Below are 129,609 nucleotides of genomic sequence, written 5' to 3'. Positions count from 1 at the left end.
TTGATCTGCAGCAGAGATTCTCTCAGACATCCTCGTGATTCTAACACATGCTTAAGTTGGAGAACATTCTCGTCTGATGCTGTCTCATCCATTCCAGTGGTCTCACTGAACCCCTCCGTCAGACTCTCCAATCAACATATCTACCTTCCGGGGCCAGTCCGGTGGCTCAGGCAGTTGGAGCTCCATGCTCCTAACTCTGAAGGCTGCCGGTTCGATTCCCATATGGGCCAGTGGGATCTCAACCACAGGGTTGCCGGCTCAACTCCTCGAGTCCCTCAAGGTATGGTGCGTTCCGCCCCCTGCAACTAAGATTGAACACGGCACCTTGAGCTCAGCTGCCGCTGAGCTCCGGGATGGCTCAGTTGGTTGGAGCACATCCTCTCAACCACAAGGTTGCTGGTTCGACTCCCATAAGGGATGGTGGGCTGTGCCCCCTGCAACTAGCAACGGCAACTGGACCTGGAGCTGAGCTGCGCCCTCCACAACTAAGATTGAAAGGACAACAACTTGACTTGGAAAAAAGTCCTGGAAGTACACACTGTTCCCCAATAAAGTCCTGTTCCCCTTCCCCAGTAAAGTCTTTAAAAAAAAAAAAAACAAAGAAAAAAGAAAAACGTATCTACCTCCCAACTCTCTCTCGGACCTCGACCTGGAGATCTTCTCACGACCGTTCCTGAAGCTCCTCCAACTGCCAAGCCCCAGAGCACACTTCTCATTCCCCTCCCACCTGGCTTCTCCCAGGTGTCCTGACTCAGTTCATGGTGTCCTCATCCCCATGTTTACCAACTCTAGGCACCCTGGACTCATTTCTGGCTCTTTGTCCTCCCCCTCCAATGGGTCAAGCATCTTGTCAATTCTACTTTTATGTAATACTCTCAAATTTTTCTTTCTTTGGTCAATTCTCATAGTCACTCTTGTGATTTGGAATTTTATTAGCAGACCTCCTCTTTCTAGCTCATTCCACATACACATGCAGGGGAAATCTTTTTCTAAACCTCACCCTGAACAAGTCACTCCTTTGGTCAGGGACTATTGTCATCTTCAGGGTAAAGTTCAAGGCCCTCCATGAGCCACTTCCTGTGCTTGCCTCTGTAACTTTATCACTCCCAACTCCCATGACATTCTGTGCTCCAGCCCCAGTGGACAGATCTAGCTCTGAGCTTCTCTTTCTGTTTTTTTTCCTAAGTGATTGCTCTGGCTATAAAAATCTTTTCATTTCCTAAGATCTAGTTCCAGCATCACCTCCTCTGTAAAGCCTTCCCTGGTCTGTCTAGTCACAGCTAGTCACACCCATTCTCTGGGATTGTTCTGGTGAATTGCAAATCCCACTGGGGCTGGGGGAATGCCCTGCTCATCTTTGTATTCCCCCACGCTTGGTACCCAGAGTAGACACTTTGTAAAGGTTGGTTGAATTGTTGCTGAGTGAGACAACACTATAAAAATATGTATTTCCACAGGCATTTCTTTGTTGCCTCTTTGCTACACAAATCAAAGCTCAACTCTTGGTAATTCTTTGACAAGCAAGTGGGATATAACAATACTTATTAAAATTGGTCTGCTTTTGACAAACTTTATTCCTTTGTCCTTGAAGTGAGTTATCCAATAAATTACAGTAGCAAAAGAAAATATTCTCGGCCAAATGAAGAACTGAGAAGAGACCTTCATTGGAGAATTTTCTGCGAATGATCCTAAAATAGATTTGTGGGAAAAGCAGTGTTGACACAAATTTCCAGGGAAGATCAAAAGCTTGAAAGTGATGGTTTTTGAGAAGCCATTCTATCCTGGAGGCTGTCTATGCTGACCAAATGATTCATGGGGTTTTTGAGAGGAGAGAAGTAGATAACAGATGCAGAAGTGCTTGGAAAAGTCAAACACGCTATTCTAGTCAACTTCATATCCGATGAGTGGTTTGTAGAGTGCTTCTCCTGGGACCTGGTGTCATTCCCAGCTGCTTGATGGCCTTTAATTGGCAGAGAGAGAAAGTAGAGAAGTGTCTTTGAAATAGACGCTTCTGGTTTGGAGGTCTACTTTTAGCATCTTTCTTGTCTGGTCAACCTTCTTGGGGGCTCTGTGGGGACCAGTGGGTAAAATTGGATGTGCCTGAGGGATGGGCACTGAGGAAGGAAAGAGGAGCAAAAGAGCCACTCAGCACCTGTCCCGTGTTCCTCCCAAAGGTCTCTGCTCATCAGTCTCCCCTCTCTGCTCCTCTGAAGGTGTCCCTGATCCTGGGCCTGCTCTGTTTTGTGATCTGGGTGAACTGGCCCCAGGAAGGCGGCTGAGGGGAAATGGGGAAGACCTCCATTTCCTGTCTACAGCAGTTTCTCATGCCAGGTTTTGGAGGAGCCAGATTTTTGACCGTCAGCATTGAGCCCTTCTCAAGGATAATCAGAAGTGATGACTCGTTTATACCCGTGACCTGCGATGAGTGCCCAGGACTAAACCCCCGCTGGATTGAGGCACTGGGACCAGGGACACTCATCAAATGGCCAGTGATGTGGGAGGACCCTGGTGTGAGACTCTAGGACGCTGCTTGACCAAACCAACGTGGACCCCAAACTAGAGATTTCCACTTATCTTCCCATGGCTCAAGAGCTGAGACAGTTTCCTCATCCAGGAGGCTGTCTGGAGCAGTGGTCCTGCTTATCCCATCCCATATTGGTTGTGTATGTATCCATCGATCTCCTTTTTCTTTTTGTATCTGCCCCCACTTCTGGGTCTTGCACAATGGGTGTTTATAAATGTTTGTGGAATAAACTGACAAGAGATGTCAGCAGGGTTGGTTCTTTCTGAGGGCATCTGGTGGCAATTTTGGCATTCCCAACTTCTGCCTTCATCTTCACACAGCGTTATCCCTGTGTGCAGCTCTGACTCTCAATTTCCTGGGAACTCTGTCTTTTCCCCAACACTTGCTCCTCCATCTGTGTCTTGGGCTTAATGAACTGTACAAGTCTCAGCCCAAGATGGAAGAATGTGATCAATTGTGTTCAAAAGATGCCCAGTGACCTGCTTATTCTCTCACATCCTCCCAACGGTCCCCTCCGTACTGTACCAGGGACAGTCATCAACTGCTTAGAAAATTGCAGTGCAGTCCCAACAGTCTTCCTGCTTCCATTCTAAACGCCTTTTAATCCATGCTCTCATCATATGTTCTTTCCAAGGCGCAGCTCTTTTTCTAATGTACAGTTCTTTTTCGTGTGTGGTAAAATATACCATCTTGACCATTTTTAAGTGCACAGTTCAGTGGTTTTAAGTACATTTACATTGTTGTGCTACCGTCACCGCCATCCATCTTCATAATGCTTTTCATATTGGAAAACTGACACTCTGTCCTAATTAAACAACACCTCTTCATCCTCCTCTCCCCCAGCCCCTGGCAACCGCCATTCTGCTTTCTGTCTCTATGATCTGGACGACTCTAAGTACCTCAAATAAGTGGAATCTTACAGTGTTTTTCTTCCTGTGATTGGCTGAGTTCACGTAGCATAGTGTCCTCAGGTCCATCCATGTTGTAGCATGTGGCAGGATTTCCTTTCTTTTTAAGGCTGAATAATATTCCATCACACGTATATACCACATTTTGCTTATCTAGTCATTCATCAATGGATACTAGGCCTGCTTCTACATTTTAGCTATCGTCAGTAACGTTACTATGAACATGGGTGTGCGAATATCTCTTCGAGACTCTGCTTTCAATACTTTTGGGGTCTACCAGAAGTGGAATTGCTGGACCATGTGGTAATTCTATTTTGAAGTTTTTGAGGTACTGCCATACTGTTTTCCACAGCCACTGCATCATTTTATATTTCCATCAACAGGGCACAAGGGTTCCAATTTCTCCATATCCTCACCAAATTTGTTGTTTTCTGTGTTTTTTTTTTTGTTTTTTTTTTTTGATAGTAGCCGTCCTCATGGGTATGAAGTGCTGTCTCACTGCTGTTTTGACTGGCATTTCCCTAAGGATTAGTGATGTTGAGCATCTTTTCACAGGCTTATTGGCCATTTGAATATCTTTGGAGAAATGTTTATTCAAGTCCTCTGCCCATTTTTGAATCAGGTTGTTTGATTTTGTTGTTGAATTTTAGGAATTCTCTATGTATTCTGCTTATTAATCCTTTATGGGATATATGATTGGCAAATATTTTTCCTTATGTCTCTTGATGCTCCAGCTTTTCTGGAGCGTTTTGCACTGGCCGAGTCTGCCTGTTGGGTAATCTGAGCTGAGCGTGGGTGTGGGCTTGGGGATTTTATGGGCCGCAGCTGGGACTGTGCTAGAAACACCTCTGCCGGCAGCACCCCACTCTCCTCTACTTCCTGAGAGGAGAGTGGGCAGAGCTGACAGTATAAGTTGGTGACTCCTGGATGGAATATGACGTTGGGACCAGTGGCCATGGGTCCTGTGCTCTGTGATACATGAAAGGCCTGTATTTGGGAAAGACGAAGACAGAACTACCTGCTCAAGCCTGAGAGAGAAGAAGAGGGAAGTGGTGAGAAGAGAGGAGAGAGTGAGAAGGAAAGACTAAGTTAAGGCCGCCACCACTGGTTCATCGGGCTTTGTGAGTACAACGATAATTTTGCTTTCAAAAGGGAAGGTTGCCTCTTCACTCTCACTTGGTATCCCACTGACCTGAGAATTTTCCTGAGCCCCAGGAAGTGGGTGAAGTAGCAGCAATTACTTTGGACTTTTACCAATTACAGCTCTAAGATTTACTTTAGATTGATTAGCTGGGGATCTTGTAGGAATGAGAGATTTGATTCAGCCAAAGGTGAGGGGTGACCTCAGAGAGGAGAGAGAGGCTGATTGGGTGAGTTGGTCATTTCTTCAACAAACTAGACATGTGTTTTGCATCACCGGGGTAACCCAAGGTGAAAGAGGATTGAGTCAGAGTCGTGGGATTCTGGGTTCTAATCTGGCCTCGAGTCTTATCAATCAGCCTGGCCTTGTTCGAGTCACTTACCTCGGGCTTTAGTTTCTTCAACTCTAACTTGGGATTGGACTCAGCAGGCTGTGATGAATTACTATTCCTAAGTTATACGATCAACCTGGGGGTTGCAACCAGCATTAAAAAAAATGAAATAGGATAAAAAACATCCCAGTGAATAGTATGTAGTAAAAGTTAAGTACGATTTTATGAAACTTTTGTTTCAGACGTAAATATGGGTGGTAATTCTGGGCTGACATGTAAAATGTGTTTCTTACTATGGGTTTCAGTCAAAACACTTTTTAAAACACTGAAGTAGACGAAGCTCCTTTCCAGCAACCGTATTTACTGTTTCTAGGTTAGTTATCAAATACCTCCAGTCCATACATTTTTTTTTACCCCTTTTCCCTCCTCACCTGCAGATACATACGTACTTTAAAAAGTGTTCTAGGGATTTTTCTTTCTTTATTTGTTTCGAGAATTATTGTTTTAGAAAAATCAAGAAGTGATATGATAGCAAAAATGGGAATGGAAGGAGGAACAGAAAGACAGAAGCAAGTACTTGGCTTTGTCTTTCTAGAGAACCAAGAGGGCCGAGTGTGTTTTTGTTTATGCAGATGTGGTTGAGGAATGATCCATCAAGGCCAGAAGATATGTCTATCCAGGGCCTTCCTGCTCCTCTGCCTCCCAGGTAAGTGGGACTTTGAACTTGGGCCATGTTGATTCTGTCAAACTGGTGGGGAGGAGAATTGACAGAGAGAGATTCAGACAAAAGGTATGGAAGGCTGGGGAGATCCTCCTGGAAGATTCCAAGTATTGTTCTACCTACTTTGTTTTCCCCACATATCCTCCCTTGTGAACAGAGAAGGGAAAGAATTATCCTTGGGCTAATCGCCCACCAAATTTACCTTTTCCTGACTCGAGGCATAAAACACTATTGCAAAAGGGGCTTCTACAGGTACAATGGTGTGTGATCCTTGTCAGGCTGAGAAAGGGGTTGGTTTAAGACTGGTGGACAGCCTCTGCCCAGCTGTCTCTGGTTTGCCTACCACCTCACTCCCCTGGCTGGACACGAAGCATCCCCCATCCCCCCATGACCAGGCGAAGGCCAGATTATCCATCATTGGGTCCTTTCTCAGAAACAAGGTATTCCAGCTTTAGTCCTGTAACTTGAGAAAAATTCTCTCCTTCTCTCCTTTCCTCCCTCTGTATTCCAATTCCAAATCCCACCCACCCTAATGCTGTGTTGCCTTGGGGATAATGAAGCCTGGTCAGGGTGGGGATAGTCACAGGTGAATCCATCAAAGGGCTGCTTTGACAACCAGACCCATTAGCACGTGTAAGGAGCACAGAAACCCTGCCGGTTCTTCCTAAGCCCTCAATCAGGATCTGGATCCTTGCTCAATTTTCTCTCTTCCCCCCACTTAATGGAGGAGGGTCGAGTGGGGTTCACAAAAGAGTGAAAATCACCCTAGAGGGAGGTGATTCACCCCATCACCACAGATCCAGGAAGGTCAAATGGTTTGGGGGGAGAGGTGAGTGTGGAGAAATGGTTTGAGAGAAGATGAACATGTGTGTATGTGGTATAGAGGGGCGAGCATGTGAGGACGTGGGGGAGACACTCAAGGATGGAAGCAGGGCGTATCTGTTCATTCCAGGTCACTGCGAGGAGCGGAGACGGGGCGGGGGGTCTGGAGCCCCAGGACGCACTGGCTAAGGGTGGGTGGCCTTGTATTTTTCAGGCTATCTTACTCTGAGTATTCCCAGGGTCATCAAAGGCACAGTGGGAGGGACGCTGGTGATGAAGTGCCAGTACGGCGTGGGCGAGGAGGGCTACAGGAAGTTCTGGTGCCGCGGGTCCGACTGGAAAGACTGTGCCCGAGTCATTGAAACGGGACAGGAGGTGGGGCAGGAGGTGAGGCATGGCCGAGTGACCCTCCGAGACAACCCCATGGAGCATCACTTCCTTGTGATCACAGAGGATCTGAAGGAGGAAGACGTAGATGTCTACTGGTGTGGGGTGGACGGGGCCCGAAGCGTCCCGCAGGCCCCAGCGGCGGGGGCTGTTTCTCCAGGTAATGCTACCTCACTCCCTTGGCTTGGCGTGGGCTGGGGTTGGGTCCCTCCTGCTGAGGGGTGGATGGAGGAGGGTCCAGCGCTGACCCAAGGACTGGCTGTCTAGGGGGATAAGGGATGAGGAGAGAAAGGGACAGAGAGCAGAAGTGCTTGGGAATGCTGGTGGGGCTGAGAGAGCCGCCAATTAAAGCCTGAGGCCACTCACGTCTGTGTGGCTGGTGACAGGTGCCATGCAAGAGTAACGGGGGGGGGGGGGGGGACAAGGTAGGGGTTAAGCGGTGTTTGAGGGGGAGGGGACGACTCTAGGTGCAGGGCACACGGGAGGGCTCTCTGAGGAAGTGGCTTTTAAGGTGTGTCACCTCGCCTCCCTCCTGATTCCCTCAGGTCCCCCAGTCCTGCCCCCCTGCTCTTTCACGACCCAACATAAAACATCTGAATATAACTAGGGGTCCTCACTTGGGCCCCCCCTCAACATGTGCCAATCCACAGGAGCATTTTCCTGTGTTATTATTTTGTGCCACGTGCCTGATCTGTGTGTGGCTTGAGGAAAAGAAGCAAGGTCTGGGTCCTGACCTTTGGGGGGCTTGCTGGGCTTCCAGAGCCCCACCATGGCCTCTTGGGGGGCTTCCTGGAGGGCTGGCCAAGGCCCCTGAGTGTTCCCTCCTCCCAACAGCCCCTTGCTGAGGAGACACCACTCCATGCCCAGCGTGTCCTGGTGCGTCCTAGTGGGGGTCTCCAGGCAGCGGGTAACCTGGGCTTCTCCTGGCTGGCCGTGGCTTCCTCCCAACCCCCCAAGGAACTTTCTCCTCTCTCTGCACTGTCCCTCCCTTCCCAGGGCCCCTTGACAACTGCAGACTCTGAGCCATTTGGAGGTTGGGGCAGAGAGTGACTTGTGACCTGATCTGTAGGCTCAGTGACAGTAGCAGTGAGGATCACTGAGATGTCAACCAGCCTGGGAGCCCTGGCTCTGACCAGCCACACGCCCAGCCCTGCTCTTCCTGACTGGTAAGAGAAACTGAGCCCCCGCCCCCCGGGGGTTCCCACTGTCCTGATGGGGATGCTGAGGCTGGGGTACTCTTGGCTCTGGCGTGGCACCTTAGTACCTACTGCAGGTCCCAACTAGAGCCCTTGGTCCCCTGTACCCGGCCGCTGCCTCAGTTCTCTGCTTTGTCTCCTTCCCCATCTCTAAGTGTGAGGGTGTTAACGTCCAATGCTTGGGTTCCCATCACAACTTCACTTTTTACTAGCAGGGTGATGACACTGGGCTAGTTATTTAACTTCTCTGTGCCTCAGTTTCCTCATCTGTAAATGAGGATGATTCTAGTTACTATGGCTGTTTTGTGCCAAAATTTTAGTGACATAATGGAATCATTTGTGACGTTCATGGATTCTGTGGGTCAGGAATTTGAACAGGGTACAGTAGGAAAATTTGTCTCAGCTCCAGGAACCTCAGCTGGAAGACTCAAATGCTGGAGGCTGGAATCACCTAAAAGCTCCTTCCCTGTTCAGTCACCTGGCGTTAGCTGAGGCTATTGGCTGGAATTCCACCTGAGGCAGCAAGTGGTAGAGAGAGAGAGAGAGAGAGAGAGAGAGAGAGAGAGAGAGAGAGAGAGCGCCAGGTAGGCGCTTGTGTCCTTATGACCTGTCCTCAGAAGTCACACAGCATCAGTTCCACCATATTCTCTAGTCAAAGCAGCCACAAGTCCGCCCAGGTTCAAGGGGATGGGAAAGAGCCTGCACCTCTTGATAGGGGAGTGGCCTGCTTCCAGAAGAGCACATGGCACCAGAAATATTGCTGTGACCATTTCTGGAAAATAAAATGTGCCACAAGCATAAAGACAGCACTGTGTACCAGGGTCATTGTAAGGAATACGTGAGACAAACTGGCGAGAGTGCAAAGCCCAGTGCTCCCCACAGAGCAAGCGCCCAGCCTCGTCAGCTACTAGCCATTCTCTTTCCTGCTCTCCCTTCTGTTTCTCTGTCCCTCTCAGGCCTGCCTCTGGGGAGCAACTTATCAGAACCAGTGTGGGGGGCTCTTGATGGCCTGTGACTCGTGTCCTGAGTTTTGGGCCCAGAGGTAGGGTATGGAGGAGCTTCCGTACAACCGTGCTGAAGCTCTTTCTCCCTAATGCTATTTCCTCAACCAGGTCCTTCCTGCTCTTTGCCAGCTTCCTGTTCCTGGTCCTGCTGAAGGTCGTTCTCTTCCTGAGCTTCAGCTCTGCAGCGATTTGTTTGGCCAGCCCTCAGCGTTGCCTCTGAGGGCCGTGGTCGGCCCGGACCAGACTGCAGCTCTCATCCCAGTGGTTCCCTGTTGGTGACACAACTCCTGGCCTCTGCTCCGAACTCAGCACTGATCCTCCCTGGGGTGTGAAATTGGAAATGAGTCAGCCCTGCCAGAGACTTTTGTGCCTGGGAACTGAGTCATCTTTTTCGGATCCTGTTCTGGGATGGCCTGGCAGAGCGGGCACGGTACAAGGATGCGGGCTCTGGACTCGGATGGATGTGTATTCAAACCCCGGGGATGCTACTTCCTTACCATGTGACCCAGGAGAGGTTATTTGATGGCTGTCATCATCTGTTTCTTGGATTTGTATATAATTGGGCTAGTGCCCTGGGCACGTAGGAGGGGCTCCCACGCGGAGCTGCCATTACAATTGCTGGTTTGGGCCTAGCACAGCAGAGAGGAGGGTGAAGAGGTGAGGGACCTGGAAGGAGTGAGCCAGGCCTCCTGTGACTCCTGCTTGATTCCAGCACAAGGGGGGAAGGGAAGGTGGTGTTAACGCCAGACGGCCACGCTCATATCTGTTTGGACATGCAGTCAGTAATGAGCAAACGGGATGAAGAATGGAGGCTTTGCTTCAAAGGACAGCTGAGAGGTCCCCCCTGTATGCAGTAGGTGCTGGGAAGAGGGCTTCCTGTGACAAGTTACAAACAGCGGGGCTTAGCTCCTTGCTTGAGGAGCAGTGACCAGGCATGAAGGAGGCCTGACCCAGCTCCAGACCGAACCCATCCCCTCTCCCTCTCTCTCTTTGTCCCTCTCTGTTTTCCATACTCGGTGGCCTCTGACCCTGGGGAAGAGTTCCTTTTCCTTCTTGATTCATCCCTTGTGTCCTGGGTCCAGAAGTCCCATCTCATCTACTCTTCTTGACCCCTCCATTCCCTGGATTTGTGCGCTTCCCAGAAGAATCACACATGCCTTCTGTATCTTTATCCAAGTTGGTGGTAAAAGTATTGAATAGGTGAAACTCAAGGTGGAGTCTTTGGGCATCCGATGGCAGGCCACCTATTAGGTGACATGCCCTCTTCCTCCAGGACAAGGACAGTGGCAGGCACCCCTGACACGCCCCTCTAGACAGGTGTGACAACAGGCTGTTAGCTGGTTAGTGGTCACTTCTATTTGAGGGCTGATGTCCTCAGACCTTCCGATGAATTGCTTAGCGAGACAGCAGGTCTCTCAACTCCTAGCACCTGAAGTGAGTGGCTTCCTTTTCTATGGTCTACGAGGGGCCTTCAAAGGGAGCCCAGGCAGAGTTGAGGTGAAAGAGGTGTGGGCTGGACCTAGTGATCCACTTCTAATGAATGTGGCAAAGTAACAGGATGCCACTTCTGCCATTAGGTTACCAAAAGCCCCTGGCTTTCATTTGTTTGCTGTGATGGAAGCCACACGCCATGTTGTGAGCTACCCTAGGGCGAGGCCTGAGGGACGCTTCTGAGCAACAGCCTGAACCACCCTGAGCGTAGCAGCGGGCCCACCCTCGCCGAGCCCTGAGCTGACTGCCGTCCCAGCCAACACTGCTGCAGCCTCGCGAGGAAGCTTTAGGCTGAGGCATCGCACGGTGCTGAGTGCTGTGAGATAACGCACATGCATTGTTTTAAGCTGAGGTTGGGGCTCATTTGTTATGGAGCAGTAGATAATGACGATGATGTCACGAGCTGCCCGAGAGTAGGACCAAGAATGGGGTTTTGCCTCCTGAGGACCTAGCACGGTGATGACACACAGAAGTGGTGACACACAGAAGGTGCACAGAAATGTTGGTCGCAGGGAAGCGAGTGAAAGTCACTGGTGGATGCAGGATTGTCCCATGAGGTGGACATGGGTAGGGGTTGGTCCCATCCCCGCATTTCAGGGGTGTGAGAAGAAAGCGTTAGCATAGTAGGTCTGTTTCACTCAGTTCTCGCGCATCTTGGAATGCCTGGAGCCATGGCAATGACTCATGCCCACAGTCTGAGAACGAAACTCCTGGCTAGTTCAGAGTCACTGACTGGTGCTGCTGCTCTGTACCCGACCTGAGGCAGTGGGTCAGACCCTGATTTCTGAGGGACCTGATGGAATGGTACCACCTTGTCATGGTGTCAGGTCCAGTGTCTGGGCGCAGCAATGAGGTGGGTGGCTGAGAGAATGAGCCATTGCAGGCAGAATGGGATGTGGAGCTGGGAGTCCTCAGGGCCCCTCCCCTCCACGTGCAGCCATAATGCATCCAGAATCAACCGCAGGTGTTTCCAGGCAGGAAGTGATTGCGGACAGCAGAAGGCCCGGGAAGCGGGCAGCCCGGGTTGTTGCCGCTGAGAAGTCGAACAGGATCCTTATTTGGTTATAAGCAACACTTGAGGGTCTAGATTGAGGGATTTCAGTAAGAGTCGAGGAATCACTGCTTTTTTTTTTTTCCCACCAGATTGAGCAAATCCATACCAAACTGCTGGCTGGAATCAAAGGGGGAAGTCGCGTCGCGAACAGTTTGTGAAAACTCTGCTCCTCTTGAATGAAACAGGGTCTGGTTATAGACGCAATAGCCAAGTGCAGCCAGCCATTCAGGAGAGCGATCTGTCAGGTGAAGTGTGTGTTTACCCTGTGACCCGGCGATCCTGCTTTGGGGAGTATATCCCAGGAATATTCTCATGCAGGTCCATAGGAGGCACGCTAAAGGAAGTGCATCATGACATACACTGTGCACGGTGGCAGGAAGTGGGAGCAACCTAGGTGTCCAACGTGGAGGGACTGACGAGTGAATTCCAGCATCTGTTATGGAATACCAGCGGAAGCTGGAAAGAACAAGCTCTGTAAACACACAGCACCACGGATGGGGCTTAAGAACCGGGTGCTGAGTTAAAAAAATAAAACCAGAATGAGATCGATGGCACAAAACCATTCATGTAAACTGAAACATGTCCACAAAGCGAGCATACGTATCTTATGATCACACAAATGCAAGGATATACATTACAGACCTTACAATGGCTGTCTGTGGGGACAAAGTAGTGAAAATAGGGAATGAAATTGACTAAATAAAGAAAAGACAAGTGGTGGGGGCTTTCCCAGACCAATTAACTCCACCCACAGGACCTGAGGTAACCTCCAAAGACAAAATAAAATAAAGCAAAACTAAAAATGGAAAACCCAGAAAAGCATGTTGGGGCAGGTTTATGATGGGTCAACTCTGCCAAGCCGGGTCGGCAGGGAAAGCTTTATCTGCATCTTGAAGGAGGCCGGGAGGAAGGTGGGTGGGAGGCTGGAAGGGCATTCAGAAAACACCATGTGTGTAGGCTTGCTGATTTGAGGGAGCGTCTGCTATTTGGGACTTAGATATCGTTTGGGATCTTGGCGCACAGAGTGTGAGCTATGGGGGACCAGGAGAGGATGGAAGCCAGGCAGGAGCCGGGTCCTAGAGGGCCTTGTGTATCATGCTACAGCCTGCCCTTGACCGTAGGTAGCTAAGAGGAGACAGTGCAAGTTTGAGATCAGGGAAGACACCGAATCAGAATTCAAAGCATCCTCAAAGCATCCTCATTTTCTTTGAAAAGCCACCAGCAACTTTAATCTTTACGCACTAGTGTCTGGATTTGAGACACTTGTGAGGACATCACCTTTTAACTCCGGGGCTCTATTTCTATGGAAATTGCTTATTAGAACTCGCTTTGGGTCCTTTCAAGAGTTAGACTGGCCCCAGAAAAATTCTCTCTTCCATCATTACCTTCTTAAAGTTTTGACGCACATTATTCTTTATCTCCAGTGTTGTTTTTCAGTTTCCACCTATTTTTCTCATTTCTCAAAATGCATTTTTCATCTAGTAATTTTATTTAATTGAACTTTATCTTGAGTGCATCTCAAGAGGTATTTTTTTTTAAAAAAGGAAATGTTAATAAAAGCAGTGATGGGAGATCTCACTCATGCTTGTTATTGCTTCATTCTTCCTTTGCTCAGGACTGCCCATATCGGCAGGTATCTAATTTTTTTTTTCTTCTAGTTTTGGAGCTGAGCTGTCTGAGTTTTCTCCTACGTTTGGGTCACCCACTGCTGAGCAAGAGGAGAGTGGGGGAGAGGTCCAGGTACTTCTCCTTGAGAGGCAGCTCACCCGTGTCACTCCATCTCCTCTTCCCGATTCCCTTCACTTCCTGAAAATTCTGGTCTTCCTGAGCCTGTGTGCTGCGCTCTGGATGAAGGCATGGAACGGGAGGTGGGAGAATGCACCATCCCTTCCTGCTCACCAGCCGGCCTCTTGCCTCTCTGTGCTCATCTGTTTTATTTTTTTTTTAATAGCTTCAGAAAGAACAATAAAGTCAAGAGAAACTAATTTAAAAAATAGCTCCATTGAGATATTCATGTACCATGCAATTCACTCATCTAATGTGTATAATTCAATGGTTTTTAGCATATGCACAGATATGAGTGACTGTCACCGCAATCTTAGAGCATTTTCATCACCTTAGAAAGAAACTCCATGCTTTTTAGCGATCATCCATCTCCGTATTCTCCAGCCCCAAGCAACCACTAATCTACTTCTGCAGCTGTAGATTTCTGGATTCTGGACTTTTCATGTGAATGGAATCACATGATATGTTGTCTTTCGTGACGGGCATCCTTCACTTAGGATGTTTTCAAGTTCACCCATGTAGATATGTCAGTGCTTCGTTCCTTTCTATGGCTGAATAATATTTCATTGTGTGGATGCACCACGCTTTGTTTATTCATTTGTCTGTTGATGGGCATTTGGGTTGTTTCTACCTTTTGGCTATTACGAATAATGTTACCATAAACATTTATGTTCTGGTTTTTGCATGGACATATGTTTTCATTTCTCTTGGGTATATACCTAGGAATGGAATTGCTAGGTCCCATGGTAACTCCACGCTGAATCATTTGAAGAACTACCTGACTGTTTTCCAAAGTGGTTGTACCATTTGACATTTCTGCCCATATCGGCAGGTGTCTACGTGTGTTCTGATTTCTCCACATTGTCAAGACTTTCATCTGACTTTTTGATTCTAGCCATCCCAGTGGGTGTGCAGGGGTATCTCCCATGGTTTAGATTCGCATTTCCCTGATGACTAATGATGTTATTTGTATTTCCCTGATCACTAATGATGTTGTCTGTGTTTCTACTTCCTCCCTGGTGTGACGAGGCAGACAATGATCGGAATAGCCTTCTCTTCCTGGTGCTAAGCCTCTTCCCTCTGGCAACTTCCCCCAAACATACATGTTCCAGGCACTGCTGGCAGTTACTGTTGGGGCTGGGCATTCCAGAGCCACACTGGCCTCACGGTGCCCCCAGGCAGAATTGGTCTGGGCAGTGGGTAGACGCCTGGACGGTGGTTTCCATGTCATCTCAGCTGTGCTGAGGACTGTGTAGCCTGTGCTTCCTTTGGGAAAGTGATCTTCCTACTTCCTAGCCACTGAGCTCCTGGTCTCCGTTAGAAGCAGGTTTCTTGCTTCTTCCACTGCTTCCCCCCCAAACTCAAAGGACAACTAACTAAACTGGGATTTGCGAGCCCACGGGATGATGTCTGGGGTCAGGACATCTCTGAGCCTCCATTTTCTTATCTGTAAAGGGACAGTGGCACTCACCTAACAGCTTTGTTGTGAACTTAAGAAATAATTTGGCTAAAGCTCTTAGCACTGTGGTCAAGAATAGCAGCATCGTTACCAGGATCCTGTCTAGCCTTTTCCCGCTGCTGCAGCTCTACCATTTCCTGTTTCCCTGGGATGCTCTAGACCAGGGGTGTCCAAACTTTTTTCAACGTTTTTCACCACGGGCCGTATGCGGTAAAATACACAAACAGCCGGGCCACTCACTCGAGGTGAAGTACGTATTGCCTCACCTGGTTTATTTAAGTAAACTAAATATATTTTTGGAATTTTCTACGGGCCAATTAACAATGGATCGTGGGCCGCAGTTGGCCCGCGGGCCGCAGTTTTGACACCCCTGCTCTAGGTCTTTCCCGGAAGCTTCAGATCACATCCCTACATGGCCTGCTTCCCACTCCGCTGCCAACGGGAATATCTGATTTCCCACCTACAGGAAGAAAGGCCCACACCCTCCGTGGCTGAGCAGAACATACTGACCCAGCCCCCATCCCCTTCCCTAGAATCTTTATAAGAAGTGAGAAATATCTGTGATGACCTGGGCTTTGAGACCCAGAAGCTTACTTTTATGAATCAAAGAAAAATTATGTGTCTTCTTCCAATAATTAACTTTAGCATTTTCAATAAATATAATACCCATGTTAATAATGAGGTAGACATACATTTAAAAGTTTAACTGGTTTTGTTTCCCTCTGTTATTCCCTTTACACCGCATCTTCCTCAAATATAAATTCTCTGTTGGGTGGAGTACAGTGAGTCATTTTTCTTTTTTTTCCCCCCTTTTCTTCCGCCTCCGCCCACCACTCTGGTTCCAGCCGTTGTTTCTCAGTCTAGTTGTGTAGGACACAGCTCCCTGGCCCGTGCTGGTGTTAGGAGCCTTGTGCTCCTTCCTCCCAGCTGTTGGGCATTGATTTTTTTCTCTCAAAATCCCACAGACATTGCTCCATTGCATACATATGAGTATGTACATTTAATTGCATGTAGTATGTATGTGTAATATACATGCATACATACGCATGTAATTGTAAAACATATCACACATAGAGAAGACTGCGTATAACATGTATAGTTTGCAGAATAATTTTAAAGCGATGTTTATATAACTACCAATGAGGCCGAGAATTGCAATGTTGCTAGTACCCCAAAACCCCACTTCCTGTTCATGCTCTCTCCCCCACTAGAGATAGCCATTATGCTGATATTTGTGATACTCATCCCCTTGATTTAAAAAATCAACTTTATGGCAGTACACTTTACATAAAATGTACCCACTTTATATGTACAGTATATAGCTCATGGGGTTTTGATGGACATACACAGCCCTGTGACCGACACCACAATCAAGACATAGGACATTTCCAATCACCCCAGAAAGTTCCTCTGTGCCCCTTTATGGACCGCCCCCACCCCACCCAGGCAACCATCGATCTGATTTCTCTCGTCTTCGGCTCTGACACCTCTATGGAGTGCAACTTACATGCTGATTCTTATGGGAGACTCTACGCCCTCCTGGCTTTAGGGGCCCAAGATTCCCTGATGTTCTCCTAAGCCCATCCCTGAGGTTTCCTCCCTTCACTCCATTCTGAGGGTGTGGTGACCCTTCACGGATCCCAGCTCCCTGCCTGGTACGAACCTGAGGCATCAGCTCCTGCCCCCCAGTGGCTGTTTAAATGCCATCCTCTCTCCTCCTGAAGCCCATATCGATTTCTAATAGTCCCCAATAGCCGCTGGGTATCAGATCCTGCTCATGGTCTTGGCTTTGAGATCGCTATACATTTCTGGCACCTGGGGATTTCCTTTGCTTGATTTTGGCTTCCGTTACATATTAAAACTTTTGGGGTTGCATTTTATGCAGAATTTCTATGTTTGGAGCGAGAAAGAAGCCTCTGTATCGACTTGGTCTACTATATTGCCCGGAATTTGTACACTCTCATTGGATTATAATGAAATGTGACCACTTTAGACACATTTTATATTTTTTTCAACCATCAGCACTTGCCTTTGCTCACTCCCATTTCCTTGATTTTATAAAAAACAAAACAAAACAAACGGAACCACCCCCCGCCGCCCCCAGACTGGGAATGAAAGGAAGCAGAAGAAAACAATAGAAGAACAGAACTGAGGGGACTGGAGATTTCTTTGAATCTCTTGGTGGCAGAACCGAACCCCCCAGCTCTTGTCTGTGCTGCAGAAATGTGACAGGGATGCACAGCCTCGCACCTACTGTCAGCTCTGCTCCTTCTGGGTCTCCCAGGTGAGTGACTAGGAACATGCAAGGGGGCAGGACCCATGTGCTTTGCTGTTTGGTCTAGGGCTCCACCTACGGTATGTGCCATATTTCTTTCGATATGGTAAAAGAGGGAAGATAAGAAGTTGTGCTCGTACAGCAAAAGTTGGAAATGGCAGGTGATTTGGCAGAGAGTTCTAAAAGACAGTGAAGTTTAGAGGCCATGGATATGGACCCCTGGGGAAAGAGAAGAAAAAGTAGAAGCCAATGACAGGGATTGTCACTGGATGATCTTTTCAGTTACCTGTGTCTTAGAGAAGAATATGCTTCTGATGTGTACGTTGGACTGGAGGGAGTGTATCACTGCCTGAGAGACCAGATGAGAAGCTATATCAATGCCCAGGACTATTCAAAAGATATTTAACATTTACTGAGCAGTTACTATGTTCCAGGTACTGTGCCAAGCACTTTACTTGTGTTCACTCATTTATTCGTATGAGATAAGGATGGTTACTATTATCCCATTTTATAGATGAGGAAACTGAGGATGAGCATGATTTAGCAACATGCCCAAAGGTATTTGGTTAGTAAATGATAGAGAGGGGAGTTGAGTTTGGGGTCAAATCTGTGCTATTAACCAACACTCTCATCCTGAATTAGGTTAATAGTGTACAACCAGGAGGAGAATCCTCACAGGAAGTCAGAAAGTTGGGGCAGGAGCCCAGTGGGCTTATTAGGTGAGAGAAGGTAAATGAGGTCATCCACATGGAGGTAACAGTTGAGAGAGATATGGGGGGGTCCTCACTCCACATCTTTAATTGAAGGTATCTTATGATCCAAAAGGGTACCCAGAGAAAAAGGGCAACTGATTGGATGAAGGAAGCAGTCCCAGACAGGAAGAAGAGTGAGAGAGGGTCTCACGCAGGGTCTCCTCTATGGGAAGTTTCATACATTGGGACTGACTTTCGCAAAGGCTCAGGGTGACCCGAACATTGTACTATCACTAAATGGGGGGAAAATCAGCAGATTTCTTGTGTTGCTTTTAATCCATTCTCTGAAATATCTCTTGCCACTCTTCCCTTTTTTCAAAGTAAGGCTTCAAATTAGGAAGTAACTAAGAGATTGACAAGGAACTATATGAGAGAGAAACACACAGGAAACTTGAAGAAGTAGAGGGTGGATGACCCAGGCTCTGTTGCAAACATCTGGAATCCAGCTGGGACCTGGATTTGCTGGGGACACCGGCCAGAGAGATAGGACCATGGGGCTGCCACCAGCTCTGCTCCTTCTCTGCCTCCCAGGTGAGCGGGGCGGGGGCTTGGGGAGCGGTATTATAGGGGGCAGGACGGTAGGTAGAAGGTCTGTCCTGGGTTCAAGTAAGAGGCAAAGTGTCAGAAATGGGAAGGACACACCCATCCATCCATCCATCCGTATATTCTTCTATACATTTAAACATTCATCCACAGATCTTACATACACTTATTGAATACCAACTCTATGCCAGGACTGTTCTAGGTGCTGTAATTAAGAGCAACTCTGCACTCAGGGAATCATGTTTCTATGACCTTCCAGCAACCAGCAAGCACTGTTATAAAAAAGATGCACACGCACATGCATATAACCTCCCACGTCATTTCCAGGGATACGCCAGATTTCATTAAGACCTACTGACCTTGCCTCCAGGCACTATTCTAGCAAGACAGAGGAGAGGATTCTTTTGAAAGTAGTAGAAACTTCTTTTTTCTTCACTTCAGGTGCCCAAGATTGAATTGCTCACGGCTCATGACACCTGTTCATCACGCAAGGGCTCTTTTAATTATATGTAATTTAACAAACATCTGTGAACTTACTGGCCAACCCAAGAACTAGAATGCCACGAATAATTTCGCTCTATTTGCTCCTTTCCAATCCAATCTTGCTTCCTCTTTCTAACACTAGTAACTTGGTGTCGTTTGTCAACACTTTGCAGGAATGTTTGCTTTTGTCATGTTTGTGCGTCAGGATAGAAAATTGGGTTAAGGAACTGCAAGCCATGCTCTAAATCCAAGAGCCTCTGATCTAACGGGCCACATCCTCCCACCCGACCCTCTTCTTTAGGTTTCACTATCCAGATACTCAATATGCAAATTGCCTTAATTTATCTGTTCTGGAGGTGGCTTTGTTCGCTAGGCTGTACCTCCATGCACTTATGCACACTCCCTGCGCTTCCCCTGAAATGTAAGTCATGATCTCATGCAATCAATACCCAGCTCTGGGCGGGCAGGCAAGTCAGGCTTTGAGCCTCATTTCCCAGACACTGATGCACAAAGTAACGACTAGCAAATGGTAGAGCCATGCCTAGAACCAAGGTCTTCTGACTCCTAGCCAGGGCTCCCTACCCCAGGAAGTGCCTCCCCCTCCCCACCCACGTCCTCGATGCTCGGCCACAACGTTTCATGCTATGCACTTTGCAAAACAGAGCTGGAATGTGTCCACTCAGCCTACAAGGGCACCCAAACCCAGGAGCAGCAGGGATGTAGGCAGGGGAGTCCTGAGTGGGAGAAGGAGCAGGAAAGAGGCAAGAGGGAGCAAGGGAGTCTTTCTGGGACGTAGGATTTCGTGGTAGGGAACTGCTGCCAGGAGAGTGACAGCGAGAGAGAGAATATGCACTCCCTGCTTCCTAGGAGTTTGTAGGAGCCCAGTTTGTAAGCAGGGGAGTGGTGGGTGGATTCCAGCAGCCAGGGGCAGACAGCTAGACCAGCTCTTACGGATATTGACTTATTTTATGGAATTATAGACTCCCCGGGCTGGAAGGAGCCTGGAAGTTTCTCTTTAGTCTGAATGCTCATCTGCTGTTAGAATCTCCTTGATTGGAGAGGCAGTAATTCTAGGGCACACTCAGCTCTGAAGGGGCTGTCCCCAAGCCCAGATGGATGGAAGGACTCAAAGTTCTCCAAGGATCCCTTCCTGAGCCTGCCCCGAGCTCTACTTTCCAGGCTCCTGGCTGTGACACGTGCTCTGCATCCTGATAAATTCCCACTGTGGGAAAGTGAACTTCTGAGCTCTGTCCAGGACCAGGGGGAGGCACTGCTGAGAACACACCACCTCTAGGAGGAGGCGGGGGCAGGTGGAAGGGAGAAGGTGAACCCAGCTCTCTAACCATGGGTGGGGACAGTGGAAACATAGGTGGGGAAAACATAGGTGTGGGGCAGGGATAGGAAAAGGGGAGGTTCTCCAGGGTGACGTGTTCAGGCTGGGAAAGATTGTCACATGAATTAGGACAGCAGGAGAAATGGGGAGAGCTCAGAGGCTGCAGGGTTGGGAGTCACTTTCTTACGGGCAAAAGAGAACAGAGGCAGGGATTGAGGTGGGGCTGACAGGTGTTGGTGAGTTTGGAGGGGCCAGGGGCAGTGACAGTAAGATTTTCTGGGACCAAACCTGGTTGGTGGGTGAGGAAGCAGTGCGTGGTCACCAGCTAGGAGCATGACAGAGTGAGCAGGGGACAGTGTGGGGATAAAGGGCAGGTGGTGGGAGGAAAGCAGGACACGAGTGAAAGCTAGGAGTCAGGGGCGCCCCCACCCCTGCACTCGCCTTGCGTCTAGATGTGATTAGCTCAGGTCCCAGCCAGGGCTCTGCCACCATTTCTGTGAATCCCCAGGGCTATGTTTCCCTGGCCACAGCAAGCTCAGCCCTTTCACTGTTTTCACACGCACACATGCACACTCTCTCAAGCTCAAAACAGTGTAAGTTTTGGAACATTCGCTCCAGATTGGGGGGGGGGGTGCTCTGCTGAGAGTAACATCACACAGTGCAGGACTTCCGCCCACCTGCAGCTTTTCCCTCTTTTTCTCTCCTTCCACATCAGCTTCTCACACTTTACTTCCCAGATTCTAACCCCCACTGTTCCCCAGCTCCAAAATCATCCTACTCTGTGACATAAAGCACAATCTCATGTAACCCCTTTTTCCTCTGAACACAGGGAGTCAGCAGGCCATGGGGACTATGATTGCGGGTGCTCAGCTCGTGCCCCAACCCCACCAGGAAGCTGAATAGGGTCTCCTTTGGGACCCAGTCCTCTTCCCAGCAGCCAGGTGCATGACAGCGAGTGTGCTGGTCCTCCCTGGGGAGCGGGTGAGAGCCAGAGATTCATTTTTCCTCCCTGGAGGACACATGGAGAGCTTAGTAAACAAGACATGTCCTCTTAAAGAACAAGTGTGAGTTGCAGAAAGCCCAGCGTACAGAGGTCTGACTCCAAAGGCAAGTGTTCTGGTACATGACGGAACCTCAGGCCTGGCAGAGGCTGCAGGCTAAGGAGAGGGCGGGACAGCCAGCTGTCCCTGCTCCCACCCTCCCGATCCGCACGGGTGGGGGTCCCCATGCAAAAACTCACTGTTTCTGGGCTCACAGGGCACAGGTCTCTACTCATCCTGCCGACCATGGTCTCCAGATCATCCGGCGCAGGTGCTAAGCTCAGGTGTCCCTCAAGGTCCCCATCCCCGAGCCCAGAACCGTCCGCTCCTCCCTGGCAACTTTCCCTTTGGGCTTCCGGCAGTGGCTGCTGCTGGGCCCATCGGGATAGAGTCCTGGGACGTGGCTTGTGTTTTCCAGGCTGTCTGTCCCTGACGGGCCCCCGCTTTGTGACGGGCACCACGGGGAGCTCTCTGAGTGTGCAGTGTGGGTACGAGGAGGCGTACAAGGAGCATAAGAAGTACTGGTGCCGAGGACAGCATGACACAGACTGCAACATGATTGTGGAGACCCAGGGAAAAGAGACAGAAGAAAGGAGCGGCCGCATATCCATCAGAGACCACCCTTACGACCTTGCCTTCACAGTGACCATAAGGAACCTCAACGCAGAGGATGCCGGATCCTACTGGTGCAAAATTCAGACAGTGTGGATCCTGGACGCATGGTCACGTGATCCCTCCTTCCAGGTTCAGGTGTCTGTTAACCCAGGTAAGAGCTCCCCTCACTAGCAGCAGGCCGTGTGAGACAAGACTGGCCCTGGGGACAAGGAGGGGTGCCACACTGAAGAGTGTCTCTGGGCCTTGTCTTGTCCTCAGTCACAGTGGTGTTGGAAGAGCCTATGATGTAGGCAGAGAGAGAGGTGGCTGATCCTTCAGCCTTGGCATGAGCGGGGGCTGAGCTCAGAAAGCCCTGACTCTCAGTGGGCTGGAGCCTTACTCCATTGCTTGGGAAGCCCCTCCGTGCTGAGCTAAGGTGACTTCCGCCAAGCCCTTCAGACACCTGTACCAAAGGAAATAAACTCATCATACATATGAGGGGTGATCAAAACATACAGTGAATGTTTAAATAAAAAAGTATCACAGTAAAAGACACAATGCCATTAATCCCCCTCAAAATCCTCCCCCTCACTTCAAACACACTTATCCCATCGTTCTTGCCACTTTCTGAAGCAGTCCTGGAAGTCCTCTTTCGTGAGTGTCTTTAGTTGCCCCGTTGTGGCTGCCTCAATGTCCTGAATCATTTTGACTTTGGGGAAGAGCCAGAAGTCACACAGTGCAAGGTCCGGTGAATAAGGTGGGTGAGGATACACCATAATGGTTTTATTTGACAGAAGTTGCCGTACCAGAAGCGATGTGTGACATGGAGAATTGTTATGATGGAGGATGAATTATGGCACACTTTAAAACACACCTTCTCTCAACAGTGACTCACATATGACTGACTGCACCGAACAAGTTGAAACTTGTCACTCACTGTTACTAAGGTTCCACGTGCTGCTTCCCATATCAGAGATCCCTGCCTTTCCCTTGGATGGCACTCGGCAGCAGCATTCACCGTATTTTGTGATCACAACAGAAAGGCTCCGTGTCACACATCCCTTCTGGTACGGCAATTTCTGTCAAATAAAAACATTACAGTGTGTCTTCATCCACCTTATTCACCGGATCTGGCACGGTGAGACTTCTGACTCTTCCCCAAAGTCAAAATGACCATGAAAAGTAAATGTTTGAATCGATTCAGGACACGGAGGCAGCCACAACAGCGCAATTAAAGACGCTCATGAAAGAAGACTTCCAGAACTGCTTCAGAAAGTGGCAAGAACTTTCTTGGGATAAGTGTGTTTGAAGCGAGAGGGAGTATTTTGAGGGGGATTAAGGGCAATGTGTCTGTTACTGTAATAAATTTTTTAAAAAATGTAACCGTCCACCGTCTTTTGCTCACACCTCGTACATCTTCAGCTTGATCACGGAACATTCTTTCTACCACATTGTCCTGAAATTGGCCTCACTCCTCTTGTTTCAAGAGGTAGGTTTCCTGAGTAGAAGCTACTCTTAGTCGAGGCTGCTCTTTCTCCTGCTCCCCATATGTCACAGGGCCACGAAGCCACGTCCACATTCTTCCAGCTCCCCGTCACAACTTCCAACCTATTACTTTCCTACCTGCTTCCTGTAAAATTTGTGTCACCCACCCCCTACGTCTCCTTGACATGGCCATCCATTGGCTTCCGGGTCACTCCAGGCTCAGTGGGGACCTGGCAGCTTCTCCACTCCCACCCCCGTCGTTGTCTTGAGAGGTTTCAATGAATAACTTGTGAAGCATTTTTGTCTCAGGTTCTGTGGTCTTCTCAACTTTAGTGGCCTGCATTTCCACTCTCTTTCAGAATCCCACTCCACGGCAACATGGCAAATCTTACTGTCACCCCAAACTAGCCCATGTCTAGACTCTATACTCCTCAAACATTCTACTTCCAACAACGTCCCATGCCTCAGCCTTCACGTACTCTCATCCCCATTTTCCCCTTTCTTAACCTCACATACACCTCCAGGCTTTCGGTCCTTCTCTCCTTGCCTGACCTCCCTTCCTTCCTAAGCCAGTTCCAACCCTCATAGTAAACTATGTTTTCTTCTCTTACCAGTTCTCAACTCCCGTGCACCATTTTCCTATCTAACTTTTGAAACCTTTATCCCTGAATCCATCCTAAAAGTAGGGTGACCAACCATCAAGGTTTGCCCAGGACTGAGAGGTTTCTTGGGGTGTGGGGCTTTCAAGCTAAAAGTGGAAAAGTCTCAGGCAAACTTGGGCAAGTTGGTCATCCTACCTAAAATCTGTCTGCTCCAGTACTGCTGGAAAAAAGTCACAAATGGTGCCTCTGGCTATCAGTAGAAGTTCACGGTTTCTAATGTTACCCTACCATTCTTCTACCTTACCAAGAGAACACAGGATATCAGACCGAACCCAGTTTCTTTCCTTCTCTTACCAAGAGAATACAGGATATCAGACCGAACCCACTTTCTTTCCTTCTCTGCTTACAGATTTCCATGCAACCTAACTCACTCTTCCCTCTTTCCGTTTTAGGTTGAGAGTCAAGTTTTCTCCTGAAGTTCAAGAGCAATCCTGGAGCTGGCTTCTCACCCCATGGCTCCTTGCTTCCCCATCTCCTTGAGCCAAATTTCCTCACCCATATCCTTCCTCCATCTATTATCCACACTCTCTCCTGTGCTTAGCCTCTTCCTGGTCACTGCTCTTCACCTCCACCTATAAACATGCTCATGTAGCTCGTATCCTAAAATCATCTTGTAATCCTGCAGCCTCCTATGCACGCCACCATGTCTCTTCTCTCCTTTCTGCTGCCCGGAAGGTGGATGAGGTATGCTTGTGCTGCTGCTGTACCTGGTGGAGTTCCACCCCCGTGCCCACCACTTTCTACTGGAGTGAGCTGATTGGTTTATGTTTCTCTGCCTCTGTCATGGCAGGCATAGTGCCACATGCATCAATGAATCCCCAATAGCAAGGACGTCAAAGGCTGTTGTTGGGTGAAACCGAGCCTGTGTTGGGTGCTCAGTGAAGGGCTGAGCCTCTGGGAGACTGCTTTTTTTGGGGACATCAGGAGGCTGGGGCAGAGTGGGGGTGGGAGCAGAGGTTACACCAGTAGTTTGGACACCTGAGGTCCTTGGGAGGAGCTGAGTGACAACTTATCCACACCCCAGCTGTGGGTTAAAGTGGCCTTGGTTTCCATATGAAGGGTGCTCTGAGCCCCTCCCAAAGTCTCTGTGCCCTTCTGATTCTCACATGGCCGTCTTCATCCAGACTCCTCCCTGCCCCCCCTCCCCTTGGGGCCCCTCATCAGGCTGGGGAACCCCTGAGAGATCCCTGCCCTCACCCCAGGCAGAATCAAATTTGGGATGGAAAGAACAAGCTGGCACTTATTAGAAGTGACTCCTGGCCACTTGTGGAAAAGCCTCATTGGTTCCTGAGGGGCTCACCCAGGAGGTGGTCTGGGTCTGGCTTCAGGCTATCTCTGAGTCCCTTGTGAGTGGATGATTATGTGTGACAGCAGATTCAGACAGGTGCTTTGTGCGTATCTGGGGAGAGAGCAGTGCCTGATGTGTGATCTTATCTCCAGCACCACCTACAACCACAAGAAGAACCACACATCCGGCCACATCTACCACTTTCCCGGCGGTGATCCCCGGGCAGAACTTCAGCACCAACCAAGTACTGAACCGCTGCCCAGGGTAAGGGCCCGAGGCCTGGAGGCCGTGGAGGAGGGTCAGCAGCCTAATGCGACCCTGGGGAGGGGGCTGAGGACACACCACATCCTTTGTACCTCACTGTCTTTCTCCAATTCTGGTCCTGATTCTTACATGGGAATTTTGTCCTGTGACTACTCTCCCCTGTGGGAAGCTACAGAGGCCCAGGCGGAGGCTGGTTTCAGGGATGTGCAGTCCCTCCTCCCACCACCCCCTCCCCTCCCCATTCTGGACTCAAAGTCCTGGTTCTGTGGTCCCTAACCCAGGCTCGCTTTCCAAGAAAGAGCTTTGTTCTACCAGAGATCCTGCTCCCATGAGCTGCTTGTGGGTCTGTGGGGAGGTGGACAGGCTCCAGGATGGAGTTTGAATTCATTCTTTTCCTCTCAAAGATATTCGAAGGGCTGTGGTGTTGCTGCTAGACCCTGAAAGGAAGGGGGCAAGGGACAAGGGCTTTAAGGTGTGGGTGAGGACTGGTTTCAAGATGTCATTTTAATAAAGGGGAAACTGAGGGAGAAATGGACAGAGAGGGTGAGCTCAGAGCATGGTTCTGGAAAGCAGGCACTGCCTGGGTCCCTCTTCTCTCTTTGCTCCATCACCTCTCAACGACAGTCCCAAAGGAGTTCTTGACTAAGGGAGGAGAGGTGACAGGGTCCCCAGAGACAGGCCCTGGCATAGGTCCTTCTAAATTTGATCCTGAGTTATTGTGGCTCTAGAGTCAGGGCCCAGGTAGAGGTGGGGAAAGAAGTGTCCTGGGGCCTCCCCCTGAGGAGGCAGCTCATTTCCCATCACTGTGTCCCCCACAGGATTCCGCTCAGTACTTTCCACTTCCTGTTCCTGATCTTCTTGAAACTGCCCTTGTTCCTGAGCACGCTCGGTGCTGTCCTCTGTATGAGCAGACGTCAGAAGGAGCCTGAAGGGACGCAGAGTCAGCCTGACCAGGGGAATCCACCATGGAGTGCACAGTCTACAGGAATGCCCTGTCCAGGACTACAGCCCTTCAAGCTAGACAAGAGAGACCTTCAGATTCTGCAGCATAGGGCAGGGAAGCCGTAGTGCCTGGATTCTGGAGGGACTCAAGCCTTCTGGGAGTATTGTTCCTGTGCCCCAAGGGAAGGTCCTGGATCCTAGAGAACACACAGTCTGAGTCCTCAGGGGGAGGAAAGATGAGTCTCTGGGCCCCTGCATGGGGTCCTCCTTTCTCTTCCCCAGATCCTCTGGTTCCTTACCCTTATGCCCACATCCGAAGGAAAAGAAGTCTCTGGAAGTTGCATGCTCAGAAGCCTGGCTCTGTACTCTTCTCCTTGGCAAAAAGCTTCTCAACTCAGTGTCCCCCAGGGCAACAACTGCCTTCTTCCGGCAGACAGGGCGCTCCCTGAGGACCTGCCCCCACCGCTCCGTCCTTGAGCTCCCAGGGCTCTGCCTCCTCCTCTGGGACAATCCCAGGGGAGTTTGTTCCTGCCAGCATGCTCATAAAGCCGCCCACTGTCCTGCATGCTTGGGATTCCTTTCCCTCTTATGACGCCTCTGTGTGTCACTAAGCTTCAACCCTCTCGTGTTCTTGTGACCAGGGAGTGTGTGGTTGGGCTCAGTGCATCGTTGCCTGGGGTGGCCATGGCTGAAGTTAAAGTTCTGATGTCAGTTATCACAGCAGTGGGAGAAAGAGGCAGTGGGTGCCCTTAATATCTCCTGAAATTCCCCAACCTGGAAGGTCTCCTGTGTGCAGAGTCAATGGAGAGTCTAGCTTTATCTACTTTAGGGGAAGCCTGGCTTGGGCCACCTGTTGATCCTAAACCCTTTCCATGGGAGAGGCAGACATGGTTTTCTAAAGACAGGGTGTAGGACACCAGAGCGAGAATATACTTTATCATTTTGGGGTGACATGATGCCACAGCCACCATTGGGCTTCCCCCAGCCCAGGAAAGGGTTTATGCTTGGTGCCCCCTCCCTGAAGTTTGTAGGGAGGATTGCACAGTCTGTCGCAAACAAGCATCGACATCTCCACTCACTCCCTGCATCTAGCCCAGCCCCCCTCTGAGAGCTCCCCTGAGTGCTCAGAGATCGGGCAGGGCTGCCCTGTTCAAAACCTGAGCCCTGGTATGCATCGCACAAAGGCAAATCATCCGTGGCATCTCCAGGAGAGCTGGGGCTGGCCCCAGACTCATGCTGAAGGAGAAATTCAATCTGACGAAGCACATATTAATCATATTAATAAGACACACAGGCGGATATAGAAACACAATGCTGCCAATAGAGGAGCTAATGTTGCACTTTATTAAAAAAGATAAACTCCCAAGTTAGCACCATACAGGCAGGACAGGTATGTGCCGTAGGAGAGCCATAGGCAAGATGCTTCATGATGGAAAGCATTATGTCAGATTGGCTGGACTAGGAAAAGGTAATATTGGAGAATGATGAGGAGGGAAGGTAGGATTTCAGTGGCGTGGGGGGGGTGAGAGTAGCAGGGAGAGAGGACAGATTAAGAGCGATGCAGAAGTGAAAGCAGAGAGGCAGGAAACAGTCATCGTAATGGTCACTTGTAGAGGACCTATCAGCAAATGGAGTGTTTCTCATGGAATGGGTGTGTCTGAGATTTCAGTGGAGTGAAATTTTCTTTGTGGTTGTGCAATGGAGCTACCTAGAGTAGCTAAGGTTGGGGCATGTGGTAGAGGCTTAAGACCCTACTCTTAAACTTAGATTGGAGACACTTGGATGGATTTGAGAAGGTCAAAATGGGATCATGGATATGTTTTCGGAAGGCTTATCTAGTAGATATGTAGGGTAGTCTGAAAGGAAGAGTCTGGGTGTCTAAGGTCTCAAGTCTGGAAAACCAAAAGAATTGAGCATCATTTACAGAAATAGGAAAGGCAGGAGTGGCCTAGGGTGACACAGAGCTTAGTTTTCTCTGTGTGACTGGGATTACCAAGCAGAGAGTTCTAGCAAGAAGCTCGAGATGTGCGTTAGTAGAGTATTGACTCTGGAGAGAAGAGAGATGGAGGTGAAATGGAGCCCAAGGAAAGGCAACCTCTTCAAGGGGAGAGTTCAGGACCAAGGACAGAGTGTGGCGACCTTACAGTTAAGAACCAGGAGTTTGGTGTTCTATATTTTCTTCCATTGATCTATGCGCCTTTCCCTGCACTAATTATGAATGACACTGTCTTGATTGCTATATCTAAATATGTGAGTCTTAACATCCGGGTAAGTGATTAAGTGATTCCTTAGGAAGAGTACAGGTAGAGTAATTCCTCCCTCTATTCTTTTTCAAAATTGTTTTAGGTATCCAAGTTCCTTTGCTTTTCCATATAAATTGTAGAGTGACCTTGCCATATATATGACACTATATAGATATAGATATAGATATATATGTCTTGCTGGGATTTTGGTGCTAATTGTGTTAAAGTTATAGATCAATGTTGTGAAAATAGATAATCTTTACTATGTTGAGTCTTCCAATTCACAAACATGGTACATCTCTGTTTATTTAAATATTCTTTGACTTCTGTCATCAACATTTTGTACTTTTTAGCATATAAATGCTGCACAGTTTCTGTTAGATTTATACCCAGGTATTTCTTTTTTTGGGGAGCAACTGTAAATAGTATTGTTTATCAATATGGTTTCCGCATGCTTGTTGGTAGTATACAGGAATACGACGTGTGTGTGTGTGTGTGTGGATCTTGTAGCCTGTGACCTTATTAAACTCATTTATTTGTTCTAGCAGTTTTTTGGTAGATTCCTTGAGATTTTCTACACAGATAACGATGTCATCTGCCAAAGAAGATAGTTTGATTTCTTCTTTTCTACTGTGTTTCCTTCACTGATGTCCTGGAGGCCCTAGGGAGCCCCTGGAAGATTTAAACACGCTGAAGGATGTGTGGCGCATGAGGCATTGTGTTTTCAGGCATTTCTACTTTTAAAAGAGAAACCAAAAGGGAAATTCCTCGTTTACGTATAGGCAACAAACTTCATTACAAACATATTGTCATCAAAGCAAAATATGTTTGTAAGTCCATGCAAGTCATGGATACAGTCTGTGAGCTCTGAGGAAAGTAGAGAAAATGCAGTGTGTTGTGTCTGCCCAGTATCTAGGCCTGTTTGCAAAGGTACTCAGATGTACCCAGGGTTTGTTTTAAAAGGGTAGGTAAGTCACGCAGACATGGAAATGACTGTCATGAATGAAGTTTGTACTCAGATCCCACCACACAGGACAACAGGAGGAAGGCCCTGGGTGCAGCAGGAGGCGGAGACAGGGCGGAGACAGAGGAGCTGTGGGCGCGGCCATTATGTGGTGTTTGCTGGAAGGAAAGGGTGAAGCAAGGTAAACAAACGGAACAGGTTTAGGATGGGATAGTCTGAATAATTTCAGGAGGCTCTAGGCTACTGGGCTGGTTCCTAGTTGTTCAGTACCTGGCTCTGGGGTGATTTAGGGCCAAGGGATAAAGTCCCAAACTGCAGGAGCCTGATGAAAGAGACACGTGGGAGTAGTATTTAGGATTGGTTCGGTTGCATATCAAACACATGCTTGCAGACAAGTCCTTTACTATCCAGAGGAATTAGCTAACCCAAGAGGGGCAGTCCTTCCCTGGGTTCCACAAGGCCCTAAGACGTTAAAGCATCATAAAACATGGAATTATTTTTTAAAACCACATGATTAATAGTAGAGTATTAATTGATAGTAATAATAATTAATAGAGGTTCGTTAGTAGAGCTACGATGGGAGCTGACCACTCCTGCACCCTTAGATGTTGGATTGGGGGCACTGCACTCAGAATAAGGTTTTGCTCGTAACTCCCCATCTTGATGGGAGGAGCACAGTGTCAGGACTCTTTTTTTACCATTATAGCTTTTATTCCATAGGTTATTGGGCCAATGGGAGGGTTCTGTCTGCTCTTAAGACTATGTGTCCTGGTGATACACTCACGGATCTGGGATGTGGCCACAGGGTGAGTCCACAGAGATGGAAGCTTGGGTAGAGATGCAATTTTCCTTGCTGAGACCCTTCTCTCATGTCCATGCCACATGTCAGTCAGAAAGCTTTGGGATTGTTTGGGGTAACTGGAGAACAGGAGCAGGAGGACGGGCAGAAGGGGAGGGGAGCCCACTGTCCCATCTGTGCCTTCTCAATTCTGTACCCAGGTCCTCTAAAATCACCTGCAGGCTCAGTATTGCCCCAGCTCCAGAATCAGCCTTAGACAGGACGCAAACCAACAGCCCGAGAGGTCCTAGCTGGACTGTTAACACCCAAAGCTATTCACTCAGCCAAGCCAGCTGGGCAAGTGTGGGTCCCCAGAGTCTCCCCTCCTGCATGCCTCAGTGCCCCCAAAACTCTGCATCCAGCATTCTTAGGCCTCCTCCTTGGATGATACAGTCTTTGAGGATCTGCCCTATTTCTCTTTCTGTGATTTTTCATGTTGAAAACACCCTAGAAACCCAGACCTGAGCACAAGTCTATCTCACTCAAGACCAAAGATCTTTTTTTCAAGGGGCTGGAGCTTTTTCTCCAGGTCCAGCCCCTGTCTGGAGGGAGCTGGAGGAGTGCAATGTCAAAGCCGGATACTCAAGCACATGGGGATGAGGGAGGTGAGGGGATTAAAAAGCACAACAAAGCCACGGGGATATGAAAGACAGTATGGGGAATACAATCAGTAATGTTGTCAAGATTTTGGAGGGTGTCAGGTGGGCACTTGTCTTATTAGGGGGACCACTTCATGGACGGCGTAGATGCCTGACCACTGCGCAGTCCACAGAAGCATTTCTATTTCATGGGTAAGAAGGAAGGTAACAGCCAGAGGACGCTTATGGCAGTTCTGCAAGCCACCAATAGATGGCACTAGTGACCATTTGCAAAGCTTTACTACTGACCCCTTGAAGGACTTGGAAATAATCCTTCTCTAGCAGGATTGCTTCTCAGCTGCTGGGTCCCTCCCGCCTCCTTCCAATATCCTGACTCTGACCAAGCATTGGAGCCAAACCCATCGTACCCTGCTGGCCTGTCCTCCAGGCTGAGTCCCATAGCCTGGCCTAGTCCCTCAGCCCCCGTCCTGCTCTCAGCCTGGGCTATCTGTCTCACTAGGGATTACCTTGCCTGCCTTGGGGCCGACCCAATGTGGGCTCAGATCTTCAGGGGACCAGGGTCCAGAGCGCAGGGCACACGCAGGGCTCTGGAGCCCAGTGGGCAGTTCAGACTGGAGTAGACTGAGGCCCTAAAGTCTGGGCCCAGGGGAGGGACTAGAGACAGGCAGGGAGGACTAAGACACATCTGGTCCCAGTCCAAGCCCTCCGCTGTGTGGAGAAGCAGCGCTCACTCGGGTCCTTTGGATTCCTTACGCCCCGGGAGAGGTAGAGAGACCCAGCGTTCTCAGGGAACATGGTCAGAGGCTTGGACCCTCGTGTGGCGACAGCGATCGATGCTTCTTGTTACTCATGAAAAAGGGAGCAGTTTTTGAAGGACTGAGTAGAATCAGTGGCGGGAAAGGTTGAGGACGGGCAGCTGTGGGGATGGAAAACACTGAGACGGAGGGGCAGGGGCTGAGAGAGCGGGGAAGGAAGTGGGGAGGGCTGGGGGGGTCCGTGTGGCAGTGTCCTGGGAGAGTCTGCACTTGGGCCCTGGCCTAGCATCCCATGAACGGCCTCAAAATCAGTCTTTAAAATTATCTCTAAATTGAATAATCTATATGATAAGGTCCACGGGGCTGCGTTAACAGAAATGTTTATGCTACGTATTTATCTACGTGTTTTATTCCCACCAACCACCAGGAAGTGAAATTTTCAATGCAATAATCATCCTATTTTTATAGCCCAATTAATTCTACTTTATGACCGTTTGTATCAAATAGCTTATTTGTGAACTTGACACATTTAAAATATACCACAATTTTTTAACCCAATTTTGACATCTCTCTTTTTTCAAGATGCTGAGAGCTTAAAAAAATAAAAGTGGCCCTGGCCTCTCTGTAACTCAGGAGACCCTGAAAGCCAGAGAAGAACAAAGCAGATACTTCTGATTCCAGCCCAAGGAGAGACAATAACACTTGGCTTTCACTTTTTCTTTGCTTAATCATCTTGTGTCTTGCCAAAGAGAGACCCGATTCACTCTGTGGATGGTTCCCATGCTATTTAATGCTCAGCTTGTTGATTTCTTAGGCTTTTCTACTCTGTTTCTCTATAGCAGCCCCTTGAAGCACAAATATTTTATCAAGTCTGGGAAACGGTGGTGGGAAGGTCACTGTGCGGGTGAGAGGAGGGCCGAGCTGGTGAGGTTTTGGGTCTCACTGTGTTGAGTCGTCACCTCAACATCCTGAGTGAGGCTTGAGAGTGGAAGCCGTCAATTCCCACGGGGTCAAGTGCACACGCCTGTCTGTCAGGTTCTCTAGAAAAACAGAACCAATATACGCACACACGCATATTGCATGAGCCAGTTCCTTACAATTTATATCTAGAACTTATAGAGGGATCATATCTAATTTATATATGCTGCATATATAAATTATAAGGAATTGGCTCACGCGGTTATGGAGGCTGAGCAGTACCACCCTCTACTGTCTGCAAACCGGAAACCCCAGAAAGCTGGTTGTGTAATTCAGTCCAGCTTTGAAGGTCTGAGAACCAGGAGTGCCAAGAGCAGGAAAAGATTGATGTCTTAGCTGAAGCAATCAGGCAGGAAGGGGTGAATTCCTCCTTCTCTGCCTGTCATTCTATTCAGGCCTTTAATGAATTGGAGGACACCAACCCACACCGTGGGGAGGGCAACCTACTCTACTGAGCCCACTGATTCAAAGGCGAATCTCATCCAGAGACATCCTCACAGACACACCCCCAAACAACGGTTCATCAGGGCCCCACTGCCAATCAAGCTGACTGACACATACAGTTGATCGGTACAGCACGTACTCAAATCTAAAACCAACGGCATATTCCCAAATGCTGTTGCATTTGCTCTGTCCAGCTGTTAGATCTTCCAACTAATTAGCCCAGCCAGGAGCTGGCAGAAACTGTGTTTAGTTCAAGAAGTGTTTTCTGAAAACAAAGATGCAGTGGGGATGTAGAGAGTAGGGAGAGAAAGTGGTGAGTGAAGAGGACTTAGGAAACACTGACTTCCTGTCAAGTTTCTCAGTCTGGGTTACCATGTCACCAGCTGCCTAACATACCCTGTCATTCTGTTTCCTGGGTCTGAAGATTGCGTTTCGCCATTTTCCTGGCCATGGGCCACTCTCTGCCCTTCAGAGTCATGGTATGGCGGGAAGACACTTGGGTGTCATGCCAGAGAACTGTGGGTTCAGATCCCGCCACCATCACTTATAACAGGGGTGTCCAAACTGTTTTCAACGGTTTTCACCACGGGCCATATGCGGTAAAATACACACACAGCCGGGCCACTCACTCGAGGTGAAGTACGTATTGCCTCACCTGGTTTATTTAAGTAAACTAAATATATTTTTGGAATTTGCTGCGGGCCAATTAAAAATGGATTGAGTGCCACAGTTGGCCCGTGGGCTGCAGTTTGGACACCCCTGACTTGTAATATCCTTATGGTCAGGTTGTTTACTCTCTGACCTGTGGGCGAGGTCGTTGGGAGGAGGAGAGATTAATATATATAAGCTTTTTGCTACTTGAAAACAGACCATAAATAATAATCCCCCCCCCCCCCGCAAATCAAGCAAACTTTCAGAGGTGTAATTTCATGTTTTGGTTTTTAAATTCTTCTATTGAAATATAAGATACAAACAGAGAGGTATACATATCATAAATATACAGCTCAGGGAAATTTTAGGAAGTGAATATTTTGCTGTCACCTCCAGACCAGATATTCAAGCTTTTTTGTGAGCCCTGCACACATTATATCAGAGTAGGTCTGTGTAATCCATAGATATGGTAGAAGCAATGGTATATGACTTCTCGGGATAGGTCATAAAATATATTAGGATCACTCACTCCAGGAGAGACTGCCCTCTTGTCACACAGCCCGGCTCTGTGCCATTGGATGGAGAGGAAAGTCTCAGTCTCAGCTGTACAGGCTCCCCAACTTCCCATACAGCGTCTTCACACCTCCGAACTGTCCTCTGTCCTGATCTCACAGTGGACTTGACTTTGAAGAAGAAAGAGTAAGAAGTGAAGTACTCAGAGGGTTGGTGACAGCGGCTCCACCTCTGTCTGGGGAACAGGAAGATACAGAAGGAAGGAAGATGCAGCCTGAGGAGTTTGTCCCCTGGATGGGACCTAGAACCAAGATGGGACCATTGAAGGCATCTGAGGTCACAGTGCCAACCTGTGTGGGAAGAAGAGTTGGGGTCGCACAGGGGCAGAGCTCTCCATGGATACCTAGGGATGAAGGTTGGGGGGTCATGACATCTCTGTGGTCACGACCAAGGCCAGAGAGGATGAAAAGGTCTGGCCTTCATCCCCAGGACCATACTGACCACAGGAAGTGACATGACACAGAGGAGGGAACGCCCCACTGAGGAGGAAATGTCCCAGCGTGGCTCTCGTGTGTGACGCAGTGAGAAGAGCAGCTGCGGGCCATCAGGAAGGACCTTGGTCTTGTCCAGTCATTGGGACTCAGAGAAGCCCAGGGCACCGAGAGCTAGGGGTCTGCACAAGCCCGTACAGCTTCTCTCCCTAGGCTTCCTGCACCCTGACCAGCTCCAGCATCGGACTCAAAACCATGCTAGACTAGGAAGCAGAGGGGCCCAGAAAAGCAGAAGTAGGGACACGACATCAGGCCCTCTGTGAGGAGGCTCGGTCTTATCCACCTCCTGGGCCTGGTGCTGCTGCAGGTGACATCTGTGCTGGGGAAATGACCCTGAGGGTTGGGGCAGAATGGCTGCCTTCAGCCCTGCTCCTTCTCCAGGTCCAAGGTGAGCGAGCAGGCAAGGGTGGGGATCTCTGGGCGTGGGAGAGAGGAAGGGCCTGGGGTGGAGGTGGGATGAGGAGCTAGGATTGTCCAGAGGAACGAGGGAGGGAGGACTTGGGAAGGGGGAGGGGAGGCAGGGAAGCTTCCAGGGGCGGTCAGAACCTGCCTCAGCAGCGTCCAGGTGGATTCGGTGCATAACGAAGGTATCGTCCACTGCACCGGACAGAGTAGGGTTGTGGGGGAGGGAAGCTGTGATTGTCACCTAATTGTCACAGTCAGAGATGAGGTCTTGGTGCATCATATACACACACACACACACACACTTGCACATAGTTTTTTCCCATCAGGCCCCCTCTTGTCTTCATGAACACCCTCTCCCTGTGCCTTGTGAAGAGGAAGCTACTCCCCCTCATCCCGTTGCCTGGTCTGAGGGAAGACCTATCCCTGACATGGCCTCTAGTCCCTGAGGGCCCTTGAGGGACCCGCACCCCAGAGCACCCCGACCCTGGCCCATCTGGTGAGGAGCCGGGACGTGGCTGTGTCTTCCAGGCTCTTTGTCTCTGAGTGGCCCCCACACCGTGACGGGCACTGTGGGGGTTCCCTGAGCGTGCAGTGTCGGTACGAGGAGGAATACAGAAACTATATCAAATTTTGGTGCGAATACCCGTGCTCGCCACTGAGGAAGAAGATTGTGCAGACGACATTTTCAGAGAGAGAAGTGAGGAGCGGTCGTGTGTCCATCAGGGACTATCCAGCAAACCTCACCTTCACGGTGACCTTGGACAGCCTCACAGAGGAAGATGAAGGCACGTACAAGTGTGGGATCCTTTCGCCATTCGGTCACGACCCCATGTTCCAGGTTACGGTGTCTGTGTTCCCAGGTGAGCCGCACACCCTCCCCTTGTACCAGCTCCGGGGCACCTGAAGGGTCTCATGTCAGAGTAGCTGAGGCAGGAATCAGATCAGAGACTCGGAGCAAACTATGAGTGTGTGTGTGTGTGTGTGTTGGTGTGTGTGAGTGTGTTGTTCTGTGCACACACACAGTCACATGCAAACCTTGGGCTGTTTTAGACACACTATGGGTCACACCCTGGAACTTTCTGTGGGTCTCAGCCTGGAACTTTCCTGGTTGGAGAAGGGTGGGAACAGACCTGACTCTGGGGACATGCTGCCTTCCTGTCCTCACAAGAGCCATGTGACTCTAAAGGGGACCCTCTTTTCCTTCTGTCACCTCTCTTGGTCGTCCCTTGGGAATGTCGCTGCTGGAACATTTTCTCCCGGCTGCCCTTGACCTGGTCCATGAGAGGACATCATTGTCATGGACGGTTGATGAGGTACCAACCTCACAGCTGTGGGCCTGGGGGTCTGCTGCAGCCAGAGGTGGGCACAGAAGGTCCCTTGTGGGGCTCCTGTGATGCTCTGGGGACCCCCCTACCCCTTCAGGCAGACACTATCACTCCCCTTTTTTCTGTGACACCTTGTACGAGGTCTGACAATTAAGTGTGCGAACTCATCCTTGAAAATGTGCTACAAACCTCATTGATGAATATTACTACAGTCACCTTCAAAGTTATCCCCTTGGGAAGCTATGCATCGATGCCAGTACCTAGTCCACCCTTCAAAGCAATTTTGGAACTCTTTTTCTGGAATGGCCCTCACAGATGTCGGAGTACACTTGATGTCCTGACTGTCATCAAAATGTCTTCCTTTCAATATTTCCTTTATCTTCAGGTAAAGAAAAGTCATTGGGGGCCAGATCAGATGAGTAGGGAGGGTGTTCCAATACAGTTATTTGTTTACTGGCTAAAATCTCCCTCACAGACAGTGCCGTGTGAGCTGGTGCATTGTCGTGATGCAAAAGCCATGAATTGTCGGCAAAAAGTTCAGGTCGTCTAATTTTTGTCGCAGTCTTTTCAGCACTTCCAAATAGTAAACTTGGTTAACTGTTTGTCCTGTTAGTACAAATTCATAGTGAATAATCCATCTGATATAAAAAAAAAAGGTTAGCAGCATTGTGACAACAAGTTCGCAAACTTAACTGTTAGACCTCGCATCTGCAGGAGGGAACCCAGAGAAACCCCTGAAAGTGCCTCCCTCAGATGAAGGAGAAGAAGACGATCAAATGGGCTGTTAGGTGCTATGCCCCCCGAGTCCTAACGTGTCCTCCAAACAATTCTTCAACAGATCGTTGCTTTTTCTCCCAAGAACCGATCAAGACCATGTGTCTGTGCCCATTTTCCCTTGCGTCTGATTCTGCGGTTGTCTCCAACTTCCTTCTTGTGAGTCTTAGTTTCTCGTTCTCACAGGGAGGTGTCCTCACATGCCCTCTGTGCGTTCCTGTTTAAGACTCAGAAACTGCAAATCCACTGATACGGCTGGGTGTGTGGGAGGGGTCTGTCCAGTTAACTCATGTTCTGTGGGGTCCCCCTGGAGTGTGCCTCTCTAGATCTTTCTCTCCGCTCATTCCCTCCCCCAGAGAGCCATGTAGTGGCCGCCCGAGGCCATAGGCCTGGCTGACAGTTTTGGGGGACAGAGTGTACCTTCTCGTCCATTCGGGCTGCTGTAACAAAATCCCCCAGATTGATAGCTTATAACCAACAGAATGTACTGCTCACAGTGCCTGAGGCTGGAAGCCCCGTCAGGAGGTCAGCATGGTGGCTGAGGGCCTTCCTCTGGGTTGCAGACTTTTGCTGTATCCTCACGGGGCGGAGGGGCCCTTTATAAGGACACCCAGCCCATGGATGAGGTCTCCACCCTCGTGAGCTAATCACCACCAAATGCGTTACTTCCTTCCCCATCCCTCAGTAGATTTTCAACAGGAGGATTTGGGGGGACAGAAACACTCAGCCATAGCATGGACTAAGGGATTGCGGGGTGCTGTCAGTGCACACGCTGCTGGAAGCCCTGTCTCACCAGAGCGTCACGCCAGCCGTCAGACGAGTCCGAGGGCCCTACCTCCCCACCACTCTAGTCAGTCACTACAGAGTGAAGGTCAGCCCATCCCCTGCAGGGTGGACGAGGAGGGGGAAGGTGTGACTGTGGCTGGGCTGTGACCTGGAACCCAGTGCTCTTTCCAGACCCTCAAAGCCCCTGGTGAGCAGAGCACCTGGAGAGGGGCCCGGGTGTTGGTCAGGCCTGGCTGTGGCTATTCGAGATGTGGGACACAGCACATCTGTCCAATAGCCTGAGTGACCTTGACTGCTTGAGTCAGAGCCACCCAGCTGACAGAGAGGGGGGCTCAGGGGGAGGACACGGGGCCTGACGTGTGCTTCTCCCTTAGCCCCACAGAAACCCCCAGCCCAAAGGTCTTCACAAGCAACCTGGGCCCTCCGTCCTCGCTGCCAGTGACCACCTGGCCCAGCATGACCAGGCAGGAGACCCCGGATCCCAGCCAACACCCTCGGTAAGGGGTCTGCATCTGGAGACTTTGACACCTGGGTGATTTCTCTTCTAGGCGAGATTGGGCCTGTGGGATGTGGGTGTCGCCCCCTCATCCAAGTCCCTCATTTATCTACCTGTCCCACACCTAACTGTGACCCTCCGACCAGCTGTTCTCAGCTTTGGGACACGGCATGAACCACCCAGACACCATCCCGCTCTCACAGAAGTTATGATCTAAGGGGAATTCACACAGTGAACAGATCACACTCATGTTAATATATGAATATGCCAGTCGTGATAAGTACCATGGAGAAAAGACATCACTGGGGAGAGCTTTGTGGAGGGAGGTGGGGTTTGCTATTCTCACAATGATCAGGGAGCCCTCACCCATTAGAGGACGCCTGAGTGGAGACCTGCAGGATTGGGGGAGCCAGGCACTCAGGTATCTGCAGAAATTGGGGTCCAGGCAGAGGGAAGAACCCATGCAAAGTCCTGCAAAAGGAACCTTCAGCAGAACCAGTTGCCTTGCTGGTTTTCCTTTCTCTCCTAGATGCTAGAATTATATCTTCAGCTATGATGCCCCTGTAGGGGGTTGTTCTATATGCACGTTTGTATTTTTCTTATGTATATTCTATTTTGTCATGTTTTTATTAGTATTTGGCATCTATAGACTTTGAAATAAATTTCTATATATAATCTCAAAAAAAAAAAAAAAAAAAGGAACCTTCAGGACCCCGGCCCAGGCCAGGCAAGAAGCAGAGTGCCCTGGGATTGGTGGCCTTTATGCTCTCTCCCCTGCCTTCCCCAAGCCCTGGGCACAAGTGTCATCCTGAAGAACCCCGGCCTCTGAGGGAGGTGAGAGCTGAGTGGTGTCATTCGTTCACTCATTCATTCCATCAAGTACCACTGAATTATTTTAAGTGCAAACATTTTGGAGACGCTCGCCAGGCACCAATTACTTGCCATAAATAAACCAGCACAGTCTCTCCTCTGCTGGCGTGTGCAGTGTACGGGACAGCAGGTGTCAAACAAACATCCCCTTCATTGATTCCTATACCCCAGGGGGGTAACCTGCCAGTGCGGAGGGCTTAGGAAGAAATGCTTCTCCTGACACAGGACCCACCTGGATCCCTGGGTCTCCGTCACATCATTCAAATGGCAGCGCTTCCCGTGTCCCCAGTCCTAATTCTCAAGGGCACTGGTTAGGCCGAGAGGCAGGGGGTGGTGGTCCTTCCAGTGGGGTCGCCCTGTCCATGGTTGATCTCTATGTGGAGTATTGTGGCCCTGGATCTGGGCTCAGGGACAGGAGGAAAGTGGAGGGCACCAGGGCCTCCCCCGATGACGCGGCTCACTATAGATCACTGTGTCCCCTGCACTGCAGGTCCTTCCTCAGCAACGTCCGCTTCTTGCTCCTGGTCTTCCTGGAGCTGCCCCTGCTCCTGAGCATGGTCAGTGCCGTCCTCTGGGTGAACAGGCCTCAGAAGAGCTCTGGGCGGAGGTGCAACCAGCCTGATTATGAGAAGCAGTAACACTTGTGGCCCATCGATGCCCCGCCTGGGACCCCAGCCCCTCTGGTGGATGGAAATGATCTTCTGACTAGTAAATCCAATGTCATTGTCCATGTTTCTGTCAGAATATTCTGCAGACCTTTTGAAAGCTGTTTCTTGCAATGTATCAGACACGTACAAACACGTGTCTAGTCAGTGCGTTCTCCTTAAGCCAGGAAGAGTCTCCCCCACTGTGCGCCCACCTTGTACCCTAAGTAATAAAGAGCATCAACGCTCCTGTAGCCCTCAGCTCCTCCTCTGAGGGGGCCCACCTGACTTTCATGTCCATCATCTCCTTGTTTACCTCATGGTTTGGCCATACGTATTTATATGCGTTTCCAGGGGGTATCCGTATAGTTTGTAACAGTCCCCAAGGTTACTTTGTTTAATTTTCCAGCGTCATTTAGATATAATTAACATATAGCACTGTATAAGTTTAAAGTGTATAACGTGTTGATTTGATCCACTTAGTTATTTTAAATACAAAGTGATTAACAATATAGGTAGCGAACATCTCGCTCATGGCACATAATTGCCATTTCTTTTTTTGCGGTGAAAACATTTAAGATCTACTCTCTTAGCAACGTTCAGGGATATACCACAGTACTAGTAGCTACAATCACCGGGCTACGTTAGAGCCCCAGAATTTATCTTATAACTGGAAGTTTGTACCCTTTGACCACTATCTCCCCATTTCCTGACACCCTGAGGCCCCAGGAATCACAACTGTCCTCCGTGTCTCTGAGTTAGGCTCCTTTAGAGTCCACCTATAAGTGGCGTCCTGCACTGTTTTCTCTCTCAGTGAGACTCATTTCACTTAGTTAGCATGATGCCCTCAAGGTCCACTCCTGTTGTCGCAAATGGCAGCCTTTCCTTCCTTCTCCATTTCCTTCGTATTCCATTGTGTGTGTATATCACATCGTTATCCATTCATTCATTGGCGGACCCTTAGCTTGTTTCCACATCTTGGCTGTTGTGAATAATGCTGCAGTGAACATGGGGGTGCAGATATCTCTGTACGCTCCTCTTTTCATTCCTTTGGATATGTACCCAGAAGTGCGGTGGCGGGATAGTCCCACTTATTAATTAATTTTTGCTTTTGTTGATTGTGTTTTTGGTGTCATATTCAACGATGGTTGCCAAGATCAGTGTCAAGGAGCATTCTTCTGTGTTTTCTTCTAGCGCTTTCATGGTTTCGGGTCTTATGTTTCAGTCTTATACCCATTAAAGTTCATTGTAGTGAGCTGTGGAAGCTAAGTGTCCAATTTCATTCTTCTGCATTTGGTTATCCAGTTTTCCCAGCACCATTTATTTAAGAGATTATTCTAACTCTATTAAGTATTCTTGGCTTCCTTGTCAAACATTAGATAAACCCCTGACTGTATATGCAGGGGTTTATCTGTCAGCTTTCAATTCTGTTCCACTGGTCTGCGTGTCTTTTTACGCCATACCATACTCTTTGGATTACTAGTATATATTGGTAATATGGTTTTAAATCAGGAAGTATGATGCCTCCAACTTTGTTCTTTCTCAGGATTGACTTGGCTATTTGAAGTCAAATTTTAGGATTGTTTTTCTATTTCTATTAAAAATGTCACTGGAATTTTGATAGGAATTGAACTGGATCATAGATGACTTAGAGCAAAAGCTTTAAACCTTTCACGACTGAGTATGGTATTAGGGGTGAACTTGTCATCTATGGCCTTTATTATGTTGAGGTTTGTTCCTTCTATAGCCAATTTGGTGAGATTTTCGTTTTGTTTTGTTTCTTAATCATGAAAGCTGTTATATTTTGTCAAATGCTTTTTCTGCATCTATTGAGATGATCGTATGATTTTTTTCAGACTATTAATGTGGTATGTCACTTTTATTGATTTGTTTATATTGAAACATCCTTGCATCCCAGGGATAAATCCCACTTGGTCATGGTATTTGATCGTTTGCACGTACTGTTGAATTCAGTTTGCTAATATATTGTTGAAAATTTTTGCATCTCTCTATATGAAGGATATTTGGCTTTGGTATCAAGGTAATGCTGACTTTATAAAATGAGTTTGGGAGTGTTCCTCCCTCTTCAATTATTTGGAAGATTTTGAATTGGCATTAATTCTTCTTAAATGTTGGTAAAATTCACTAGTGAAATTATGTGGTCCTGCGCTTTCTTTTTTTGGGAGGTTTTTGAGTAGTGATTCAATGTCCTTGCTTGCTATTGGTCAGTTCATATTTTCTCTTTCTTCATGATTCATTCTTGGTGGGTTGTATGTTTCTAGGAATTTTTCCATTTCTTCTAGGTTATCCATTTTGTTGGCATATAATTGTTCTTAATAGTCTCTTATGATCCTCTGTATTTCTGTGATATCAGTTGTAATGTCTCCTCTTTCGTTTCTGACTTTATACATTTGACTCTTCTCCTTTTTTCTTAGTTGGTCTAGCTAGAGGTTTGTTGATTTTATCTTTTCAAAAGACCAGTTCTTAGTTTTGTTGATCTTTCCAATTGGTTTTCTGTCCCCTATTTCATTTATTTCTGTACTGATCTTTGTTATTTCCTTCCTTCTGTGAACTTTGGACTTAGTTTGTTTTTCTTTTTCTAGTTACTTGAGGTGTAAAATTAGATTGCTTATTTGATATTATTCTTTTTCTTAACATAGGCGTTTGTCACTATAAACTTCCCTCTTAGAGCTGCTTTGGCTGCACCCCATAAGTTTTGATATATTTCATTTCCATTTTCATTTGCTTTAATATATTTTTTATTTCCCCTTCAGTTTCTTCTTTGACCATTGGTTGTTTAGGAGTGTTAATTTCCACAAAATTTTTAATTTTCCAGCTTGCCTCCTGTTAGTTATTTAGTTTCTTACCATTGTGGTTAGAAAAAAATATTTGGCATGAGTTTAAACTTCTTAAATTTGCTAAGACTTGTTTTGTGACCTAACATATGACCTACACTAGAGAATGTTCTGTGTGCACTTAGGAAGAATTATATTCTTCTGCTGTGGGATGGAATGTTCTGTGTGTGTCTGTTAGGTATATTGGATTTATCATATAGTCTGTCGGACGCCACAGCCTACTCTTTTGCACATGGCTGTCACACTTGAGTAAATGCATCTCGAAGTATGCCAAGCATGTGCACCTGCCACCTGAGTTGGTTGGGGAGGTGGGTATTCCCTGCTTGTGGCACCCATTATTGTAGTGGAGAGCCATTTCTGGAGTCGGTGCACAGACTGTCGTACACCTTGAACCCAAGACCTGATAGGCCAGAAGCCCCTCCTTGACCCTCCACAGAGACATCTCCCACGGCCCCTCCACACCCTACACAACCCCCTTGCTTCCTCTTTCCTACTACCCAATGGGGACTCTGATGCACTCTGCTACAGACTTACTCAGAAATGACAGTCTTCTTGCTCAATAGTTAAAAGGAGGAAATGCTAACTTTATAAAAGGAAGCGAATGAGTAAGTAACACAAAGGCAGTTTGCATAAGCAGAAAGTGCAAGCTTGGGATCAGTAGAGCTTCAAGTGTCCAGCTGGGATACAAGTGTGCTCTCCAGTTGTAGGTTAGGGGGTTTGAAGAGGAAGAGAAGAAGGACCATGTGGCTGCCTCCAGCTCTACTCCTTCTCAGCCTCCCAGGTGAGTGCCGCTGGGGCCTTGGGAACTTGGTACTACAGGTGCAGTGCAGGGGGCAGAGAGCATCCCTCCAAGGTACAAGAAGAGGTGTCACATCTGGGATAACTGAGAGGTGGCTTTGTTAATTCATTCAGCAAAAGCACACTGGATTCCCAGTTTGTGCTAGGTATGCATCAGGCCCTGAGGACATGAAGGAAAAAGAGATATAGGAGGGAAAAGAGAGAAAAATAGGACTGGTTTTTAAAAGGAGAACGCCACACGCTTCAGTGGGTGAGATATACAGATAAACAACAATCAGTGGCACGACACAATGAGGCGCTGATGGTCATGGAATCAGGGATGGTGCATGTCTGACTGGGGGGCTACAGAAAGCTTCAAAGAGGGCTGTTCATTTGATGAGCCTGGAGGAAAGGTAGCAGCCCTTCCAGCAGAGAAGAGAGAAGAGCATTCTGGGAGAGGAGGCTGCTTGACCAAGGTTGGAGGCCTGAGAAGTATGGTGTGTTCACCCAGAAGGGGCTCTCGGTGTGCAGGGTGAGTGCTGGCACATGAGGCTGGCACACGAAAGACAAGAGTAGCAAGGCCACAGACACCATGCTCAGGAACTGAGCCTTACACAGAGAACATTGCTCAGCAGCCCAGGTGGGAGATCGGAGGGACACCAGTAGGTCTTCTCCTTGTGGAAAACCACTGGAGACACGTAAGAGAACATTAGGAGACAGTCTGGCAGTTTGCACAATGTGTGCCGTATGTGTGGGTCACGCAGCCCTCTCTGGGGGTCTGGGCACTACCCATCTGGCACAAACCAATTGGTCCACAGAGGGACCGCAGGAAATGGCATAGTCATGGAGTTGGGAGACCTGAGTTCCAGGGTGTGGTGCATGACACAGGCCAGGTCCCTCACTGTTCAAAGACCTGGCTTCTGAACGGAAAGACCTAGATTCTGAACGGAAAGTTCCTGAAACCTTTTGTAGCTTTACCAATGCAGGACTCTGCTATTTAGGTCGGATATCAACAGATGAGGGCTGTGGGCATTCCCCGAATTATCACTGTCCTTGTTGATTGTACTGATGATGAAGAAGCCCCGTGATGATACCTGTAGACCTGCTCTGAGGGTGGTGGCTTCTCTGGGATGCTCATGTTCTTTAAGCAGGTCACCAAATGGCCCAAAATTCCCGGAGGACAGCAATCCAGAATGTCTGCCCTCTCTCTAGGCTCCATCTTTGCATTTGAGTTCAGAGACCCCATCTGCTCCCACTCTTAATGCCAACGTCCAGCTCCTCTGAAGGCCAAGGAGAAGGCCTTGAGTAAGCCTGGGCTCACACACACTCACACAACACACAGTGGAGTCCAACCCACACACCCACATGCAGCCACCCCTCTGTGCACATCTACATTCTCACACACTCCCACAGTCTCATTCTCATACTCATACACAGGGTCACACTCATATATACACCCAGGCACGTACTCACGCACAGGACACCGAGTGACACATACACTTGCACACACTTGCACTGTCACACACACTCATACACAGTCTCCCTCATAGGCACACTCCCACACAAACACTCTTCCCCCCAGACAAAGATGAAGCCCACCATGGCTGCTGATCTGTGGCTTGGGGAGGGTGGGGTGCTGTAGAGACAACACGGAGGAGTCCCTCCGCCTCCCTCCAACTCTGAGTTAACGGGAAGGGAGTGAACTTAGTCAAGGATGAAAGAAAAGCCAGCCCACCAAGTTTTCACCTACAGACTAACATTAGCTACTGAGGGCTTACTTCTGTGAAATGAAGAAGGAGAGAAAGTGGGTGGGTGATGTCAGGATGACCCGCCCCAGGGTAGGACGTTCTCTTATCTGCGTGGTTCCATGAGCCCACCAACAATCCTGAGAGGAAGGTAGGCCACCATCACAGAGTAGGTGCTGTGTAAATGTTTGCAAGTGGAAGAGCTGACCCTTGTTCTCCTAACAAGGAAAGTGATGCAGGAAAGGCCAGGGACACAGCCCTGCACCCCAGAAATGACCCTTCAGAGCTTGGGCTGGCATGGCTGCATGAGGACGTCAGCAGAGACTCCTTGCCCCATAAGTGCCAAAAAGAGGGACCCCAACCCCATTGCACACCCCACGCCCCACGGACGTCTGTGCTCTAGCTCTCCTGTGGCTGCCTTTGTCCCATTTGTGTGTCATTTGTCACTTGCTGTCAGCCCAGACCCAAAGCTCAACCATTTTCTCAATTTTGAGACAAGAATATTCACACGAGAATTTCACACACATGGCAATTTTTCCTGAAGGGTTGACATCTATGAGGAAGTCTAAATCTCAGATTCACCAAAAGGAAAAATTGAAATTCAAACAGCCTAATGCTTTTAAAACCCGTCAGCCCCTGTTCCCCAGGGTTCTGCTTCCTGCCGACTGCTGTCCTTTCCTTCTTTCCAGCTCTCCCCCTTCCTTCAAACAAACTTGAAAATTCACACGGGCCTAAGTAATAGTTCCATCCATCATAATATGTGTTTATAAAAACCTTCCACATATTTTCAAAAAATGAATCCAATCATGTTATGAGTGATTTCCTGTGAGATTAAATTACCAAAGCTGAGAGGGATGAAGCTTCTATTTCAAAGCAGAAACATCTCTTCTCTGCTCTTTGTGATTCAGCCTCTGTTTTCTACTGTAGCTATTTTATTTATTTTTAAGATAGAAAGTGACCCTATCTGCTGACTCCTGCATTTGTTTTTAATTTACCGGTTTGTCAGTTGCTGTCTCCTAATTGACTCTAATTTTAGTTTAAAAAAATGGTTTTATAGTTTTATCAGTTAATGATATTGTAAACATTTTAATATAATAGAAATGTATAATCTAGACAGTGAAATTTCCCCCAGAAAACCCAGTCTCAGCTCTAACTACTGTTTAAAGTTTAGAAAACATACTTTGAGGTTTTTCCCTGCTCATGAGAAATAAAAACCACAGAAATGGAGTCATATCCACTCTGTTAAGCAATGTTTTTTAACCTAATGATAATATATCTGGGACATTTCCCCATCATTATCTTGCGGTGCCGTTTTCTTTTCAACCGTGTTATGGATGGATCGTAATTTATTAGCCCAACCTCCCATTCACGGCATTTGAGTCTGTTTCCAGCTTTTACTATTACATTAGTACTGAATTAGCATCCGTGTACTCGTCCTGCTATGGAAATCATAGTTCATCCTAGAATCAAAACGATTATGTCCAAGATCATGCTGACCAGCTTTCTTTTCCAAAACAGTCATAAACTTGATTGGTACCTACTAAGTCCAGAGATTGTGCAGGACATGGTGGGGGCAGGGGTGGGAAGAGGGAAGAAAAAGAAACAGGAGGTCGCTGCACTTCAGGACGGCGCAGCCTAGCAGGGGAGACTGAGATAGAGACTGCTAAGGATAACGAAATACCAGGGTGGCAATCCGGTTCCTAAAAAGGGCCTTGGGAGCAACAGAGGAAGCAGCTCTTGTTGGGAAGGGAAATAAGACTTTGCCAAGAAGGCGGAACCTTGAAGGGGACGTCAGGGTGACCAGTAGATGGGAGGGATTAGAGAAGGAGTTTCCAGGGGAGAGAAGGAAATGTGAGCAATGAAGCAACCGCCTGGAAGGACACATCAGAATCAGGGGACGAGAAAAGTGGGGGTGGGTCATAGGGCCGAGTGGGAGGCAGGAAGTGGCTCTGGACTTGGATGTAGATTATAGAAAGATCTGAATGCCAAACGAAATCATTTGACATTGTTCCAAGGCAGTGGGCAGTGGCTGCAGGAGAGGTCCCAAACGATGTTTAAGTGCTCGCAGCAATTGCACATAAGGACGAGGGAGGGACAACTTCAGGGCCAACCTCCAGCAGCCATACGCAGAGGAGAGTGAGGAGGGCTGCAGCAGGAGCTGGGGAGACCTCCCCAGATGCTACTGCCACGATCCAGGCACCAGATGTGCTCCTGAGCTGCTCACAGGCTGTCGCTGATGACATGACCCCATGACTGAGGTTTGACTCGTTTCCCAGTCTAATAACAACCTGTGAGCTGGAAAGCAGTTTCGCCATTTTACACATAAAGAGGTGAGATTCTGAGAGGTTAAGTACACTCTCCAAGGTTTCCCAACCAGTTTGTGGTTAACGTGTCTCTCTGTGTCCAAAACCCATTCTCTTTCTACCATGTCATACGGTCCTTGTGGACTGAGACAGCAGAGAAGGAAGAAAGAAGAAGATCATTTTGAGAGCATTTTTGAGGTAGGGTTGACGACACTGGTTACCAGCGAGTTGTGGAGGGAAGAGGGGACAGGATCGGTGAAGAGGTCAAGCTCTCCAGGGAGGTGTGCTGGTGTAATCGTTGGTGAAAGAGCGCAAAGTCAGTTCTGCTGATGGAATACTACATTACTTGCTGATACAGGTGTATTTTCTCACAATTCTGAAGTTGAGAAGTCCAAATGGTCTCACTCGCTAAAATCAAGTGTAAGAAGGTTGCATTCCTCCCAGAGGCCCTAGGGAAGAATGTCTTCTCCACTTTCCAGCTTCTAGAGGCTGCCCTCGTCCTTGGTTCAAGACCCCTTTCTCCATCTTCAAGTCTCCCTCTGCCTCTGACATTATCTCTCCTTCAACCTATAAGGACCCTTGTGATGGCCCTGGGCCACCTGGGTAACCCAGGATAATGTCCCAGTCTTAAGGTTCTTAATTTAATTCCATCTGCAAAGCCCCTTTTGCCATGTAAAATGACATAGTCACTGTTTTGGGGATTAAGATGTCACCATCTGTGGGGGGGTGGGGCATTAATTCACCACCGCAAACGCAAACCTCCAGGAAACTCAAATAGCTTCAGGTAAAAGGTCTCAGGTGTAAGGAGGCAGCACCTTCCAGGTGCTACAAGGACACATCCCACTGCCCACCCCCCAGCCTGGTCCTGAAGGCTCCGGGACTGTGAGAGGCTCAAGAGGGACTTTGGCTGTGCTTCTCTGCTTCTCTGAGCTGATTCATTTCCGGTGCTCAAGGCAAGTGGTCATCGCCATGGACAGGGAACGTATCTGCACACAGTCCGTTTAACCCGAGTTGGTCCACAGAACAGCCGAATTCCCATGCAACTTAGACGTATCTCTAACCTGTTCCACTTCCGTCAGGCCTTTGCTACTCTGTCCACGTGGACCCCCCACTAGAGGGAGGAAAGACTGAAGAAGAGTAAGGTCAGGGCCGAAGAGGCGGTGCACTGAGTTCTATAACTATTGCATTTGGGGTGGAGAGGTCCACTGTGTACGTACAGATGGTAGGCTGGAGGGAAAGGGGGAATTTGGGCCACAACTATCGGTTTGGAAGCATCAGCATATCGGCAACACCTGAGTCCATGGAACTGGAGGTTCGTTCCATGGGGACAGAATGGAAGGAGACACGATGAAGGCTGGAGAGGGAGCCCAGGTCCCCCCGCGGTGTCTCGGAGCTGCTCACACTGGTTCACAAGAACCGAGGCCAAACCGCCTCACAAACACACAAGTCTGTGTCCTGGGCGTCATACAGATGACCTGAAATCAGCCACTGTGGAAAGTGGAAAATGCTACAAACTGGAGATTCTCCACCTCACCCCGCCCCCGAGCACTGGTTGTTAAATATTTATCTGCAAACCCCTGGTTACACTAAGATTGAAAGAGAGAGGAAAAGGAACCAGTAGGGGCCTCTGGGACAGTGCAGTCAGAGACGGAGGTGATCAGATGAGAACAGCATTGAGGGGACAGTTAGGAAAGTGTCAGAAGCTCAGAGTGTCACATGCTGTGTGTGCGCATGTCTGGGGAGATGGAGACCAAGGACGCCAGATCATTGTTGTTGAGGGAGCGAATGGGGAAGGTGGACAGAGGAGAAGGTGGATGTGAGCTGTCAGCTCAGGGGTGGCCGGGACATCCGTCTGGGTCCTTCTGAGCCCAGGGGGCGCCCAGGTCAGGATTGGCTCAGGGGCGGGGGCAGCATCTATATCTTGGGGCTCTGTTTTCCAGGCTGTTTCTCCATCCGGGGCCCAGCGTCCGTGAGAGGCCGAGAGCAGGGCTCACTGACCGTGCAGTGTCGCTATGACCCCAAATGGAAGAACTACGTGAAGTGGTGGTGTAAAGGAGCTGTTTGGAGTTCCTGCCAGATTCTAGTTAAAACCACTGAATCAGAGTGGGAGAAGGACCGTGTGTCCATCAGGGACAATCAGAGAAGCCACATATTCACCGTGACCATGAAGGAGCTCAGGCGAGATGATGCAGACACTTACTGGTGTGGGATTGAGAGAAGTGGAGTTGACCTTGCGGTCCAAGTTGTAGTGATCATCGATCCAGGTAAGAGGATGTGGACGTGTCTCTTCATGGTCTGCTCTGTCCTAGTCTCTAGGGTCCCTCTGTAGTGATTTAACTTGGCGAGATGACCAAGACATCTACTGGTGTGGGTTTCAAAGGCAAGGAATTGACTTTGGGGCACCAATTAAAGTGAATATTGACCCAGGTAAGAACTTTCTCGTCTATACGATGAGGCCCTGACACTCAGGACTAAAAGAGTGAGGGCTCCTGCAACCGTCCTCCGAGGGCAGAAGGGAGATGAGTGAGTTGCTGAGAATCAGTGTGTGAGAGAACGAGCGAGAGACAGACCGATGGGTGGGGAGAGAAGTGAAAGACACTGAGGCCGAGTAGCAGCCCCGTCCTGTCCCCATCTCAGTGCCCGAGGTCTCCCCGAAGTATCCGGCTGCCATACGGCAAGAATGGCAGGGTGTGGGGTGGGGGTGTGGATGTGGTCACGGCTTCCGTGACCATGGCTCAGCCCAGCTGTCCCAGGACTGGACAGCCCTGGCAGCCCCCCATTCTCTTATAGGAGCCCCAGTGGGCCTTGGACGCCTGCAGAGGGTCCCAGGACATCACTCTAGGAAGTGGTCAGTCTCTGTCAGTCACTCCCTGGTTCTGTCCTTACATGGGGGAGGTGTGACACCTGGAACAGCCCAGAGGGACTCCACACTGAACCCTAGGAACTTGGCCAACCCAGAGTGGCTCTGGGCTTTTACAGTGCTCTCCTCTCTGGGTCCCCAGCTGCCCTCCTCTCCTTTGGCTGCATAAGAATAAGCCAGGAGTGAGAGGGATCCAGGGACGAGCTCAGGCAACAGTGGGCACTTTAAGAGAAAGGAAGGTTTCACCATTATGTCAATATCAGGGACCTCTCTGGCTGCTCTGGAATCTCCTTGGGGTCTGAAGCCATCAAAGGGTTCGGGGCTCTTCCTGGCAGCACAGCCTGCTGCTGAGGCTAGTGACCGAGAAACAGCCCCTCTCTACTGCCCAGCTCGGGTATTTCCTGTCACCCCTCAGCCCAGGGTCCACTCAATAGATGCACAATAGATGGTGACATGCAAATAGAGAACGTTGACCTTAGAACCCTTTATTGTTCAGGGTTGGAAGCAGAGAGACGGGGCTGCCACTGGGTGGAGTGGTGTCCATGGCTGCTCAGTAGCGGAAGCCGAGATCTTCAGGGACAGAAAAGGGATTGATTAAGGCACATGAGCCGGGACCGAGACAGGCTAAAGTGTGCCCTGTGGGGAGCATTATGGAGAAAGGCAAAGTTTAAGGGTCTTGGGCGCTGAGCCCAGGGAGGGGCCGTCTGTGAAGGTGACCAGGGGCCTCCAGAGGAGTTGTTATGACAGCAGTGACCTGGAGCTCAGCTAGGAGCCACCCAGTATGACCAAAGATGGGACCTTGCAGAGCAGAGTTTGCCAGGCCTGGGCCTCAGATACCAGGCAGATCACCGCCACTTGGGGCAAAGTGGGTCTCAGGAATCCGTGACCAAGCTGCTCACCATAAATGGTGTCATAGTTTCTCATACGGATGCTTCATTCCTCAAAGTCACTGTTCACTATTTAACCAGATGGGCCCTCTTCTTCACGAGCCTTCCGGAATCGTCCTCACTCTCACCACCCCAATAACTAGAGGCCCCCTTTCCAGAACCATCTGTCCCTAAGCCATGCTCAGGCCTCGCTTGAGCAAAAGTACTGGGGATTCCCCACTCCCTCCCCTGCCATGACCCAACCAAAAGTCCCGCTTACAGGAAGAAGTGGAGAGAAACTGAAAGTTTGATCTCTGTCCCCAGAATAAACTACAGTGCCTACTCCTATTTAATTTTTATGTCTTCTTGCCACACCTGAAAATGATAGAAACCATGGCTGTGTGCTGTGGTTCAGATGATGCACTAGAAAGGGGAGAAGCCCGAGGGAGTGACCCAAAGAGGCGAAGCCTCCTAATCCAGGGGAGAGGTGGGCGTCTCGTGGTGAGGCCGTGACAGTGTGCGCCAAGCACCAACCCCCCATTTGTGCCATCTTTGCCTGTCTCTAGAGGGAACAGTCGTGACCAGCTCAGAGAACCTGCTGTCTAGGACAATTGCCAACAGCCACGGAGGGTTGTCTTCTGGCTCCAACGTCAGGTGAGTGGCTACGGTCCTTTCTCTTGCCCCTACCTGCGGCCTCTCCCATGAAGCCCTGAGCCTGGGAACCCCTGTGCTGCTGGGAGGTCACCTGATGCCAGAGCCAGTCACAGCCAGAGTCAGGCCCCGAACTCCTCTCGTCTCACTCTGCCTCCCTCACTGCTCAGCCTCACCTCCCAGCACAGCCTTCACCAGAAAACCGCTCTGCAGAGCACTCCTCGCTGAGCAGTATCACCCTGCTCAATTGTCAACAACAAAGCACTGGCGACCTGGTGGGTGCCAAGGGGAGATGAGACACAAATCTCCACAATGCAAAGCGTCAGGTGCCACAGAGCAAGAGGGTGGTTTAGCAACCTGGCGTTGGCATGAGTGGAGCAGGGAGGACACTGAGGCAGCCGACAGCCTGTCCTGGGTGACCTGCAGGCCCGTCTACTGGGCTGAGGTGCACTTCGGGCAAATGGGGGTTCTCAGAGGAAGGTGGGCCCAGTACCAAGCAACACCAAAAGCTGAGGTTACCTCTGAGGAGCCCTCAGGGTTGAACCATTGGGGAGGTTTCTGGGGGTCTTCAGAGTGGGGCTGCCAGCCCCAGGCTTGGCTGGGCTGGCTAATGCCCCACAGTGTCAGGGCACTGGGAGCGACGGTGCCTGGAGGGGCCGAGGGCCCTGACCTCTCTGCCATCTCTCACAGGACCCACTACATCCTTCTGGTATTTGTAAAGGTGCCTGTATTACTCATCTTGGTTGGTGCCATCCTCTGGTTGAAGGGCCTTCGGGGGTCCCCAAGGAGCAATGGGAACAGCCTGTCTAAACACACTTGTCCTCTGACCTGACCTCAGACTCAGTCCCTTAGACAGACGGATGAGAAGTCCCTTCTGAACTTGGACCCCATTTCCAGATTAGACATGTGAAAGAACTGTGAAAGGGACATTTCTGCGGCCTCAGGATACAATGGCTGAGGCTGGGAGCCCCATGCTCTGCACATCTCAGGGACACGGCTCAGGCCCCTCCTGAGGTGTCACCACTGCCTGGAGTGCCAGCACCTTGTTCCCACTCCTTCAAGTAGAAACAGCTACCCCACCCCACTATGGGTCAGGAGCTATTGGGATGGAGCCCAAATTCAGACAGTTGTGTCCCCAGCTCAGAGCTGGGGAGCAAAGCACAGAGAGAAGCAGCAGGAATGTGAGAGAAAGAGACAGATATGGAGCCCTGACGAGCTCCTGGTATCTATCATTCCCGAGACCAGCTCCACACCCTCTGTGCCTGAGCTTCTGATACATGTATAAGTTTTTTTTTTTGTATATAAATGACATTATTTTTTTTAAAATTTATTGGGGTGACAATTGTTAGTAAAATTACATAGATTTCAGGTGTGCAATTCTGTATCACATCATCTATAAATTACATTGTGTGTTCACCACCCTGAGTCAGTTCTCCTTCCATCACCATATATTTGATCCTCCTTACCCTCATCTAGTTTTTTTTTTTTTAATCATTTATTCCTTATCCAGTCAGGTTGGGTTTTGATGGTTCTTGCCCACGAATACCCTGACTGAAGCAAGCATGTGCATATGTGCACACACAGACACACACACACACATACACCGCAAGATGGTGATACTGTGATGAGTTCCTGGTTCTGGGCCCTGAGAAGCTAGATGTCCTCTGTCCAGAGAGGACACTGCTCTGAGTACACTGGGCTGAAGAGGGACATCGAGCCTCTGGCCTTCCTCATTCCTCCTCCTCCTCCTCCCTCTCTCCCTTTTTCACCTCCATTCTTGCTCCCACCTCTCAGGGGCTGGGGTTTCCTGGGTGCCATATTTGGAAGTCTGACTTGAGCTTCTCCTCTCAGCACAACTGCTCAGGTCTCCCATGGGGCTGCTGGGCCTCAGAAAATGCCTCAAGGTCAGTAATGGTGGTCATAAAAACTGAGGAAAAAACATCTTAAGGTGACATCATCAAATGGCAGCGTGAGGGGAACCTCCGTAAATCTCTCCTGGAATTTACAACAAATCGAACAACTATAACTCCACAAAGGACTCCTTGCACAGCAGACAGGCAAGACGAAGAGGCCCACTACTGAATTCATCTAAAGGTGGGCGAATCGCGCGAGTAGAGGAGTTGGGAAGGGAGAAGTGCGGAGATGGAGCCGCGCAAGAGCAGTACGCAGACCTAGCTCAGTGCTCCGAGCTCGCTGTATCCCAGGACTACTGCAGCTGCGGGAGAGGGAAGAACTCGGACTGCTAGGGCTCCGCTTATGGCCCACAGGGCTGAGGGGGCAGCATATAATAGGCTGAACCCAACGCTCACGGCAGACACCTCGGAGCAAAGACTGAGGGAAGAAGGCTGAAAACGGTGGTTTAAGCCCTCACTGCAGAGCAGAGAATGGAGCCTTAGGCACTGAGACTAGCCGCTCCCTCCCTACCCTCCCAGAACTCTCCCTGCCCCCACCTGCCTGGTGCTAGAAGCGGACCAGTAGCAGTGTCAGATCAAAAGAACAGAATATTCGCTGTTCTGAGAACTGTGGACCGCAGACACAGATTCGCACCCCAACTAGTTCCGGCAAAGGGGAGGGGGCTGTGGAAGCAGGACCGGCTGTGGTGGTGGTCTCTGCCATTGCTGAGGGCCACCTCTCCCAACTCACCCGACTCCTGGCCCCACCTATCAGGGCGGATCCCTGCAGGAGTAAACAGAACTGCTGAAACACACGGGCTCTGAATCTGGTGCAGGAAGAGCCTTGGAACTTCAAAAGCTCTCCATATCCCCCCATGGAGCCAGCACCATAAGACCCAGGTGAACTGTTTACAGAGGAGCAGCCTGCCTTCCAGGGATCCCCCGATTGTGTGAGAAGCTGGAATAGTGCAGAGAAAACATAACACTACAGTGTGAGAGAGAATAAAAGGCTGCAGTCAGAGAGAAAATAGAACATTCTACCAACACCTACTGGAAAACAAAAGAAAGACCTATTTCTATCAACCTGTGGCAGTACCCACTCCTGCAGATGTCTAGGAAGAAAAATAATAAATCATTAATTGGCATGAGTAACCAACGTAACAAGACAGCTCAGATAGAAAATGAAAAGTCTCCAGAAAATGAACTTAAAGATATGGAAATATGTGACTTAAATGACAGAGAATTCAAGATTGCAGTTCTGAAAAAAACTCAGTGAGATGCAAGAAAACACAGACAGGCAGTTTAAGGAACTCAGAAACACAATCAAAGAAAAAAATGAACATTTTACCAAAGAGATTGAAATTTTTAAAAAGAACCAAATAGAATTTCTGGAGATTAAGAACTCAATAGAAGAAATGAAGAATGAAACAGCCAGCTTAGGTAGTAGAGTTGACCAGATGGAGGAAAGAATCAGTGACATCGAAGATAGAAACCTGGAAATGACATGGATGGAAGAAGAAAGAGACTTGAGACTTAAAAGAAATGAAAGAACTCTACAAGAACTTTCTGACTCCATCAGAAAGAGCAACATAAGAATAATGGCCATGCCAGAAAGAGAAGAAAGAGAGAAGGGAACAGAGAGTATATTCAAACAAATAGTCGATGAGAACTTCCCAAACTTGTGGAAAGAACTGGATCCTCAAATCCAAGAAGCAAATAGAACACCTAATTACCTCAACCCCAACAGGCCTTCTCCAAGCACATTTTATTGAAGCTGTCAAAAATCAACCACAAAGAAAGAATCCTCAAGGCAGCAAGGGAAAAGAAGACGGTAACCTACAAAGGAAAGCCCATTAGATTATCATCAGATTTTGCAGCAGAAACTCTACAAGCCAGGAGGGAGTGGAACCAAATATTCAAACTATTGAAAGAGAGAAATTATGAGCCAAGAATAATATACCCCACAAAGATATCCTTTAGACATGAAGGAGGAACAAAGACCTGTCCAGACATACAGAAGCTGAGGGAAATTTCTAACACATGACCTGCACTACAAGAAATACTAAAGGAGGCTATTCGATCACCATCAACAGGGACAATTTGTGGTAACCAAAACATCAAAAGGGGGAGAGTAAAGGCCTGAACCAGAATATCGGAATGGAGAAAATAAGCATGCTGAAGAAAATGGAATACTCTAAATATCAAACTTTCTTTTACATGAACTTAATGGTAACCACTCAAAAAAAAAAAAAAATCCAGAACTGAAATATATCCTGTAAAAAGAAGAAGAAACAGAGGGAAAAATCATAGACTACCACCACACAGAAATAATAGACAACAACTAAAAGGCAAAGAAACAATGCAGACACAGTCTTACTACAAAACTAAAGACAGAATGATAGGAAATCCTCACAATTCAATAATTAGCCTAAATGTAAATGGACTGAACTCACCAATAAAAAGGAAGAGAGTAGAAGATTGGTTCAAAAAACTAAACCCAACCATATGCTGTGTCCAAGAGATACATCTCAGCTACAAGGACAAACACAGACTCAAAGTGAAAGGGTAGAAATTGACACTCCAAGCAAATGGTATCCAGAGAAAATCAAGTGTAGCCATACTGATATCAGATGAAACAGATTTCAGGGTAAAAAAGGTAATAATCCCAAATAAATAACCTCATGTTACACCTTAAAGAACTAGGAAAAAAAGAACAAATGAAAACCAAGGTCAGAAGAAAGGAAATAATAAAAATCAGAGCAGAACTAAATGAAATAGAGAACAAAAAGGCAATAGAAAAAATTAATGTGACAAAGAGCTGGTTCTTTGAAAAGATTAACAAAATTGACAAACCCCTGGCTAGACTCACTAAGATAAAAAGAGAAAAGACACTAATAAACAAAATCAGAAATGAAAGAGGGGAAGTTAATCACAGATGCCACAGAAATACAAAGGATCATCCAAGAATACTATGAAGGACTATATGCCACCAAATTCAATAACCTAGAAGAAATGGACAAGTTCTTAGAAACATATAGCCTTCCTAGGCTGAACCATAAAGAATTGGAAAATCTAAACAGACCCATCACCAGTAACGAAATTGAATCAGTCATCCAAAACCTTCCCGAAAGCAAAAGTCCAGGACCAGATGGCTTCAGTAGTGAATTCTACCAAACCTTCAAAGAGAATCTAATACCAATCCTGCTCAAACTCTTCCAAAAAATTGAAGAAGAGACAGTACTTCCTAACTCATTTTATGAGGCCAACATTACCCTGATACCAAAACCTGGTAAGGACAACACAAAACAAGAAAACTACCAACCAATATCTCTGATGAATACAGATGCAAAAATCCTAAACAAAATTCTAGCAAATCGCATGCAACAATGCATAAAAAGATTATTCGTCACAACCAAGTGGGGTTGATCCCAGGGGCACAAGGATGGTTCAGCATACGCAAATCCATCAATGTGATACATCACATAAACAAAATAAAGGACAAAAATCATATGATTATATCAATTGATGCAGAAAAAGCATTTGACAAGATACAACATCCGTTTATGATTGAAACACTTTATAAAATAGGTATAGAAGGAAAACACCTTAACATAATAAAGGCCATATATGACAAGCCCTCAGCTAATTTCATAATAAATGGTGAAAAACTGAAGCCCTTTGCTCTACGTTCAGGAACACGACAGGGCTGTCCCCTATCACCTCTGCTTTTCAACACAGTGTTGGAAGTCCTCAGCAGAGCAATCAGGCAAGAGAAAGAAATAAAAGGCATCCAAGTTGGGAATGAAGAAGTTAAATTGTCACTCTTTGCAGATGACATGATGCTATATATAGAAAACTCAAAAGACTCCACCAAAAAGCTATTAGAAATAATCCACGAATACGGTAAAGTTGCCGGCTACAAAATCAACGTACAAAAGTCCATTGCATTCCTATATACTAACCATGAAATCTCAGAAAAAGAAAAAAATTCCTTTTGCAGTTGCAGCAAAAAGAATAAAATACCTGGTAATAAACTTAATGAAGGATGTGAAAGACCTATATCCTGAAAACTGTAAGACATTTTCAAAAGAAACTGAAGAAGACACAAAGAAATGGAAAGACATTCCGAGCTCATGGAGTGGAAGAATCAACATAGTTAAAATGGCCATATTACCCAAAGCAATATACAAATTTAATGCAATCCCCTCTTAGCAAATTTCAAGTATACACTAATATTATTAAGTATGGTCACCACGATATACGTCAGATCCTCGATGCATTCATCTTCTAACTAAAAGTCTGTACCCTCTGTTCAGCGTCACCCATTTTCCCCATCCCCAAGCCCTTGGTTCTATGTGGAATGTTTCCCTTTGAACACCCGTGAGGGCATGCCCCCCCCCCCCCGCCCTTTGTCCTAATACGTGGGCCCTGGAGCTCCACCTCAAGAGGCCACGGGAAGAAGTTTGTAGGGAGGATTGCACAGTCTGTCGCAAACAAGCATCCCCATCTCCACTCACTCCTTGCATCTAGCCCAGCCCCCCTCTGAGAGCTCCCCTGAGTGCTCAGAGATCGGGCAGGGCTGCCCTGTTCAAAACCTGAGCCCTGGTATGCATCGCACAAAGGCAAATCATCCGTGGCATCTCCAGGAGAGCTGGGGCTGGCCCCAGACTCATGCTGAAGGAGAAATTCAATCTGACGAAGCACATATTAATCATATTAATAAGACAAACCCCGGATATAGAAACACAATGCTGCCAATAGAGGAGCTAATGTTGCACTTTATTAAAAAAGATAAACTCCCAAGTTAGCACCGTACAGGCAGGACAGGTATGTGCCGTAGGAGAGCCATAGGCAAGATGCTTCGTGATGGAAAGCATTATGTCAGATTGGCTGGACTAGGAAAAGGTAATATTGGAGAATGATGAGGAGGGAAGGTAGGATTTCAGTGGCGTGGGGGTGGTGGGAGTAGCATTTAATTAATTTAATTATTTTTAAAAAACACGTGATTAATAGTAGAGTAATAACTGATAGTAACAATAATTAATAGAGGTTCGTTAGTAGAGCTACGATGGGAGCTGACCACTCCTGCACCCTTAGATGTTGGATTGGGGGCACTGCACTCAGAATAAGGTTTTGCTCGTAACTCCCCATCTTGATGAGAGGAGCACAGTGTCAGGACTCTTTTTTTACCATTATAGCTTTTATTCCATAGGTTATTGGGCCAATGGGAGGGTTCTGTCTGCTCTTAAGACTATGTGTCCTGGTGATACACTCACGGATCTGGGATGTGGCCACAGGGTGAGTCCACAGAGATGGAAGCTTGGGTAGAGATGCAATTTCCCTTGCTGAGACCCTTCTCTCATGTCCACGCCACATGTCAGTCAGAAAGCTTTGGGATTGTTTGGGGTAATTGGAGAACAGGAGCAGGAGGACGGGCAGAAGGGGAGGGGAGCCCACTGTCCCATCTGTGCCTTCTCAATTCTGTACCCAGGTCCTCTGAAGTCACCTGCAGGCTCAGCACTGCCCCAGCTCCAGAATCAGCCTTAGACAGGACGCAAACCAACAGCCCGAGAGGTCCTAGCTGGACTGTTAACACCCAAAACTATTCACTCAGCCAAGCCAGCTGGGCATGTGTGGGTCCCCAGAGTCTCCCCTCCTGCATACCTCAGTGCCCCCAAATCTCTGCATCCAGCATTCCTAGGCCTCCTCCTTGGAGGATACAGTCTTTGAGGATCTGCCCTATTTCTCTTTCTGTGATTTTTCATCTTGAAAACATCCTAGAAATCCAGACCTGAGCACAAGTCTATCACACTCAAGACCAAAGATCTTTTTTTCAAGGGGCTGGAGCTTTTCCTCCAGGTCCAGCCCCTGTCTGGAGGGAGCTGGAGGAGTGCAATGTCAAAGCCGGATACTCAAGCACATGGGGATGAGGGAGGTGAGGGGATTAAAAAGCACAACAAAGCCACGGGGATATGAAAGACAGTATGGGGAATACAATCAGTAATGTTGTCAAGATTTTGGAGGGTGTCAGGTGGGCACTTGTCTTATTAGGGGGACCACTTCATGGACGGCGTAGATGCCTGACCACTGCGCAGTCCACAGAAGCATTTCTATTTCATGGGTAAGAAGGAAGGTAACAGCCAGAGGACGCTTATGGCAGTTCTGCAAGCCACCAATAGATGGCACTAGTGACCATTTGCAAAGCTTTACTACTGACCCCTTGAAGGACTTGGAAATAATCCTTGTCTAGCAGGATTGCTTCTCAGCTGCTGGGTCCCTCCCGCCTCCTTCCAATATCCTGACTCTGACCAAGCATTGGAGCCAAACCCATCGTACCCTGCTGGCCTGTCCTCCAGGCTGAGTCCCATAGCCTGGCCCAGTCCCTCAGCCCCCGTCCTGCTCTCAGCCTGGGCTATCTGTCTCAGCAGGGATCACCTTGTCTGCCTTGGGGCCGACCTGATGTGTGCTCAGACCTTCAGGGGACCAGGGTCCAGAGCTCAGGGTACACGCAGGGCTCTGGAGCCCAGTGGGCAGTTCAGACTGGAGTAGACTGAGGCCCTAAAGTCTGGGCCCAGGGGAGGGACTAGAGCCAGGCAGGGAGGATTAAGACACATCTGGCCCCGGTCCAAGCCCTCGGCTTTATGGAGAAGCAGCGCTCACTCGGGTCCTTTGGATTCCTTACGCCCCGGGAGAGGTAGAGAGACCCAGCGTTCGCAGGGAACATGGTCAGAGGCTTGGAACCTCGTGTGGCGACAGCGATTGATGCTTCTTCTTACCCATGAAAAAGGGAGCAGTTTTTGAAGGACTGAGTAGAATCAGTGGCGGGAAAGGTTGAGGAAGGGCAGCTATGGGGATGGAAAACACTGAGACGGAGGGGCAGGGGCTGAGAGAGCGGGGAAGGAAGTGGGGAGGGCTGGGGGGGTCCGTGTGGCAGTGTCCTGGGAGAGTCTGCACTTGGGCCCTGGCCTAGCATCCCATGAACGGCCTCAAAATCAGTCTTTAAAATTATCTCTAAATTGAATTATCTATATGATAAGGTCCACGGGGCTGCGTTAACAGAAATGTTTATGCTACGTATTTATCGACGTGTTTTATTCCCACCAACCACCAGGAAGTGAAATTTTCAATGCAATAATCATAGTTTTTTATAGCCCAATTAATTCTACTTTATGACCGTTTGTATCAAATAGCTTATTTGTGAACTTGACACATTTAAAATATACCACAATTTTTTAACCCAATTTTGACATCTCTCTTTTTTCAAGATGCTGAGATCTTAAAAAAATTAAAGTGGCCCTGGCCTCTCTGTAACTCAGGAGACCCTGAAGGCCAGAGAGGAACAAAGCAGATACTTCTGATTCCAGCCCAAGGAGAGACAATAACACTTGGCTTTCACTTTTTCTTTGCTTAATCATCTTGTATCTTGCCAAAGAGAGACCCGATTCACTCTGTGGATGGTTCCCATGCTATTTAATGCTCAGCTTGTTGATTTCTTAGGCTTTTCTACTCTGTTTCTCTATAGCAGCCCCTTGAAGCACAAATATTTTATCAAGTCTGGGAAACGGTGGTGGGAAGGTCACTGTGCGGGTGAGAGGAGGGCCGAGCTGGTGAGGTTTTGGGTCTCACTGTGTTGAGTCGTCACCTCAACATCCTGAGTGAGGCTTGAGAGTGGAAGCCGTCAATTCCCACGGGGTCAAGTGCATACGCCTGTCTGTCAGGTTCTCTAGAAAAACAGAAGCAATATACGCACACACGCATATTGCATGAGCCAGTTCCTTACAATTTATATATAGAACTTATAGAGGGATCATATCTAATTTATATATGCTGCATATATAAATTATAAGGAATTGGCTCACGCGGTTATGGAGGCTGAGCAGTACCACCCTCTACTGTCTGCAAACCGGAAACCCCAGAAAGCTGGTTGTGTAATTCAGTCCAGCTTTGAAGGTCTGAGAACCAGGAGTGCCAAGAGCAGGAAAAGATTGATGTCTTAGCTGAAGCAATCAGGCAGGAAGGGGTGAATTCCTCCTTCTCTGCCTGTCATTCTATTCAGGCCTTTAATGAATTGGAGGACACCAACCCACACCGTGGGGAGGGCAACCTACTCTACTGAGCCCACTGATTCAAAGGCGAATCTCATCCAGAGACATCCTCATAGACACACCCCCAAACAACGGTTCATCAGGGCCCCACTGCCAATCAAGCTGACTGACACATACAGTTGATCGGCACAGCACGTACTCAAATCTAAAACCAACGGCATATTCCCAAATGCTGTTGCATTTGCTCTGTCCAGCTGTTAGATCTTCCAACTAATTAGCCCAGCCAGGAGCTGGCAGAAACTGTGTTTAGTTCAAGAAGTGTTTTCTGAAAACAAAGATGCAGTGGGGATGTAGAGAGAAGGGAGAGAAAGTGGTGAGTGAAGAGGACTTAGGAAACACTGACTTCCTGTCAAGTTTCTCAGTCTGGGTTACCATGGCACCAGCTGCCTAACATACCCTGTCATTCTGTTTCCTGGGTCTGAAGATTGCGTTTCGCCATTTTCCTGGCCATGGGCCACTCTCTGCCCTTCAGAGTCATGGTATGGCGGGAAGACACTTGGGTGTCATGCCAGAGAACTGTGGGTTCAGATCCCGCCACCATCACTTATAACAGGGGTGTCCAAACTGTTTTCAACGTTTTTCACCACGGGCCATATGCGGTAAAATACACACACAGCCGGGCCACTCACTCGAGATGAAGTACGTATTGCCTCACCTGGTTTATTTAAGTAAACTAAATATATTTTTGGAATTTGCTGCGAGCCAATTAAAAATGGATTGAGTGCCACAGTTGGCCCGTGGGCTGCAGTTTGGACACCCCTGACTTGTAATATCCTTATGGTCAGGTTGTTTACTCTCTGACCTGTGGGCGAGGTCGTTGGGAGGAGGAGAGATTAATATATATAAGCTTTTTGCTACTTGAAAACAGACCATAAATAATAATCCCCCCCCCCCGCAAATCAAGCAAACTTTCAGAGGTGTAATTTCATGTTTTGGTTTTTAAATTCTTCTATTGAAATATAAGATACAAACAGAGAGGTATACATATCATAAATATACAGCTCAGGGAAATTTTAGGAAGTGAATATTTTGCTGTCACCTCCAGACCAGATATTCAAGCTTTTTTGTGAGCCCTGCACACATTATATCAGAGTAGGTCTGTGTAATCCATAGATATGGTAGAAGCAATGGTATATGACTTCTCGGGATAGGTCATAAAATATATTAGGATCACTCACTCCAGGAGAGACTGCCCTCTTGTCACACAGCCCGGCTCTGTGCCATTGGATGGAGAGGAAAGTCTCAGTCTCAGCTGTACAGGCTCCCCAACTTCCCATACAGCGTCTTCACACCTCCGAACTGTCCTCTGTCCTGATCTCACAGTGGACTTGACTTTGAAGAAGAAAGAGTAAGAAGTGAAGTACTCAGAGGGTTGGTGACAGCGGCTCCACCTCTGTCTGGGGAACAGGAAGATACAGAAGGAAGGAAGATGCAGCCTGAGGAGTTTGTCCCCTGGATGGGACCTAGAACCAAGATGGGACCATTGAAGGCATCTGAGGTCACAGTGCCAACCTGTGTGGGAAGAAGAGTTGGGGTCGCACAGGGGCAGAGCTCTCCATGGATACCTAGGGATGAAGGTTGGGGGGTCATGACATCTCTGTGGTCACGACCAAGGCCAGAGAGGATGAAAAGGTCTGGCCTTCATCCCCAGGACCATACTGACCACAGGAAGTGACATGACACAGAGGAGGGAACGCCCCACTGAGGAGGAAATGTCCCAGCGTGGCTCTCGTGTGTGACGCAGTGAGAAGAGCAGCTGCGGGCCATCAGGAAGGACCTTGGTCTTGTCCAGTCATTGGGACTCAGAGAAGCCCAGGGCACCGAGAGCCAGGGGTCTGCACAAGCCCGTACAGCTTCTCTCCCTAGGCTTCCTGCACCCTGACCAGCTCCAGCATCGGACTCAAAACCATGCTAGACTAGGAAGCAGAGGGGCCCAGAAAAGCAGAAGTAGGGACACGACATCAGGCCCTCTGTGAGGAGGCTCGGTCTTATCCACCTCCTGGGCCTGGTGCTGCTGCAGGTGACATCTGTGCTGGGGAAATGACCCTGAGGGTTGGGGCAGAATGGCTGCCTTCAGCCCTGCTCCTTCTCCAGGTCCAAGGTGAGCGAGCAGGCAAGGGTGGGGATCTCTGGGCGTGGGAGAGAGGAAGGGCCTGGGGTGGAGGTGGGATGAGGAGCTAGGATTGTCCAGAGGAACGAGGGAGGGAGGACTTGGGAAGGGGGAGGGGAGGCAGGGAAGCTTCCAGGGGCGGTCAGAACCTGCCTCAGCAGCGTCCAGGTGGATTCGGTGCATAACGAAGGTATCGTCCACTGCACCGGACAGAGTAGGGTTGTGGGGGAGGGAAGCTGTGATTGTCAACTTAATTGTCACAGTCAGAGATGAGGTCTTGGTGCATCATATACACACACACACACACACACTTGCACATAGTTTTTTCCCATCAGGCCCCCTCTTGTCTTCATGAACACCCTCTCCCTGTGCCTTGTGAAGAGGAAGCTACTCCCCCTCATCCCGTTGCCTGGTCTGAGGGAAGACCTATCCCTGACATGGCCTCTAGTCCCTGAGGGCCCTTGAGGGACCCGCACCCCAGAGCACCCCGACCCTGGCCCATCTGGTGAGGAGCCGGGACGTGGCTGTGTCTTCCAGGCTCTTTGTCTCTGAGTGGCCCCCACACCGTGACAGGCACTGTGGGGGTTCCCTGAGCGTGCAGTGTCGGTACGAGGAGGAATACAGAAACTATATCAAATTTTGGTGCGAATACCCGTGCTCGCCACTGAGGAAGAAGATTGTGCAGACGACATTTTCAGAGAGAGAAGTGAGGAGCGGTCGTGTGTCCATCAGGGACTATCCAGCAAACCTCACCTTCACGGTGACCTTGGACAGCCTCACAGAGGAAGATGAAGGCACGTACAAGTGTGGGATCCTTTCGCCATTCGGTCACGACCCCATGTTCCAGGTTACGGTGTCTGTGTTCCCAGGTGAGCCGCACACCCTCCCCTTGTACCAGCTCCGGGGCACCTGAAGGGTCTCATGTCAGAGTAGCTGAGGCAGGAATCAGATCAGAGACTCGGAGCAAACTATGAGTGTGTGTGTGTGTGTGTGTTGGTGTGTGTGAGTGTGTTGTTCTGTGCACACACACAGTCACATGCAAACCTTGGGCTGTTTTAGACACACTATGGGTCACACCCTGGAACTTTCTGTGGGTCTCAGCCTGGAACTTTCCTGGTTGGAGAAGGGTGGGAACAGACCTGACTCTGGGGACATGCTGCCTTCCTGTCCTCACAAGAGCCATGTGACTCTAAAGGGGACCCTCTTTTCCTTCTGTCACCTCTCTTGGTCGTCCCTTGGGAATGTCGCTGCTGGAACATTTTCGCCCGGCTGCCCTTGACCTGGTCCATGAGAGGACATCATTGTCATGGACGGTTGATGAGGTACCAACCTCACAGCTGTGGGCCTGGGGGTCTGCTGCAGCCAGAGGTGGGCACAGAAGGTCCCTTGTGGGGCTCCTGTGATGCTCTGGGGACCCCCCTACCCCTTCAGGCAGACACTATCACTCCCCTTTTTTCTGTGACACCTTGTACGAGGTCTGACAATTAAGTGTGCGAACTCATCCTTGAAAATGTGCTACAAACCTCATTGATGAATATTACTACAGTCACCTTCAAAGTTATCCCCTTGGGAAGCTATGCATCGATGCCAGTACCTAGTCCACCCTTCAAAGCAATTTTGGAACTCTTTTTCTGGAATGGCCCTCACAGATGTCGGAGTACACTTGATGTCCTGACTGTCATCAAAATGTCTTCCTTTCAATATTTCCTTTATCTTCAGGTAAAGAAAAGTCATTGGGGGCCAGATCAGATGAGTAGGGAGGGTGTTCCAATACAGTTATTTGTTTACTGGCTAAAATCTCCCTCACAGACAGTGCCGTGTGAGCTGGTGCATTGTCGTGATGCAAAAGCCATGAATTGTCGGCAAAAAGTTCAGGTCGTCTAATTTTTGTCGCAGTCTTTTCAGCACTTCCAAATAGTAAACTTGGTTAACTGTTTGTCCTGTTAGTACAAATTCATAGTGAATAATCCATCTGATATAAAAAAAAAAGGTTAGCAGCATTGTGACAACAAGTTCGCAAACTTAACTGTTAGACCTCGCATCTGCAGGAGGGAACCCAGAGAAACCCCTGAAAGTGCCTCCCTCAGATGAAGGAGAAGAAGACGATCAAATGGGCTGTTAGGTGCTATGCCCCCCGAGTCCTAACGTGTCCTCCAAACAATTCTTCAACAGATCGTTGCTTTTTCTCCCAAGAACCGATCAAGACCATGTGTCTGTGCCCATTTTCCCTTGCGTCTGATTCTGCGGTTGTCTCCAACTTCCTTCTTGTGAGTCTTAGTTTCTCGTTCTCACAGGGAGGTGTCCTCACATGCCCTCTGTGCGTTCCTGTTTAAGACTCAGAAACTGCAAATCCACTGATACGGCTGGGTGTGTGGGAGGGGTCTGTCCAGTTAACTCATGTTCTGTGGGGTCCCCCTGGAGTGTGCCTCTCTAGATCTTTCTCTCCGCTCATTCCCTCCCCCAGAGAGCCATGTAGTGGCCGCCCGAGGCCATAGGCCTGGCTGACAGTTTTGGGGGACAGAGTGTACCTTCTCGTCCATTCGGGCTGCTGTAACAAAATCCCCCAGATTGATAGCTTATAACCAACAGAATGTACTGCTCACAGTGCCTGAGGCTGGAAGCCCCGTCAGGAGGTCAGCATGGTGGCTGAGGGCCTTCCTCTGGGTTGCAGACTTTTGCTGTATCCTCACGGGGCGGAGGGGCCCTTTATAAGGACACCCAGCCCATGGATGAGGTCTCCACCCTCGTGAGCTAATCACCACCAAATGCGTTACTTCCTTCCCCATCCCTCAGTAGATTTTCAACAGGAGGATTTGGGGGGACAGAAACACTCAGCCATAGCATGGACTAAGGGATTGCGGGGTGCTGTCAGTGCACACGCTGCTGGAAGCCCTGTCTCACCAGAGCGTCACGCCAGCCGTCAGACGAGTCCGAGGGCCCTACCTCCCCACCACTCTAGTCAGTCACTACAGAGTGAAGGTCAGCCCATCCCCTGCAGGGTGGACGAGGAGGGGGAAGGTGTGACTGTGGCTGGGCTGTGACCTGGAACCCAGTGCTCTTTCCAGACCCTCAAAGCCCCTGGTGAGCAGAGCACCTGGAGAGGGGCCCGGGTGTTGGTCAGGCCTGGCTGTGGCTATTCGAGATGTGGGACACAGCACATCTGTCCAATAGCCTGAGTGACCTTGACTGCTTGAGTCAGAGCCACCCAGCTGACAGAGAGGGGGGCTCAGGGGGAGGACACGGGGCCTGACGTGTGCTTCTCCCTTAGCCCCACAGAAACCCCCAGCCCAAAGGTCTTCACAAGCAACCTGGGCCCTCCGTCCTCGCTGCCAGTGACCACCTGGCCCAGCATGACCAGGCAGGAGACCCCGGATCCCAGCCAACACCCTCGGTAAGGGGTCTGCATCTGGAGACTTTGACACCTGGGTGATTTCTCTTCTAGGCGAGATTGGGCCTGTGGGATGTGGGTGTCGCCCCCTCATCCAAGTCCCTCATTTATCTACCTGTCCCACACCTAACTGTGACCCTCCGACCAGCTGTTCTCAGCTTTGGGACACGGCATGAACCACCCAGACACCATCCCGCTCTCACAGAAGTTATGATCTAAGGGGAATTCACACAGTGAACAGATCACACTCATGTTAATATATGAATATGCCAGTCGTGATAAGTACCATGGAGAAAAGACATCACTGGGGAGAGCTTTGTGGAGGGAGGTGGGGTTTGCTATTCTCACAATGATCAGGGAGCCCTCACCCATTAGAGGACGCCTGAGTGGAGACCTGCAGGATTGGGGGAGCCAGGCACTCAGGTATCTGCAGAAATTGGGGTCCAGGCAGAGGGAAGAACCCATGCAAAGTCCTGCAAAAGGAACCTTCAGCAGAACCAGTTGCCTTGCTGGTTTTCCTTTCTCTCCTAGATGCTAGAATTATATCTTCAGCTATGATGCCCCTGTAGGGGGTTGTTCTATATGCACGTTTGTATTTTTCTTATGTATATTCTATTTTGTCATGTTTTTATTAGTATTTGGCATCTATAGACTTTGAAATAAATTTCTATATATAATCTCAAAAAAAAAAAAAAAAAAAAGGAACCTTCAGGACCCCGGCCCAGGCCAGGCAAGAAGCAGAGTGCCCTGGGATTGGTGGCCTTTATGCTCTCTCCCCTGCCTTCCCCAAGCCCTGGGCACAAGTGTCATCCTGAAGAACCCCGGCCTCTGAGGGAGGTGAGAGCTGAGTGGTGTCATTCGTTCACTCATTCATTCCATCAAGTACCACTGAATTATTTTAAGTGCAAACATTTTGGAGACGCTCGCCAGGCACCAATTACTTGCCATAAATAAACCAGCACAGTCTCTCCTCTGCTGGCGTGTGCAGTGTACGGGACAGCAGGTGTCAAACAAACATCCCCTTCATTGATTCCTATACCCCAGGGGGGTAACCTGCCAGTGCGGAGGGCTTAGGAAGAAATGCTTCTCCTGACACAGGACCCACCTGGATCCCTGGGTCTCCGTCACATCATTCAAATGGCAGCGCTTCCCGTGTCCCCAGTCCTAATTCTCAAGGGCACTGGTTAGGCCGAGAGGCAGGGGGTGGTGGTCCTTCCAGTGGGGTCGCCCTGTCCATGGTTGATCTCTATGTGGAGTATTGTGGCCCTGGATCTGGGCTCAGGGACAGGAGGAAAGTGGAGGGCACCAGGGCCTCCCCCGATGACGCGGCTCACTATAGATCACTGTGTCCCCTGCACTGCAGGTCCTTCCTCAGCAACGTCCGCTTCTTGCTCCTGGTCTTCCTGGAGCTGCCCCTGCTCCTGAGCATGGTCAGTGCCGTCCTCTGGGTGAACAGGCCTCAGAAGAGCTCTGGGCGGAGGTGCAACCAGCCTGATTATGAGAAGCAGTAACACTTGTGGCCCATCGATGCCCCGCCTGGGACCCCAGCCCCTCTGGTGGATGGAAATGATCTTCTGACTAGTAAATCCAATGTCATTGTCCATGTTTCTGTCAGAATATTCTGCAGACCTTTTGAAAGCTGTTTCTTGCAATGTATCAGACACGTACAAACACGTGTCTAGTCAGTGCGTTCTCCTTAAGCCAGGAAGAGTCTCCCCCACTGTGCGCCCACCTTGTACCCTAAGTAATAAAGAGCATCAACGCTCCTGTAGCCCTCAGCTCCTCCTCTGAGGGGGCCCACCTGACTTTCATGTCCATCATCTCCTTGTTTACCTCATGGTTTGGCCATACGTATTTATATGCGTTTCCAGGGGGTATCCGTATAGTTTGTAACAGTCCCCAAGGTTACTTTGTTTAATTTTCCAGCGTCATTTAGATATAATTAACATATAGCACTGTATAAGTTTAAAGTGTATAACGTGTTGATTTGATCCACTTAGTTATTTTAAATACAAAGTGATTAACAATATAGGTAGCGAACATCTCGCTCATGGCACATAATTGCCATTTCTTTTTTTGCGGTGAAAACATTTAAGATCTACTCTCTTAGCAACGTTCAGGGATATACCACAGTACTAGTAGCTACAATCACCGGGCTACGTTAGAGCCCCAGAATTTATCTTATAACTGGAAGTTTGTACCCTTTGACCACTATCTCCCCATTTCCTGACACCCTGAGGCCCCAGGAATCACAACTGTCCTCCGTGTCTCTGAGTTAGGCTCCTTTAGAGTCCACCTATAAGTGGCGTCCTGCACTGTTTTCTCTCTCAGTGAGACTCATTTCACTTAGTTAGCATGATGCCCTCAAGGTCCACTCCTGTTGTCGCAAATGGCAGCCTTTCCTTCCTTCTCCATTTCCTTCGTATTCCATTGTGTGTGTATATCACATCGTTATCCATTCATTCATTGGCGGACCCTTAGCTTGTTTCCACATCTTGGCTGTTGTGAATAATGCTGCAGTGAACATGGGGGTGCAGATATCTCTGTACGCTCCTCTTTTCATTCCTTTGGATATGTACCCAGAAGTGCGGTGGCGGGATAGTCCCACTTATTAATTAATTTTTGCTTTTGTTGATTGTGTTTTTGGTGTCATATTCAACGATGGTTGCCAAGATCAGTGTCAAGGAGCATTCTTCTGTGTTTTCTTCTAGCGCTTTCATGGTTTCGGGTCTTATGTTTCAGTCTTATACCCATTAAAGTTCATTGTAGTGAGCTGTGGAAGCTAAGTGTCCAATTTCATTCTTCTGCATTTGGTTATCCAGTTTTCCCAGCACCATTTATTTAAGAGATTATTCTAACTCTATTAAGTATTCTTGGCTTCCTTGTCAAACATTAGATAAACCCCTGACTGTATATGCAGGGGTTTATCTGTCAGCTTTCAATTCTGTTCCACTGGTCTGCGTGTCTTTTTACGCCATACCATACTCTTTGGATTACTAGTATATATTGGTAATATGGTTTTAAATCAGGAAGTATGATGCCTCCAACTTTGTTCTTTCTCAGGATTGACTTGGCTATTTGAAGTCAAATTTTAGGATTGTTTTTCTATTTCTATTAAAAATGTCACTGGAATTTTGATAGGAATTGAACTGGATCATAGATGACTTAGAGCAAAAGCTTTAAACCTTTCACGACTGAGTATGGTATTAGGGGTGAACTTGTCATCTATGGCCTTTATTATGTTGAGGTTTGTTCCTTCTATAGCCAATTTGGTGAGATTTTCGTTTTGTTTTGTTTCTTAATCATGAAAGCTGTTATATTTTGTCAAATGCTTTTTCTGCATCTATTGAGATGATCGTATGATTTTTTTTCAGACTATTAATGTGGTATGTCACTTTTATTGATTTGTTTATATTGAAACATCCTTGCATCCCAGGGATAAATCCCACTTGGTCATGGTATTTGATCGTTTGCACGTACTGTTGAATTCAGTTTGCTAATATATTGTTGAAAATTTTTGCATCTCTCTATATGAAGGATATTTGGCTTTGGTATCAAGGTAATGCTGACTTTATAAAATGAGTTTGGGAGTGTTCCTCCCTCTTCAATTATTTGGAAGATTTTGAATTGGCATTAATTCTTCTTAAATGTTGGTAAAATTCACTAGTGAAATTATGTGGTCCTGCGCTTTCTTTTTTTGGGAGGTTTTTGAGTAGTGATTCAATGTCCTTGCTTGCTATTGGTCAGTTCATATTTTCTCTTTCTTCATGATTCATTCTTGGTGGGTTGTATGTTTCTAGGAATTTTTCCATTTCTTCTAGGTTATCCATTTTGTTGGCATATAATTGTTCTTAATAGTCTCTTATGATCCTCTGTATTTCTGTGATATCAGTTGTAATGTCTCCTCTTTCGTTTCTGACTTTATACATTTGACTCTTCTCCTTTTTTCTTAGTTGGTCTAGCTAGAGGTTTGTTGATTTTATCTTTTCAAAAGACCAGTTCTTAGTTTTGTTGATCTTTCCAATTGGTTTTCTGTCCCCTATTTCATTTATTTCTGTACTGATCTTTGTTATTTCCTTCCTTCTGTGAACTTTGGACTTAGTTTGTTTTTCTTTTTCTAGTTACTTGAGGTGTAAAATTAGATTGCTTATTTGATATTATTCTTTTTCTTAACATAGGCGTTTGTCACTATAAACTTCCCTCTTAGAGCTGCTTTGGCTGCACCCCATAAGTTTTGATATATTTCATTTCCATTTTCATTTGCTTTAATATATTTTTATTTCCCCTTCAGTTTCTTCTTTGACCATTGGTTGTTTAGGAGTGTTAATTTCCACAAAATTTTTAATTTTCCAGCTTGCCTCCTGTTAGTTATTTAGTTTCTTACCATTGTGGTTAGAAAAAAATATTTGGCATGAGTTTAAACTTCTTAAATTTGCTAAGACTTGTTTTGTGACCTAACATATGACCTACACTAGAGAATGTTCTGTGTGCACTTAGGAAGAATTATATTCTTCTGCTGTGGGATGGAATGTTCTGTGTGTGTCTGTTAGGTATATTGGATTTATCATATAGTCTGTCGGACGCCACAGCCTACTCTTTTGCACATGGCTGTCACACTTGAGTAAATGCATCTCGAAGTATGCCAAGCATGTGCACCTGCCACCTGAGTTGGTTGGGGAGGTGGGTATTCCCTGCTTGTGGCACCCATTATTGTAGTGGAGAGCCATTTCTGGAGTCGGTGCACAGACTGTCGTACACCTTGAACCCAAGACCTGATAGGCCAGAAGCCCCTCCTTGACCCTCCACAGAGACATCTCCCACGGCCCCTCCACACCCTACACAACCCCCTTGCTTCCTCTTTCCTACTACCCAATGGGGACTCTGATGCACTCTGCTACAGACTTACTCAGAAATGACAGTCTTCTTGCTCAATAGTTAAAAGGAGGAAATGCTAACTTTATAAAAGGAAGCGAATGAGTAAGTAACACAAAGGCAGTTTGCATAAGCAGAAAGTGCAAGCTTGGGATCAGTAGAGCTTCAAGTGTCCAGCTGGGATACAAGTGTGCTCTCCAGTTGTAGGTTAGGGGGTTTGAAGAGGAAGAGAAGAAGGACCATGTGGCTGCCTCCAGCTCTACTCCTTCTCAGCCTCCCAGGTGAGTGCCGCTGGGGCCTTGGGAACTTGGTACTACAGGTGCAGTGCAGGGGGCAGAGAGCATCCCTCCAAGGTACAAGAAGAGGTGTCACATCTGGGATAACTGAGAGGTGGCTTTGTTAATTCATTCAGCAAAAGCACACTGGATTCCCAGTTTGTGCTAGGTATGCATCAGGCCCTGAGGACATGAAGGAAAAAGAGATATAGGAGGGAAAAGAGAGAAAAATAGGACTGGTTTTTAAAAGGAGAACGCCACACGCTTCAGTGGGTGAGATATACAGATAAACAACAATCAGTGGCATGACACAATGAGGCGCTGATGGTCATGGAATCAGGGATGGAGCATGTCTGACTGGGGGGCTACAGAAAGCTTCAAAGAGGGCTGTTCATTTGATGAGCCTGGAGGAAAGGTAGCAGCCCTTCCAGCAGAGAAGAGAGAAGAGCATTCTGGGAGAGGAGGCTGCTTGACCAAGGTTGGAGGCCTGAGAAGTATGGTGTGTTCACCCAGAAGGGGCTCTCGGTGTGCAGGGTGAGTGCTGGCACATGAGGCTGGCACACGAAAGACAAGAGTAGCAAGGCCACAGACACCATGCTCAGGAACTGAGCCTTACACAGAGAACATTGCTCAGCAGCCCAGGTGGGAGATCGGAGGGACACCAGTAGGTCTTCTCCTTGTGGAAAACCACTGGAGACACGTAAGAGAACATTAGGAGACAGTCTGGCAGTTTGCACAATGTGTGCCGTATGTGTGGGTCACGCAGCCCTCTCTGGGGGTCTGGGCACTACCCATCTGGCACAAACCAATTGGTCCACAGAGGGACCGCAGGAAATGGCATAGTCATGGAGTTGGGAGACCTGAGTTCCAGGGTGTGGTGCATGACACAGGCCAGGTCCCTCACTGTTCAAAGACCTGGCTTCTGAACGGAAAGACCTAGATTCTGAACGGAAAGTTCCTGAAACCTTTTGTAGCTTTACCAATGCAGGACTCTGCTATTTAGGTCGGATATCAACAGATGAGGGCTGTGGGCATTCCCCGAATTATCACTGTCCTTGTTGATTGTACTGATGATGAAGAAGCCCCGTGATGATACCTGTAGACCTGCTCTGAGGGTGGTGGCTTCTCTGGGATGCTCATGTTCTTTAAGCAGGTCACCAAATGGCCCAAAATTCCCGGAGGACAGCAATCCAGAATGTCTGCCCTCTCTCTAGGCTCCATCTTTGCATTTGAGTTCAGAGACCCCATCTGCTCCCACTCTTAATGCCAACGTCCAGCTCCTCTGAAGGCCAAGGAGAAGGCCTTGAGTAAGCCTGGGCTCACACACACTCACACAACACACAGTGGAGTCCAACCCACACACCCACATGCAGCCACCCCTCTGTGCACATCTACATTCTCACACACTCCCACAGTCTCATTCTCATACTCATACACAGGGTCACACTCATATATACACCCAGGCACGTACTCACGCACAGGACACCGAGTGACACATACACTTGCACACACTTGCACTGTCACACACACTCATACACAGTCTCCCTCATAGGCACACTCCCACACAAACACTCTTCCCCCCAGACAAAGATGAAGCCCACCATGGCTGCTGATCTGTGGCTTGGGGAGGGTGGGGTGCTGTAGAGACAACACGGAGGAGTCCCTCCGCCTCCCTCCAACTCTGAGTTAACGGGAAGGGAGTGAACTTAGTCAAGGATGAAAGAAAAGCCAGCCCACCAAGTTTTCACCTACAGACTAACATTAGCTACTGAGGGCTTACTTCTGTGAAATGAAGAAGGAGAGAAAGTGGGTGGGTGATGTCAGGATGACCCGCCCCAGGGTAGGACGTTCTCTTATCTGCGTGGTTCCATGAGCCCACCAACAATCCTGAGAGGAAGGTAGGCCACCATCACAGAGTAGGTGCTGTGTAAATGTTTGCAAGTGGAAGAGCTGACCCTTGTTCTCCTAACAAGGAAAGTGATGCAGGAAAGGCCAGGGACACAGCCCTGCACCCCAGAAATGACCCTTCAGAGCTTGGGCTGGCATGGCTGCATGAGGACGTCAGCAGAGACTCCTTGCCCCATAAGTGCCAAAAAGAGGGACCCCAACCCCATTGCACACCCCACGCCCCACGGACGTCTGTGCTCTAGCTCTCCTGTGGCTGCCTTTGTCCCATTTGTGTGTCATTTGTCACTTGCTGTCAGCCCAGACCCAAAGCTCAACCATTTTCTCAATTTTGAGACAAGAATATTCACACGAGAATTTCACACACATGGCAATTTTTCCTGAAGGGTTGACATCTATGAGGAAGTCTAAATCTCAGATTCACCAAAAGGAAAAATTGAAATTCAAACAGCCTAATGCTTTTAAAACCCGTCAGCCCCTGTTCCCCAGGGTTCTGCTTCCTGCCGACTGCTGTCCTTTCCTTCTTTCCAGCTCTCCCCCTTCCTTCAAACAAACTTGAAAATTCACACGGGCCTAAGTAATAGTTCCATCCATCATAATATGTGTTTATAAAAACCTTCCACATATTTTCAAAAAATGAATCCAATCATGTTATGAGTGATTTCCTGTGAGATTAAATTACCAAAGCTGAGAGGGATGAAGCTTCTATTTCAAAGCAGAAACATCTCTTCTCTGCTCTTTGTGATTCAGCCTCTGTTTTCTACTGTAGCTATTTTATTTATTTTTAAGATAGAAAGTGACCCTATCTGCTGACTCCTGCATTTGTTTTTAATTTACCGGTTCGTCAGTTGCTGTCTCCTAATTGACTCTAATTTTAGTTTAAAAAAATGGTTTTATAGTTTTATCAGTTAATGATATTGTAAACATTTTAATATAATAGAAATGTATAATCTAGACAGTGAAATTTCCCCCAGAAAACCCAGTCTCAGCTCTAACTACTGTTTAAAGTTTAGAAAACATACTTTGAGGTTTTTCCCTGCTCATGAGAAATAAAAACCACAGAAATGGAGTCATATCCACTCTGTTAAGCAATGTTTTTTAACCTAATGATAATATATCTGGGACATTTCCCCATCATTATCTTGCGGTGCCGTTTTCTTTTCAACCGTGTTATGGATGGATCGTAATTTATTAGCCCAACCTCCCATTCACTGCATTTGAGTCTGTTTCCAGCTTTTACTATTACATTAGTACTGAATTAGCATCCGTATACTCGTCCTGCTATGGAAATCATAGTTCATCCTAGAATCAAAACGATTATGTCCAAGATCATGCTGACCAGCTTCCTTTTCCAAAACAGTCATAAACTTGATTGGTACCTACTAAGTCCAGAGATTGTGCAGGACATGATGGGGGCAGGGGTGGGAAGAGGGAAGAAAAAGAAACAGGAGGTTGCTGCACTTCAGGACGGCGCAGCCTAGCAGGGGAGACTGAGGTAGAGACTGCTAAGGATAACGAAATACCAGGGTGGCAATCCGGTTCCTAAAAAGGGCCGTGGGAGCAACAGAGGAAGCAGCTCTTGTTGGGAAGGGAAATAAGACTTTGCAAAGAAGGCAGAACCTTGAATGGGACGTCAGGGTGACCAGTAGATGGGAGGGATTAGAGAAAGAGTTTCCAGGGGAGAGAAGGAAATGTGAGCAATGAAGCAACCGCCTGGAAGGACACATCAGAAGCAGGGGACGAGAAAAGTGGGGGTGGGTCATAGGGCCGAGTGGGAGGCAGGAAGTGGCTCTGGACTTGGATGTAGATTATAGAAAGATCTGAATGCCAAACGAAATCATTTGACATTGTTCCAAGGCAGTGGGCAGTGGCTGCAGGAGAGGTCCCAAACGATGTTTAAGTGCTCACCGCAATTGCACATAAGGACGAGGGAGGGACAACTTCAGGGCCAACCTCCAGCAGCCATACGCAGAGGAGAGTGAGGAGGGCTGCAGCAGGAGCTGGGGAGACCTCCCCAGATGCTACTGCCACGATCCAGGCGCCAGATGTGCTCCTGAGCTGCTCACAGGCTGTCGCTGATGACATGACCCCGTGACTGAGGTTTGACTCGTTTCCCAGTCTAATAACAACCTGTGAGCTGGAAAGCAGTTTCGCCATTTTACACATAAAGAGGTGAGATTCTGAGAGGTTAAGTACACTCTCCAAGGTTTCCCAACCAGTTTGTGGTTAACGTGTCTCTCTGTGTCCAAAACCCATTCTCTTTCTGCCATGTCATACGGTCCTTGTGGACTGAGACAGCAGAGAAGGAAGAAAGAAGAAGATCATTTTGAGAGCATTTTTGAGGTAGGGTTGACGACACTGGTTACCAGCGAGTTGTGGAGGGAAGAGGGGACAGGATCGGTGAAGAGGTCAAGCTCTCCAGGGAGGTGTGCTGGTGTAATCGTTGGTGAAAGAGCGCAAAGTCAGTTCTGCTGATGGAATACTACATTACTTGCTGATACAGGTGTATTTTCTCACAATTCTGAAGTTGAGAAGGCCAAATGGTCTCACTCGCTAAAATCAAGTGTAAGAAGGTTGCATTCCTCCCAGAGGCCCTAGGGAAGAATGTCTTCTCCACTTTCCAGCTTATAGAGGCTGCCCTCGTCCTTGGTTCAAGACCCCTTTCTCCATCTTCAAGTCTCCCTCTGCCTCTGACATTATCTCTCCTTCAACCTATAAGGACCCTTGTGATGGCCCTGGGCCACCTGGGTAACCCAGGATAATGTCCCAGTCTTAAGGTTCTTAATTTAATTCCATCTGCAAAGCCCCTTTTGCCATGTAAAATGACATAGTCACTGTTCTGGGGATTAAGATGTCACCATCTGTGGGGGGGTGGGGCATTAATTCACCACCGCAAACGCAAACCTCCAGGAAACTCAAATAGCTTCAGGTAAAAGGTCTCAGGTGTGAGGAGGCAGCACTACAAGAACACATCCCACTGCCCACCCCCTAGCCTGGTCCTGAAGGCTCAGGGACTGTGAGAGGCTCAAGAGGGGCTTTGGCTGTGCTTCTCTGCTTCTCTGAGCTGATTCATTTCCGGTACTCAAGGCAAGTGGTCATCGCCATGGACAGGGAACGTATCTGCCCACAGTCCGTTTAACCCGAGTTGGTCCACAGAACAGCCGAATTCCCATGCAACTTAGACGTATCTCTAACCTGTTGCACTTCCGTCAGGCCTTTGCTACTCTGTCCACGTGGACCCCCCACTAGAGGGAGGAAAGACTGAAGATGAGTAAGGTCAGGGCCGAAGAGGCGGTGCACTGAGTTCTGTAACTATTGCATTTGGGGCGGAGAGGTCCACTGTGTACGTACAGATGGTAGGCTGGAGGGAAAGGGGGAATTTGGGCCACAACTATGGGTTTGGAAGCATCAGCATATCGGCAACACCTGAGTCCATGGAACTGGAGGTTCGTTCCATGGGGACAGAATGGAACGAGACACGATGAAGGCTGGAGAGGGAGACCAGGACCCCCGCGGTGTCTCGGAGCTGCTCACACTGGTTCACAAGAACCAAGGCCAAACCGCTCTTCCCAAGTCTGTGTCCTGGGCGTCATACTGATGACCTGAAATCAGCCACTGTGGAAATTGGAAAATGCTACAAACTGGAGATTCTCCACCTCACCCCGCCCCCGAGCGCTGGTTGTTAAATATTTATCTACACACCCCTGGTTACACTAAGATTGAAAGAGAGAGGAAAAGGAACCAGTAGGGGCCTCTGGGACAGTGCAGTCAGAGACGGAGGTGATCAGATGAGAACAGCATTGAGGGGACAGTTAGGAAAGTGTCAGAAGCTCAGAGTGTCACATGCTGTGTGTGAGCATGTCTGGGGAGATGGAGACCAAGGACGCCAGAGCATTGTCGCTGAGGGAGCGAATGGGGAAGGTGGACAGAGGAGAAGGTGGATGTGAGCTGTCAGCTCAGGGGTGGCCGGGACATCCGTCTGGGTCCTTCTGAGCCCAGGGGGCTCCCAGGTCAGGATTGGCTCAGGGGCGGGGGCAGCATCTATATCTTGGGGCTCTGTTTTCCAGGCTGTTTCTCCATCCGGGGCCCAGCGTCCGTGAGAGGCCGAGAGCAGGGCTCACTGACCGTGCAGTGTCGCTATGACCCCAAATGGGAGACCTACGTGAAGTGGTGGTGTAAAGCTGCTGTTTGGGGTTCCTGCCAGATTCTAGTTAAAACCACTGAATCAGAGTGGAAGAAGGACCGTGTGTCCATCAGGGACAATCACACAAGCCACATATTCACCGTGACCATGAAGGAGCTCAGGCGAGATGATGCAGACACTTACTGGTGTGGGATTGAGAGAAGTGGAATTGACCTTGCAGTCCAAGTTGTAGTGATCATCGATCCAGGTAAGAGGATGTGGACGTGTCTCTTCATGGTCTGCTCTGTCCTAGTCTCTAGGGTCCCTCTGTAGTGACTTAACTTGGCGAGATGACCAAGACATCTACTGGTGTGGGATTCAAAAGGAAGCAACTGACCTTGGGGTATCAATTAAAGTGAATATTGACCCAGGTAAGAACTTTCTCGTCTATACGATGAGGCCCTGACACTCAGGACTAAAAGAGTGAGGGCTCCTGCAACCGTCCTCCGAGGGCAGAAGGGAGATGAGTGAGTTGCTGAGAATCACTGTGTGAGAGAGCGAGCGAGAGACAGACCGATGGATGGGGAGGGAAGTGAAAGACACTGAGGCCGAGTAGCAGCCCTGTCCTGTCCCCATCTCAGTGCCCGAGGTCTCCCCGAAGTATCCGGCTGCCACATGGCAGGAATGGCAGGATGTGGGGTGGGGGTGTGGCTGTGGTCACGGCTTCCGCGACCATGGCTCAGCCCAGTTGTCCCAGGACTGGACAGCCCTGGCAGCCCCCCATTCTCTTATAGGAGCCCCAGTGGGCCTTGGACGCCTGCAGAGGGTCCCAGGACATCACTCTAAGAAGTGGTCAGTCTCTGTCAGTCACTCCCTGGTTCTGTCCTTACATGGGGGAGGTGTGACACCTGGAACAGCCCAGAGGGACTCCACACTGAACCCTAGGAACTTGGCCAACCCAGAGTGGCTCTGGGCTTTTACAGTGCTCTCCTCTCTGGGTCCCCAGCTGCCCTCCTCTCCTGTGTCTGGCAGCATAAGAATAAGCCAGGAGTGAGAGGGATCCAGGGATGAGCTCAGGCAACAGTGGGCACTTTAAGAGAAAGGAAGGTTTCACCATTATGTCAATATCAGGGACCCTCTGGCTGCTCTGGAATCTCCTCGGGGTCTGAAGCCATCAAAGGGTTCGGGGCTCTTCCTGGCAGCACAGCCTGCTGCTGAGGCTAGTGACCGAGAAACAGCCCCTCTCTACTGCCCAGCTCAGGTAATTCCTGTCACCCCTCAGCCCAAGGTCCACTCAATAGATGCACAATAGATGGTGACATGCAAATAGAGAACGTTGACCTTAGAACCCTGTATTGTCAGGGTTGGAAGCAGAGAGACGGGGCTGCCACTGGGTGGAGTGGTGTCCATGGCTGCTCAGTAGCGGAAGCTGAGATCTTCAGGGACAGAAAAGGGATTGATTAAGGCACGTGAGCCGGGACCAAGACAGGCTAAAGTGTGCCCCGTGGGGAGCATTAGGGAGAAAGGCAAAGTTTAAGGGTCTTGGGCGCTGAGCCCAGGGAGGGGCCGTCTGTGAAGGTGACCAGGGACCTCCAGAGGAGCTGTTATGACAGCAGTGACCTGGAGCTCAGCTAGGAGCCACCCAGCATGACCAAAGATGGGACCTTGCAGAGCAGAGTTTGCCAGGCCTGGGCCTCAGATACCAGGCAGATCACCGCCACTTGGGGCAAAGTGGGTCTCAGGAATCCGTGACCAAGCTGCTCACCATAAATGATGTCATAGTTTTTCATATAGATGCTTCATTCCTCAAAGTCACTGTTCACTATTTAACCAGATGGGCCCTCTTCTTCACAAGCCTTCAGGAATCGTCCTCACTCTCTCCACCCCAGTAACTAGAGGCCCCCTTTCCAGAACCATCTGTCCCTAAGCCATGCTCAGGCCTCGCTTGAGCAAAAGGACCGGGGATTCCCCACTCCCTCCCCTGCCATGACCCAACCAACAGTCCCACTTACAGGAAGAAGTGGAGAGAAACTGAAAGTTTGATCTCTGTCCCCAGAATAAACTACAGTGCCTACTCCTATTTAATTTTTATGTCTTCTTGCCACACCTGAAAATGATAGAAACCATGGCTGTGTGCTGTGGTTCAGATGATGCAATAGAAAGGGGAGAAGCCCGAGGGAGTGACCCAAAGAGGCGAAGCCTCCTAATCCAGGGGAGAGGCGGGCGTCTCGTGGTGAGGCCGTGACAGTGTGCGCCAAGCACCAACCCCCCATTTGTGCCATCTTTGCCTGTCTCTAGAGGGAACAGTCGTGACCAGCTCAGAGAACCTGCTGTCTAGGACAATTGCCAACAGCCACGGAGGGTTTTCTTCTGGCTCCAACGTCAGGTGAGTGGCTACGGTCCTTTCTCCTGCCCCTACCTGCGGCCTCTCCCATGAAGCCCTGAGCCTGGGAACCCCTGTGCTGCTGGGAGGTCACCTGATGCCAGAGCGAGTCACAGCCAGAGTCAGGCCCCGAACTCCTCTCCGTCTCACTCTGCCTCCCTCACTGCTCAGCCTCACCTCCCAGCACAGCCTTCACCAGAAAACCGCTCTGCAGAGCACTCCTCGCTGAGCAGTATCACCCTGCTCAATTGTCAACAACAAAGCACTGGCGACCTGGTGGGTGCCAAGGGGAGATGAGACACAAATCTCCACAATGCAAAGCGTCAGGTGCCACAGAGCAAGAGGGTGGTTTAGCAACCTGGCGTTGGCATGAGTGGAGCAGGGAGGACACTGAGGCAGCCGACAGCCTGTCCTGGGTGACCTGCAGGCCCGTCTACTGGGCTGAGGTGCACTTCGGGCAAATGGGGGTTCTCAGAGGAAGGTGGGCCCAGTACCAAGCAACACCAAAAGCTGAGGTTACCTCTGAGGAGCCCTCAGGGTTGAGCCATTGAGGAGGTTTCTGGGGGTCTTCAGAGTGGGGCTGCCAGCCCCAGGGTCATAGGCTTGGCTGGGCTGGCTAATGACACATAGTGTCAGGGCACTGGGAGCGACGGTGCCTGGAGGGGCCGAGGGCCCTGACCTCTCTGCCATCTCTCACAGGACCCACTACGTCCTTCTGGTATTTGTAAAGGTGCCTGTATTACTCATCTTGGTTGGTGCCATCCTCTGGTTGAAGGGCCTTCGGGGGTCCCCAAGGAGCAATGGGAACAGCCTGTCTAAACACACTTGTCCTCTGACCTGACCTCAGACTCAGTCCCTTAGACAGACGGATGAGAAGTCCCTTCTGAACTTGGACCCCATTTCCAGATTAGACATGTGAAAGAACTGTGAAAGGGACATTTCCGCAGCCTCAGGATGCAATGGCTGAGGCTGGGAGCCCCATGCTTTGCACAGCTCAGGGACACGGCTCAGGCCCCTCCTGAGGTGTCACCACTGCCTGGAGTGCCAGCACCTTGTTCCCACTCCTTCAAGTAGAAACAGCTACCCCACCCCACTATGGGTCAGGAGCTATTGGGATAGAGCCCAAATTCAGACAGTTGTGTCCCCAGCTCAGAGCTGGGGAGCAAAGCACAGAGAGAAGCAGCAGGAATGTGAGAGAAAGAGACAGATATGGAGCCCTGACGAGCTCCTGGTATCTATCATTCCCGAGACCAGCTCCACACCCTCTGTGCCTGAGCTTCTGATACATGTATAAGTTTTTTTTTTTTTGTATATAAATGACATTATTTTTTTAAAAATTTATTGGGGTGACAATTGTTAGTAAAATTACATAGATTTCAGGTGTGCAATTCTGTATGACATCATCTATAAATTACATTGTGTGTTCACCACCCTGAGTCAGTTCTCCTTCCATCACCATATATTTGATCCCCCTTACCCTCATCTAGTTTTTTTTTTTTAATCATTTATTCCTTATCCAGTCAGGTTGGGTTTTGATGGTTCTTGCCCACGAATACCCTGACTGAAGCAAGCATGTGCATATGTGCACACACACACACACACACACACACACACACACACACACACACCGCAAGATGGTGATACTTTGATGAGTTCCTGGTTCTGGGCCCTGAGAAGCTAGATGTCCTCTGTTCAGAGAGGACACTGCTCTGAGTACACTGGGCTGAAGAGGGACATCGAGCCTCCGGCCTTCCTCATTCTTCCTCCTCCTCCTCCCTCTCTCCCTTTTCCACCTCCATTCTTGCTCCCACCTCTCAGGGGCTGGGGCTTCCTGGGTGCCATATTTGGAAGTCTGACTTGAGCTTCTCCTCTCAGCACAACTGCTCAGGTCTCCCATGGGGCTGCTGGGCCTCAGAAAATGCCTCAAGGTCAGTAAGAGTGGTCATAAAAACTGAGGAAAAAAACATCTTAAGGTGACGTCATCAAATGGCGGCGTGAGGGGAACCTCCGTAAATCTCTCCTGGAATTTACAACAAATCGAACAACTATAACTCCACAAAGGACTCCTTGCACAGCAGACAGGCAAGACGAAGAGGCCCACTACTGAATTCATCTAAAGGTGGGCGAATCGCGCGAATAGAGGAGTTGGGAAGGGAGAAGTGCGGAGATGGAGCCGCGCAAGAGCAGTACGCAGACCTAGCTCAGTGCTCCGAGCTCGCTGTATCCCAGGACTACTGCAGCTGCGGGAGAGGGAAGAACTCGGACTGCTAGGGCTCCCCTTATGGCCCACAGGTCTGAGGGGGCAGCATATAATAGGCTGAACCCAACGCTCACGGCAGAGACCTCGGAGCAAAGACTGAGGGAAGAAGGCTGAAAACGGTGGTTTAAGCCCTCACTGCCGAGCAGAGAATGGAGCCTTAGGCACTGAGACTAGCCGCTCCCTCCGTACCCTCCCAGAACTCTCCCTGCCCCCACCTGCCTTGTGCTAGAAGCGGACCAGTAGCAGTGTCAGATCAAAAGAACAGAATATTCGCTGTTCTGAGAACTGTGGACTGCAGACACAGATTCGCACCCCAACTAGTTCCGGCAAAGGGAAGGGGGCTGTGGAAGCAGGACCGGCTGTGGTGGTGGTCTCTGCCATTGCTGAGGGCCACCTCTCCCAACTCACCCGACTCCTGGCCCCACCTATCTGGGCGGATCCCTGCAGGAGTAAACAGAACTGCTGAAACACACGGGCTCTGAATCTGGTGCAGGAAGAGCCTTGGAACTTCAAAAGCTCTCCATATCCCCCCATGGAGCCGGCACCATAAGACCCAGGTGAACTGTTTACAGAGGAGCAGCCTGCCTTCCAGGGATCCCCCGATTGTGTGAGAAGCTGGAATAGTGCAGAGAAAACATAACACTACAGTGTGAGAGAGAATAAAAGGCTGCAGTCAGAGAGAAAATAGAACATTCTACCAACACCTACTGGAAAACAAAAGAAAGACCTATTTCTATCAACCTGTGGCAGGACCAACTCCTGCAGATGTCTAGGAAGAAAAATAATAAATCATTAATTGGCATGAGTAACCAACGTAACAAGACAGCTCAGATAGAAAATGAAAAGTCTCCGGAAAATGAACTTAAAGATATGGAAATATGTGACTTAAATGACAGAGAATTCAAGATTGCAGTTCTGAAAAAAACTCAGTGAGATGCAAGAAAACACAGACAGGCAGTTTAAGGAACTCAGAAACACAATCAAAGAAAAAAATGAACATTTTACCAAAGAGATTGAAATTTTTAAAAAGAACCAAATAGAATTTCTGGAGATTAAGAACTCAATAGAAGAAATGAAGAATGAAACAGCCAGCTTAGGTAGTAGAGTTGACCAGATGGAGGAAAGAATCAGTGACATCGAAGATAGAAACCTGGAAATGACATGGATGGAAGAAGAAAGAGACTTGAGACTTAAAAGAAATGAAAGAACTCTACAAGAACTTTCTGACTCCGTCAGAAAGAGCAATATAAGAATAATGGCCATGCCAGAAAGAGAAGAAAGAGAGAAGGGAACAGAGAGTATATTCAAACAAATAGTCAATGAGAACTTCCCAAACTTGTGGAAAGAACTGGATCCTCAAATCCAAGAAGCAAATAGAACACCTAATTACCTCAACCCCAACAGGCCTTCTCCAAGCACATTGTATTGAAGCTGTCAAAAATCAACCACAAAGAAAGAATCCTCAAGGCAGCCAGGGAAAAGAAGATGGTAACCTACAAAGGAAAGTCCATTAGCATATCATCAGATTTTGCAGCAGAAACTCTACAAGCCAGGAGGGAGTGGAACCAAATATTCAAACTATTGAAAGAGAGAAATTATGAGCCAAGAATAATATACCCCACAAAGATATCCTTTAGACATGAAGGAGGAACAAAGACCTGTCCAGACATACAGAAGCTGAGGGAAATTTCTAACACATGACCTGCCCTACAAGAAATACTAAAGGAGGCTATTCGATCACCATCAACAGGGACAATTTGTGGTAACCAAAACATCAAAAGGGGGAGAGTAAAGGCCTGAACCAGAATATCTGAATGGAGAAAATAAGCATGCTGAAGAAAATGGAATACTCTAAATATCAAACTTTCTTTTACATGAACTTAATGGTAACCACTCAAAAAAAAAAATCCAGAACTGAAATATATCCTGTAAAAAGAAGAAGAAACAGAGGGAAAAATCATAGATTACCACCACACAGAAATAATAGACAACAACTAAAAGGCAAAGAAACAATGCAGACACAGTCTTACTACAAAACTAAAGACAGAATGATAGGAAATCCTCACAATTCAATAATTAGCCTAAATGTAAATGGACTGAACTCACCAATAAAAAGGAAGAGAGTAGAAGATTGGTTCAAAAAACTAAACCCAACCATATGCTGTGTCCAAGAGATACATCTCAGCTACAAGGACAAACACAGACTCAAAGTGAAAGGGTAGAAATTGACACTCCAAACAAATGGTATCCAGAGAAAATCAAGTGTAGCCATACTGATATCAGATGAAACAGATTTCAGGGTAAAAAAGGTAATAAGAGACAAAGATGGACATTTCATAATGGTAAAGGGGACTATACAACAAGAAGACATAACAGTCATCAATATTTATGCCTCCAATTAAGGAGCACTAAAATATACCAAGCAACTACTAGTAGAATTAAAGGGAGAAATTGACCAAAACAGAATTATACTAGAGGACCTAAATGCATCATGGACAGCTATGGATAGATCATCCAAAGAGAAAATAAATTAAAAAAATAGCAGCCCTAAATGACGCATTAGATGAAATGGACATAACTGATATTTATAGAGCACTTCATCCTAAAACATCAAACTATGCATTTTTTTTTTTAGTATACATGGAACATTCTCAAGGATAGACCATATATTGGGACATAAAACTAGCCTCAGCAAATTTAAGAAGATTGAAATCATACCAAACATATTCTCTGATCACAAGGCTTTGAAATTGGATATCAACTGCAAAAAGAAAGCAGGAAAACCACAAATACGTGGAGATTAAACAACATACTTTTAAAGAACGACCAGGTGAAAGAAGAAACAAGAGGAGAGATCAAAAGATACATAGAAACAAATAAGAATGAGAATACATCCTACCAAATTTTTGGGATGCAGCGAAAGCAGTTTTAAGAGGGAAATTTATATCATCACAGGCCTATCTCAAGAAACAAGAAAAATCCCAAATAAATAACCTCATGTTACACATTAAAGAACTAGAAAAAGAAGAACAAATGAAAACCAAGGTCAGAAGAAAGGAAATAATAATAATCAGAGCAGAACTAAATAAAATAGAGAACAAAAAGGCAATAGAAAAAATTAATGTGACAAAGAGCTGGTTCTTTGAAAAGATTAACAAAATTGACAAACCCCTGGCTAGACTCACTAAGATAAAAAGAGAAAAGACACTAATAAACAAAATCAGAAATGAAAGAGGGGAAGTTAATCACAGATGCCACAGAAATACAAAGGATCATCCAAGAACACTATGAAGGACTATATGCCACCAAATTCAATAACCTAGAAGAAATGGACAAGTTCTTAGAAACATATAGCCTTCTTGGGCTGAACCATGAAGAACTGGAAAATCTAAACAGACCCATCACCAGTAACGAAATTGAATCAGTCATCCAAAACCTTCCAGAAAGCAAAAGTCCAGGACCAGATGGCTTCAGTAGTGAATTCTACCAAACCTTCAAAGAGAATCTAATACCAATCCTGCTCAAACTCTTCCAAAAAATTGAAGAAGAGACAGTACTTCCTAACTCATTTTATGAGGCCAACATTACCCTGATACCAAAACCTGGTAAGGACAACACAAAACAAGAAAACTACCAACCAATATCTCTGATGACTACAGATGCAAAAATCCTAAACAAAATTCTAGCAAATCGCATGCAACAATGCATAAAAAGATTATTCGTCACGACCAAGTGGGGTTGATCCCAGGGGCACAAGGATGGTTCAGCATACGCAAATCCATCAATGTGATACATCACATAAACAAAATAAAGGACAAAAATCATATGATTATATCAATTGATACAGAAAAAGCATTTGACAAGATACAACATCCGTTTATGATTGAAACACTTTATAAAATAGGTATAGAAGGAAAACACCTTAACATAATAAAGGCCATATATGACAAACCCTCAGCTAATTTCATAATTAATGGTGAAAAACTGAAGCCCTTTGCTCTACGTTCAGGAACACGACAGGGCTGTCCCCTATCACCTCTGCTTTTCAACACAGTGTTGGAAGTCCTCAGCAGAGCAATCAGGCAAGAGAAAGAAATAAAAGGCATCCAAGTTGGGAATGAAGAAGTTAAATTGTCACTCTTTGCAGATGACATGATGCTATATATAGAAAACTCAAAAGACTCCACCAAAAAGCTATTAGAAATAATCCACGAATACGGTAAAGTTGCCGGCTACAAAATCAACGTACAAAAGTCCATTGCATTCCTATATACTAACCATGAAATCTCAGAAAAAGAAAAAAATTCCTTTTGCAGTTGCAGCAAAAAGAATAAAATACCTGGTAATAAACTTAATGAAGGATGTGAAAGACCTATATCCTGAAAACTGTAAGACATTTTCAAAAGAAACTGAAGAAGACACAAAGAAATGGAAAGACATTCCGAGCTCATGGAGTGGAAGAATCAACATAGTTAAAATGGCCATATTACCCAAAGCAATATACAAATTTAATGCAATCCCCTCTTAGCAAATTTCAAGTATACACTAATATTATTAAGTATGGTCACCACGATATACGTCAGATCCTCGATGCATTCATCTTCTAACTGAAAGTCTGTACCCTCTGTTCAGCGTCACCCATTTTCCCCATCCCCAAGCCCTTGGTTCTATGTGGAATGTTTCCCTTTGAACACCCGTGAGGGCATGCCCCCCCCCCGCCCTTTGTCCTAATACGTGGGCCCTGGTTCTCCACCTCAAGAGGCCACGGGAAGAAGTTTGTAGGGAGGATTGCACAGTCTGTCGCAAACAAGCATCCCCATCTCCACTCACTCCCTGCATCTAGCCCAGCCCCCCTCTGAGAGCTCCCCTGAGTGCTCAGAGATCGGGCAGGGCTGCCCTGTTCAAAACCTGAGCCCTGGTATGCATCGCACAAAGGCAAATCATCCGTGGCATCTCCAGGAGAGCTGGGGCTGGCCCCAGACTCATGCTGAAGGAGAAATTCAATCTGACGAAGCACATATTAATCATATTAATAAGACAAACCCCGGATATAGAAACACAATGCTGCCAATAGAGGAGCTAATGTTGCACTTTATTAAAAAAGATAAACTCCCAAGTTAGCACCGTACAGGCAGGACAGGTATGTGCCGTAGGAGAGCCATAGGCAAGATGCTTCGTGATGGAAAGCATTATGTCAGATTGGCTGGACTAGGAAAAGGTAATATTGGAGAATGATGAGGAGGGAAGGTAGGATTTCAGTGGCGTGGGGGTGGTGGGAGTAGCATTTAATTAATTTAATTATTTTTAAAAACACGTGATTAATAGTAGAGTAATAACTGATAGTAACAATAATTAATAGAGGTTCGTTAGTAGAGCTACGATGGGAGCTGACCACTCCTGCACCCTTAGATGTTGGATTGGGGGCACTGCACTCAGAATAAGGTTTTGCTCGTAACTCCCCATCTTGATGAGAGGAGCACAGTGTCAGGACTCTTTTTTTTACCATTATAGCTTTTATTCCATAGGTTATTGGGCCAATGGGAGGGTTCTGTCTGCTCTTAAGACTATGTGTCCTGGTGATACACTCACGGATCTGGGATGTGGCCACAGGGTGAGTCCACAGAGATGGAAGCTTGGGTAGAGATGCAATTTCCCTTGCTGAGACCCTTCTCTCATGTCCACGCCACATGTCAGTCAGAAAGCTTTGGGATTGTTTGGGGTAATTGGAGAACAGGAGCAGGAGGACGAGCAGAAGGGGAGGGGAGCCCACTGTCCCATCTGTGCCTTCTCAATTCTGTACCCAGGTCCTCTGAAGTCACCTGCAGGCTCAGCACTGCCCCAGCTCCAGAATCAGCCTTAGACAGGACGCAAACCAACAGCCCGAGAGGTCCTAGCTGGACTGTTAACACCCAAAACTATTCACTCAGCCAAGCCAGCTGGGCATGTGTGGGTCCCCAGAGTCTCCCCTCCTGCATACCTCAGTGCCCCCAAATCTCTGCATCCAGCATTCCTATGCCTCCTCCTTGGAGGATACAGTCTTTGAGGATCTGCCCTATTTCTCTTTCTGTGATTTTTCATATTGAAAACATCTTAGAAATCCAGACCTGAGCACAAGTCTATCACACTCAAGACCAAAGATCTTTTTTTCAAGGGGCTGGAGCTTTTCCTCCAGGTCCAGCCCCTGTCTGGAGGGAACTGGAGGAGTGCAATGTCAAAGCCGGATACTCAAGCACATGGGGATGAGGGAGGTGAGGGGATTAAAAAGCACAACAAAGCCACGGGGATATGAAAGACAGTATGGGGAATACAATCAGTAATGTTGTCAAGATTTTGGAGGGTGTCAGGTGGGCACTTGTCTTATTAGGGGGACCACTTCATGGACGGCGTAGATGCCTGACCACTGCGCAGTCCACAGAAGCATTTCTATTTCATGGGTAAGAAGGAAGGTAACAGCCAGAGCACGCTTGTGGCAGTTCTGCAAGCCACCAATAGATGGCACTAGTGACCATTTGCAAAGCTTTACTACTGACCCCTTGAAGGACTTGGAAATAATCCTTGTCTAGCAGGATTGCTTCTCAGCTGCTGGGTCCCTCCCGCCTGCTTCCAATATCCTGACTCTGACCAAGCATTGGAGCCAAACCCATCGTACCCTGCTGGCCTGTCCTCCAGGCTGAGTCCCATAGCCTGGCCCAGTCCCTCAGCCCCCGTCCTGCTCTCAGCCTGGGCTATCTGTCTCAGCAGGGATCACCTTGTCTGCCTTGGGGCCGACCTGATGTGTGCTCAGACCTTCAGGGGACCAGGGTCCAGAGCTCAGGGTACACGCAGGGCTCTGGAGCCCAGTGGGCAGTTCAGACTGGAGTAGACTGAGGCCCTAAAGTCTGGGCCCAGGGAGGGACTAGAGCCAGGCAGGGAGGATTAAGACACATCTGGCCCCGGTCCAAGCCCTCGGCTTTATGGAGAAGCAGCGCTCACTCGGGTCCTTTGGATTCCTTACGCCCCGGGAGAGGTAGAGAGACCCAGCGTTCGCAGGGAACATGGTCAGAGGCTTGGAACCTCGTGTGGCGACAGCGATTGATGCTTCTTCTTACCCATGAAAAAGGGAGCAGTTTTTGAAGGACTGAGTAGAATCAGTGGCGGGAAAGGTTGAGGAAGGGCAGCTGTGGGGATGGAAAACACTGAGACGGAGGGGCAGGGGCTGAGAGAGCGGGGAAGGAAGTGGGGAGGGCTGGGGGGGTCCGTGTGGCAGTGTCCTGGGAGAGTCTGCACTTGGGCCCTGGCCTAGCATCCCATGAACGGCCTCAAAATCAGTCTTTAAAATTATCTCTAAATTGAATTATCTATATGATAAGGTCCACGGGGCTGCGTTAACAGAAATGTTTATGCTACGTATTTATCGACGTGTTTTATTCCCACCAACCACCAGGAAGTGAAATTTTCAATGCAATAATCATAGTTTTTTATAGCCCAATTAATTCTACTTTATGACCGTTTGTATCAAATAGCTTATTTGTGAACTTGACACATTTAAAATATACCACAATTTTTAACCCAATTTTGACATCTCTCTTTTTTCAAGATGCTGAGATCTTAAAAAAATTAAAGTGGCCCTGGCCTCTCTGTAACTCAGGAGACCCTGAAGGCCAGAGAGGAACAAAGCAGATACTTCTGATTCCAGCCCAAGGAGAGACAATAACACTTGGCTTTCACTTTTTCTTTGCTTAATCATCTTGTATCTTGCCAAAGAGAGACCCGATTCACTCTGTGGATGGTTCCCATGCTATTTAATGCTCAGCTTGTTGATTTCTTAGGCTTTTCTACTCTGTTTCTCTATAGCAGCCCCTTGAAGCACAAATATTTTATCAAGTCTGGGAAACGGTGGTGGGAAGGTCACTGTGCGGGTGAGAGGAGGGCCGAGCTGGTGAGGTTTTGGGTCTCACTGTGTTGAGTCGTCACCTCAACATCCTGAGTGAGGCTTGAGAGTGGAAGCCGTCAATTCCCACGGGGTCAAGTGCATACGCCTGTCTGTCAGGTTCTCTAGAAAAACAGAAGCAATATACGCACACACGCATATTGCATGAGCCAGTTCCTTACAATTTATATATAGAACTTATAGAGGGATCATATCTAATTTATATATGCTGTATATATAAATTATAAGGAATTGGCTCACGCGGTTATGGAGGCTGAGCAGCACCACCCTCTACTGTCTGCAAACCGGAAACCCCAGAAAGCTGGTTGTGTAATTCAGTCCAGCTTTGAAGGTCTGAGAACCAGGAGTGCCAAGAGCAGGAAAAGATTGATGTCTTAGCTGAAGCAATCAGGCAGGAAGGGGTGAATTCCTCCTTCTCTGCCTGTCATTCTATTCAGGCCTTTAATGAATTGGAGGACACCAACCCACACCGTGGGGAGGGCAACCTACTCTACTGAGCCCACTGATTCAAAGGCGAATCTCATCCAGAGACATCCTCACAGACACACCCCCAAACAACGGTTCATCAGGGCCCCACTGCCAATCAAGCTGACTGACACATACAGTTGATCGGCACAGCATGTACTCAAATCTAAAGCCAACGGCATATTCCCAAATGCTGTTGCATTTGCTCTGTCCAGCTGTTAGATCTTCCAACTAATTAGCCCAGCCAGGAGCTGGCAGAAACTGTGTTTAGTTCAAGAAGTGTTTTCTGAAAACAAAGATGCAGTGGGGATGTAGAGAGAAGGGAGAGAAAGTGGTGAGTGAAGAGGACTTAGGAAACACTGACTTCCTGTCAAGTTTCTCAGTCTGGGTTACCATGTCACCAGCTGCCTAACATACCCTGTCATTCTGTTTCCTGGGTCTGAAGATTGCGTTTCGCCATTTTCCTGGCCATGGGCCACTCTCTGCCCTTCAGAGTCATGGTATGGCGGGAAGACACTTGGGTGTCATGCCAGAGAACTGTGGGTTCAGATCCCGCCACCATCACTTATAACAGGGGTGTCCAAACTGTTTTCAACGGTTTTCACCACGGGCCATATGCGGTAAAATACACACACAGCCGGGCCACTCACTCGAGGTGAAGTACGTATTGCCTCACCTGGTTTATTTAAGTAAACTAAATATAGTTTTGGAATTTGCTGCGGGCCAATTAAAAATGGATTGAGTGCCACAGTTGGCCCGCGGGCCGCAGTTTGGACACCCCTGACTTGTAATATCCTTATGGTCAGGTTGTTTACTCTCTGACCTGTAGGCGAGGTCGTTGGGAGGAGGAGAGATTAATATATATAAGCTTTTTACTACTTGAAAACAGACCATAAATAATAATCCCTCCCACCCCCCGCAAATCAAGCACACTTTCAGAGGTGTAATTTCATGTTTTGGTTTTTAAATTCTTCTATTGAAATATAAGATACAAACAGAGAGGTATACATATCATAAATATACAGCTCAGGGAAATTTTAGGAAGTGAATATTTTGCTGTCACCTCCAGACCAGATATTCAAGCTTTTTTGTGAGCCCTGCACACATTATATCAGAGTAGGTCTGTGTAATCCATAGATATGGTAGAAGCAATGGTATATGACTTCTCGGGATAGGTCATAAAATGTATTAGGATCACTCACTCCAGGAGAGACTGCCCTCTTGTCACACAGCCCGGCTCTGTGCCATTGGATGGAGAGGAAAGTCTCAGTCTCAGCTGTACAGGCTCCCCAACTTCCCATACAGCGTCTTCACACCTCCGAACTGTCCTCTGTCCTGATCTCACAGTGGACTTGACTTTGAAGAAGAAAGAGTAAGAAGTGAAGTACTCAGAGGGTTGGTGACAGCGGCTCCACCTCTGTCTGGGGAACAGGAAGATACAGAAGGAGGGAAGAGGCAGCCTGAGGAGTTTGTCCCCTGGATGGGACCTAGAACCAAGATGGGACCATTGAAGGCATCTGAGGTCACAGTGCCAACCTGTGTGGGAAGAAGAGTTGGGGTCCCACAGGGGCAGAGCTCTCCATGGATACCTAGGGATGAAGGTTGGGGGGTCATGACATCTCTGTGGTCACGACCAAGGCCAGAGAGGATGAAAAGGTCTGGCCTTCATCCCCAGGACCATACTGACCACAGGAAGTGACATGACACAGAGGAGGGAACGCCCCACTGAGGAGGAAATGTCCCAGCGTGGCTCTCGTGTGTGACGCAGTGAGAAGAGCAGCTGCGGGCCATCAGGAAGGACCTTGGTCTTGTCCAGTCATTGGGACTCAGAGAAGCCCAGGGCACCAAGAGCCAGGGGTCTGCACAAGCCCGTACAGCTTCTCTCCCTAGGCTTCCTGCACCCTGACCAGCTCCAGCATCGGACTCAAAACCATGCTAGACTAGGAAGCAGAGGGGCCCAGAAAAGCAGAAGTAGGGACACGACATCAGGCCCTCTGTGAGGAGGCTCGGTCTTATCCACCTCCTGGGCCTGGTGCTGCTGCAGGTGACATCTGTGCTGGGGAAATGACCCTGAGGTTTGGGGCAGAATGGCTGCCTTCAGCCCTGCTCCTTCTCCAGGTCCAAGGTGAGCGAGCAGGCAAGGGTGGGGATCTCTGGGCGTGGGAGAGAGGAAGGGCCTGGGGTGGAGGTGGGATGAGGAGTTAGGATTGTCCAGAGGAACGAGGGAGGGAGGACTTAGGAAGGGGGAGGGGAGGCAGGGAAGCTTCCAGGGGCGGTCAGAACCTGCCTCAGCAGCGTCCAGGTGGATTCGGTGCATAACGAAGGTATCGTCCACTGCACCGGACAGAGTAGGGTTGTGGGGGAGGGAAGCTGTGATTGTCACCTAATTGTCACAGTCAGAGATGAGGTCTTGGTGCATCATATACACACACACACACACACTTGCACACAGTTTTTTCCCATCAGGCCCCCTCTTGTCTTCATGAACACCCTCTCCCTGTGCCTTGTGAAGAGGAAGCTACTCCCCCTCATCCCGTTGCCTGGTCTGAGGGAAGACCTATCCCTGACATGGCCTCTAGCCCCTGAGGGCCCTTGAGGGACCCGCACCCCAGAGCACCCCGACCCTGGCCCATCTGGTGAGGAGCCGGGACGTGGCTGTGTCTTCCAGGCTCTTTGTCTCTGAGTGGCCCCCACACCGTGACGGGCACTGTGGGGGGATCCCTGAGCGTGCAGTGTCGGTACGAGGAGGAATACAGAAACTATATCAAATTTTGGTGCGACTACCCGTGCTTGCCACTGAGGAAGAAGATTGTGCAGACGACATTTTCAGAGAGAGAAGTGAGGAGCGGTCGTGTGTCCATCAGGGACTATCCAGCAAACCTCACCTTCACGGTGACCTTGGACAGCCTCACAGAGGAAGATGAAGGCACGTACAAGTGTGGGATCCTTTCGCCATTCAGTCACGACCCCATGTTCCAGGTTACGGTGTCTGTGTTCCCAGGTGAGCCGCACACCCTCCCCTTGTACCAGCTCCGGGGCACCTGAAGGGTCTCATGTCAGAGTAGCTGAGGCAGGAATCAGATCAGAGACTCGGAGCAAACTATGAGTGTGTGTGTGTGTGTGTTTGTGTGTGTGAGTGTGTTGTTCTGTGCACACACACAGTCACATGCAAACCTTGGGCTGTTTTAGACACACTATGGGTCACACCCTGGAACTTTCTGTGGGTCTCAGCCTGGAACTTTCCTGGTTGGAGAAGGGTGGGAACAGACCTGACTCTGGGGACATGCTGCCTTCCTGTCCTCACAAGAGCCATGTGACTCTAAAGGGGACCCTCTTTTCCTTCTGTCACCTCTCTTGGTCGTCCCTTGGGAATGTCGCTGCTGGAACATTTTCTCCCGGCTGCCCTTGACCTGGTCCATGAGAGGACATCATTGTCATGGACGGTTGATGAGGTACCAACCTCACAGCTGTGGGCCTGGGGGTCTGCTGCAGCCAGAGGTGGGCACAGAAGGTCCCTTGTGGGGCTCCTGTGATGCTCTGGGGACCCCCCTACCCCTTCAGGCAGACACTATCACTCCCCTTTTTTCTGTGACACCTTGTACGAGGTCTGACAATTAAGTGTGCGAACTCATCCTTGAAAATGTGCTACAAACCTCATTGATGAATATTACTACAGTCACCTTCAAAGTTATCCCCTTGGGAAGCTATGCATCGATGCCAGTACCTAGTCCACCCTTCAAAGCAATTTTGGAACTCTTTTTCTGGAATGGCCCTCACAGATATCGGAGTACACTTGATGTCCTGACTGTCATCAAAATGTCTTCCTTTCAATATTTCCTTTATCTTCAGGTAAAGAAAAGTCATTGGGGGCCAGATCAGATGAGTAGGGAGGGTGTTCCAATACAGTTATTTGTTTACTGGCTAAAATCTCCCTCACAGACAGTGCCGTGTGAGCTGGTGCATTGTCGTGATGCAAAAGCCATGAATTGTCGGCAAAAAGTTCAGGTCGTCTAATTTTTGTCACAGCCTTTTCAGCACTTCCAAATAGTAAACTTGGTTAACTGTTTGTCCTGTTAGTACAAATTCATAGTGAATAATCCATCTGATATAAAAAAAAAAAGGTTAGCAGCATTGTGACAACAAGTTCGCAAACTTAACTGTCAGACGTCGCATCCGCAGGAGGGAACCCAGAGAAACCCCTGAAAGTGCCTCCCTCACATAAAGGAGAAGAAGACGATCAAATGGGCTGTTAGGTGCTATGCCCCCCGAGTCCTAACGTGTCCTCCAAACAATTCTTCAACAGATCGTTGCTTTTTCTCCCAAGAACCGATCAAGACCATGTGTCTGTGCCCATTTTCCCTTGCGTCTGATTCTGCGGGTGTCTCCGACTCCCTTCTTGTGGGTCTTAGTTTCTTGCTCACACAGGGAGGTGTCCTCACATGCCCTCTGTGCGTTCCTGTTTAAGACTCAGAAACTGCAAATCCACTGATACGGCTGGGTGTGTGGGAGGGGTCTGTCCAGATAACTCATGTTCCGTGGGGTCCCCCTGGAGTGTGCCTCTCTAGATCTTTCTCTCCGCTCATTCCCTCCCCCAGAGAGCCATGTAGTGGCTGCCCGAGGCCATAGGCCTGGCTGACAGTTTTGGGGGACAGAGTGTACCTTCTTAGTCCATTCGGGCTGCTGTAACAAAATCCCCCAGATTGATAGCTTATAACCAACAGAATGTACTGTTCACAGTGCCTGAGGCTGGAAGCCCTGGTCAGGAGGTCAGCATGGTGGCTGAGGGCCTTCCTCTGGGTTGCAGACTTTTACTGTATCCTCACAGGGCGGAGGGGCCCTTTATAAGGACACCCAGCCCATGGATGAGGTCTCCACCCTCGTGAGCTAATCACCACCAAATGCGTTACTTCCTTCCCCATCCCTCAGTAGATTTTCAACAGGAGGATTTGGGGGGACAGAAACACTCAGCCATAGCATGGACTAAGGGATTGCGGGGTGCTGTCAGTGCACACGCTGCTGCAGGCCCTGTCTCACCTGAGCGTCACGCCAGCCGTCAGACGAGTCCGAGGGCCCTACCTCCCCACCACTCTAGTCAGTCGCTACAGAGTGAAGGTCAGCCCATCCCCTGCAGGGTGGACGAGGAGGGGGAAGGTGTGACTGTGGCTGGGCTCTGACCTGGAACCCAGTGCTCTTTCCAGACCCTCAAACCCCCTGGTGAGCAGAGCACCTGGAGAGGGGCCCGGGTGTTGGTCAGGCCTGGCTGTGGCTATTCGAGATGTGGGACACAGCACATCTGTCCAATAGCCTGAGTGACCTTGACTGCTTGAGTCAGAGCCACCCAGCTGACAGAGTGGGGGGCTCAGGGGGAGGACACGGGGCCTGACGTGTGCTTCTCCCTTAGCCCCACAGAAATCCCCAGCCCAAAGGTCTTCACGAGCAACCTGGGCCCTCCGTCCTCGCTGCCAGTGACCACCTGGCCCAGCATGACCAGGCAGGAGACCCCGGATCCCAGCCAACACCCTCGGTAAGGGGTCTGCATCTGGAGACTTTGACACCTGGGTGATTTCTCTTCTAGGCGAGATTGGGGCTGTGGGATGTGGGTGTCGCCCCCTCATCCAAGTCCCTCATTTATCTACCTGTCCCACACCTAACTGTGACCCTCCGACCAGCTGTTCTCAGCTTTGGGACACGGCATGAACCACCCAGACACCATCCCGCTCTCACAGAAGTTATGATCTAAGGGGAATTCACACAGTGAACAAATCACACTCATGTTAATATATGAATATGCCAGTCGTGATAAGTACCACGGAGAAAAGACATCACTGGGGAGAGCTTTGTGGAGGGAGGTTGGGTTTGCTATTCTCACAATGATCAGGGAGCCCTCACCCATTAGAGGACGCCTGAGTGGAGACCTGCAGGATTGGGGGAGCCAGGCACTCAGGTATCTGCAGAAATTGGGGTCCAGGCAGAGGGAAGAACCAGTGCAAAGTCCTGCAAAAGGAACCTTCAGGACCCCGGCCCAGGCCAGGCAAGAAGCAGAGTGCCCTGGGATTGGTGGCCTCTACACTCTCTCCCCTGCCTTCCCCAAGCCCTGGGCACAAGTGTCATCCTGAAGAACCCCGGCCTCTGAGGGAGGTGAGAGCTGAGTGGTGTCATTCGTTCACTCATTCATTCCATCAAGTACCACTGAATTATTTTAAGTGCAAACATTTTGGAGACGCTCGCCAGGCACCAATTACTTGCCATAAATAAACCAGCACAGTCTCTCCTCTGCTGGCGTGTGCAGTGTACGGGACAGCAGGTGTCAAACAAACATCCCCTTCATTGATTCCTATACCCCAGGGGGGTAACCTGCCAGTGCAGAGGGCTTAGGAAGAAATGCTTCTCCTGCCACAGGACCCACCTGGATCCCTGGGTCTCCGTCACATCATTCTAATGGCAGCGCTTCCCGTGTCCCCAGTCCTAATTCTCAAGGGCACTGGTTAGGCCGAGAGGCAGGGGGTGGTGGTCCTTCCAGTGGGGTCGCCCTGTCCATGGTTGATCACTATGTGGAGTATTGTGGCCCTGGATCTGGGCTCAGGGACAGGAGGAAAGTGGAGGGCACCAGGGCCTCCCCCGATGACGCGGCTCACTGTAGATCACTGTGTCCCCGGCAGGTCCTTCCTCAGCAACGTCCGCTTCCTGCTCCTGGTCTTCCTGGAGCTGCCCCTGCTCCTGAGCATGGTCAGTGCCGTCCTCTGGGTGAACAGGCCTCAGAAGAGCTCTGGGCGGAGGTGCAACCAGCCTGATTATGAGAAGCAGTAACACTTGTGGCCCATCGATGCCCCGCCCGGGACCCCAGCCCCTCTGGTGGATGGAAATGATCTTCTGACTAGTAAATCCAATGTCATTGTCCATGTTTCTGTGAGAATATTCTGCAGACCTTTTGAAAGCTGTTTCTTGCAATGTATCAGACACGTACAAACACGTGTCTAGTCAGTGCGTTCTCCTTAAGCCAGGAAGAGTCTCCCCCACTGTGCGCCCACCTTGTACCCTAAGTAATAAAGAGCATCAACGCTCCTGTAGCCCTCAGCTCCTCCTCTGAGGGGGCCCACCTGACTTTCATGTCCATCATCTCCTTGTTTACCTCATGGTTTGGCCATACGTATTTATATGCGTTTCCAGGGGGTATCCGTATAGTTTGTAACAGTCCCCAAGGTTACTTTGTTTAATTTTCCAGCGTCATTTAGATATACATATAGCATATATAGTCATACATATAGATATACATATAGTCATTTAGATTAACATATAGCACTGTATAAGTTTAAAGTGTATAACGTGTTGATTTGATCCACTTAGTTATTTTAAATACAAAGTGATTAACAATATAGGTAGCGAACATCTCGCTCATGGCACATAATTGCCATTTCTTTTTTTGCGGTGAAAACATTTAAGATCTACTCTCTTAGCAACGTTCAGGGATATACCACAGTACTAGCAGCTACAATCACCGGGCTACGTTAGAGCCCCAGAATTTATCTTATAACTGGAAGTTTGTACCCTTTGACCACTATCTCCCCATTTCCTGACACCCCGAGGCCCCGGGAACCACAACTGTCCTCCGTGTCTCTGAGTTAGGCTCCTTTAGAGTCCACCTGTAAGTGGCGTCCTGCACTGTTTTCTCTCTCAGTGAGACTCATTTCACTTAGTTAGCATGATGCCCTCAAGGTCCACTCCTGTTGTCGCAAATGGCAGCCTTTCCTTCCTTCTCCATTTCCTTCGTATTCCATTGTGTGTGTATATCACATTGTTATCCATTCATTCATTGGCGGACCCTTAGCTTGTTTCCATCTCTTGGCTGTTGTGAATAATGCTGCAGTGAACATGGGGGTGCAGATATCTCTGTACGCTCCTCTTTTCATTCCTTTGGATATGTACCCAGATGTGCGGTGGCGGGATAGTCCCACTTATTAATTAATTTTTGCTTTTGTTGATTGTGTTTTTGGTGTCATATTCAACGATGGTTGCCAAGATCAGTGTCAAGGAGCATTCTTCTGTGTTTTTTTCTAGCGCTTTCATGGTTTCGGGTCTTATGTTTCAGTCTTATACCCATTAAAGTTCATTGTAGTGAGCTGTGGAAGCTAAGTGTCCAATTTCATTCTTCTGCATTTGGTTATCCAGTTTTCCCAGCACCATTTATTTAAGAGATTATTCTAACTCTATTAAGTATTCTTGGCTTCCTTGTCAAACATTAGATAAACCCCTGACTGTATATGCAGGGGTTTATCTGTCAGCTTTCAATTCTGTTCCACTGGTCTGCGTGTCTTTTTACGCCATACCATACTCTTTGGATTACTAGTATATATTGGTAATATGGTTTTAAATCAGGAAGTATGATGCCTCCAACTTTGTTCTTTCTCAGGATTGACTTGGCTATTTGAAGTCAAATTTTAGGATTGTTTTTCTATTTCTATGAAAAATGTCACTGGAATTTTGATAGGAATTGAACTGGATCATAGATGGCTTAGAGCAAAAGCTTTAAACCTTTCACTACTGAGTATGGTATTAGGGGTGAACTTGTCATCTATGGCCTTTATTATGTTGAGGTTTGTTCCTTCTATAGCCAATTTGGTGAGATTTTCGTTTTGTTTTGTTTCTTAATCATGAAAGCTGTTATATTTTGTCAAATGCTTTTTCTGCATCTATTGAGATGATCGTATGATTTTTTTTCAGACTATTAATGTGGTATGTCACTTTTATTGATTTGTTTATATTGAAACATCCTTGCATCCCAGGGATAAATCCCACTTGGTCATGGTATTTGATCGTTTGCACGTACTGTTGAATTCAGTTTGCTAATATATTGTTGAAAATTTTTGCATCTCTCTATATGAAGGATATTTGGCTTTGGTATCAAGGTAATGCTGACTTCATAAAATGAGTTTGGGAGTGTTCCTCCCTCTTCAATTATTTGGAAGATTTTGAATTGGCATTAATTCTTCTTAAATGTTGGTAAAATTCACTAGTGAAATTATGTGGTCCTGCGCTTTCTTTTTTTGGGAGGTTTTTGAGTAGTGATTCAATGTCCTTGCTTGCTATTGGTCAGTTCATATTTTCTCTTTCTCCATGATTCATTCTTGGTGGGTTGTATGTTTCTAGGAATTTTTCCATTTCTTCTAGGTTATCCATTTTGTTGGCATATAATTGTTCTTAATAGTCTCTTATGATCCTCTGTATTTCTGTGATATCAGTTGTAATGTCTCCTCTTTCATTTCTGACTTTATACATTTGACTCTTCTCTTTTTTCTTAGTTGGTCTACCTAGAGGTTTGTTGATTTTATCTTTTCAAAAGACCAGTTCTTAGTTTTGTTGATCTTTCCAATTGGTTTTCTGTCCCCTATTTCATTTATTTCTGTGCTGATCTTTGTTATTTCCTTCCTTCTGTGAACTTTGGACTTAGTTTGTTTTTCTTTTTCTAGTTACTTGAGGTGTAAAATTAGATTGCTTATTTGATATTATTCTTTGTCTTCACATAGGCGTTTGTCACTATAAACTTCCCTCTTAGAGCTGCTTTGGCTGCACCCCATAAGTTTTGATATATTTCATTTCCATTTTCATTTGCTTTAATATATTATTTATTTCCCCTTCAGTTTCTTCTTTGACCATTGGTTGTTTAGGAGTGTTAATTTCCACAAAATTTTTAATTTTCCAGCTTGCCTCCTGTTAGTTATTTAGTTTCTTACCATTGTGGTTAGAAAAAAATATTTGGCATGATTTTAAACTTCTTAAATTTGCTAAGACTTGTTTTGTGACCTAACATATGACCTACACTAGAGAATGTTCTGTGTGCACTTAAGAAGAATTATATTTTTCTGCTGTGGAATGGAATGTTCTGTGTGTGTCTGTTAGGTATATTGGATTTATCGTATAGTCTGTCGGACGCCACAGCCTACTCTTTTGCACATGGCTGTCACACTTGAGTAAATGCATCTCGAAGTATGCCAAGCCTGTGCACCTGCCACCTGAGTTGGTTGCGGAGGGGGGTGTTCCCTGCTTCTGGCACCCATTATTGTCGTGGAGAGCCATTTCTGGAGTTGGTGCACGACTGTCGTACACCTTGAACCCAATCCTGATAGGCCAGAAGCCCCTCCTTGACCCTCCACAGAGACATCTCCCACAGCCCCTCCACACCTTACACAACCCCCTTGCTTCCTCTTTCCTACTACCCAATGGGGACTCTGATGCACTCTGCTACAGACTTACTCAGAAATGACAGTCTTCTTGCTCAACAGTTAAAAGGAGGAAATGTTAACTTTATAAAAGGAAGCGAATGAGTAAGTAACACAAAGGCAGTTTGGATAAGCAGAAAGTGCAAGCCTGGGATCAGTAGCGCTTTAAGTGTCCAGCTGGGATACAAGTGTGCTCTCCAGTTGTAGGTCAGGGGGTTGAAGAGCAAGAGAAGCAGGACCATGTGGCTGCCTCCAGCTCTACTCCTTCTCAGCCTCCCAGGTGAGTGCCGCTGGGGCCTTGGGAACTTGGTACTACAGGGGCAGGGCAGGGGGCAGAGAGCATCCCTCCAAGGTACAAGGAGAAGTGTCGCACCTGGGGTAACTGAGAGGTGGCTTTGTTAATTCATTAAGCAAAAGCACACTGGATTCCCAGTTTGTGCTAGGTATGCATCAGACCCTGAGGACATAAAGGAAAAAGAGATATAGGAGGGAAAATAGAGAAAAATAGGACTGGTTTTTAAAAGGAGAACGCCACACACTTCAGTGGGTGAGATACACAGATAAACAACAATCAGTGGCACGACACAATGAGGCGCTGATGGTCATGGAATCAGGGATGGTGCATGTCTGACTGGGGGGCTACAGAAAGCTTCAAAGAGGGCTGTTCATTTGATGAGCCTGGAGGAAAGGTAGCAGCCCTTCCAGCAGAGAAGAGAGAAGAGCATTCTGGGAGAGGAAGCTGCTTGACCAAAGCTGGAGGCCTGAGAAGGATGGTGTGTTCACCCAGAGGGTGCTCTCGGTGTGCAGGGTGAGTGCTGGCACATGAGGCTGGCACACGAAAGACAAGAGTAGCCTGTGTTCCAGGCCTGTGTTTCAGGCTGTGGTGCATGACACTGGCAGGTCCCTCACTATTCAGAGACCTGGCTTCTGGTGTGAACAGAAAGTTCCTGAAGCCTTTTGTAGCTTTACCAATGCAGGACTCTGCTATTTAGGTCGGATATCAACAGATGAGGGCTGTGGGCTTTCCCCGAATTATCACTGCCCTTGTTGATTGTACTGATGATGAAGAAGCCCCGTGATGATACCTGTAGACTTGCTCTGAGGGTGGTGGCTTCTCTGGGATGCTCATGTTCTTTAAGCAGGTCACCAAATGGCCCAAAATTCCGGAGGACAGCAATCCAGAATGTCTGCCCTCTCTCTAGGCTCCAGCTTTGCATTTGAGTTCAGAGACCCCATCTGCTCCCATTCTTAATGCCAACGTCCCGCTCCTCTGAAGGCCAAGGAGAAGGCCTTGAGTAAGCCTGGGCTCACACACACTCACACAACACACAGTGGAGTCCAACCCACACACCCACATGCAGCCATACCTCTGTGCACATCTACATTCTCACACACTCCCACTGTCTCATTCTCATACTCATACACAGGGTCACACTCATATATACACCCAGGCACTTACAGGACACCGAGTGACACATGCACTTGCACACACTTGCACTGTCACACACACTCATACACAGTCTCCCTCATAGGCACACTCCCACACAAACACTCTTCCCCCCAGACAAAGATGAAGCCCACCATGGCTGCTGATCTGTGGCTTGGGGAGGGTGGGGTGCTGTAGAGACAACACGGAGGAGTCCCTCCGCCTCCCTCCAACTCTGAGTTAACGGGAAGGGAGTGAACTTAGTCAAGGATGAAAGAAAAGCCAGCCCACCAAGTTTTCACCTACAGACTATCATTAGCTACTGAGGGCTTACTTCTGTGAAATGAAGAAGGAGAGAAAGTGGGTGGGTGATGTCAGGATGACCCACCCCAGGGTAGGACGTTCTCTTATCTGCTCGGTTCCATGAGCCCCCCACAATCCTGAGAGGAAGGTAGGCCACCATCACAGAGTAGGTGCTGTGTAAATGTTTGCAAGTGGAAGAGCTGACCCTTGTTCTCCTAACAAGGAAAGTGATGCAGGAAAGGCCAGGGACACAGCCCTGCACCCCAGAAATGACCCTTCAGAGCTTGGGCTGGCATGGCTGCATGAGGACGTCAGCAGAGACTCCTTGCCCCATAAGTGCCAAAAAGAGGGACCCCAACCCCATTGCACACCCCACGCCCCACGGACGTCTGTGCTCTAGCTCTCCTGTGGCTGCCTTTGTCCCATTTGTGTGTCCTTTGTCATTTGCTGTCAGCCCAGACCCAAAGCTCAACCATTTTCTCAATTTTGAGACAAGAATATTCACACAAGAATTTCACACACATGGCAATTTTTCCTGAAGGGTTGACATCTATGAGGAAGTCTAAATCTCAGATTCACCAAAAGGAAAAATTGAAATTCAAACAGCCTAATGCTTTTAAAACCCGTCAGCCCCCGTTCCCCAGGGTTCTGCTTCCTGCCGACTGCTGTCCTTTCCTTCTTTCCAGCTCTCCCCCTTCCTTCAAACAAACCTGAAAATTCACACGGGCCTAAGTAATAGTTCCATCCATCATAATATGTGTTTATAAAAACCTTCCACATATTTTCAAAAAATGAATCCAATCATGTTATGAGTGATTTCCTGTGAGATTAAATTACCAAAGCTGAGAGGGATGAAGCTTCTATTTCAAAGCAGAAACATCTCCTCTCTGCTCTTTGTGATTCAGCCTCTGTTTTCTACTGTAGCTATTTTATTTATTTTTAAGATAGAAAGTGACCCTATCTGCTGACTCCTGCATTTGTTTTTAATTTACCGGTTCGTCAGTTGCTGTCTCCTAATTGACTCTAATTTTAGTTTTAAAAAAATGGTTTTATAGTTTTATCAGTTAATGATATTGTAAACATTTTAATATAATAGAAATGTCTGATCTAGACAGTGAAATTTCCCCCAGAAAACCCAGTCTCAGCTCTAACTACTGTTTAAAGTTTAGAAAACATATTTTGAGGTTTTTTCCTGCTCATGAGATATAAAAACCACAGAAATGGAGTCATATCCACTCTGTTAAGCAATGTTTTTTTAACCTAATGATAATATATCTGGGACATTTCCCCATCATTATCTTGCGGTGCCGTTTTCTTTTCAACCCTCTTATGGATGGATTGTAATTTATTAGCCCAACCTCCCATTCTCGGCATTTGAGTCTGTTTCCAGCTTTTACTATTACATTAGTACTGAGTTAGCATCCGTGTACTCATCCTGCTATGGAAATCATAGTTCATCCTAGAATCAAAAGGATTATGTCCAAGATCATGCTGACCAGCTTCCTTTTCCAAAACAGTCATAAACTTGATTGGTACCTACTAAGTCCAGAGATTGTGCAGGACATGGTGGGGGCAGGGGTGGGAAGAGGGAAGAAAAAGAAACAGGAGGTTGCTGCACTTCAGGACGGCGCAGCCTAGCAGGGGAGACTGAGGTAGAGACTGCTAAGGATAACGAAATACCAGGGTGGCAATCCGGTTCCTAAAAAGGGCCATGGGAGCAACAGAGGAAGCAGTTCTTGTTGGGAAGGGAAATAAGACTTTGCAAAGAAGGCGGAACCTTGAAGGGGATGTCAGGGTGACCAGTAGATGGGAGGGATTAGAGAAGGAGTTTCCAGGGGACAGAAGGAAATGTGAGCAATGAAGCAACCGACTGGAAGGACACATCAGAATCAGGGGACGAGAAAAGTGGGGGTGGGTCATAGGGCCGAGTGGGAGGCAGGAAGTGGCTCTGGACTTGGATGTAGATTATAGAAAGATCTGAATGCCAAACGAAATCATTTGACATTGTTCCAAGGCAGTGGGCAGTGGCTGCAGGAGAGATCCCAAATGATGTTTAAGTGCTCACCGCAATTGCACATAAGGACGAGGGAGGGACAACTTCAGGGCCAACCTCCAGCAGCCATACGCAGAGGAGAGTGAGTAGGGCTGCAGCAGGAGCTGGGGAGACCTCCCCAGATGCTACTGCCACGATCCAGGCGCCAGATGTGCTCCTGAGCTGCTCACAGGCTGTCGCTGATGACATGACCCCATGATTGGGGTTTGACTCATTTCCCAGTCTAATAACAACCTGTGAGCTGGAAAGCACTTTCGCCATTTTACACATAAAGAGGTGAGATTCTGAGAGGTTAAGTACACTCTCCAAGGTTTCCCAACCAGTTTGTGGTTAACGTGTCTCTCTGTGTCCAAAACCCACTCTCTTTCTGCCATGTCATACGGTCCCTGTGGACTGAGACAGCAGAGAAGGAAGAAAGAAGAAGATCATTTTGAGAGCATTTTTGAGGTAGGGTTGACGACACTGTTTCCCAGCGAGTTGTGGAGGGAAGAGGGGACAGGATCGGTGAAGAGGTCAAGCTCTCCAGGGAGGTGTGCTGGTGTAATCGTTGGTGAAAGAGCGCAAAGTCAGTTCTGCTGATGGAATACTACATTACTTGCTGATACAGGTGTATTTTCTTACAGTTCTGAAGTTCAGAAATCCAAATGGTCTCACTCGCTAAAATCAAGTGTAAGAAGGTTGCATTCCTTCCAGAGGCCCTAGGGAAACATGTCTTCTCCACTTTCCAGCTTCTAGAGGCTGCCCTCGTCCTTGGTTCAAGACCCCTTTCTCCATCTTCAAGTCTCCCTCTGCCTCTGACATTATCTCTCCTTCAACCTATAAGGACCCGGGTGATGGCCCTGGGCCCACCTGGATAACCCAGGATAATGTCCCCATCTTAAGATTCTTAATTTAATTCCATCTGCAAAGTCCCTTTTGCCATGTAAAATGACATAGTCACTGTTCTGGGGATTAAGATGTCACCATCTGTGGGGGGGTGGGGCATTAATTCACCACCGCAAACGCAAACCTCCAGGAAACTCAAATAGCTTCAGGTAAAAGGTCTCAGGTGTGAGGAGGCAGCACCTTCCAGGTGCTACAAGGACACATCCCACTGCCCACCCCCTAGCCTGGCCCTGAAGGCTGCGGGACTGTGAAAGGCTCAAGAGGGGCTTTGGTTGTGCTTCTCTGCTTCTCTGAGCTGATTCATTTCCGGTGCTCAAGGCAAGTGGTCATCGCCATGGACAGGGAACGTATCTGCCCACAGTCCGTTTAACCCGAGTTGGTCCACAGAACAGCCGAATTCCCATGCAACTTGGACGTATCTCTAACCTGTTCCACTTCCGTCGGGCCTTTGCTACTCTGTCCACGTGGACCCCCCACTAGAGGGAGGAAAGACTGAAGAAGAGTAAGGTCAGGGCCGAAGAGGCGGTGCACTGAGTTCTGTAACTATTGCATTTGGGGTGGAGAGGTCCACTGTGTACGTACAGATGGTAGGCTGGAGGGAAAGGGGGAATTTGGGCCACAACTATGGGTTTGGGAAGCATCAGCATATCGGCAACACCTGAGTCCATGGAACTGGAGGTTCGTTCCATGGGGACAGAATGGAACGAGACACGATGAAGGCTGGAGAGGGCGCCCAGGACCCCCGCGGTGTCTCGGAGCTGCTCACACTGGTTCACAAGAACCGAGGCCAAACCGCTCTTCCCAAGTCTGTGTCCTGGGCGTCATACTGATGACCTGAAATCAGCCACTGTGGAAATTGGAAAATGCTACAAACTGGAGATTCTCCACCTCACCCCGCCCCCGAGCGCTGGTTGTTAAATATTTATCTACACACCCCTGGTTACACTAAGATTGAAAGAGAGAGGAAAAGAAACCAGTAGGGGCCTCTGGGACAGTGCAGTCAGAGACGGAGGTGATCAGATGAGAACAGCATTGAGGGGACAGTTAGGAAAGCGTCAGAAACTCAGAGTGTCACATGCTGTGTGTGCGCATGTCTGGGGAGATGGAGACCAAGGACGCCAGAGTATTGTCGCTGAGGGAGCGAATGGGGAAGGTGGACAGAGGAGAAGGTGGATGTGAGCTGTCAGCTCAGGGGTGGCCGGGACATCCGTCTGGGTCCTTCTGAGTCCAGGGGGCGCCCAGGTCAGGATTGGCTCAGGGGCGGGGGCAGCATCTATATCTTGGGGCTCTGTTTTCCAGGCTGTTTCTCCATCCGGGGCCCAGCGTCCGTGAGAGGCCGAGAGCAGGGCTCACTGACCGTGCAGTGTCGCTATGACCCCAAATGGAAGAACTACGTGAAGTGGTGGTGTAAAGGAGCTGTTTGGAGTTCCTGCCAGATTCTAGTTAAAACCACTGGATCAGAGTGGAAGAAGGACCGTGTGTCCATCAGGGACAATCAAAGAGACCACTTCATCACGGTGACCATGAAGGAGCTCAGGCGAGATGACCAAGACATCTACTGGTGTGGGATTCAAAGGCAAGGAACTGACCTTGGGGTATCAATTAAAGTGAATATTGACCCAGGTAAGAACTTTCTCGTCTATACGATGAGGCCCTGACACTCAGGACTAAAAGAGTGAGGGCTCCTGCAACCCTCCTTTGAGGGCAGAAGGGAGATGACTGAGTTGCTGAGAATCACTGTGTGAGAGAGCGAGCGAGAGACAGACCGATGGGTGGGGAGGGAAGTGAAAGACACTGAGGCCGAGTAGCAGCCCCGTCCTGTCCCCATCTCAGTGCCCGAGGTCTCCCCGAAGTATCCGGCTGCCACATGGCAGGAATGGCAGGGTGTGGGGTGGGGGTGTGGATGTGGTCACGGCTTCCGTGACCATGGCTCAGCCCAGCTGTCCCAGGACTGGACAGCCCTGGCAGCCCCCCATTCTCTTATAGGAGCCCCAGTGGGCCTTGGATGCCTGCAGAGGGTCCCAGGACATCACTCTAGGAAGTGGTCAGTCTCTGTCAGTCACTCCCTGGTTCTGTCCTTACATGGTGGGGGGGTGACACCTGGAACAGCCCCGAGGGACTCCACACTGAACCCTAGGAACTTGGCCAACCCAGAGTGGCTCTGGGCTTTTACAGTGCTCTCCTCTCTGGGTCCCCAGCTGCCCTCCTCTCCTGTGTCTGGCTGCATAAGAATAAGCCAGGAGTGAGAGGGATCCAGGGACGAGCTCAGGCAACAGTGGGCACTTCAAGGAGAAAGGAAGGGTTCACCATTATGTCAATATCAGGGACCTCTCTGGCTGCTCTGGAATCTCCTCGGGGTCTGAAGCCATCAAAGGGTTCGGGGCTCTTCCTGGCAGCACAGCCTGCTGCTGAGGCTAGTGACCGAGAAACAGCCCCTCTCTACTGCCCAGCTCGGGTATTTCCTGTCACCCCTCAGCCCAGGGTCCACTCAATAGATGCACAATAGATGGTGACATGCAAATAGAGAACGTTGACCTTAGAACCCTTTATTGTTCAGGGTTGGAAGCAGAGAGACGGGGCTGCCACTGGGTGGAGTGGTGTCCATGGCTGCTCAGTAGCGGAAGCTGAGATCTTCAGGGACAGAAAAGGGATTGATTAAGGCACGTGAGCCGGGACCAAGACAGGCTAAAGTGTGCCCCGTGGGGAGCATTAGGGAGAAAGGCAAAGTTTAAGGGTCTTGGGCGCTGAGCCCAGGGAGGGGCCGTCTGTGAAGGTGACCAGGGGCCTCCAGAGGAGCTGTTATGACAGCAGTGACCTGGAGCTCAGCTAGGAGCCACCCAGCATGACCAAAGATGGGACCTTGCAGAGCAGAGTTTGCCAGGCCTGGGCCTCAGATACCAGGCAGATCACCGCCACTTGGGGCAAAGTGGGTCTCAGGAATCCGTGACCAAGCTGCTCACCATAAATGGTGTCATAGTTTCTCATATGGATGCTTCATTCCTCAAAGTCACTGTTCACTATTTAACCAGATGGGCCCTCTTCTTCACGAGCCTTCCGGAATCGTCCTCACTCTCACCACCCCAATAACTAGAGGCCCCCTTTCCAGAACCATCTGTCCCTAAGCCATGCTCAGGCCTCGCTTGAGCAAAAGGACCGGGGATTCCCCACTCCCTCCCCTGCCATGACCCAACCAACAGTCCCACTTACAGGAAGAAGTGGAGAGAACCTGAAAGTTTGATCTCTGTCCCCAGAATAAACTACAGTGCCTACTCCTATTTAATTTTTATGTCTTCTTGCCACACCTGAAAATGATAGAAACCATGGCTGTGTGCTGTGGTTCAGATGATGCACTAGAAAGGGGAGAAGCCCGAGGGAGTGACCCAAAGAGGCGAAGCCTCCTAATCCAGGGGAGAGGCGGGCGTCTCGTGGTGAGGCCGTGACAGTGTGCGCCAAGCACCAACCCCCCATTTGTGCCATCTTTGCCTGTCTCTAGAGGGAACAGTCGTGACCAGCTCAGAGAACCTGCTGTCTAGGACAATTGCCAACAGCCACGGAGGGTTGTCTTCTGGCTCCAACGTCAGGTGAGTGGCTACGGTCCTTTCTCCTGCCCCTACCTGCGGCCTCTCCCATGAAGCCCTGAGCCTGGGAACCCCTGTGCTGCTGGGAGGTCACCTGATGCCAGAGCCAGTCACAGCCAGAGTCAGGCCCCGAACTCCTCTCCTCCCTCACTGCTCAGCCTCACCTCCCAGCACAGCCTTCACCAGAAAACCGCTCTGCAGAGCACTCCTCGCTGAGCAGTATCACCCTGCTCAATTGTCAACAACAAAGCACTGGCGACCTGGTGGGTGCCAAGGGGAGATGAGACACAAATCTCCACAATGCAAAGCGTCAGGTGCCACAGAGCAAGAGGGTGGTTTAGCAACCTGGCGTTGGCATGAGTGGAGCAGGGAGGACACTGAGGCAGCCGACAGCCTGTCCTGGGTGACCTGCAGGCCCATCTACTGGGCTGAGGTGCACTTCGGGCAAATGGGGGTTCTCAGGAGAAGGTGGGCCCAGTACCAAGCAACACCAAAAGCTGAGGTTACCTCTGAGGAGCCCTCAGGGTTGAGCCATTGGGGAGGTTTCTGGGGGTCTTCAGAGTGAGGCCGCCAGCCCCAGGGTCATAGGCTTGGCTGGGCTGGCTAATGCCCCACAGTGTCAGGGCACTGGGAGCGACGGGGCCTGGAGGGGCCGAGGGCCCTGACCTCTCTGTCCTCTCTCACAGGACCCACTACGTCCTCCTGGTGTTTGTGAAGGTGCCCATACTGCTCGTCTTGGTTGGTGCCATCCTCTGGTTGAAGGGCCCTCCGGGGGTCCCCAAGGAGCAATGGGAACAGCCTGTCTACACACACTTGTCCTCTGACCTGACCACAGACACAGTCCCTTAGACAGACGGCTCAGAAGTCCCTTCTGACCCTGGACTCCATTTCCAGAGGAAACATGGACTGTGAAAGGGACATTGTTGCGGCCTCAGCATGCAATGGCTGAGGCTGGGAGCCCCATGCTCTGCACAGCTCAGGGACACGGCTCAGGCACCTCCTGAGGTGTCACCGCTGCCTGGAGTGCCAGCACCTTGTTCCCACTCCGTCAGGTAGAAACAGCTACCCCACCCCACTACAGGTCAGGAGCTATTGGGATGAAGCCCAAATTCAGACAGTTGTGTCCCCAGTGCAGAGCCAGGGACTGAAGCCAGAGAAAACAGCAGGAATGCGAGAGAAAGAGACAGCGATGGAGCCCTGACGAGCTCCTGGTATCTATCATTCCTGAGACCAGCTCGACACCCTCTATGCCTGAGCTTCTGATACATGTTTTTTTAAATCATTTATTCCTTAGCCAGTCAGGTTGGGTTTTGATGGTTCTTGCCCGTGAAAACCCTGACTGAAGCAAGCACGTGCATACGTGCACACACACACACACACACACACACACACACACACACACACCAACGAGGGTGATACTGTGATGAGTTCTTGGTTCTGGGCCCTGAGAAGCTAGATGGCCCCTCTGCCCAGAGAGGACAGCGCTCTGAGTACACTGGGCTGAAGAGGGACCCGGAGCCTCCGGCCTTCCTCATTCTTCCTCCTCCTCGTCCCTCTCTCCCTCTTCCTCCTACATGCTGGCTCCCACCTCTCAGGGGCTGGGGCTTCCTGGGGGCCATATTTTGGAGTCTGATTCGAGCGTCTCCTCTCAGCACAACTGCTCAGGTCTCCCATGGGGCTGCTGGGCCTCAGAAACTGCCTCAGGGTCAGGAAGGGCGGTCCTAAAACCTGAGGAAAAGGGTGCTGTCTCTTTTAAGTAATGTTACTTAAATACAGTTAACTAAAACTGCCCAAGGGAAATAATGTTCCCTCTCTTAAATGATGTTTTAAAAATAATCTGAATTAAAAATGTCTCAGGGAAATGATGCTGCGTCTTTCAAGAGCTTCAGTCCCAGCCACGACACCCCTGGACTCGGTCACTTTGAGCCACCTGGGTCTTGGGTCCTCACACCAAAGGAGCATTACCTCCTGTGAGAAGAAACAGTCCCATTTGAGACGTGCTCCCCACAGGCAAACACACACATAGGCACACATTTGGAACATGTCCTTCTGCGGGTTTTCTTCCCCAGCTTTCTTGAGGCATAATTGACAAATAAAAACTGTATATATTTAAGGTGCAAATGCGATTTTTTTTAAAGTGTGCAATGTGATGATTGAATATACATATACATTGTGATAATAACCAAAATCAAGCCAATTAACACATCCGTCACTTTACAGAATCATCTTTTTTTGCATGTTTGCTTGTTTGGTGTGGTGAGAAGCGTAAGGTCTACCCTCTTAGCAAATTTCAAGTATACACTAATATTATTAAGTATGGTCACCACGATATACGTCAGATCCTTGATGCATTCATCTTCTAACTGAAAGTCTGTACCCTCTGTTCAGCGTCACCCATTTTCTCCATCCCCAAGCCCTTGGTTCTATGTGGAATGTTTCCCTTTGAACGCCCGTGAGGGCATGCCTTCCTCCCCTGCCTTTGTCCTAATAGGTGGGCCCTGGTTCTCCACCTCAAGAGGCCGCGGGAAGATGCCTCAGAAGCGGGTAAAGGAGAAGGAAATCCCAGTTCCCAGCATGGTAGCTGAAACCTTCCCTCCCCACGGGGACGCTATAATCCCTTCTCTTTCCCCTTCAGACAATGAGAAACTCTCTCCCACTTTACACTTTGTTTGGGGCTCTGGTCAGTGACGGGCCTGAAAATTCCATAGTATTCAGACAGGACAGAGTTTGAGCCAGAATAAGACCTGCAAGTCACTTTGCTGGAGACCGAGGCCCATAGTCCACCGGCTCCAGAGGCCCCCATTCGGTGACTACTTCCCTGCATCCAATCTCCCAAAGAGCCGGCCAGACTCAGGTGACCCGGCCCCGCTGCGGGAGGCAAAACCAGCACCCAGCTCATCACCAGCTGGTGCTAATGGGCGAGGGACCATCAACGCTTGCCAACCTAGTGCCAATGCTTTCCCCACAGTTTCTTACTGTTGCTATTCGACAACCCCCTGATCAGGAGATACCATGGTTGGGATGGTACTCTTATAACATCACCAAAGAGAATCCCCTGGAATGGGCCTCTATTGTCTGTCTGTCCTGGACACCACCCCATCTCTCTCTCTCTCTCTGTCTCTCTCTCTCTCTCTCTCTCTCTCTCTCACACACACACACACACACACACACACACACACTCTTCTGGGAACTGCTCCTTAGGTTCCAGTGAAACTGTCAAGCAAAGCTCGCCTAATATGCCGGGATGGGGCGAGAGACAGACATTCACTAAATCAGCCACGAGAGCTAGCATAGCGTTTTCCAGCAAGTGTGTCTCCATAAAGGAGCCTGGCGCAGAAGCCCTCAGGCAGCTAGACTGGACGCTCCTCGTGCGCTGACTTTAGCGTGGATGGTAACCAAAAGCTAGTAGAGGTGGAGAAGTGGAGAGAGCAGGTATGGATTGCTCTTTTCAGAGCAAAGCATTTCTCCTTTCTCGTGAGTTCCTCCTCACCAGCCTTCACTTCTGTGCAAGAATGTGACCATAGAGGAAGTTCACAGAGGCAGAGAGAAGCTGGTTGGGGGCAGGGGCCACGAGAAGGGCCCCCGTACCCAGACCTGGGGTATGGGTTCTTTCTTCTTGATGCTGCATGTGTCCTCAATGGTATTTTCTTAATAAATGAGGCTAAAGAAATAAGTTTCCAGCACTTTCCTCACCTATCCTCTGAAACTTCTCTCTCCATGGCTCCCTTGTCAGCCTGACCTCAGTCCACTTGCCTCAGGCTTTCCAGATCCTCGTGGCTGGGTCTGCTTATGTCTGCACTGCAGACTTCTGCCCCCTGTGAGTCTGGGAGCCAAGGCCCCACCTAGAATGAGGGTCCAGCTGCAGCTCTGGTGGCCCTCCTGGGCTCCCCCTAAACTCACGCTGTGAGGGCTAACAGGGGAGGGGCCTGGGGCTCCCTCTGAGCACCACTCTCCAGTCCCCTTGGGGGAAGGACGCCATCTGTTGCCCGGGGCCATCTCCACCCCATCTCCTCATCTGTGGTCACCTTTCCTCAAACCCTTTCTGAACTTAGGAACCTGAGATCCGTGGTCAGGCCCCCGGCCACCTCCTGCCAGCCCCCACCCAGGCTCACGAATCACCCTGTGTCAGTGCAGCTCCATGACTGGGGGCAGCTCAGCATGGCCAGGACAGGAGGTGTCCTGAGTATGGAGGCCAGCGTTAGTCCTCAGCAGGTGTGATCCCTGTCCAGCGGAGAGCTCCAAGCATGAACTTTTAGGGAGTTAAGACTGAGACTGCTGTTCCCATTGAAAACATGGGATTGGGGCCAGGGAAGACCCTTATTACCTCACTTACTCCTCTGTTCATCCATTCATTCAACAAATGTAACTAGTAAAGTACCTGCTAAGTCCAGGCACCGTTTTGGGTGCACACTGACTACTCAATGAACAAGGACAGCCTCTTGCTGTCTCCTTCTATACGTTTGGCTTGAAACGCAAGAGGTTGTTCTCATTTCAGCTGCTCTCCTTTCATCACTGAAGAGGAAGGTTGCAGCTGAGGAGGGAGATCACAGGCTCCCCTTGGCAGCCACCTTCGCAGATGGCTTAGAAAGCATAGCTTGGGCTGAAAACAATAAGGAGACACCACTACACACCCATTAAAATGGCTAAACTCCGAACCTCAGTGCCCTCATCTGTAAAAGGGAGAAGATCACAGGGTCTGTCCCATGGAGCAACGTGGCATTAAGTAAGACCCCGCTGGTGGAACATTAGAGCTCTCCATTCTCTCCTAGGAAATGCTTGAAGTCTGTGAGGGGCCAGGCCCACACAGGCCCTTAAAAGCTCTTCCCAAGAGAGAGGAGAAAGGAGACCCAGGAATTCTGGATAAAGGGGCAGCTTTCTCAGGCATTGGCTTCCTGAAGAGGACACAAATTAACTTCAAGTTACCTGAAGGCAGACCAGAACGGATCTGGGGTCAAACACGGTCTCAGGTGTTTGTCTGGTTTGGCAGGTGAACAGAAAGTGCATGAAAACAATATGCTTGTGAGCTAAGTTGGTCCCCAAGACAAAGGTGAACTCATGGGAATTAGCTCAGTGCTGAGGAACAAGCCACTTTCTCTTTAAAATTTGGATGACTCACCAGACATAGCTGCGTGAGGGCTAAGCTGAGGTCAAAGAGAAGCTTCTAGGTCCCTCAGGTAGAAGTGCTCAGTGGTGACAGCCCCCGTGAGTCACCTGGGTCCACACTCAGAGCTGGGAACCAAGAGTTTCATGTGATCTGTCTCTGCGCTTAGCAACAAACAGGAAAGATTTTTGGCAATCAGATGGCAACCAGACTTCCCCACCATCAACCGTGAGCAGTGGCGGCTGCAGAAGAATAAAGCACACTGAGCCAATGCTTCCTCCCGGAAGCTGAGCCCGGGGGGCCCTCACCCCACCATGGCGCCATCCCCTGGTCTCTGTCCCTCATTCCACCAAACCGGAGGGGGGATGGCTCAAGCGTCCCACGTGGCCACCACAGCTTGTCCTCCCATGTCTCTTCCCTCCCTCAGTCTTTCTCCCATCTCCGTTTTGGCTCACTGGACCCTTACTTCATTAGTTATCTTATTCCTTTGTTCTGCAAACTGGTATTGATCACCCAGCAGGCACAAAGCACTGCAGGGAACACCATGGGGGACCCCAGGTTAGAAAGATACCAAGGAAACAAGCCAAACACTTATCCCCTGGTGAGCAGATAAACAAGTGGTATATTTACACTACGGAAGACTATTCAGCAATAAAAAGAAACAACCTACTGCGATGTTTAAGGGCAGGAATGGATGTAAAAGAATTGTGCGCAGTGACAGAAGCCAGACTCAAAATGTTCTGGAACAAGACAGAGGTGGTGGTTGCACGACATTGTGACTGTCACTTTGAAATGGTTAATTTTGTCATGTGAATTTCACCTAAAATGTAAATTTTAGGTTTTAGGTGAATTGCACATCTTTAAAAGGAGAAAAAAAAAAATCTGTCATGACAGAAAGCAGCTCAGATGGTGCCAGAAACGAGAGGTGGGGATGTGTACTGACTGCAAACGGAACAGGGAACTTTCCAGAGTGATGGAAGATTCCCATAGCACGTGTGTGACGGTGGCTTCCTGGCTGTGTACATTTACCAAAGCTCATCAAATTGTATACTTGTAATCAATGAATTTCATGTTGTTATAAATTATACCTCAACAGAGCTGATTTTTTTTAAGTTACCAAAAAAAAAAAAAAACAGGCTGGGAAGAAAAATGGTTGGACCCATTCAGTTCCGAGCTAGTCGCCACCAAGTGTGACGACCGAAAAATGTCCCCCACCATTGTCAAATCTCCTTGGGGGGACAAAATCATCCTGGTGGAGAATCACGGGACTAGACAAAGAGCAGGTTTTCTATTCTGTCTCCCATAGTCCTAACCTCCCTTTCATGTGTTCCATCTGCTTCTGGGAATTTGCGCAGGTCACGAATTCTGTCACTAATCTGCACGTTAGCACAACCATTATGCTCTTACTTTCAATTGTTGTATTGTTTCATTTCCAGATGTTTTATATATGTGTGTGTATATATATGTGTGTGTGTGTGTGTGTGTATATTTTGTTGTTGTTGTTGTTGTTTGTTTGTTTGTTTTTAATCTGCCAGGTCAATTTTGAATAGTGTCTGCTTGCTTTGTCGTATTTTCCATGCCCCTTTTGTTTCTTTAAGTCTATTAAATATACTTTATATTCTTCATCAAATCACTTCAACATCAGAAACCTTTGGAGAATTAAATCTATTGTTTGGTTCCACTGACTCTCCCTTACGGTGACTTATTTCTTCTGTACTTGATAATATTCTGCTAGGAGGTTGCATTTAGCTAAATTTAATCTGTGGATTGGGAATGCTTCTCTCCAGGAAGCATTTGTGTTTGCTTCTGCGGGTTGTCAAGGGGTGGTGATATTCACATGGCACCACTTTAAGTTTTTCTGCCTAGGGTTTCCTTAACTGTGTATAAATTTGAATCCCAGCCCTGTACTTACAATTCTCAAAGAGAACTTATTAATAGTATCGTGATCGTTAATAGCTTTTCCTACCTGAAACTGCAATGGAGACAAGTTTTTATGATTATTATTTTTAATTATTTCCCTTCGCTCACCAGTAATTCCCAGCCTGCCATTTTACTGAGGGTGCAGTCCTTTCCAGAATCCTGCTCTAAAGTGGTGTTTCAGGTGCCGCTCCTCTTGTTCAATGGCCTGAGTCTAGTGTTCCCCCAAACCCTGCAGTTCATCCCAGACCACTGGCCTCCCTCCCTGTAGGGCATTTGTCTCCAGATTAGCCACAGCTTCCGCTCTGGTTTCACTGTTAACCATGCATTTGGGATTTCAGTTGGTTGGTTAGGCCTTCGGGGTATCCCTTAGGCTGGTTTATGCAAGTTCCTTTCTACTCTTTGCATCATTATCTCAGCCATTGTTTTCATCCTGTGGCTGGTTCACCGCAGGGAATATGTAGCCAACAGTGCTCTCACTCAGATACAGGACTTCTGAGAAAGAAAATCAGGCCATCTCTCCTAAGAAACCTCCTAGCTCTTCCCTCCTACCTGATTGGCTCAGGTGACCACCTTTAAACCAATCACTGACAGGGTGATTGGGACCACCTTGCAGCTGGGGCATCCTCCCGCTTCACAGTGGGAAAGGAGGATACAAGACGAGACAGTGGCTCCATCTTGGGAGAGCAGACGTTGGGTAGGAGGCGTCCAAGAGAGACATTTATTACAGAAGCCATCCTAGCAGTCTTCTCTGTTCTCTGACTCATCTGGTGTCTTCCTGGGTCCCTCGCCTTGGTCCATGTGAACACACAAGCTCCTTGCTCTTACCCCGTCTCCCAAGGCCGAGGGCTCTCTGGCTGCAGCCTCGGGAACTTGACCCTTTCCTCCTCTCCTCAGCGTCCCAAGTCATTCTCCTCCAGAGCACCAGCAACTTCCTTTTTGCAGATAGAAGTCTCCGTGAGCGTGTAAGCTCCTCACAGCTCAGAAGGTCTTGCATAAGCTATCATCCCTTTGCAGGTTCTAGGGATAAACCCCAGTGACTGTGGCCCTGGCCATAAAAAAGGGAAAAAAGAGCATGTAGACTATTCAGCTGCCAATTTCTCTCCTAAATCTTCTAGATTTATTGGGGAACAACTGGCTGGCCCTCAAGTGCCAATGGGCTATAGCTCAGCTCTCCCCCCTGTTCCTAGCGAGGATAGGTCCTCATCCCAAGGTATTCTCAGGTGGCAACAGCCAAAGAAAGATGGGGCATTGCTACACGGGCATAGAAGCAGGAAGACAGAAACTCGACAGGGCACAGTGAGACTCCCGGCTCAGGAGGTCCTCTGTATGTGGTGGTAGAATCCAGTTGGTCCCTTTGACAGAGATGCCTAACTGAGCCTCAGAGACATCATTGCTCAATAGTGATCACCTATTTGTACAGAGGGCCAGAGATGGCCCAAGATGCCCTCAGACATCGGACTCTCAAAGTTTATGCAGGAATTGGGGGACTTTTGGATGTGTCTTCTGGTGTCTCATTTGGTGATGTGTTCCCGTTGTGGGCTTTTGCTGTGCTATGAGTTGCCACCCCTGCCATCCAGTACTGGGAAAGAAAACCTACAGATTGTATGACCAGGAAAATAGAGAACTGACGGCCTCTCCCCATCTTGGTGCCACAGACTCTTCCCCAGATCCACACGTGTCTCCACTCCCCATCACATGACATCAATGTTCCAAAGATAAGAAGCAAATATGGGAAGGAAAAAAAGATCCAATGCTAATAAACCCTACTAATAAAACAGGAAAGATGGGCAGAATCTTCACCTTGAAGACTTGACCACAAGAAGGAAAAACGAGAATCTTGGAGAGCAAGGGCAGCTGGCCAGAAGCAGGAGGGAGCTGTGACAGGGAGTCAGGAACGATGGTGTGAGATGGACTGCCACATCCTATAGTTTTTACATGAGAACTTTGCGTGCATCTGCTTATTATGTTACCAAGATAAAACTCATCGTCAAGCGGTCACCGCTCTCTCAACCCAGCTCTGTTTTCTGTCACCACTGTTTCTTCTAATCCTTGAACTGAACACACAGCTGGAGGGCGCTGCGAGCAGAAGGTAGATGGAAGAGAAAGGCCAAGGAGGTCTGGGCTGGAGATTGGGAGCCGGGTAACCAGCGTCAACCCCAATATGGTACCCACACGCCACACGTGACCATCGAGCACTTGAAGACGTGTCTGCTCTGCATCGAGGTGCACTGTAAGGGTCAAATACACACTCGGTGTGGAAGACTTCTTATGAAAAGGAGAACTTAAAATGTCTCCAATATCACTGAAATAATATTTTGAGTGTGTTGGGTTCAATCTCATACACTACTAAAATTAATTTCACTTTTTAAAAAATGTTTTTAATATGGCTACTAGAAAAGGTTAAGTTACACGTGTGGCTCCCATTCTATTTCTATTGGACAGGACTGGGGTAAAACCACACGGGGTTGGGATTTGCTGCTTTTTGTATGTCAGGAGAGGCAGGAGCTGGCGAGGGAGCATTCAGAGGCTGCCCCCACCCTCTCCTTCTCAGCCTCCTGGAGCTGGCGGGATGGGATGGAAGGGACTGTCCTAGTCCCAAGTGGAGTGGTGTTGCAGAAAATCAGCAACACAGCAACTCACCCCTGTGCACACATAGGCACCAAGGTCTCCCATGTGCCAGGCACTGAGCCGGGCCCTGGGGATGCAAGAGTGAACAAAATATCGATCCTGTGCTCACGGCCGGCACCAACAAACGTTTATTATTGTTGGTGATGAGCAGAAGGAGGAAGAGGAAAACTGTGATGCAGGAAACTTGCTTATCTTGTTTATTTCCCCATCCTCGGGTGCAGACAACCCTGGTGCCTAGTAGAGAGCTAACAAATAGACGATAAGTAAGGGAATGAGGAAATTACATGAAATGGGGTTGGCTGTGAGTATGAGAGTGGGGGCCTACCTCTGCAAGAAGGACAAGGGAATTAAAAGTTTAGAAAAGACACACAGAATGATTTCCAGGTCCAAAGGACCAGTGTCATGACTTGACTTTACCTTAATAAGCCAAACAAACCCGCTAAACCAGAGGTTCTCAACCAGGGGTGTTTTTTGTCCCACAGAGGATACCTGGCAATATCTGAGACAATTTTGGTTGGCGCAGTTGGTGTTTGCCTGGGTGGGGGAAGGTTGCTACTGACATGTACTAGGAAAGGCCAGGGATTCTGCTAAACATTCTACAATGCCCAGGCTAGTTCTCCATAGCAAAGAATGATCTCATCCAAAGGTCAATAATTAAACAAAAACAAACAAGTTGCCATAGGAGCCAGTGATTCCACTCCTAGGGGTATTTTCACTTCTGAGAAGTGAAAATAGATGTCTACGTAAAAACTTGTACATGAACACTCAACAGCATTAGTCACAGGAGTCCAAAGGTAGAAACAACCCAAATGTCCATCAATTTATAAATGGATAAACAAAATATGGTATATCCACACAATGGAATATTGTTCATGCATAAAAAGGAACAAAGCACTGATATACGCTACATCGTGAATCAACCTTGAAAACATGACGCTAAGTGAAAGAAGTTAGATACACAGAAGGCCACATATTGTACGATTCCATTTATACAAAGTGTCCAGAATAGGTCAGTCTACAGAGACAGAAAGCAGATTAGCGGTTGCAGGAGCTTGGGTGGGAAAGGGGGTTGTGGGGAATGACTGCTCATGGGAACAGGGTTTGGTTTTTTTGAAATAACAAAAATGTCCTGGAATTAGATAAGGGTGGTAGTAGCACAACTTTGTGACTGTTCTAAGAACCACTGAATCGTACACTTTAAGGGGGCACATTTTATAAGATGTGAATTATGTCATTTTTTAAAAAATCACTTAAAAAAACTGAATAGTGCCAAGGTTGAGAAATTCTGTTTTGAATAAAGAATATGACGCAACAGTCGACTGTTTGGTGAGGGAACACAAAGAAAGGTAGAGGCAAGGCGGGCCATTAGAGGGCAGCCTGGCAGTGGAAGACGATGCCTCTGGTACAGGGGCACCAATTCCAGTCCGTGCTCCTGAGTGGACTCGGGCAAATTCCCAGGGAGCTGAAATCAGAAAACAAGAGCGGTGCTGAAACCTGCCAGGCATGGATCACAGGCATTCAGGTCCAGAAAGGAATGTCCCCAAAATACATCACTTGAATTATTGTAGAGTCTGAGCATCTCTGCTCATCTGGATGGAGTTCAGGTTCTAGATTTGCAAGGATGAGGACCAGACCTGGGTGAATTCTCCAAAGTGACATCCCATGAGGAGACCTCTGCATCATCTCCTAAATCCATCAACCTTAGAAGCACTGAAGAGATTGGTCCAACCAGATGAAGCCAGGGTCTCCATGGCCCACCTGAGGGGACAGGTACATCCGAGCACCTGCTGGGCCCCCAACCCTCACGTTTTTTATGCATTCTCCTTTACTCCCTCCTCAGTGCCACGGTGACTCCCACACGACCTCACTAAGTTGCTGTGCTGCGCCTAGAATTCACCAAAAAGGAGAAAAGCCCACGAGAGGAAGGTCAGAAAGAGTCAACGGCACTGCGGGCAGACAGGGGAGAGAAGGGAACTTACACCATGCTTCCACGGTAACGTTGCGTAACGTGCGCGCGTGTTATGATTCAACAACTTGTGCCCCACTTTCCATCACCCCCATCTTCTGCAGACTCTCTGATTGGTGGACAACGTCAGTCTCAACCCCACTTTACCGGGGAAATAATTCAGCTCAAAGAAGGTGACTCAGGTTTATTTAGAGCCTGGTCCAGAACCCCAGCTCTGTACAAACAGTGTAAACTCGGGCGCATCCCCTCACCTCCCTGGGCCTCAGTTTTCACATCTGTGAAATGGATGATGCATGACCTCCTCCGACCCTTCCAGCCCCGACTTCCCATGACTCTGAGCTGGGACAGGATGCCTGTTTCCTGACACCTGGTCCAGGCCTCTCTAAGGCTGTGCTGCCTCTGCCAACAGAAGATTTGAAATGACAGGACTTGTTGCCTCAAATATCTGTAAGTAGAGAGTGGTTCTTTCTGAAGTCAAATCCCTAAAGCTCTGTCTCCAGGGAGAAAGATGCTTGCAATGACCAGGCTGCTGGGGACAGGTATTGGACCCAAAGCCAGAGCCCCAGGAAGGCAGGAAGTCCTGCCGTTTACACACCTTCCAGGCCAGGTTTCACAGGGAGCTCCTGACTTGGGACTGTTCCCTCAGGCACATGGACTCTGCCAGGCTCCATGCTGGGTGCGCAGCCCTGGAGCAGAGTGGTAAGTGGCTGTACCACCTCCGTTCTCCAGGCTATTTCTCATCCAGGTTCTGGAGCATCGAGCATCTCTGCTTCTATGGATGGAGTCCCTGCACTCAATGGATGGGATTCTGTGGGCCGAGCAGTGTTACTCTAACCAGGTGGGAGACTTCCAGGGAGTGGGGTTGTCAGGAACAACCTGGGACTTCAGCTGAAATGTGGCTCAAGCCCCAGGATCAGAGCCAGAAGTGACAAGCAGCCAAGTGCCCTCGGGGACTTCATGGAGACTGCACATAAACAGGGACTGGGAAGGTTACCAACACTTACTAAGGTGGATCAGCGCTGGGGTGGCACCGTCGTGGAGCGGGAGTTTCTTGGTTCTGGGGTTAGAAGATTCTGGGCTCTTGTCCACTCTCCGCTCCACTTCTCTAGGATTTTGGGAGAACCCTAGATTGCTTCCTGGACCCCTGTTCTCTCCCTTCAGAGCTGTTTTACCCACTCCCACTGCTGGCTGCATTCGAGTAGCTGAGAGAATAAGAAGTCCGACACCTTGTCAAAAGGAAAGTCACAAAGTCCCACTCGAGCCCACGGGTGTCCCCTCCCCCACTCCCAGCTGGCCCTGAGCCTTCTGACCCCTTGGATCAGGTGATGGCCCATGAAGTTGATAATCTGACAAATTCAGGACACGTTTGATCCGCTCACTGACCAACGTGTGGAATCCTCAGACCAATCCCACGCTCGGTTCTGCTTCTATGAACGTGAAGAGCCACTTGCCCACCTGATGTCCAGCAGGTGACTTTGGTCTTGCACTCGGGTCACTGAGAGTTAGGCGATCGTCAACCATTGTCAATTAAAGCTCCCTGCTCCTTTCTTGCAACCCGTCATCCCTTCTGTTCACTCGCCTTCCTAATTCATCCACCCGAACACAGTAACTAGTGGATGCCATCTGTCATGCTCTATTTATTAAACATTTACTTATCTGTATGTTGCTATGAGACACTCGCGGTTACAGCACAAAGCAGCTGAGGTCATCTCAGCCACCTCATCACTCTGCCATCAACCAACACGTGCTTTTGGGTTTTACTAGTGGAAAGTGACTAGTTACGCTCCCTCAGGGTTTGCCCGTGGCCTGGGTATCAGGATGTTGTGGGTTTGTCTGCTATTGGTGGCCCAGATTTGCAGCATGGAGGGCAAAGGGGGGAGTCCAAAGGGTCAAATTCAAAGGATCTGGGAAGAGCGATAAAGAGTTGGCAACAAAGAACTTGAAGATAGTGAGAATCTGGGTCTGGATGCCTAGAAAGAGACTCAAAGATAATAAAACAGCATGGAGGGTGAGGGGTGGGGTGGTGAGAGCCTTTTTAAAGAGCTTGCTTCTGAGCCTCGTGAAAGAGAAATCATTGAAGGGCCACTGGGCCACTGTTGGTTATGGATGTGGAAACCGAGACTCAGATGGCCTGAGTCTCGAATGATGGCCACAGCCCCTGGGACTGGTAAGGGCAGAGGTGAGATTTAAAACTTGCTCTGTCTGACCCCAGATTTGTTCTGCCAACCACAGGCGGGGCGACTGCCCTTCCCTCTGACATTCTGAAGTCAGCGTGGTAAAATCCAGGCATTGGGAAGAGACAACTGGGCACAAAATGAGGGAGCTCAAGTTTGGGGAGGAGTTGAGTGTTTTTTCAACACGGTGACATCCAAGGGGTGGGTGGGTATAGGGGCACCATTCCACTCACACGGCCATCTTCTTCTCCTTGTGTGTATTTGCACTATCTTTCTTTGTCTCTATGTCCAATTTCCCCTTTTTATAAGGACACCAGTCAAACTAGATGAGGGTTCACCTTAGTGACCTTTCGCCTATGTCAGGCCATTCCCCTTCTCAGCTGCATTGACCTGGAAAATACAGAATTCCTTCTGCTTTGTCCCACGAGCTGGAACAAATACCACCAGCTTGGGATCCAGGATGTGTGATTCCACACATGGCCACAGGGTGGAGACACACAATTGTCCAATCCCCACGTGTTGCTCCAACGCTGAGCCATATCAAGAGATTTACCCAAACCGGAGACTTGCTGAGGTGTAAGATTTCAAAACAAGCAGTGTGAGGGATATACATGATAAATGTCTAACTATTACATTGTTTTGTGCACCTGAAACTAAAGAGAGAAAAAAAACAAAACGTACTCTTGCGGTCACTTTCTAAACCATGGGTAAGTCAGCCCTGGGTTAATTTAGAAATACCTTCCACTTTCTTGGACCAGTTGTAAATACGCTGATTAACCTAACATTATTTAATCTTGTAAATATTTGTCATGTGGGCATTCTGTGCCAAGCACAGTGCTGTATTTTGAAGGGGGACCTGGATTGTAAACTCAGGCAAGACACAACTATGGGAGGACTTTATCAGACTCCACTGGAACACACATCAGGATGTATAGCACCTGGATGTATCAGCCTTACTGGAATAGAGATTACGTAAGCAACCTATGCACAGATGGTTCAGAAAAAAATTACGCATAGATATAAACAACAAAACGGATGTGGCAAAATGTTTAAAAAATAGGTGAATCTGGATAAAGGATATATGGGAGTTCTTTGTACCGTTTTCATAATTTTTCTGTAAGTTTGAAATTATTTCAAAATAAAGCGTTTTATAAAGAAAGCACTAAGGTCCAGGAGTCCTGGATGCAAAATTCTGATTTTCCATTAAATGGCACGCATCATTTCAGGTAACCTCTCCGGCCTGTGGCTCTTCTTCTATAAAACAAAGACGGCAATCTGTTTTCACTCCTGTAAAGTATTCCCTGTGTGAAGAAACCTCAGCTCACCCATTGCCCTAACAACAAAAAGAATGAAGAAAGGGAGCAAGTGAAGTTGATTTTAGTAATACATTTTATTTGCCCCGATATATCCAAAATACTATCATTCCAACATGTAATCATTGTGTTAATTAGCAATAAGATATTTTTGTTCTCTTATTTGTACCAAGTCCTCTTAGGCTCACAGCCCATCTCAATTGAGACCAGCACATTTCAGAAGCTAATACCCACCTGTGGCCAGTGGACAGCACAGGTCTCTGTTGGTTCTCGAGGCAACTCCAGGTAGGGGTCCAGTTCCAGACCCCACCAGCATCCTCCTTCTCCCCTCCCCTATCCAGGCCACCCTTTTCTGGTCTGAGGCTGGAAAGCTCTCTCTCGCTCCTCGCTATTCCCCCCAATTTATGGTCTGAGCACAGTTCTTCCTCTTCCAACAAAGGCTTGGAGGTTTGGTAACTACAAAGACAAGAAAGCCTTATCCTCAGCTATCTGCTGTGTCGTACCTTCTCTGAAACAATGAAGGCAATAAACCCCGTGCATTGGATGGATTAGAAGAAATTACCGGGAGAGACCAAAAATACGCCAGTTAGCATTTCAAAACGACTTTCCCACCGCAAAATATTTTAATTTTGTTCCGTGTGTGTGTGTGTGTGTGTGTTTTGTGGAGAAGGGGGCCAGAGAAGAGAGCAGTGCACAGCCCCCTAGTAGAAGGATCCCCCCAGATCCCACCACTCCAACCCCCAACTGCCTCCCCATCGCCTCCATTCCACCAGGAGGTGATAATTCAGGGTTCACAGATTTCTCTTTTCAGATCAAGGCTCTCTCTGATCCTTCAGCATCGTCAGCATCACGATTCAAGCATCACTTGAATGTAAGAAGGATTAGCAGAGGTCGGTTTAGGAAATGATGGTTTGGCTTGGAGGACTGGGGAGTAAAGGAGGACAGGGGGACAGGCTGCAAAGTCTCTGTGGGCAGAGGTAGGGATATGTTCCAAGACCCCAGTGGGTGTCGAAACCACAGATAGTACCCAACCCTATAGATAGTACCCAACCCTATAGATACTGCTTTTTCCCTACACACACGTACCTTTTCACTTAAAGGAAGCACTTTGCAGCTTCCCTTTGGCATATGTGAATTGCCAGCATCATTACTCTTGCACTTTGGGGCCATTACTAAGTAAAATAAGGGTGACTGGAACACAAGCACTACAATACCACCAAGTCGATCTGATAATTAAGATGGTTACTAAGTGATTAACTGGCCGGTAGTGCACACACACAGCGTTGACATGCTGCATAGAGGGATCCTGGGTAGGGTGGAGTGGGACAGTGCAAGATTTCGTCACGATACTCAGAGTGGCCAGCAATTTAAAACTTATAAATTGTTTATTTCAGAATTTTCCATTTAATATTTTCAGCAGCATTTGACAGCAGGTAACTGAAACGGCAGAAAGAAAAACCTTGGATAAGGGGGGACTACTGCACGTGACGAAGCCTCTGTCCACATTCTAGGGTTCCACAGTACCACGTACATCCATCTTTCAAAGCACATTGCCAGGACTCCAAATTGTACTGCTCCAACCTGTGCTGTGTGAAAGATGCCACCTACAGTTTTGTTGTGCTCAGGCTTCACAGCTGTGTGAGCTCTCCTGCTTGCGATTGTTCCAGCAGTTTCATAATTTAACATCATCTCTCCCACTAAACTGTAAGTTCCTTGAGGACAGGGATGGTGTATCTTTTTCACTGCTATATTCACTGCTGTGTTTTTACTGCTGAATTGAACAGTACCCATGATTGTCCAAATAATATTTGTTGAACAAATGACTAGCTGGATGAATGAGTAAATGAATGAATACTGCCTTGATTAGAACATATCGAGGGAACTCCAAACAAATGTTTCCTCCATCTGGGTGGACTGTGACATTTTAGTAAACATCCCTGACAATATAGGAACAGAGGTTGGGTTAGGTAGGGAACTACCTCAGTTTTGAATTTAATTTCCTGTAAATAGCAGAAACCCCAACAAACAGTGACTTAAAGATGTTTAGGTTTATTTGTCTCCTACAAGATGAACTTGGAGTAGATAATAACAGCAAGAAGTTACAACAATGATATATATTTACACACCTAACAACAGACGATCAAAATATAGGAGGTAAAAACTGCCAGCGTGGAAGGGAGAAATAGACAATTCTACAATCATAGTTGGAGACCTCGATACCCTACTCTTAATAGTGGATAGAACAACCAGACAGAAGCTAGGTAAGGAAACAGAGGACACAAATGATGCAACAACTCAACGAAATGTAATAGACAGATACAGAACACTCCACCCGACAACAACAGAATACATGTTGTTCTCAAGTACATATGGGATATTTTCCAGGACAGACCGCATGTCAAGCCACAATTAAGTCTCAGTAGATTTAAAAAGATAGGTATCATAAAAAGTATCCTCTCTGACCACAACAGGATGAATTTAGAAATCAATAACAAGAGTAAAACTGGAGAAATCACAAATTTGTGGAACCTAAACAACACACTCTTACACAACCAGTAGATCAAAGAAGATATCATACAGGGCATTTAAAAATACGTAGACGTGGGGGCCGGCCCGGTGGCTCAGGCAGTTAGAGCTCCATGCTCCTAACTCCAAAGGCTGCCGGTTCAATTCCCACATGGGCCAGTGGGCTCTCAACCACAAGGTTGTCGGTTCCATTCCTCGAGTCCCGCAAGGGATGGTGGGCAGCGCCCCCTGCAACTAAGATTGAACATGGCACCTTGAGCTGAGCTGCCGCTGAGCTCCTGGATGGCTCAGTTGGTTGGAGCACGTCCTCTCAACCACAAGGTTGCTGGTTCAATGCCCACAAGGGATGGTGGCCTGCACCCCCTGCAACTAACAACGGCAACTGGACCTGGAGCTGAGCTGCGCCCTCCACAACTAAGACTGAAAGGACAACTTGAAGCTGAACTGCACCCTCCACAGCTAAGATTGAAAGGACAACAACTTGACTCGGAAAAAAGTCCTGGAAGTACGCACTGTTCCCCAATAAAGTCCTGTTCCCCGTCCCCAATAAAATAAAATTAAAAAAAAAAAAAAAATACGTAGACGTGGGAGATCCAAGATGGCAGAATAGATAAACGCCGTGGCTGCATCCTTCCATGAACACATTAAAATTACAACTAAATTATAGAACAATCAACCTGGAGAACCATCTGAAGTCTAGCTGAACGGAAGTCATATAACAAAAATATACAGGTAACCCTCTTATAACACGACACTTCTATAACACGGTTTCACTCTAACACAGCTTGAGAATTAGAGAAATCCCCGAACAACACAGAGCATAAAAAGAGCTTTTAAGAGCAAAAAACATCTCATTCGAAATTAGGGAATTCCCCGTACAACAGGGAACGTAATAAAAGCTTAGTAGTGATGACAAATAAAACATTATTTAATACATATTAATATGTTATACTTTTGGTGAAAATTACTTTAATAAAGATATTTCTCTTAATTATAAAAACATAATAATATGTTTTTTTAATTTTTGGAAACTAACCCCCTTTTTTGTGCTAGTTCTTTTTTTCGTATAACGCAGATTCGCATAACATGGCATTTTTTAGGAACCTAACAACGGTGTTATCCAGGAGTTACCTGTAAAAAGAAGCCATGTCAAGACTAGTAGGAGGGGCAGAGATGCGGAACGAGCCCCAAACCTCCCGTGGCAGTTGAGAATCAGGAGGGATATCTCAGCCACAGAGGTTCCCCCTGGAGGAGCGAGAGACCCCAGCCCCCCACACCAGGCTCCCCAGCTTGGAGTACTGGTGCCAAGAAGAGGAGCCCCCACAACATCTAGCTGTGAAAAACAGTGGGGATTCCAACCATTCAGGTGGCACGGAAAGCTACAGGAAACCCAGACGTCCTCTTAAACAGCCCACGCACAAACTAACTCGTTCGCAG

At 48.4% G+C, this 129,609-nt stretch overlaps 8 protein-coding genes across 9 annotated transcripts; all 8 read left to right on the top strand.

Annotated features, from left to right (window-relative positions):
- The first annotated feature begins 5,547 nt into the window (after positions 1–5,547).
- Positions 5,548–14,021, top strand: LOC117013332 (CMRF35-like molecule 5). 2 transcript variants are annotated; one of them, XM_033090383.1, is made up of 4 exons: positions 5,548–5,610; positions 6,662–6,994; positions 7,904–8,000; positions 9,164–14,021. In XM_033090383.1, exons 1-4 carry the CDS (start codon positions 5,550–5,552, stop codon positions 9,252–9,254), a joined length of 582 nt encoding a protein of 193 aa, XP_032946274.1. In that variant the 5' UTR covers positions 5,548–5,549; the 3' UTR covers positions 9,255–14,021. The 2 variants fall into 2 exon arrangements, with proteins under 2 accessions (XP_032946274.1, XP_032946273.1); XM_033090382.1 differs by having other exon boundaries at positions 9,143–14,021.
- A 2,961-nt stretch (positions 14,022–16,982) lies between these two features.
- CD300E (CD300e molecule) lies at positions 16,983–27,967 on the top strand. Its single transcript, XM_033090377.1, has 5 exons — positions 16,983–17,107; positions 18,176–18,381; positions 21,668–22,015; positions 25,431–25,542; positions 26,361–27,967. The coding sequence occupies exons 2-5, from the start codon at positions 18,261–18,263 to the stop codon at positions 26,608–26,610; spliced, it is 831 nt and encodes a 276-aa protein (XP_032946268.1). The 5' UTR covers positions 16,983–17,107; positions 18,176–18,260; the 3' UTR covers positions 26,611–27,967.
- Positions 27,968–34,996: 7,029 nt separating this feature from the next.
- LOC117013336 (protein CD300H-like) lies at positions 34,997–40,330 on the top strand. The gene is given in 5 exon segments (XM_033090387.1): positions 34,997–35,408; positions 35,954–35,992; positions 35,995–36,285; positions 38,685–38,807; positions 40,167–40,330. Coding segments are annotated over 4 exon segments (459 nt in total). The 5' UTR covers positions 34,997–35,347; the 3' UTR covers positions 38,753–38,807; positions 40,167–40,330.
- Positions 40,331–43,804: 3,474 nt separating this feature from the next.
- On the top strand, positions 43,805–53,209 carry LOC117013333 (CMRF35-like molecule 7). The gene is made up of 4 exons (XM_033090384.1): positions 43,805–43,956; positions 49,941–50,264; positions 52,317–52,380; positions 53,068–53,209. Exons 1-4 carry the CDS (start codon positions 43,917–43,919, stop codon positions 53,207–53,209), a joined length of 570 nt encoding a protein of 189 aa, XP_032946275.1. The 5' UTR covers positions 43,805–43,916.
- A 10,851-nt stretch (positions 53,210–64,060) lies between these two features.
- On the top strand, positions 64,061–69,399 carry LOC117013335 (protein CD300H-like). Its single transcript, XM_033090386.1, is given in 5 exon segments — positions 64,061–64,475; positions 65,022–65,060; positions 65,063–65,353; positions 67,753–67,875; positions 69,236–69,399. Coding segments are annotated over 4 exon segments (459 nt in total). The 5' UTR covers positions 64,061–64,414; the 3' UTR covers positions 67,821–67,875; positions 69,236–69,399.
- A 3,474-nt stretch (positions 69,400–72,873) lies between these two features.
- On the top strand, positions 72,874–82,271 carry LOC117013334 (CMRF35-like molecule 7). Its single transcript, XM_033090385.1, has 4 exons — positions 72,874–73,025; positions 78,992–79,315; positions 81,370–81,433; positions 82,130–82,271. The coding sequence occupies exons 1-4, from the start codon at positions 72,986–72,988 to the stop codon at positions 82,269–82,271; spliced, it is 570 nt and encodes a 189-aa protein (XP_032946276.1). The 5' UTR covers positions 72,874–72,985.
- An 11,370-nt stretch (positions 82,272–93,641) lies between these two features.
- On the top strand, positions 93,642–99,299 carry CD300C (CD300c molecule). The gene is made up of 5 exons (XM_033090164.1): positions 93,642–94,210; positions 94,754–95,086; positions 97,284–97,299; positions 97,487–97,609; positions 98,745–99,299. Exons 1-5 carry the CDS (start codon positions 94,150–94,152, stop codon positions 98,890–98,892), a joined length of 681 nt encoding a protein of 226 aa, XP_032946055.1. The 5' UTR covers positions 93,642–94,149; the 3' UTR covers positions 98,893–99,299.
- A 3,108-nt stretch (positions 99,300–102,407) lies between these two features.
- LOC117012760 (CMRF35-like molecule 7) lies at positions 102,408–112,940 on the top strand. The gene is made up of 4 exons (XM_033089181.1): positions 102,408–102,579; positions 108,266–108,589; positions 110,460–110,547; positions 111,231–112,940. The coding sequence occupies exons 1-4, from the start codon at positions 102,540–102,542 to the stop codon at positions 111,391–111,393; spliced, it is 615 nt and encodes a 204-aa protein (XP_032945072.1). The 5' UTR covers positions 102,408–102,539; the 3' UTR covers positions 111,394–112,940.
- The last annotated feature ends 16,669 nt before the right edge of the window (positions 112,941–129,609 follow it).

The sequence above is a fragment of the Rhinolophus ferrumequinum genome, chromosome 21 (assembly GCF_004115265.2).
Source record: "Rhinolophus ferrumequinum isolate MPI-CBG mRhiFer1 chromosome 21, mRhiFer1_v1.p, whole genome shotgun sequence".
NCBI classification, from domain to species: domain Eukaryota; kingdom Metazoa; phylum Chordata; class Mammalia; order Chiroptera; family Rhinolophidae; genus Rhinolophus; species Rhinolophus ferrumequinum.
Note: the sequence above shows the minus strand (reverse complement) of the source record. Positions and strands in the feature narration are given on the sequence as shown.

What these genes read in the sequence shown, in the direction of transcription:
- LOC117013332 (XM_033090382.1), top strand. Translation starts at nt 5,550, where the DNA reads ATGATCCATCAAGGCCAGAAGATATGTCTATCCAGGGCCTTCCTGCTC. An exon ending in GGCGGGGGCTGTTTCTCCAG is followed by an intron (nt 6,995 to 7,903) that starts GTAATGCTACCT and finishes CCTGATCTGTAG; the next exon opens with GCTCAGTGACAGTAGCAGTG. An exon ending in AGCCCTGCTCTTCCTGACTG is followed by an intron (nt 8,001 to 9,142) that starts GTAAGAGAAACT and finishes TTCCTCAACCAG; the next exon opens with GTCCTTCCTGCTCTTTGCCA.
- CD300E (XM_033090377.1), top strand. Translation starts at nt 18,261, where the DNA reads ATGACCCAGGCTCTGTTGCAAACATCTGGAATCCAGCTGGGACCTGGA. An exon ending in TCAGGTGTCTGTTAACCCAG is followed by an intron (nt 22,016 to 25,430) that starts GTAAGAGCTCCC and finishes TCTTATCTCCAG; the next exon opens with CACCACCTACAACCACAAGA. An exon ending in GTACTGAACCGCTGCCCAGG is followed by an intron (nt 25,543 to 26,360) that starts GTAAGGGCCCGA and finishes TGTCCCCCACAG; the next exon opens with GATTCCGCTCAGTACTTTCC.
- LOC117013333 (XM_033090384.1), top strand. Translation starts at nt 43,917, where the DNA reads ATGTGGCTGCCTCCAGCTCTACTCCTTCTCAGCCTCCCAG. An exon ending in ACTCCTTCTCAGCCTCCCAG is followed by an intron (nt 43,957 to 49,940) that starts GTGAGTGCCGCT and finishes TCTGTTTTCCAG; the next exon opens with GCTGTTTCTCCATCCGGGGC. An exon ending in TCTTCTGGCTCCAACGTCAG is followed by an intron (nt 52,381 to 53,067) that starts GTGAGTGGCTAC and finishes CATCTCTCACAG; the next exon opens with GACCCACTACATCCTTCTGG.
- LOC117013334 (XM_033090385.1), top strand. Translation starts at nt 72,986, where the DNA reads ATGTGGCTGCCTCCAGCTCTACTCCTTCTCAGCCTCCCAG. An exon ending in ACTCCTTCTCAGCCTCCCAG is followed by an intron (nt 73,026 to 78,991) that starts GTGAGTGCCGCT and finishes TCTGTTTTCCAG; the next exon opens with GCTGTTTCTCCATCCGGGGC. An exon ending in TGTAGTGATCATCGATCCAG is followed by an intron (nt 79,316 to 81,369) that starts GTAAGAGGATGT and finishes TGACCAGCTCAG; the next exon opens with AGAACCTGCTGTCTAGGACA.
- CD300C (XM_033090164.1), top strand. Translation starts at nt 94,150, where the DNA reads ATGACCCTGAGGTTTGGGGCAGAATGGCTGCCTTCAGCCCTGCTCCTT. An exon ending in GCTCCTTCTCCAGGTCCAAG is followed by an intron (nt 94,211 to 94,753) that starts GTGAGCGAGCAG and finishes TGTGTCTTCCAG; the next exon opens with GCTCTTTGTCTCTGAGTGGC. An exon ending in GATCCCAGCCAACACCCTCG is followed by an intron (nt 97,610 to 98,744) that starts GTAAGGGGTCTG and finishes TGTCCCCGGCAG; the next exon opens with GTCCTTCCTCAGCAACGTCC.
- LOC117012760 (XM_033089181.1), top strand. Translation starts at nt 102,540, where the DNA reads ATGTGGCTGCCTCCAGCTCTACTCCTTCTCAGCCTCCCAG. An exon ending in ACTCCTTCTCAGCCTCCCAG is followed by an intron (nt 102,580 to 108,265) that starts GTGAGTGCCGCT and finishes TCTGTTTTCCAG; the next exon opens with GCTGTTTCTCCATCCGGGGC. An exon ending in TCTTCTGGCTCCAACGTCAG is followed by an intron (nt 110,548 to 111,230) that starts GTGAGTGGCTAC and finishes CCTCTCTCACAG; the next exon opens with GACCCACTACGTCCTCCTGG.